Source organism: Symphodus melops (genome assembly GCF_947650265.1).
Source record: "Symphodus melops genome assembly, chromosome: 7".
NCBI classification, from domain to species: domain Eukaryota; kingdom Metazoa; phylum Chordata; class Actinopteri; order Labriformes; family Labridae; genus Symphodus; species Symphodus melops.
The window spans coordinates 27,860,687-27,994,265 of record NC_136697.1 but is presented as its reverse complement, the minus strand read 5'-3'; the positions used below and the strand labels follow the sequence as shown (position 1 = coordinate 27,994,265).

At 43.6% G+C, this 133,579-nt stretch overlaps 11 protein-coding genes and 2 long non-coding RNA genes across 21 annotated transcripts; 8 read left to right on the top strand and 5 right to left on the bottom strand.

The window, feature by feature from the left end:
• Window positions 1-3,661: 3,661 nt before the first annotated feature.
• cavin4a (caveolae associated protein 4a) lies at window positions 3,662-9,882 on the top strand. Its single transcript, XM_079348116.1, has 2 exons — window positions 3,662-4,292; window positions 8,741-9,882. Exons 1-2 carry the CDS (start codon window positions 3,885-3,887, stop codon window positions 9,308-9,310), a joined length of 978 nt encoding a protein of 325 aa, XP_079204242.1. The 5' UTR covers window positions 3,662-3,884; the 3' UTR covers window positions 9,311-9,882.
• A 5,168-nt stretch (window positions 9,883-15,050) lies between these two features.
• On the top strand, window positions 15,051-40,095 carry ift57 (intraflagellar transport 57 homolog (Chlamydomonas)). Of its 2 annotated transcripts, XM_079347314.1 has the most exons (12): window positions 15,051-15,542; window positions 15,658-15,832; window positions 15,961-16,079; window positions 16,650-16,740; window positions 16,825-16,893; window positions 16,985-17,107; window positions 17,208-17,279; window positions 17,357-17,488; window positions 17,564-17,626; window positions 18,228-18,294; window positions 18,411-18,592; window positions 24,288-24,646. In XM_079347314.1, the coding sequence occupies exons 1-11, from the start codon at window positions 15,385-15,387 to the stop codon at window positions 18,590-18,592; spliced, it is 1,251 nt and encodes a 416-aa protein (XP_079203440.1). In that variant the 5' UTR covers window positions 15,051-15,384; the 3' UTR covers window positions 24,288-24,646. The 2 variants fall into 2 exon arrangements, with proteins under 2 accessions (XP_079203440.1, XP_079203441.1); XM_079347315.1 differs by lacking the exons at window positions 15,051-15,542; window positions 15,658-15,832; window positions 15,961-16,079; ... (6 more) ...; window positions 18,228-18,294; window positions 24,288-24,646 and adding exons at window positions 37,475-37,682; window positions 38,374-38,471; window positions 38,701-38,818; window positions 38,935-40,095 and having other exon boundaries at window positions 18,501-18,592.
• Window positions 21,403-27,207, top strand: LOC306827161 (uncharacterized protein). The gene is made up of 2 exons (XM_079348830.1): window positions 21,403-23,198; window positions 24,789-27,207. The coding sequence occupies exons 1-2, from the start codon at window positions 21,573-21,575 to the stop codon at window positions 26,763-26,765; spliced, it is 3,603 nt and encodes a 1,200-aa protein (XP_079204956.1). The 5' UTR covers window positions 21,403-21,572; the 3' UTR covers window positions 26,766-27,207.
• Window positions 29,339-36,745, top strand: LOC306827159 (uncharacterized protein). Its single transcript, XM_079348828.1, has 2 exons — window positions 29,339-31,516; window positions 34,720-36,745. The coding sequence occupies exons 1-2, from the start codon at window positions 29,827-29,829 to the stop codon at window positions 36,450-36,452; spliced, it is 3,423 nt and encodes a 1,140-aa protein (XP_079204954.1). The 5' UTR covers window positions 29,339-29,826; the 3' UTR covers window positions 36,453-36,745.
• Window positions 40,096-40,748: 653 nt separating the features above from the next.
• LOC306827381 (uncharacterized protein) lies at window positions 40,749-43,126 on the top strand. The gene is made up of 3 exons (XM_079349163.1): window positions 40,749-41,257; window positions 41,814-41,874; window positions 42,030-43,126. The coding sequence occupies exons 1-3, from the start codon at window positions 40,937-40,939 to the stop codon at window positions 42,926-42,928; spliced, it is 1,281 nt and encodes a 426-aa protein (XP_079205289.1). The 5' UTR covers window positions 40,749-40,936; the 3' UTR covers window positions 42,929-43,126.
• A 1,120-nt stretch (window positions 43,127-44,246) lies between these two features.
• On the top strand, window positions 44,247-48,697 carry LOC306827275 (uncharacterized protein). 3 transcript variants are annotated; one of them, XM_079348984.1, is made up of 4 exons: window positions 44,247-44,739; window positions 45,679-45,767; window positions 45,878-45,971; window positions 46,159-48,697. In XM_079348984.1, exons 1-4 carry the CDS (start codon window positions 44,427-44,429, stop codon window positions 47,019-47,021), a joined length of 1,359 nt encoding a protein of 452 aa, XP_079205110.1. In that variant the 5' UTR covers window positions 44,247-44,426; the 3' UTR covers window positions 47,022-48,697. The 3 variants fall into 3 exon arrangements, with proteins under 3 accessions (XP_079205110.1, XP_079205109.1, XP_079205108.1); XM_079348983.1 differs by having other exon boundaries at window positions 45,869-45,971; window positions 46,162-48,697; XM_079348982.1 differs by having other exon boundaries at window positions 45,869-45,971.
• A 4,010-nt stretch (window positions 48,698-52,707) lies between these two features.
• On the bottom strand, window positions 52,708-95,637 carry tmem71 (transmembrane protein 71). Of its 3 annotated transcripts, XM_079347318.1 has the most exons (12): window positions 95,627-95,637; window positions 60,022-60,111; window positions 57,953-58,040; window positions 57,109-57,170; window positions 56,622-56,667; window positions 56,170-56,379; window positions 55,808-56,082; window positions 54,985-55,179; window positions 54,618-54,684; window positions 54,320-54,381; window positions 54,017-54,066; window positions 52,708-53,940 (listed from the first exon to the last, which is right to left on the bottom strand). In XM_079347318.1, exons 4-12 carry the CDS (start codon window positions 57,137-57,139, stop codon window positions 53,917-53,919), a joined length of 960 nt encoding a protein of 319 aa, XP_079203444.1. In that variant the 5' UTR covers window positions 57,140-57,170; window positions 57,953-58,040; window positions 60,022-60,111; window positions 95,627-95,637; the 3' UTR covers window positions 52,708-53,916. The 3 variants fall into 3 exon arrangements, with proteins under 3 accessions (XP_079203444.1, XP_079203445.1, XP_079203443.1); XM_079347319.1 differs by lacking the exon at window positions 95,627-95,637 and having other exon boundaries at window positions 54,320-54,378; window positions 60,022-60,302; XM_079347317.1 differs by lacking the exon at window positions 95,627-95,637 and having other exon boundaries at window positions 60,022-60,300.
• LOC306826172 lies at window positions 62,418-75,144 on the top strand. Of its 4 annotated transcripts, none has more exons than XR_013779380.1 (4): window positions 62,418-62,511; window positions 63,020-63,046; window positions 63,268-63,361; window positions 75,033-75,144. It is a non-coding gene; the product is annotated as an uncharacterized lncRNA (long non-coding RNA). The 4 variants fall into 4 exon arrangements; XR_013779381.1 differs by lacking the exon at window positions 75,033-75,144 and adding an exon at window positions 72,233-72,703; XR_013779382.1 differs by lacking the exon at window positions 75,033-75,144 and adding an exon at window positions 65,424-67,583.
• LOC306826304 (tripartite motif-containing protein 16-like protein) lies at window positions 82,282-83,946 on the bottom strand (the record flags this gene model as incomplete). Its single annotated transcript, XM_079347504.1, has 1 exon — window positions 82,282-83,946. Exon 1 carries the CDS (start codon window positions 83,899-83,901, stop codon window positions 82,282-82,284), a length of 1,620 nt encoding a protein of 539 aa, XP_079203630.1. The 5' UTR covers window positions 83,902-83,946.
• On the top strand, window positions 93,755-94,211 carry LOC306826173. The gene is made up of 2 exons (XR_013779384.1): window positions 93,755-94,012; window positions 94,065-94,211. It is a non-coding gene; the product is annotated as an uncharacterized lncRNA (long non-coding RNA).
• Window positions 95,638-100,852: 5,215 nt separating the features above from the next.
• Window positions 100,853-102,647, bottom strand: LOC306827158 (tripartite motif-containing protein 16-like; the record flags this gene model as incomplete). The annotated part of the gene is made up of 1 exon (XM_079348827.1): window positions 100,853-102,647. One exon carries the CDS (start codon window positions 102,645-102,647, stop codon window positions 101,691-101,693), a length of 957 nt encoding a protein of 318 aa, XP_079204953.1. The 3' UTR covers window positions 100,853-101,690.
• A 4,280-nt stretch (window positions 102,648-106,927) lies between these two features.
• Window positions 106,928-109,304, bottom strand: LOC306826303 (tripartite motif-containing protein 16-like; the record flags this gene model as incomplete). The annotated part of the gene is made up of 3 exons (XM_079347503.1): window positions 106,928-107,106; window positions 107,350-107,806; window positions 109,275-109,304. 3 exons carry the CDS (start codon window positions 109,302-109,304, stop codon window positions 106,928-106,930), a joined length of 666 nt encoding a protein of 221 aa, XP_079203629.1.
• A 5,165-nt stretch (window positions 109,305-114,469) lies between these two features.
• On the bottom strand, window positions 114,470-131,108 carry LOC306826302 (uncharacterized protein). The gene is made up of 3 exons (XM_079347502.1): window positions 129,286-131,108; window positions 115,979-116,957; window positions 114,470-115,924 (listed from the first exon to the last, which is right to left on the bottom strand). The coding sequence occupies exons 1-3, from the start codon at window positions 130,990-130,992 to the stop codon at window positions 115,359-115,361; spliced, it is 3,252 nt and encodes a 1,083-aa protein (XP_079203628.1). The 5' UTR covers window positions 130,993-131,108; the 3' UTR covers window positions 114,470-115,358.
• Between the last annotated feature and the right edge of the window lie 2,471 nt (window positions 131,109-133,579).

Genomic DNA, 133,579 nt, shown 5'->3' with positions numbered 1-133,579 from the left:
GTCGCTGTATCGGTCCGTCGTGGTGAAGAAGGAGCTAAGCCGAAAGGCGAAGCTCTCGATTTACCGGTCGATCTTCGTTCCTACCCTCACCTATGGTCATGAGCTTTGGGTCATGACCGAAAGAACGAGATCTCGGATACAAGCGGCCAAAATGGGCTTCCTCCGTAGGGTGGCTGGGCGCATCCTTAGAGATAGGGTGAGGAGCTCGGTCACCAGGGAGGAGCTCGGAGTAGAGCTGCTACTCCTTCACATCGAGAGGAGTCAGCTGAGGTGGCTCCTGGACGTCTCCCTCGGGAGGCCTGGGAACTCCTCGGGGTCCTACTGCGAGAGCTGGAGAAAGTGTCTGGGGCGAGGGAAGTCTGGGGCAAGGGAAGTCTGGGGCGAGGGAAGTCTGGGGCAAGGGAAGTCTGGGGCAAGGGAAGTCTGAGCGTCGCTTGTCTGCGGATAAGCAGTGGAAAATGGATGGATAGAAAAACAACATGAATGTGTTCATTTCAGACGTTAAATCATTGTGATGAACTAGTTGATGCTGACAGCCCTGATATGCGTTTATTATTTATTTAGACTTAGATTGTTTTTTAATCCCAGAGGCTGATTGGAGAGTCTGCCTATTAACTATGCATCGACTCCATGCCACTGCCATTTCAAACAAATTAAAGCTTCAAGGACTCAAATTAAAAGAGTGAATAGAACTTAAACGTAGATGTTGGAGACGACAAATTGAAAAAAAAAACAGATTCACGTGTGGGGAAGAAGCTCAAAGGCGCGGCGGTCACACCAGCATTTTTACTGTGAAAGTTTGGACCAAAACCAGCTGTGCACATGTCAGGATGCAAAGAGTTTAAGACGGTGAATCATCCATGTTTTCCTTTAAGCCAGCGTCGGATGCTCTGGGTTGATTCTACTGTCCAATCAGAGGCTTTATTGGCATCCTGACACTCAGCCATTTTCTCTCGATCTGAGCGTACACTGGATGTCTAACAGGTTGCACAGAATTAAACTCCCAAAGCTCTCCACCTTGCATCCCAAATTTGCGTAAACGCTTTTTCAAATCAGCCATTTCAAGAGTCGCAGAATCAGCCGGGGAGTCAAATTACTGCGCTGAGGGTCAAAAAGGTTTCAGTTCAGGGAGGTTTGTCTTCTCCGTGTTTATGACTTTATGTTCTGTAGCAGGAGTTGTGTCTCTGTAACGCCCCGGGTCGACGCCTCACAAGTCGTCGGTCAGCTGAGCGACGTGTCTCTTACGTGTTGTCCACCATTGCAGCCGTGACTTCTCTAAATGTGACTAGAATGTGTTTGACATGTTAATATTCTGCATGTAGACTCTTGAGGGGCCATTTTAAGGTCTCTGCCAAAATAAAAAAAAGGAAATGTTTTTTTGGTTTTTTTTTAAGAACAAACCAGCTGACTCGTTATTTATGCTGTGTTCATTTTTATTTGTTTGTCCTGGAAGAGTTCGTCTCGTTTCTTCTTCTACATAAATCCTCTGAGAAAAAGAGATTTGACAGCATAGATAAACAACCTGTGTGATCAGTCACAAGAGACTCTTTGCTTCAGTTGACGCCGTGTCCTACATCCATACTAAACACTGACTGGTTTAAATGTTAGCGCTCTATTCATGAGAAACCCGTCTGTATCCCTGTGAGGGTTTGAATCTCTTTAACTAAAGTAGGCTGTTTGTTAACTGTCAACTTCATGTCGCCCAGTAGGGACAAAAGTACATTCATCAGATCTTGCAACCATTGGCCACTGGTGTAATGATCTCCAGTGGTGGCACAATTTCTCTCACGTGCATCTTAGTTTGCTAGCTTGATGCTAACATATAGAATATGCCATTAACTGGCTAACAAAATCAGCTTCTTGATCATTTTAAGTGAAGTGTGTTGTTGTAAATCCACTCTGATCCTGTATTTGATCATGTCTATAAACCCCTCTATTTCAGCCCTGCTCAGAACAGGCTGTTTCTGTGCCTGTAGCTTTAAATATGTAAATGAGCTGTGTCTGGCCACGCCCCCTCTCTGGAAGGGCTCGGGTGTACTCGCTGCTTTCTGGCTCCATGTCCTATTGTTTACGGTGAGAAGGCAGACTCAGAGGGCAGAACAAACACCTAGCTGTGGGAGTGTCACCCACCTGGGGGAGGGGCTACTGCCCTTTGTGATGTCATGAAGGGAACATCTCCAAACGGCCTGTTTGAGCACACATTTTCTGAAAAGAGGAGCAGGCAGAAGACGGAGAGGATGGACTTTTCTCATCACTGGGGGGTTTGTAGACAGACTAGAGGAAGATGGAGGAGAGGAGTTAACAGAATATGTGACCTTTAATCTGGATTTCACAGAGAAACCTATTAATGAAATGTGATTCAAATAAAATGCAGACTCCAGCTTTTTGGCCCAGAGATGAAAAAAGAAAAAACATTATTATTTAATTAATTATTATATTATAATTCACAAGTTTGTTTGATTTAGGTATTTGGAGGTGTGAGGAGGTTAAATCTGGTTTTCATCTATGTTTCATTAATCCCTCGATACCCGCCTGTCAGAGCGAAGGAGAGGAAACATCACGAGTGATGTTCTCAACTCTTTTTTTTTCCTTTTTCCAATCTGTTTGTCTGCAGACTCAAGAACCAGAGCAGAGGTTACCAACTCTTCAAATGTATGTGTGTGCTTCCACATTTCTACACAAGGCAGGGACTCAGGGCGCTCTACCCTGCAGTAAATATAGAGTTACAGCCCGGAGGTGGTATGAAGGTGGGGGGTGGGGGGGGGACTGGATGGGTGGGGTGGGTTATTAAGAAACAGGAGCAGCTGCTGGCTTCAGTTGAACAGATTCAGCTCCCCAGTCATCTCTAAAACAGCACACTGATCGCCCCATCCACCAGCTCCCACAAATACAAGTATGACAAAACACTCAACGAGCTAACAAATGCTAACGTGTATGCACAAGAATAAAAGAGGCAGCAGTCAGACTCGGGTAATCCCGGATTCGAGCACTAAGGACTTGACACGACACCTGAATGCTAATTGTTCGTAAAAAAGCATCACATGGTCTCATAAGGTATCCTAACACATGGTACCTTTAGCCTCATTTAAGACCAGCACAGACCTGCGTCAGATCCAGTCACATAAACTCACCCTGTGACAATTCATTCATCAGTGAGTGTTATTTTTAACACATTGGATGGTGTATTTATGGACACTGAACACTGTGTTATTAATAGATGAAAAGCAGGTTCATGACTTTTTCAAACTGAGGACCATCAACTCTGCGCCGAGCTCATCAGAGTCGTCTCTGAGGGCCCGTCGATGTTTGGAGCCTGCAGGACTGTAAAAACAGCAGCGCTGCAATGTTTTAATCCCGGAAAGATTCCAGCTGGGTGTAATCAGAGGAGACACCCGGGGAGTCGTTGCGTTTCTCACTGCGGAGCTGCAGAGCGACACCTGGCCCGGTGTTGACAAGCTCTTCAGCTGTTAGCATAAAGTGTACGAGCGAAGAATGGAAAGTTATGAATCAGTGCGTGGCTCTGAGATAGCAGAGCAGGAGGTGATCGGGGGTTTCTATCATCCCCTCATTTCTGAGCGTCGCCTTACAAAGAGTTTTATTTTTAGCTGGGGGGGTTCGTGTGAGCGCTCTGAGTTTAGTGGCCGGCACAGATCCAGAGGAGGGTTGAAGTCAGGTTCCTTTTGGATCCTGACGCCTTTTTTAAAAGGGCGGAGGTGGAGTTTTCCCTCTCTCCTCTCTCCAGGCCTGAGTTGGCACACAGCGGCTGGGTGCGGGTGCGTCCACTCTCTGGTCTCTCTTCTGCTAACTCCAGCGCTCCTGTTGACGTTAAACCCGGTTTCTGCAACTTCCAGACAAATCTGAAGCGTCAGGTCATCCAAACTGCGATGGATCAGCACAAGTATCGCACAGCCGGCGTGCAGGAGAAGCTGGAGATCGTCGGGGTGGAGGACGCGGACGGGAACCCCATCAGCGCCCTGACTATACTGTCTCTGCTGGAGCGCGTGGCGGGCATCATCGATAACGTCCAGTCCTGCCAGCAGCGCATGGAGGACCGCCAGCAGGACCTGGAGAACAACATCAAGACCATCCAGGGCGACGTGCTCAAACTGGCCAAAGACCACAACGACACCAGCGGCACGGTGGAGAAGCTCCTGCAGAAGACCCGCAAGGTCAGCGCCAACGTGAAGGAGGTGCGGTCGCGCGTCGAGAACCAAAACGTTCGCGTCAAGAAGGTTGAAACCACGCAGGACGAGCTGCTGACCCGCAACAAGTTCAGAGTGGTCATCTATCAGGTGAGCAACGAGCTAACGGTCGTATTCACGAGTTCATAGACGCCAACTATCTAAAACCTTAAAGGTTAAAATGTGACCACTGACGACTGAGACTGGTGGCAGCCATTTTTAAAAGTCATGAAGTTTTACTCAATCCTAGAGTTCATCAATCATCAGATTCACTGGATTAACGTCACGTGTGTTAAAAGTTGAGCTATTTGAGTTTAAAAGTTCCTTCTGATGTTGGATTAAGAAACAGAAAACTACAAATAATGCAAACTAAAATACAGCTTATAGGGATTAACGTTTTTCTTTGTTTAAAGGATGAAACTATAAAATCCGACTCTGAAGAGAAAACCAATTTCACGTTTTTATCGTTTGTCGTCTGGTCTCTGACCTCATCACTCTTTACAGATTTATTTTACATGCAGACGTTTGAGGAGTGCTGGGACGGTCTCTTAAATGATGCTGGGCTGGAGGTGACGCAGGAGGTCAGACTCTCAGGAAGGAGGTGTAGACCTGGCCGATAGAGTTCAGGTCATGGGGAGACATTTTGTTGCTCTGCAGGGAGTCGATGTAGGAAGTACGTGCAATAGTCAGTGCGACTTGATCCACTCATGTTCACATTTGAAAAGCAGTAAAAAGAACTCCTGAAGATGTGCGTCGAATGAGACAAAATGCACGCTATCATAAACTGTGACCTCGACAGTGAGGGGGCGTGGTTACTCTGCTGGCTTTCTCTTGGACATAAACCAAAAAAGCAATATTATTTATGTTATAATTACAAATACAGTGCGGATCTACTGTTTTAAAATCTGTCCCTCTTTGTTGTTTTTTCACAATAAAAGCTGTGCATGCTCTCTCTCTCCGTCTTACGTCTGGACGAGGTAGAAGCATCTATTTGGAGTTCTCGCCTTGTTTATTTTTGAACCCTCCGTGTCCTGAGACGACTAAGCTGGATGTTTTGTCCCTGTCACTTCTTCCTGTTTCGGCTTCAGAGAGCTCCGCTCCGCGCTGCACATCACGACGCAAACTCTCAAGTGAATCATCCTGTTTTCGTCTGTTCCACCTGACCTGATTAACGCGCCCCTCCAGGAGGCTTTCCTATAAATTGCCAGTGTTGCCGAGTCGAGGGGGCTCTTAAGCGTCGCTCTTCATCCACCATTCACTTCCTTACAACCCCCTCCTCTCTCACCGCCTACGTGCAGTAATGAATTGAGTCAGAGCTGATTTGAGGAGAAACCTCGTTACTTTGCTGTCAGAGGGAATGAGCCGACTTTATTTCTGATCCGTTACTTAATTTTACCCCCAATGCCAACAAACATGGACTGTTGTGTCTGATAACCACGATCTGAGCTGTTAAAGGATGCAGCAGTCATACAAAGAGCGAGACTGTGTGTTTCTGCGCCTGTAGCTTTAAATATGTAAATGAGCTGTGTCTGACCACGCCCCCTCTCTGGAAGGGCTCGGGTGTACTCGCTGCTTTCTGGCTCCATGTCCTATTGTTTACGGTGAGAAGGCAGACTCAGAGGGCAGAACAAACACCTAGCTGTGGGAGTGTCACCCACCTGGGGGAGGGGCTACTGCCCTTTGTAATGTCATGAAGGGGAAAATCTGCAAAATCTCTTTGGTGGATCTTCATGAACTGTTTTGGTGGATGAGCAGGTCCTTGTTCAGGAGGAGTAACCTCTTCTCCTCTTCTCCTCACCTGTCTTGAGGAAACGTCTCCAGAACATCAACATAATTGTTTGCTATCATCATCATGTAGTCGTCCATTTAGAAATGGTTAAGGGTCTTTGGAGGAGCCACAGCCAATCAGAGAGACCCTGCTGATGTTGGAGATGGACGAAGCATCAGAGATGAACACTTGCATCTCTGCAGACTTACAGTCAGTGTTCAGAGAGCTGGGGGCGGGGGGGGGGGGGCTTGGCGTTTAGCGTTTAGCGTGCAGCGGGCTGCGATGTGCTGCTAACAGCTGCTGTGGCTCCATGACAGAGAGAACTATTCTGGGACCGCAGCATTCTGCCTCGCTGCCAACCGGGACACGCTATAAACTGCTGTCAACCAGAGTCAGCCTCTAACATGGCAGCTTAACACCGAGGTCAATGTACAGAAAATGGAGAGAGAGAGAGAGAGAGAGAGGGGTGTCAATCATCCCTACTTGCCGTGCAAACTCCTGCCCCCCCCACCCTACACTCAGCAATCTGAAGTGCATACATCTGTTTTTGCTTGTTGTGATATTATTTATTAAATTGTTTTCAAATACTTCACACACCTTAAAACTTCAATGCACAGTATGCAAATTCCTCCACCAGGGGGCTCTCAATAAAAATACACGAAATAAGATTTAACTCTTAAAATGCAAATTTTAAAAAAAACAGATGACGTTGAGGATGTTGAGGGTGGCAGGGAAACATGGGAGTGATTCGCTCTCCTACTCCCACCAATGAAAACGACTCAGAGTAGACTGTAGTCAAGATGACGGGCTTAAAGAGACAGACGCTGAATATCAGATATCAGATCAATAAGGAGTTCAAGTTTCGATGTTAACCTCGCCTCAGTGTCTGATTTCAATCCGGGCTACGACATCATCCCTGTTTCCACGCTCTCTCTCTCTCTCTCTCTTTATATTGGTGAAGTCCAGGTCTGCTCCCGGGTGGCTCAGTCTTTCTCTCAGACAGTCCCAGTGTTGAGTTTCTTCATGACGGATGTGCTGTCGGTTATTCTGAGGCCTCCGTTCATCTCCTAATATAGAGCTTCAGCTGTGCTCATTTAACCGGGAAGCAACAGGAGCTTTGTCAGAGGCAGTCGTTGGCCGGCGGCTGAATAATGAAGGCCGGAACAGTAATAAGAAAAAGATAAATGTCGGCTGGTTTGCACCCCGGGGCCTCTCTCCGCCTCGGCTGTTTGTCACCACGCTGGACATCAGAGGACGGGGCGTCATTTAGGACGAGTTAATGGACTTCACTTTGTGATCTTTCTGCTGTGAGACAATGAGAGAAGCTGAGCAATGACACGAATGTGAGTCGACGCACAAACACAAAGAAACCCAGAGGTCACCGAGCTGACAGCGTAGGAGGTTTGAAATATTCCCCGCTTCATCGTGCTGACAGACAACCTCGATGTGCTCCGCGCTGGACCGATCACAGGCATGAAGACCGCACGCCAGCAGAGGGCGTCAGTTCACGCCTCGACCCCAAACCCCCCCCCCCTCCCCCGGTGTGATGATCGCATCATTCACAGAGTCGGGACGCTCTGCGGCGACTGCTCTCTGATTAATGAGCGTGATCTGTGCAGGTGACGTCAGTCTAATTAGGATTAATTAGCTTTAACATCCAAAGTCAGATGTAGGGCGCAGCGGGGTGGAGCAAGCAGGCGGCGGTTTGTTTGGCTTTAGATGTCAGGATCCCAATGACAGCCGGGTTGTTTCACAGTCAGATTAAAGCCTGAACTCGATGGAAAAACTAAAGATGTAGAATTTTTACACTAAATCGGAGCAGCGGAGAGAATCACTCCCATGATTCCCCGCCAGCCTCAACGTCATCTTTTGTTATTGTTTTGATTGAGAGCCCCCTAGTGGTGGAATTTTAAATGCCATGTGGCTATACCATCATCGTGCCTATCAGCCTATTGGTGGGGAAATCTTTATAAAAGGGCGTGGCCCCCATTTAAAAAAAATACCCCACCCGAAGACAACCTCTGGTTGGTTTATCTTCCTCTCTGTCTGGAACATATTTCATCACAAACAGTCGATGAGGTATTTCAGTCTGGACCGAAGGTTCTTCCTCCTCCGCTGAAATCAGATGGAGTCATTATTATTAGCCTCCATCTTGAATTACAGGTGTTGTTCCTGCCAGCAGCTTCCTGTCTCGGAGAGTCTCAGTTACTCCTCGTCGGTAAAAATAGACAAACTGGATCTGATGAAGGAGCCGGCGTCCTGTAGACAGGTCAGCTCTGATGAAGCCTCTCGAAGGAATATCACATTATTTCAAAGTGGACGTGCATCAACGATGAACACAGAAATGAATCTCTTATTGATAGAGGAGACGAGATGAGAGGATATCACTTTCATCTCTGAAGTCTTGATCATTGACTGTCTGTGTGTAAAGATGGACGACATGTCTCCAAGCGAAGCCAAAACATTCCTGCGATCGGGTTCTAATGACGGTCGGAGTTGGTGGGTTAGAGATCGGATGGTGGAGCTGTTACTGACGGCGTGCTTCTTCCTCGAATCAAAACACATTTTTGTTGATATTTTTGATTTCATCTTCACAGACACATTGATGCTTAGACTTCTTGGCAGTGGTGCAAATATAATTGAACCAAAAGTCAAGGTGAAGCTGCAGGGAGTATTGGTGCAGAGAGTATCGTAATGGAACTGGTAATTTTTAGTTTCCAATTCTCTGATGGTTTATTGTGAGACTGCTTGATTTAAACGCTGTTTTCCTGACCTCTCTTCTTCTCCGTAGGGTGAGACGGAGATCCCATCAGTCGCCGTCACTAAGTCTCCCAAAGGAACCGGCCTGGATGGACTGGAGATCGAACCTGACTCGTACGACATCCCTGCCGACCTCTCCTCCGACGAGGAGTACCTGAGCTTGGACGAGGCCGACCCGTCGCGAGCCGCACGCATTAAGAAGTCTGTCGCGAAGAGCACAGAAACCCTCAAGGCCGCCTTCTCCAAGGAGAAGATGAACAAGACCAAAGACAGCCTGGGCACCAAGTTCCACAACCTGGGAGATAAGGTGATGCCCCAAGAGCGCAGGGACAAGATGCACCAAGCCGGCGAGCGGCTGAAACAGTCCGGCGAGAGGCTGAAGGAGAACATCGCCAAGAAGGCGCCGAGCAAAGAGACCTTCCGCATCAAGCTGAAGAAGGAGAGAGCCGTCGCAGAGGGCCAGGAGGGTGCAGAGGCTGGGGCCGAGGGCCAGAGCGCAGAGCCAGAGGGGCTCCCGGGGGTCGCCTACACTGAAGTAGCCATGGAGTCCAAGAGGGAGGGGCCTGTGGAGGAGGCCGGCGCCACCCGGATAGGGAAGTAGATCAGATGCCACATCAGAGAGGAGGAAGGACATTGGAGGAAGTGTGTGATCAGCTGGCATCGATGAAGAAGATCTTTATTTGAGGAGTGTGTTGAAACAGAAGGTGGTCTTGGGATGGATCTCCGCTCCCACACCAAAACTCATCAGGGTATAAACTGGTTCCTTATCAGCTCTTATTCAGGGTCAAGTTACTTCCTGCTGACAATATGTACCACAAACACAATGAAACGACGATGGGAGAATCTGTATTTGGAATGCACTCAGAAAAATTCAGCTTCAGAAGATGTTTGGTTATATTATATCTCAGAGTGTCTGTGACGAGCGTCCGCAGGCGAAGAACAGGTTGGGTCGAGGTTTATTTTGAAAAGATGGCTGGAATGTTAAAAATATAAAGGTTACTCAAGGATTATGAATGTTGGTCTAAGGTTCATGTTTTGATGTTTTATCTGAATGTACATATGTTGTTGTACAAACTACCTGAACCGGTGACGGTGTAATTCGGCCCGAGCGGGCCTCAGCAGCTGGTCTCTGAGAAGCCCGCTGAGGAAATAATAAATATGGGTTCAAATTCAGACTGGTTTCTGTATGCAGATAGCAACATAGCAGCTGAACTTTAAGGTGCTTAAAAGCGGTGATTGTTTAGATATTCAAGCTGCACAGAGAGCCAAAGAGACAGAACTTGTTGAACGTGAGAGGGTGAAATAAGGTTAGAATGACCAGAATCACATCAGCAAGAGGGTACCTCGAAAACAAACACTTGCTGGGGAAATTTTTGAAATGCCAAACGGTCACTTAAATGTTTTAAAGGTACATAAAACAGACAAAGAAGAAGCTTCTAACCATCTCGAAAACAGAAGCTACTGGTACCTTCCTAACACGCTTAAAGGTACCTCAAAACAAAATCAAAAGTAGCCTCAAACAGAACCAGAGGGCACCTTTGTACAAACGTGTGCTGAAGTTACAGAAAGCAGACGGTAAAACGTACCTTGAAGGTTTGAATAAAACAGCATGGGACAGATACTTAAGGTACCTAAAACTGACCCTGATGAGTACCTTCTTTCACACACTGAGAAACATGCTCAGTGTTTCTAACAGATGCTAAAGGCTATCTTACAGATGCTAAAGGCTATCTTAAAACCACTGCCTCAAAGAGATGCTGAAAGTACCTAAAAACTCATGCTACCATTACCTTGACTAATGCAGTGAGGTTCAACACAAGAGGATACCATGAAACAAATAAGAAGAAACTTCAGGGAACCGTCGAACAAACCATTAAGAAACACTTTGAAAGGCCTCAAACTGATGATCAAACTATTCTTACAAACTCCAAACGGTAGCATGAAACGTGCGCTAAAGGTTCCTGAATCTCAAACATATGTTGAAGAAAAAAAACCAAAGTGTACCTCGAAACTCACCATGAAGGAATCTTTAAAAAACACTTCAGTGAACCTTCTAAAAACCACAAATGGTAAACATGTAAGTTACGATAAGCTATCTCCAAAATCACGCTAAAGCTAACCCTCAGAATCACGGCTTCCCCGATCAATGCTAGCTATGACCTTGAAGCATAAATTAAGATGGACTTCTTGCAGGGTACCTCAAACACACCTAAGAGAATATGAATGAAAGTGTTCCCAGACACGTACACCTCAGTGACCCCTGAACTGAAGGTGACGGCTAGCTTTAGCTTGTGTTTAAGATCTTAGAAACAAATGCTAAAGGGTTCCTCAAAACATACTTTCAAATTTCGACCTTCATAAAAACACAAAAATGTAACTTAACACTTTTTTAATATCATCTCCAAAAACCTGATAGGTTGGCTTAAAATCAGAGCGTCCTTAAAACCGATGCTACTGCTAGCTTGAAGCTAGCATAAAGGGTGCCATTTCTTACAGAACACCTCGCCACGTGCGCCAAAGGATCCCATAAACAGAGGCTAAAACAAAGGCTATTTAAAGGTACCTTTAGACGTACTAAACTATAACAGCACTGTTACTACTTTATATATCACTGTTAGCATACCGACAATAAAGGTTCATTTACATACTAAGGACTAAACGGATGTTCATGGTTACCGTGGACACAGATGATGAAGGGTACCTTGAATCTTTTGCTCTGTGCAGCTTTCCTTTAGTTTGAGCAGCACATGTAGTACAACAAGCAGTGTTAAAAAAAAATACTTTGCATGAACTTTAGAGCAGCGCAGCCTCTCTCATTGGACGCTAGGCTCTTCCTGTTTGTCATATTTTAGACGTTACTCTGCGATTACTCATCCAGACGTGAACGTGAACGTGGGGGGGGTTTGAGACGTAGCATTTTGGTGGCTTCAAAGCTTTTCGAGCTCTACTGAATTTTGATGTATGAATGTTTAATTTTTTTCTGCTTGATATTCATAGTTTCTTTTGAAGTTTGGCGAGCACTGACTTAACTCTCCGTCGGTGATTAGTGAGGCCGCAGCTTTGTTAGAGATGACAGAAATGATGTTTTTCTGGAGCTTTAGTTGCAGCTTGTAGATTATGATGGCTGATTTTACTCATCTTTTTCCTGATATGTTCGTGTTTAAAACTAAATATTTATGTTCCTGTGATGCTGTCACTGATTCAACGTGTGCTTCAAGGCAGCAGAAAGATTCACATTTGTCTGTTTGGTTTGAATATTTTCATCTCTTTGAATTTTTGTTTGAAATAGCTCGGCTTGTCGTTTTCAGTTATCCAGTTTTTTCACTTCCTGCTGACTGAACAGCTGATTTAGGATTTCCTTGTGTTGTTGTTTTCTCGCCCTGCGGTTTGAGCTCCAGCAGTTATTAAAAATAAGTTTAGTTTTTGTATAAAGTTCTCACAGAGCCTGTACGAGCCTGTTACACTGCATTAAAAACTCGCCCCATGTTACCCCAAAAGGTGTTGCTGATTTTTTTCTTTTCTCAGAACGTTGAACTTTTACACGCCGCCAATAAACCATCAGGTTCTACAAAGTCGGAGACAAGGTGATGCCATAAGAGCGCAGTCGCCCAGATAGGGAAGTAGATCAGACGTCAGATCAGAGAGGAGGAGGGACACAGGAGGAAGTGCCTTGCTCCAAGGACACATGTTGCTGCAGGAGCTGGGACTCAAACCCCAGACCTCCCAGTCCTCTGAAGAAGAAAACCCGCCCTACTTGTACCTGTCCTTTATGTTACTACTATGCTTCAGTATATTTTAACACCATTTACGTTCATTCTGCACGGATACTGACTGCATTCTGTTTGATGCCACTTCCCCCTGGTCAAAAAAAATTAAGAGACCACGCCCCCTTTTGGGTGAAAACGAGAACAGACAGTGGAGGATAAATCAGTGCTACCTCCAGATGAATGTGTTTGTTTTGATCCCGTCTGAAAGCTGTGTTTAAGAGCAGCTCGGATCCTCTCTCTCCTCTCCCTCCCTGATCTCGTCTCTCTGCGGCTCAAATTAAATCACTAACTCGACGTCGGCTCCAGCAAAACACGATCACTCAACTGAGTCAGCAGGCTCCGGCAGATCCACTTCTCCCGCCGGCGCCTAAATGAAACGCCAATCATTTCGGTTCAGCCCAAAGGGAATTTACAGTTCGACTCATCTGTGTGTGTGTGTGTGTGTGTGTGTGTGTGTGTGTGTGTGTGTGTGTGTGTGTGTGTGTGTGTGTGTGTGTGTGTGTGGGCAGAAGTCTCAACATGCAGTTTGTCAAGGGTGTATTGATTGGCCCTAAAACAAACACCGGGGCTCTTACTTCCTCAGTGTCCAATCAAACGCACCGTCTGAGACGTTAAGTGAGTGAAGATGGAGGGTGGGAACAGATATGTATCTCCTGATCGAGAGCTTTTATTTTGAAGGGACACATGACCAGAGGAAACCTTTCAAGGAGTGAGGTCACCTGAAGGATCTGTGAGTAGCGGCCTTGCGTTGGGATCCTGCTCGCCCTCACTGTTTTCATGTGTTGGCGAAGGGTCGCCTGTGTTTCTTTAAGCCGGCGTGTAAACTGCGTGTGTGTGTGTGTGTGTGTGGGTGTGTGTGTGTGTGTGGGGGGGGGCGGTTAGATTTGTTGCTGTGAATGAGCTGCAGGCTGTCAGCTGCTCTGTCTAATTTCAGCAACGGCGGCTTTTTATAACCTTTGGAGCGACGACACAGCGTCGCCCACGGTCACCTGTGTTTCACCTTTTCCAGGTTGTCGTGGCAACCGTGCCCATCAAAGCCTGCAGGAGTGGAGAGTGAAGCGAAAGTGACGTTAATTAATTTCCTCCCTTCCCCTCGTTCAGCTCGATCTGTGATCCAGAGCCACGTGCAGACTGCGACGCTCGGCTCGAGTTCTCCACAGCACCCGACGCCAAAACAAACATTGTTTTTGATTTATTCCTGCGTTTATGAAAGAGAGGCAGAGAGAGAGAGAGAGAGAGAGAGAGAGAGAGAGAGAGAGAGAGAGAGAGAGAGAGAGAGAGAGAGAGAGAGAGAGAGAGAGAGAGAGAGAGAGAGAGAGAGAGAGAGAGAGAGAGAGAGAGAGAGAGAGAGAGCGAGAGAGAGAGTGATTGCACTCAGCTCCATCTGTTTGTTATGCATTAGCCGAACACAATTGAGCTCTTCAAGCACTCTGCTGAGGAGAAAACGGCCTCGAGTGATTCCAGCGCAGAGAAGAAATCCACTTCTCCGTTTAAACTTTTTCATCTTCTACGCAACGCTGCAAACACTTCTTCTTCTTCTTCTTCTGTGAAAAAAAAACCAAAACACTTCAGTACTCTGTGATCTGACTTATCAGGTCTGCCCCCCCCCCTCCCCCCCCCTCTGTGTTCTTTGGTTTGTTTCATTACCTGAGAAGTCAAACTCTGCGGTTACGATTCAAGCTGTAAAATTCTTTAAGCCAAGCCGTGTATTTTTACGTTTTTTTTCTTTGTGCACAGTGACAGCTACGAGACCACAGAAGAAGAGCTACTCACCGAACAAAAGAAGCAGAGAGCGAGGGGGCGAGAGAGAAACACAGACCGTGTCTCCTAGAAATGACTTTCATGGAGGCTGAATGTAATTTGCAAAGAAACACAGAGTCCTCTGAATGAGATTCAACCTTTAGACCGAAAAACACAGCAGAATAATCTGCTCCATGGTTTCTGTCAGTTCTGATCATGCTGATTTTGTTGAGTCTTAATTAGCTATTTGATACTTTTAAAAAGTCATGATTGAAAGCTCTGTTGACCAATGAGGCTCCTGCATTGCGTCTAATTATTCTCTTTTACATGTGTGGTTCCCTCCGACTCCTCCGTGCTCTGTTTCAGTGGTGAGTTGGGCTCGCTCGGCGTCACAGTGTGTGCATCAGGCCTGTCAATCAAACACAGTCACAGGGGGAGAACGCCTGCAGAGCAAACAAACACCCTCTCACTGTTATAGCTTCTGCACCACGAGGGGGCATCTTTAGATACACGTGTGTGTGCTTAGCAGTGTAGAGGTTAAAATATATCTTGTAAGGTATCTGAAGCCATAAAACAAATACACTTGAGTTTAAAAAAGAGTACAATATTTAACTTTAGTGTATCATCTAGTTCAATTAGATAGTATCAAATATGCCACAAGCTTTTTATTCTGGCAATGTTTCAATAAACGGAATTTAAATTAAGTTCCTATTTACTCAATAATTTCATATTTTAAATGTCTGTCTTTTGTTTAGCTCTAATAGAGAGGTGAAGCTGGTCCACACTCCAGCTCAGAGGGCGGCGGTAATGCACCTCAAACGCTTCACTAACTGCCATTAAAAAAAAACGAAGAAGAAGACTCGGACGGAAAACCGGAAACGGACCTCGCTGGTCGTACGAGTGAAAATTAGACAATTTAAGTAAATTTTAGTTTCTAGTTCGTTAATTAGGCGTTATATAAAGTATATGGTTCTGTTATATGTTTAAAAAAATCTTCGAGACAGTGCTTCATTTAAGTTTTAAACATTTAGCTCTCTGTTGCCGTTAGCAACAGTTAGCGCCCTGTTGCCCCTGACAACCGAGCGGAAGTTAAACACGCAGTTAGCGTCGCGAGAGATTCTCCGTTTAATTTAAACATTTATCCACCGTGTCCGGTGTAAAGACGACCATGGGGGACGAGGGTCGAAGAGGAGACGAAGATCCGGATCGGGGTCCAGGTGCGGCTCACCAGGTGTTCGTGAGGATGGAGGGCCTGCTGGAGAAGTTAAAGGTCTTAGACTACGAGGACCAGGTTCTGACCAGACACAACATGAAGACCCTGACCAGGTGAGTCCTCATGAGTACAGGACCAGGTTCTGATTAGACACAACATGTAGCCCCTGACCAGGTGAGTCCTCATGAGTACAGGATCAGGTTCTGACCAGAACTCTCTCTCTGTCAGACATTACTTTGTCTCCAGTCCGTATCTGGGCTCGAACCCGGGCGAGCAGTTCTACATGTTCACCATCATCTCAGCGTGGCTCATCAACGCAGCGGGGCGTCCGTTCACCGAGCCGCAGGAGTACGACGAACCCAACGCCACCGTGTCCAACATCCTGGCAGAGCTCCGGGCTTTCGTGAGTGTCGAGGAACCTTCAAATCCGTCAACATCTGTTCATGACTTCATGACCTGCCTGTTTAAGTCTTTTTATTGCGATAATAATCTCTGTGTGTGTGTGTGTGTGTGTGTGTGTGTGTGTGTCAGGGCGTTAGGGTGGACTTCCCGCCCTCCAAGCTGAAGTCGGGTTCGGGAGAGTTCGTCTGCTTCGTGTTGGACCAGCTGGCAGACAAAGCTCTGAGCAGGAGAGGCTTCTCCTTCAGGAGGTACTCCAACATTTGTCCTCCTCCCGTCTCTGCCGCGTGTCCTCGCTCTCCTTACTCCATCACTCCGCCTCGAGTCTCGAGTCTCGAGTCTCGGCTCCTCTCAGACGCGGAGGAGCCTCAGCGTATCTCAAAGCTGGACGGATGTCCAAAACATTTAGTTTGTAATTTTACACCAACGAGCTAAAAGTTTGAGCGGATGAAAAGAGAAACTTCTTCTTTCTTGAAACATTATATTTCGGGGCTCTTAGGACAGGACGGGTGGAGAGGTTTTAGGGCATGTTTGGGGGAGAGGGACTGGGGCAGGTCATGGATCAGGATCAGAACCTACGACAAGCACAATGATGACATGTAGCCTCTGTAGCCCACGTTACGTGTCTGAAAAAAAACAAACCCAACCTCCTCTTCTTCTGGAGGCGCATTAAGAGGACGATCCTTCACCATGATGCTGCCTCAGGTCACAGGAGGAGTGGGGGAGGAAGGGAGGGGGGGGGGGGTTGTTACAAGCGTTTCTCTCTCTCGTCTCCCCGCTCTCATGCACCGGCTCCGTTTTCTGTTTTTGTCTCCTTCCAGGCCGAACTATCCGACAGAAACCGCAGAAGAAGAGTCGGTGATGGAGGACGACGCAGAGCTCACACTCAGCAAAGTGGAGGAGGAGATGATGGTGGGTGTCTGACCTTTAACCTCTTCAAATCAGGCTGAGTCTGTCGGAGAAGAGTTCAAAGAAACCTGTTTCTCTTCTTCTCAGGAGGAGCCTGATGAGAACGAGGAGAACGTGATGGACCTGGAGGCTCTGAAGTTAAGAACCACTCAAACTGTGAGTGTCTCCCTCTCTTTATTTTGTCCCTTCAGGCTCCCCGTACATCGTCCAAAAGTCACATCCACCTGATGTTCGTTTTTTCAAACAGGAAGCCGACTCGTCCTCCAAACCGGACGAGATTCTGGAGTCGACGGTGGACGCAGCAGAGTGGAACCTGGAGGTGGAGAGAGTCCTGCCGCAGCTCAAAGTCACCGTCAGGACCGACAACAAGGTTCACGCCGCCCGACCGCTCTGTGGCGCCCTTCAATCCACGATCACAAATCACACACAGTGTTATCTCAAGACGCTTGTCTTTGTGTGTCCATCTGCAGGACTGGAGGATCCACGTGGACCAGATGCACCAGCACAGAGACGGGATCAAGTCCTCGCTCAAGGACACCAAGGTGCGTTCACTGACCTCATGTAAGCGTAGGAGCAGCGAGTGGCTGTTTTACTGACGTTAACGACGGCGTGTCTGCAGAGCTACCTGGACAGACTGCAGGAGGACATCGGTAAGACTCTGGAGAAGGTGGGCAGCAGAGAGAAGTACATCAACAACCAGCTGGAGCCTCTGATCCACGAGTACCGCAGCGCTCAGGCTAAACTCAGCGAGGTAACGTAGCATCTGCAGCTTGACTGTAAGCGACGCACGCCGCCTCTCTCACCTGTGCTTAACTCTCTTCACCAGGCCAAGGAGCGCTACCAGCAGGCCAGCGGAGGAGTGACGGAGAGGACCAGAGTCCTGGCAGAGGTCCGTTCTCTTTATTCAGCCTTTTATTATCCACGTTTCACTGAAAGCTTTCACACAAACTTCAGTTAGCAAACACTCGCCAACCCAGACAGGAAGTGAGGCAAGGAAACACACAGAGCGTCCGGTCAATTTCAAAATAAAACACAACTTACTGACTCACTGTCGTATTTTTTATTTTTTAATCATTTTAGCAACATGACGTCAAAACAGAAAAACTCCTCCTCAGAGAGACGTGTTTTCCTCTGTTATTCTGCGTGATCTTGTAGAACATGGCTGCGCTCTGACCCGGTGGTTTCCACAGCAGCTGAGCCCGCAGGTTCCTCTGACAGCTGGGTCCGTTTGTTGTGCATGCCTGTAAGCGTTTACCTGCAGCCGGACATTTTGTCTTTGAGTCATTTATGAAAAAAAGAGAACCAGCAGATTTAGACGATGCAGTTTGTAAAGTAAAGTTTGCAACGAGGAAACATTTATATTTAAAGTTTCCCCAAGCACAAAACAGTTTGTTCTGTACGGGACGATTTTAATACAGAATACAAAAGGTAATGAAAGAGAGTCTGAAGCAGGAAGATGTCTCTTCTGACTTTGTGTGTTTGTGTTTCAGATCAGCGATGAGCTGGAGAAGGTGAAGCAGGAGATGGAGGAGAAAGGCAGCAGCATGTCGGACGGAGGTAAAAACAGTGACTGTCGAGGGGCTGTACTTCCACTCAGGATTCCTTCTTTAACGTCAGTGTGTGTGTGTGTGTGTGTGTGTGTGTGTGTGTGTGTGTGTGTGTGTGTCCTTCAGCTCCGGTGGTGAAGATCAAGCAGAGTCTGACCAAGCTGAAGCAGGAGATCGTTCAGATGGACGTGAGGATCGGCGTCGTGGAGCACACGCTGCTGCAGGCCAAACTCAGGGAGAAGTCCAACATGACGCGCGACATGCACGCAACCAACATCCCAGAGCACGCCACGGGGCCCTTCTCATAGGTACGCCTGCACACAGGGGCCCTTCTCATATGGATTACCTACACACAGGGGCCCTTCTCATATGGATTACCTACACACAGGGGCCCTTCTCATATGGATTACCTACACACAGGGGCCCTTCTCATATGGATTACCTGCACACAGGGGCCCTTCTTTGACACAGGGGTCATTTTGTCCATCAACATGAACTCATAAAGATATCAACATTTGAACATTTCATGGATGGGACCCGTCCTAAATGTCACTTATTTATTTCTTGCCTTCAATTCTTAGTGAAATCTTTTGTGTGTACTTTTGTCTTTATGAAGGATGAATAAATGTTGCTGCAGAGTTTATTTTCTTGAGAAGTCGTCCAATCAAAGTCAACATTTTGAATATTTTCTTCTTTGAGCACATTGGCTCAGCTGAGGTCTCACGAGTTCACATTTAGAAATAATATAGAATTTCAGTCAGGACCACTTTGTCTCTCAAGGCGCCGTGGCTCTGTTCTAGGAATCAGAAAAATCAGTCAATCATCAATCAATCTTTATTTGCACAGCACCAAGTACGATCTCAAGCGCCTTACAAAAAGCAGGTAAAAGACCTTAGAGATGTGGATTAAGTCAGAACAGCATAAAAGGAGGATCTGGGGTGAAGGAGGGTTGCAGAGGGAGCAGCAGTGAGAGCAGTTTAAACGAGGCGCCCTGAGTTTTATAACAAGGATTTCATCAATGAATTCTCCTCACTTCTCTCCCACCTCTGCACCCTCTCTCCCAATGGCATTCTGCTTGGTGCTTTTAATATCCACATGGACAATCTGAACCTGAACCTCACTATCGACTTCACATCCTGCCTTGACAGTTTTGGTTTTCATCAGTACATTAATTTCCCCACCCACTCAAAGGGTCATATCCTTGACCTGGTCTGCTGATCTGGTGTCCCCCCCTTCTAACTGCTCCTCAACTGATCTCCCCATTTCTGACCCTATGCTTATCTTTTCATTTAAATCTGACTATTTTTGTAACATCAATATGACAACTCTCACCACGAGCATTGAAGCCCTCCCCACCATCAACACCCCCACAACCACAGATGGACTGGTTTCCCTCTACAACAACAGTCTCCAGATTCTGCTGAACTCTTTGGACCGTATCCTTCACCCACTCTGCTCCCTGGTTCACACCACAACTCCGCCTCCTCAAAGCTAAAGGACGACAACTCGAGCGACTATCAGCTGATGATGATGGATGATTATATCAGCTGACGAGGGCTTACATGAGATCAGCTGTTACCAGAAACACTGTGACTACAGGGAGACGCTGAGGACGACTGGTGTGAAGCTGACGAAAGACTGTGAAGTTTTTACACTTCTTCCTGATGTGAATGTCACAGTAGCTGCGTCTCAACACAAGAGGGCGCCCTCCTCCTGATGACTGCAACTCTGTTTCTGAAGAAGTGAATCATGAAGTTAAACCACTGAAAGTTATAATGTTGTTAATAGTCATTATTTTGAATAAAAAGATCAACTGTTTGTGGAAAATCATTTTTTTGCTGCTCTACCAACAGCAGAAATCTTCTTTTATTTCTGACACACGTCCCTCACAACGACTTCCTGTAGTGATTAAATTTGTACCTGAACAATATGGAATTCTTTTGTGCCGATAAAGGCCAATATCTTTCTTAGATCTACAGTGAGGAACAGAAGTATTTGAACACCTTGCGATTTTGCAAGTTCTGCCACTGAGAAATGATATCAGGGTTTGAAGTTTATCGTAGGTGCTGTTCTACTGTTACAGAGGTGAAACGTTTCCTGTAGTTCTTGAACAGCTTTGCACACTCTGCAGCAGGGATCTTGTCCCACTCCTCCACACAGATCTTCTCCACATCTGTTAGGTTTCGGGGAGGTCACTGAGCAACACAGAGTTCCAGCTCCCTCCAAAGATTTTCTCTTGGATTTAGGTCTGGAGACTGGCTAGGCCTCTCCAGAACCTTGATATGCTTCTTATGGAGCCACTCCTTGGTTGTCCTGGCTGTGTGCTTTGGGTCATGTTGGAAGACCCAGCCACGATCCATCTTCATTGCTTTGACTGAGGGAAGGAGGTTGTTGCATACACAGCCCCATTCATCCTCTCCTGAATACAGTGCAGTCGTCCTGTCCCCCAAAGCACCATGTCCCCCCCCCCCCAATGCTTCACAGTAGGGATGTTGTTCTCCTTCTTTTTCATCCAAACACGGTGAGGGAAGTTCAGAAACAAGTTCTATTTTGGTCTCATCTGACCACATGACTTTCTCCCATGCCTCCTCTGGATCATCCAGATGGTCATTGGCAAAACTTCAGACGGGCCTGGACCTGTGATGACTCGAGGAGGGGAACCCTCCGTGCAAACCATGATGGCGTAGTGTTATACTGACAGTAACCTTTGAATCCGTGGGCCTTGCTCTCTTCAGGTCATTGACCAGCTCCTCCCGTGTAGTTCTGGGCTGATTCCTCACCTTTCTTATCATCAGTGATACCCCATGAGGCGAGATATTGCATGGAGCACCAGTCAGCTCCCAGAGGGAGACTGACAGTCATCTTTAGCCTCTTCCATTTTCTAACAATCGCTCCAACAGTTGATCTTTCCTTTTGTAACCGAATTTATAATTATTATATGTCTTATTAAACGAATCAAACAAGCAAACAGTGTCGTCACTCAAGTCCAACTATTCTTACTGTTTGTTGTTCATGAGACGCACCCTGTCTTTTGTACAAAGCTGCTCTTTAAGGAATGCAGTCAAACCTGAACTTCACCCCATATAAATATTAGTCTCCTCCTTCCCCGTCACAGATCTGCAGGTATGAGGATGGGTGTGAACATTAAACTGAATTACTGGAACTGAAAAACCTCATTCAGTGCAGCAAGTCAAGAAGAGCAGACGGTTGTTGTCCATCAGAGCTCTGACTGTGTTTCTATCCAGAGAAAGAGGAACTGTTTGACCATCAACATCACTGAGAGGAGAAATGGCTCAGAGAGGAAACCAACTGAACCTAGAGAAAATCAGCTGTCCCATCTGTCTGGAACTACTGAAGGATCCGGTGACTACTTCCTGTGGACACAGCTACTGCATGAAGTGTATTAAAAGACACTGGGATACAGAGGATGAGAAGAGCATCTACAGCTGCCCTCAGTGCAGACAGGACTTCAGACCAAGGCCTGTCCTGAAGAAAAACACCATGTTAGCAGATTTAGTGGAGGAGCTGAAGAAGACTGGACTCCAAGCTGCTCCTGCTGATCACTGCTATGCTGGACCTGAAGATGTGGCCTGTGATGTCTGCACCGTGAGGAAACTGAAAGCCTGTAAGTCCTGTCTGCAGTGTCTGGCCTCTTACTGTGAGAATCACCTCCAGCCTCATTTTAAAGCAGCTCCATTAAAAAAACACAAGTTGGTGGAGCCGTCCAAGAAGCTCCAGGAGAACGTCTGCTCTCGTCATGATGAGGTGATGAAGATGTTCTGTCGCACTGATCAGCAGTCTATCTGTTATCTCTGTTTAATGGACGAACACAAAGGTCACCACACAGTCTCAGCTGCAGCAGAAAGGAGTGAGAAGCAGAAAGAGCTCGAGGTGAGTCGACAAAACATCCAGCAGAGAATCCAGGACAGAGAGAAAGATGTGAAGCTGCTCCAACAGGAGGTGAAGGCTATCAATGGCTCTGCTGATAAAACAGTGTGGAACAGTGAGAAGATGTTCACTGAGCTGATCCGTCTCATGGAGAAAAAACGCTCTGATGTGAAGCAGCAGGTCAGATCCAAGCAGCAAACTGAAGTGAGTCGAGTCAGAGAGCGTCAGGAGAAGCTGGAGCAGGAGATCACTGAGCTGAAGAGGAAAGACGCTGAACTGGAGAAGCTCTCACACACACAGGACCACATCCAGTTTCTACAGGACTACCCCTCACTGTCAGCACTCAGTGAATCTACACACTCATCCAGCATCAAGATCCGTCCTCTGAGGTACTTTAAGGACGTGACAGCAGCTGTGTCAGAAGTCAGAGATATACTACAGGATGTCCTGACAGACGAATTGACAAACATCTCACAGACACTGACTGAAGTGGATGTTTTACTGTCAGATCCAGAGTACATGACCAGAGCTGATTTCTTAAAATATTCATGTGACATCACACTGGATCCAAACACAGCAAACACATGGCTGTTATTATCTGATAGGAACAGAAAAGTAAAATTAATGAGTGAAGAACAGTCTTATTCTAGTCACCCAGACAGATTCACTGGATGGTATCAGGTCCTGAGTAAAGAGAGTCTGACTGGACGTTGTTACTGGGAGGTGGAGTGGAGAGGAAGAGTTTGTGTAGCAGTCACATACAAGAATATCAGCAGAGCAGGGGGCTCAAATGAATGTGGGTTTGGACGCAATGACAAATCTTGGATGTTATTTTGTGACAACAACAGATATGACTTTTGGTCCAACAATGTTGAAACTCCTGTCTCAGGTCCTCAGTCCTTCAGAGTAGGAGTGTACCTGGATCACAGTGCAGGTATTCTGTCCTTCTACAACATCTCTAAAACCATGACTCTCCTCCACAGAGTCCAGACCACATTCACTCAGCCTCTATATGCTGGACTTTGGGTTGGTTATGAATCCTCTACTGAGTTGTGTAAACTGAAATAGACAGAAGGGGATTCAAGTCCGTGTTTAATCTCTTAAACTCATTTCGTCTTCATGTTTGTATCGGAGAGTTTAATGTTGACCCTGAAATGTTTGAAACTTGTTATTGTCTTTTGTTACAGTCTAAAATGTTAAAAACTTTTCTTTGTCTATGTTGTTTTGTTTTGTTCTTGAATAACTTCAACCTAGTGATGAAAGTTTTGTCTCACTTTGAAAGTTATGTAACGAGAAGAGGTAGATGACAACCTTTCGAGCAAACCATGATGCCAGTGTCTACTGACAGTAACCTTTGAATCCGTGGTCCTTGCTCTCTTCAGGTCATTGACCAGCTCCTCCCGTTTGGTTCAGGGCTGATTCCTCACCTTTCTTATCATCAGTGATACCCCATGAGGTGAGATCTTGCATGGAGCCCCAGTCAGCTTCCAGAGGGAGACTGACAGTCATCTTTAGCCTCTTCCATTTTCTAACAATCGCTTCAACAGTTGATCTATTTTCACCAAGCTGCTTGGCGATTGCCCTGTAGCCCTTTCCAGCCTTGTGGAGGTCTACAGTTTAGCCTGTGGTGTCTTTTGACAGCTCTTTGGTCTTGCTCATGGTAGTACTTGGAGTCTGACTGAACAGGTGTCTTTAATGAGCTCAAATAGGTATTACTAATTTAGATTAATAAGTGGAGAAGAGACAGACTTTTTAAAGGCAGACTAACAGGTCTTTGTGAGCCAGAGTTCTTGCTGATTGCCAGGTCTTCAAATAGTTCTGTGCAGCAATAAAACACTGCACATGGTGGTGCAACTCGGGTGGTTCATCAGGTGTTTTGTGTGTGATCATCAGACACCCACACTTGGACGACCCAGCAGGGGGTGATCAGCCTCCGACTTGTTTCCTAGGAGCATTCACTGCCAGGTATCACCCCTCTTTAACCAGAGCCATCAAGAAGCTGCTTCCAGGATGTTCCTGATGGCTCTCCTACTTCGGAGCCAACAAATCCCACGAGGTCTTCAAAGCACCTACAATCTACATCCACAGGCTCACATCTTCGATCCTTGTCTTCAGCAGTCGGACTTCCCACGGACTGGTCTGCTAGATCAAGACCACTTGCTTATATGCCCCAGATATCAGGACCAATTCAGGCCTGAGGATGGTATCATCTATGATGTCTGGGAGCCTCGAGCCACCAGTCTCTTGTTGATGCACTGTTTTGTAGTCAATGACATGTTAAACTTTTATTAGTCAATATTTAAGTTTGCTTTAAATTGGTAAAAATGATGTTCTGCTATCTGAAGCCTTGTTAATGTTTGTCATTGGTGTTATGGTCCTGGTTCAGGGGAGGCAACATAAAGGAGTGAAATGCAAATGATAATCTTTATTGAGAAGAGGTAGTGCCTCAAAAGACATGAAACGAGGTTAAACAAGCACAGAACATTGGTGCTGCAAACTCCGGCCATCTATGTGAAGACTGTCATGGAAACCCTCTGTTTATTTATTTCTTTGTTTTCCTTTTGTAAACAGTGTCCTCACTCAAGTCCAACTATTCTTAGTGTTTGTTGTTCATGAGACACACCCTGTCTCTTGTACAAAGCTGCTCCTAAAGGAAAGCAGTCAAACCTGAACTTCACCCCATATGTAAATATTAGCCTCCTCCCTCCCCTTCACAGATCTGCAGGTATGAGGAAAGGTGTGGTTACTGGAACTGGAAAACCTCATTCAGTGCAGCAAGTCAACAAGAGCAGACGGTTGTTGTCCATCAGAGCTCTGACTGTGTTTCTATCCAGAGAGAGAGGAACTGTTGGACCGTCACCATCACTGAGAGGAGAAATGGCTCAGAAAGAAAAGCAACTGAACCGAGAGACATTCTGCTGTCCCATCTGTCTGGAACTACTGAAGGATCCTGTGACTACTTCCTGTGGACACAGCTACTGCATGAAGTGTATTAAAAACCACTGGGATACAGAGGACTGTAAGAGCATCTACAGCTGCCCTCAGTGCAGACAGGACTTCATCCCGAGGCCTGTCCTGAAGAAAAACACCATGTTAGCAGATTTAGTGGAGGAGCTGAAGAAGACTGGACTCCAGGCTACTCCTGATGATCTCTGCTATGCTGGACCTGAAGATGTGGCCTGTGATGTCTGCACCGGGAGGAAACTGAAAGCCTGTAAGTCCTGTCTGCAATGTCTGGCCTCTTACTGTGAGAATCACCTCCAGCCTCATTTTAAAGTACCATCATTTAAGAAACACAAGCTGGTGGAGCCCTCCAAGAAGCTCCAGGAGAACGTCTGCTCTCGTCATGATGAGGTGATGAAGATATTCTGTCGCACTGATCAAGAGTCTATCTGTTATCTCTGTTTAATGGACGAACACAAAGGTCACGACACAATCTCAGCTGAAGAAGAAAGGAGCGAGAAGCAGAGAGAGCTCGAGGTGAGTCGACAAAACATCCAGCAGGGAATCCAGGGCAGAGAGAAAGATGTGAAGCTGCTCCAACAGGAGGTGAAGGCTATCAATGGCTCTGCTGATAAAACAGTGGGGAACAGTGAGAAGATGTTCACTGAGCTGATCCGTCTCATGGAGAAAAGATGCTCTGATGTGAAGCAGCAGGTCAGATCCCAGCAGCAAACTGAAGTGAGTCGAGTCAGAAAGCTTCAGGAGATGTTGGAGCAGGAGATCACTGAGCTGAAGAGGAAAGACGCTGAACTGGAGAAGCTCTCACACACACAAGATCACAACCAGTTTCTACAGGACTACCCCTCACTGTCAGCACTCAGTGAATCTACACACTCATCCAGCATCAAGATCCGTCCTCTGAGGTACTTTGAGGACGTGACAGCAGCTGTGTCAGAAGTCAGAGATATACTACAGGACATCCTGACAGAGAACTGGACAAACATCTCACAGACACTGACTGAAGTGGATGTTTTACTGTCAGATCCAGAACCAGAGCCCAAGACCAGAGCTGAGTTCTTAAAATATTCATGTGACATCACACTGGATCCAAACACAGCAAACACACTGCTGTTATTATCTGATGGGAACAGAAAAGTAACAAAAGTGAGTGAACATCAGTCTTATTCTAGTCACCCAGACAGATTCACTGATTGGTCTCAGGTCCTGAGTAAAGAGAGTCTGACTGGACGTTGTTACTGGGAGGTGGAGAGGACAGGAGAAGTGTCTGTAGCAGTCACATACAAGAATATCCGCAGAGCAGGGAGCTCAGGTGAATGTTTGTTTGGATCCAATGACAAATCTTGTATGTTATTTTGTTCCAAGAACAGTTATGACTTTTGGTGCAACAATGTCAGGATTCCTGTCTCAGGTCCTGAGTCTTCCAGAGTAGGAGTGTACCTGGATCACACAGCAGGTATTCTGTCCTTCTACAGCATCTCTGAAACCATGACTCTCCTCTACAGAGTCCAGACCACATTCACTCAGCCTCTATATGCTGGACTCAGGGTTTTTCCTCCTGTTGGATCCTCTGCTGAGTTGTGTGAACTGAAACAGACAAAAGGGGCTTCAAGTTGGTGTTTAATCTCTTAAACGTATTTAGTCTTCATGTTTGTATCCGAGAGCTCATTGTTGTCTCTGAAATGTTTGAAACTTTTATTTTTGTCTTTTGTTTTTTAGTCTGAAATGTTGAAAACTTTTCTTTGTCTATGTTTTTTTTTTGTTCTTCAAAAACTTCAACCTGGTGATGAAAGTTTGGTCTCAATTTGAAAGTTATGTAACGAGAGGAGGTAGATGACAACTTTTCACACTCTGCTTTTTCTTCACATTGAATCCTTCATTGCAATTTATTTCTATTTGAAATGAATGTTAATGTGTATTAGGGGCTCATACTTTATTTCATCAGAGGCTATTTTGTCACATTTTGTGCATAGAGATCTTTGTCTGAACGTATGTAAAGAAAATGTTGAGCATTATAACAGATGATCATTTAAACTTCGTCTAATAAAAAAAAACTCTTTTTGAGTCTCAAAAATATTTTTCGACTGAGCAGTTCATGAATTTATGAGGCGTACTCAGATGCATCTACAAATGCCCATTACCGCCAGTTCAAAAAACAAGAAATGAAAACTTTACTTCTTTGAGAATTGTTTTTTTGCCCATATTAAATCAAAATTATGAGATACAAGGACAAAATGTTAGATAAAAAACTCAAATATTTAGATAAAAAAATGTTAGCTGAAAGTAATAATTATCTCATGATTTCAACTCAGAATGGGCAGAAAAAAACTCAACCATGCCAAATTGTAATTTTTATGTTTTTAAATTTCGCTGAATTGGGCTGTCAAGGATGCAGCACTGTTTGTCAGGCTGGTATTTTATTTTGAAAGTGGAATTACGGAAGTTGTTATACGCAGAACACTCAGAGGAGGAGAAAATGACCAACTGACAACAAACAACAACCAACAACCTCAGCATCCCTCCGAGCCTCCCAGTCCCCAACACACCACACTGTTTAAAAGATGCTTCTTTAATCCAACGTTAATCTGTGTCCCTGAACGCACCGTGTTGGCCCATGTGAATTTAATTGACCCCCTATTGAGTCTTACCTGAAAATGACGATTTACTGGTGTCACGGGGTAGGCAGCAAACAGAGGAGGAGGACCCAAGTGCAGTTAACAAAACAAAAGATGTATTTAAACAAAAGGCAAAAACTAAAAACTTACTCCAAACATAATCCAACAGAAGAGAAAACAGGAGGCCACCAAGAATCACAAACTACACTGACAAACTCCAAAAGACAAGATGACAAAAGATAATGAACCACGGGGAGAAGACATTACAAAATAAATCTGGAAACACTGAAGACTAAACAAGTAAACACCAGGAATCATTCACACAAGTAAAACAGGAAACAATGTTACAGACAACAGAGAAGGACACAAAGATACAAAGAAACACTGAAGACTAGAATACAACTTAAAACTCAGGAAACACTAAAGAATCAACTAAGAAATATTAACACATGATGAAAATGGGTGACAATATTACAGATAACATAGAAGGACATGAGGACACAAAGTAACACAACACGAGGAAATTAATAAAACTGAACTCAAAACTCTGAAATATAACATACAAAACCAAACCATCACAAACGGGGGCTTTTCTCCTAGCTCACGGCCGTCATGGAGGCAAAACTTCAGATGGGCCTGGACCTGTGATGTCTTGAGGAGGATAACCTTTCGAGCAAACCATGATGGCGTAGTGTTATACTGACGGCAACCTTTGAATCCGTGGGCCTTGCTCTCTTCAGGTCATTGACCAGCTCCTCCCGTGTAGTTCTGGGCTGATTCCTCACATTTTTTATCATCAGTGATACCCCATGAGGTGAGATCTTGCCTGGAGCCCCAGTCAGCTCCCAGAGGGAGACTGACAGTCATCTTTAGCCTCTTCCATGTTCTAACAATCGCTCCAACAGTTGATCTATTTTCACCAAGCTGCTTGGCGATTGCCCTGTAGCCTGTTCCAGCCTTGTGGAGGTCTACAGTTTAGCCTGTGGTGTCTTTTGGCAGCTCTTTGGTCTTGCTCATGGTAGTACTTGGAGTCTGACTGAACAGGTGTACAGGTGTCTTTAATGAGCTCAAAAAGGTATTACTAATTTAGATTAACAAGTGGAGAAGAGGTGGACTTTTTAAAGGCAGACTAACAGGTCTTTGTGAGCCAGAGTTCTTGCTGATTGCCACGTCTTCAAATAGTTCTGTGCAGCAATAAAACACTGCACATGGTGGTGCAACTGGGATGTTTCATCAGGTGTTTTGTGTGTGATCATCAGACACCCACACTTGGATGACCCAGTAGGGAGTGATCAGCCTCCGACTTGTTTCCTGGGAGCATTCACTGCCAGGTATCACCCATCTTTAACCAGAGCCATCAAGAAGCTGCTTCCAGGATGTTCCTGATGGCTCTCCTACTTCGGAGCCAATCCCACAAGGTCTTCAAAGCACCTACAACCTACTTCCACAGGCTCACATCTTCTATCCTTGTCTTCAACAGTCGGACTTCCCACGGACTGGTCTGCTAGATCAAGACCACTTGCTTATAGGCCCCAGATATCAGGACCAAGTCAGGCCTGAGGATGGTATCATCTATGATGTCTGGGAACCTCGAGTAAAACGCAAATGATAATCTTTATTGAGAAGAGGTAGTGCCTCGAAAGACATGAAACGAGGTTAAACAAGCACATAACATTGGTGTTGCAAACTCCGGCCATCTATGTGAAGACTGTCATGGAGACCCTCTGTTTATGTATTTCTTTGTTTTCCTTTTGCAAACAGTGTCCTCACTCAAGTCCAACTATTCTTACTGTTTGTTGTTCATGAGACACACCCTGTCTCTTGTACAAAGCTGCTCTTTAAGGAATGCAGTCAAACCTGAACTTCACCCCATATAAATATTTCTCTCCTCCTTCCCCGTCACAGACCTGCAGGTATGAGGATGGGTGTGAACATTAAACTGAATTACTGGAACTGGAAAACCTCATTCAGTGCAGCAAGTCAAGAAGAGCAGACGGTTGTTGTCCATCAGAGCTCTGACTGTGTTTCTATCCAGAGAAAGAGGAACTGTTGGACCGTCACCATCACTGAGAGGAGAAATGGCTCAGAGAGGAAACCAACTGAACCGAGAGAAAATCAGCTGTCCCATCTGTCTGGAACTACTGAAGGATCCGGTGACTACTTCCTGTGGTCACAGCTACTGCATGAAGTGTATTAAAAACCACTGGGACATACAGGATGAGAAGAGCATCTACAGCTGCCCTCAGTGCGGACAGGACTTCATACCGAGGCCTGTCCTGGGGAAAAACACCATGTTAGCAGATCTAGTGGAGGAGCTAAAGAAGACTGGACTCCAAGCTGCTCCTGCTGATCACTGCTATGCTGGACCTGAAGACGTGGTCTGTGATGTCTGCACCGGGAGGAAACTGAAAGCCTGTAAGTCCTGTCTGCAGTGTCTGGCCTCTTACTGTGAGAAACACCTCCAGCCTCATTTTAAAGTACCTCCATTAAAGAAACACAAGCTGGTGGAGCCCTCCAAGAAGCTCCAGGAGAACGTCTGCTCTCGTCATGATGAAGTGATGAAGATGTTCTGTCGCACTGATCAGCAGTCTGTCTGTCTCCTCTGTTTACTGGACGAACACAAAGGTCATGACACAGTCTCAGCTGCAGCAGAAAGGAGCGAGAAGCAGAGAGAGCTCGAGGTGAGTCGACAAAACATCCAGCAGAGAATCCAGGTCAGAGAGAAAGATGTGAAGCTGCTCCTACAGGAGGAGGAGGCTATCAATGGCTCTGCTGATAAAACAGTGGGGAACAGTGAGAAGATGTTCACTGAGCTGATCCGTCTCATGGAGAAAAGACTCTCTGATGTGAAGCAGCAGGTCAGATCCCAGCAGCGAAATGAAGTGAGTCGAGTCAGAGAGCGTCAGGAGAAGCTGGAGCAGGAGATCACTGAGCTGAAGAGGAAAGACGCTGAGATGGAGAAGCTCTCACACACACAGGACCACATCCAGTTTCTAAAGGACTACCCCTCAGTGTCAGCACTCAGTGAATCTACACACTCATCCAGCATCAAGATCCGTCCTCTGAGGTACTTTAAGGACGTGACAGCAGCTGTGTCAGAAGTCAGAGACATACTACAGGACGTCCTGACAGACAAATGGACAAACATCTCACAGACACTGACTGAAGTGGATGTTTTACTGTCAGAACCAGAACCACAGCACATGACCAGAGCTGAGTTCTTAAAATATTCATGTGACATCACACTGGATCCAAACACAGCAAACACACAGCTGTTATTATCTGATAGGAACAGAAAAGTAAAATTAATGAGTGAAGAACAGTCTTATTCTAGTCACCCAGACAGATTCACTGATTGGTATCAGGTCCTGAGTAAAGAGAGTCTGACTGGACGTTGTTACTGGGAGGTGGAGAGGAGAGGAAGAGTTAATGTAGCAGTCACATACAAGAATATCAGCAGAGCAGGGGGCTCAAATGAATGTGGGTTTGGACGCAATGACAAATCTTGGATGTTATTTTGTGACAACAACAGGTATGACTTTTGGTACAACAATGTTGAAACTCCTGTCTCAGGTCCTGAGTCCTCCAGAGTAGGAGTGTACCTGGATCACAGAGCAGGTATTCTGTCCTTCTACAGCATCTCTAAAACCATGACTCTCTTCCACAGAGTCCAGACCACATTCACTCAGCCTCTATATGCTGGACTCTGGGTTGGTTATGAATCCTCTGCTGAGTTGTGTAACCTGAAACAGACAGAAGGGGCTTCAAGTCCGTGTTTAATCTCTTAAACTCATTTCGTCTTCATGTTTGTATCGGAGAGTTCATTGTTGACCCTGAAATGTTTGAAACTTGTTATTGTCTTTTGTTACAGTCTAAAATGTTAAAAACTTTTCTTTGTCTATGTTTTTTTGTTTTGTTCTTGAATAACTTCAACCTGGTGATGAAAGTTTGGTCTCACTTTGAAAGTTATGTAACGAGAGGAGGTAGATGACAACTTTTCACACTCTGCTTTTTCTTCACATTGAATCCTTCATTGTGATTTATTTTTATTTGAAATGAATGTTAATGTGTATTTGGGGCTCGTACTTTATTTCATCAGAGGCTATTTTGTCTCATTTTGTGCATAGAGATCTTTGTCTGAACGTATGTAAAGAAAATGTTGAGTATTATAACAGATGATCATTTAAACTTTGTATAATAAAAAAAAACAACGAACTCTTTTTGAGTCTCAAAAATATTTTTCGACTGAGCAGTTCATGAATTTACGAGGCGTACTCAGATGCATCTACAAATGCCCATTACCGCCAGTTCAAAAAACAAGAAATAAAAACTTTACTTCTTTGAGAATTGTTTTTTTTGCCCATATTAAATCAAAATTATGAGATACAAGGACAAAATGTTAGATAAAAAACTCAAATATTCAACTCAGAATGGGCAGAAAAAAACTCAACCATGCCAAATTGTAATTTTAATGTTTTTAAATTTCGCTGAATTGGGCTGTCAAGGATGCAGCACTGTTTGTCAGGCTGGTATTTTATTTTGAAAGTGGAATTACGGAAGTCGTTAAACGCAGAACACGCCGAGGAGGAGAAAATGACCAACTGACAACAAACAACAACCAACAACCTCAGCATCCCTCCGAGCCTCCCAGTCCCCAACACACCACACTGTTTAAAAGATGCTTCTTTAATCCAACGTTAATCTGTGTCCCTGAACGCACCATGTTGGCCCATGTGAATTTAATTGACCCCCTATTGAGTCTTACCTGAAAATGACGATTTACTGGTGTCACGGGGTAGGCAGCAAACAGAGGAGGAGGACCCAAGTGCAGTTAACAAAACAAAAGATGTATTTAAACAAAAGGCAAAAACTAAAAACTTACTCCAAACATAATCCAACAGAAGAGAAAACAGGAGGCCACCAAGAATCACAAACTACACTCGCCCATTTTCATCATGTGTTAATATTTCTTAGTTGTTTCCTGAGTTTTAAGTTGTATTCTAGTCTTCAGTGTTTCTTTGTATCTTTGTGTCCTTCTCTGTTGTCTGTAACATTGTTTCCTGTTTTACTTGTGTGAATGATTCCTGGTGTTTACTTGTTTAGTCTTCAGTGTTTCCAATTTTATTTTGTAATGTCTTCTCCCCGTGGTTCATTGTCTTTTGTCATCTTGTCTATAACAGTACGCCATCATGGTTTTCTCGAAAGGTTATCCTCCTCAAGTCATCACAGGTCCAGGCCCATCTGAAGTTTTGCCTCCATGACGGCCGTGAGCTAGGAGAAAAGCCCCCGTTTGTGATTGTTTGGTTTTGTATGTTATATTTCAGAGTTTTGAGTTCAGTTTTATTTCTTTCCTCGTGTTGTGTTACTTTGTGTCCTCATGTTCTTCTATGTTATCTGACAGTAACCTTTGAATCCGTGGGCCTTGCTCTCTTCAGGTCATTGACCAGCTCCTCCCGTGTAGTTCTGGGCTGATTCCTCACCTTTCTTATCATCAGTGATACCCCATGAGGCGAGATCTTGCATGGAGCCCCAGTCATCTTCCAGAGGGAGACTGACAGTCATCTTTAGCCTCTTCCATGTTCTAACAATCGCTCCAACAGTTGATCTATTTTCACCAAGCTGCTTGGCGATTGCCCTGTAGCCCTTTCCAGCCTTGTGGAGGTCTACAGTTTAGCCTGTGGTGTCTTTTGGCAGCTCTTTGGTCTTGCCCATGGTCGTACTTAGAGTCTGACTGAACAGGTGTACAGGTGTCTTTAATGAGCTCAAAAAGGTATTACTAATTTAGATTAATAAGTGGAGAAGAGATGGACTTTTTAAAGGCAGACTAACAGGTCTTTGTGAGCCAGAGTTCTTGCTGATAGCCAGCTCTTCAAATAGTTCTGTGCAGCAATAAAACACTGCACATGGTGGTGCAACTGGGATGTTTCATCAGGTGTTTTGTGTGTTATCATCAGACACCCACACTTGGACGACCCAGCAGGGGGTGATCAGCCTCCGACTTGTTTCCTGGGAGCATTCACTGCCAGGTATCACCCATCTTTAACCAGAGCCATCAAGAAGCTGCTTCCAGGATGTTCCTGATGGCTCTCCTACTTCGGAGCCAACAAATCCCACAAAGCACCTACAACCTACTTCCACAGGCTCACATCTTCTATCCTTGTCTTCAGCAGTCGAACTTCCCACGGACTGGTCTGCTAGATCAAGACCACTTGCTTATACGCCCAAGATATCAGGACCAATTCAGGCCTGAGGATGGTATCATCTATGATGTCTGGGAACCTCGAGCCACCAGTCTCTTGTTGATGCACTGTTTTGTAATCAATGACATGTTAAACTTTTATTATTAGTCAAAATTTAAGTTTGCTTTAAATTGGTAAAAATGATGCTCTGCTATCTGAAGCCTTGTTAAAGTCTGTGATTGGTGTTATGGTCCTGGTTCAGGGGAGGCAACATAAAGGAGTGAAACGCAAATGATAATCTTTATTGAGAAGAGGTAGTGCCTCGAAAGACATGAAACGAGGTTAAACAAGCACAGAACATTGGTGCTGCAAACTCTGGCCATCTATGTGAAGACTGTCATGGAAACCCTCTGTTTATTTATTTCTTTGTTTTCCTTTTGTAACCGAATTTATAATTATTATATGTCTTAATAAATGAATCAAACAAGCAAACAGTGTCCTCACTCAAGTCCAACTATTCTTACTGTTTGTTGTTCATGAGACACACCCTGTCTCTTGTACAAAGCTGCTCTTTAAGGAATGCAGTCAAACCTGAACTTCACCCCATATAAATATTTCTCTCCTCCTTCCCCGTCACAGACCTGCAGGTATGAGGATGGGTGTGAACATTAAACTGAATTACTGGAACTGAAAAACCTCATTCAGTGCAGCAAGTCAACAAGAGCAGACGGTTGTTGTCCATCAGAGCTCTGACTGTGTTTCTATCCAGAGAAAGAGGAACTGTTTGACCATCACTGAGAGGAGAAATGGCTCAGAGAGAAAACCAACTGGAAAGAGAGACATTCAGCTGTCCCATCTGTCTGGAACTACTGAAGGATCCGGTGACTACTTCCTGTGGACACAGCTACTGCATGAAGTGTATTAAAGGCCACTGGGATACACAGAATGAGAAGAGAGTCTACAGCTGCCCTCAGTGCAGACAGGACTTCATACCGAGGCCTGTCCTGAAGAAAAACACCATGTTAGCAGATTTAGTGGAGGAGCTGAAGAAGACTGGACTCCAAGCTGCTCCTGCTGATCACTGCTATGCTGGACCTGAAGACGTGGCCTGTGATGTCTGCACCGGGAGGAAACTGAAAGCCTGTAAGTCCTGTCTGCAGTGTCTGGCCTCTTACTGTCAGAATCACCTCCAGCCTCATTTTAAAGTAACTTCATTTAAGAAACACAAGCTGGTGGAGCCATCCAAGAAGCTCCAGGAGAACGTCTGCTCTCGTCATGATGAGGTGATGAAGATGTTCTGTCGCACTGATCAGCAGTCTATCTGTTATCTCTGCTCTGTGGACGAACACAAAGGTCACGACACAGTCTCAGCTGCAGCAGAAAGGAACGAGAAGCAGAGAGAGCTCGAGGTGAGTCGACTAAACATCCAGCAGAGAATCCAGGACGGAGAGAAAGATGTGAAGCTGCTCCAACAGGAGGAGGAGGCTATCAATGGCTCTGCTGATAAAACAGTGGGGAACAGTGAGAAGATGTTCACTGAGCTGATCCGTCTCATGGAGAAAAGACTCTCTGATGTGAAGCAGCAGGTCAGATCCCAGCAGCAAACTGAAGTGAGTCGAGTCAGAGAGCGTCAGGAGAAGCTGGAGCAGGAGATCACTGAGCTGAAGAGGAAAGACGCTGAACTGGAGAAGCTCTCACACACACAAGATCTCAACCAGTTTCTACAGGACTACCCCTCAGTGTCAGCACTCAGTGAATCTACACACTCATCAAGCATCAAGATCCGTCCTCTGAGGTACTTTGAGGACGTGACAGCAACTGTGTCAGAAGTCAGAGATAAACTACAGGACGTCCTGACAGACAAATGGACAAACATCTCACAGACAGTGACTGAAGTGGATGTTTTACTGCCAAGACCAGAACCAGAACCAGAGCCCAAGACCAGAGCTGAGTTTTTAAAATATTCATGTGACATCACACTGGATCCAAACACAGCAAACACACAGCTGTTATTATCTGATGAGAACAGAAAAGTAACACGAGTGAGTAAACGTCAGTCTTATTCTAGTCACCCAGACAGATTCACTTATTGGTCTCAGGTCCTGAGTAAAGAGAGTCTGACTGGACGTTGTTACTGGGAGGTGGAGAGGAGAGAAGGAGTTTATGTAGCAGTCACATACAAGAATATCAGGAGAGCAGGGATCTCAGATGAATGTGTGTTTGGACGTTATGACAAATCTTGGATGTTATATTGTGACAACAACAGTTATAACTTTTATTACAACAGAGTCCAGACTCCTCTCTCAGGTCCTCGGTCCTCCAGAGTAGGAGTGTACCTGGATCACAGAGCAGGTATTCTGTCCTTCTACAGCATCTCTAAAACCATGACTCTCCTCCACAGAGTCCAGACCACATTCACTCAGCCTCTACATGCTGGACTCAGGTTTTATGAAGATGGATCCTCTGCTGAGTTGTGTAAACTGAAACAGACAGAAGGGGATTCAAGTCCGTGTTTAATCTCTTAAACGTATTTCGTATTTCGGAGAGCTCCTTGTTGTCTCTGAAATGTTTGAAACTTTTATTTTTGTCTTTTGTTTTTTAGTCTGAAATGTTGAAAACTTTTCTTTGTCTATGTTTTTTTTTGTTCTTGAAAAACTTCAACCTGGTGATGAAAGTTTGGTCTCACTTTGAAAGTTATGTAACGAGAGGAGGTAGATGACAACTTTTCACACTCTGCTTTTTCTTCACATTGAATCCTTCATTGTGATTTATTTCTATTTGAAATGAATGTTAATGTGTATTTGGGGCTCGTACTTTATTTCATCAGAGGCTATTTTGTCACATTTTGTGCATAGAGATCTTTGTCTGAACGTATGTAAAGAAAATGTTGAGTATTATAACAGAGGATCATTTAAACTTCGTATAATAAAAAAAAAACAACAAACTCTTTTTGAGTCTCAAAAATATTTTTCGGCTGAGCAGTTCATGAATTTATGAGGCGTACTCAGATGCATCCACAAATGCCCATTACCGCCAGTTCAAAAAATAAGAAATTAAAACTTTACTTCTTTGAGAAATTATGAGATACAAGGACAAAATGTTAGATAAAAAATTCAAATATTTAGATAAAAAAATGTTAGCTAAAAGTAATAATTATCTCATGATTTCAACTCAGAATGGGCAGAAAAAAACTCAACCATGCCAAATTGTAATTTAAATGTTTTTTAATCTGGCTGAATTGGGCTGTCAAGGATGCATCACTGTTTGTCAGGCTGGTATTTTATTTTGAAAGTGGAATTACGGAAGTTGTTAAACGCAGAACACGCCGAGGAGGAGAAAATGACCGACTGACAACAAACAACAACCAGTAACCTCAGCATCCCTCCAAACCTCCCAGTCCCCAACCCACCACACTGTTTAAAAGATGCTTCTTTAATCCGACGTTAATCTGTGTCCCTGAACGCACCGTGTTGGCCCATGTGGATTTAATTGACCCCCTATTGAGCCTTACCTGAAAATGACTTCTTACCGGGGGCTTCACTCGCAGCTCGCGGCCGTCATGGAGGCGCTGGCCAAAGCGGCCGTGGCGGAGATCTGCGAGCTGGTGGACGAGGGCTACGCCGTCCTGCAGCTGGAGATAAGCCGGAGCCGGGAGGAGAACGAGGCGCTGAGGAGGAAGCTGGGGCTGATCGAGACCATCATCGCCCGGGGACACGCGACCACCGGCGGCGAGGGGCTGATGGACTTCACTCACGGTGAGTTTAAGGACCTTAAATATAAACAGTAAAACACCTGAACCTTAAAAACTTCAACCCCCCCCCCCCCCCCAAAAAAAGCTGTTATAACTCCAGAATTGTAAATATTGATCCATCATTGTTCTGATATCTTCAGAGAACATCAGTCAATCCCATGCTGTGTAATTTTCTTGTTTTCATTTATCAATAAATGCAGAAATCAAACTCCCACAGTTTGAGTGGAATTTAGAAAGCGAGCAGAAAGTTCTTCTCCACATCTGCATTATTTATTTTTATTCATTAATTTGTTATAGACGGTGCATATTAATGAACAGCTGTAGCAAGAGATGCCAGATTATAGCACAGGACAAAGACACAAGTGACACAAGACAGTAACAGAAGGTAAAAGGTTAAAGGTCACAGACTTCTCTGTTTGAGGTGTGTTTTGAAGGTTGCGTATGTTTGCAAGTCTCTTTTATTGTGAAAGGGAGAATATTCAAATATTTAGTTCCTTTGACTGACAGAACAGGTTGTCCGAAGGATAATGGAATAGTTTGAAAACGTTCTGGTGCTTTTTTGACACAAACCATCATGATCACTAAAATAACAGACACACATGTGCTGACCTGGGTTTAAAGCAGCCCAACACCAACAACCATTCAGGCCTCTTGTTTCCTCCTCTACATGAACCCATGTTGTTTTCCTTTAACAGCTGGAGTCGTGTCCAGACTGCCGACAGCGAACGCCAAAAGAAGCGGGCGAGGCCCGACGTCGGAGGCGTCGATGGAGCCGAGTCCTGCAGCCAATGAGGTGAGAGGACACGCTCGTTTACTGAGATTATTTTTGATGTAAAAACACAGCGAAGGAATGAAGGAGAAATCAACAAAGAGGATGAAGAAGTAATAAAACGAAGGGAATAATAAGAAATAGAATCCAAGTTGAAAAGACGACAGACGGCGATAAAGAGATAAGTCTGAGCTCCGGTAGATTTAAACCGTCAGACGAGAAAAGTGTCTGAATCAGGGTTTTTGATTTCCAGGACTCTCCTGCAGAGGAGCCGAGAGACGGAGACGTCATTTTAATAAAGGAAGAAACGACGAAGGAGGAAGTGAGCGAGGACGGCGAGGACACAGATGAGCTGCTTCTGGAAGAGGACGGTAAGACGGGAGACACAGTGACTGATCGTTCTCCAAACTCGCCTTCAGAACCATCGTTGATCAGACCCCTCTGTTTCAGCCCTGACCTTTGTTGTTGTTGTTGTTTGTGTCTGAAGGACCCGAGGTGCAGCTGATTGGAGGAGACGGCGGGGGAGACGGCGCCTCGGCGAGGATGATCTCTGACTTGGTGACAGAAACGAGGCCGTGGGATCTGAGCAGTGACCGGCCGACAGAATCCAACAGCGTATCGGGGTCTCCTGGTCCTGCAGGGGCCACTGAGAGCAGCTCTTCAGGGGTCGTCTTGGACTTGGCCTCAGAGTCTGACTGTGAGGCTCCGCCCACAGCCCAGTCGGGGAGGCCGTTCTTCCCTGTAGCGGGGGGAAGTCCCGCCTCCCTGCCTGGGATGCCTGAGCTGAGTCGGGGGGCGTCTCTGATCAGCTATGACATGGATCTGGACCCGTGCCCCTCCTGGACCGGTCAAAGCCTGCCCAGCATGATGCCGGTCCCTCATAGGCCCACGGACCTGAACACCGCAGCTTTCCCCGTGGTGCTCGGTCTTGGCGGATCCAGACTGGACCCTCTGGACTTGAACAGGTTCTGCAGAGACCGGCGCTTCGTCTGCAGCTACTGCGGGAAATGCTTCACGTCGTCGCGGAGCCTGGAGACGCACGTCCGCGTCCACACGGGCGAGCGGCCGTACAGCTGCGCTCAGTGCGGGAAGCGCTTCACGCAGTCGGGACACCTGAAGACGCACCAGAGCGTCCACACCGGGGAGCGGCCGTTCGCCTGCGAGCACTGCGGGAAACGATTCGCCGGGAAGCAGAACCTGAGGATCCATCAGCAGAAACACCACCAAGGGGAGCGGGGCGCCACTTCTGTTTAGCTCAACAGGAAGTGACTCGGACGCTGTCAGAGCTGAGCGCAGAGACGAGAGCCGCTCACCCGACCTGAACTCTGATGGACCAGAACTCTTACTGGACTTCCTGTGTATTTATTGAGTTTTTAAAGTTGGACTGTTTTCACTTCGTCAAGCCTTATGACCTTCTGACCTGCCGTTGACACAAAATGAAACTACAATTTAATTCTGTTTAATCTTACCTCAAAAAGAGCGTCGGCCATTTTGGGTCCACCTCTGAGCTTTAGTTTCAATCGCTGTCTTTATGAACGACACTACTCTCAAAAAATGAAGCCAAATATCCCCCGTGAGGAGAGCACACAGCAACGCAGGAGCCTCATTGGTCAACAGAGCTGTCAATCATGATGCTATACCCTCTTTATATAGCGTGACATAATTAAACTAAACCTTTTTATAAAAATAAACACTCCCACATTAATCACCAAGTTAAGAACTATAGTTCTGATCTTTTGATGTTGCAGTTTGTCCCATCTGTTAACATGGAGGAGGCGGAGCTTACGACCAATACTAAATTCATCCAGTAGGCGGAGCTCCAAATGTTTTGGCTTCACTTTTTTGGCAGCTGTCGTGTTGTCCATATCTGTTTATTTTATTTAACTCCAGCATCAACAGTCGTTGAAAGTGAGAGAAGAGTGAACAGCTGTGAATGATTTGTGCGTCTGACATTAAAAAAGTGAACAATACTTCCTTTTGCTTTGTTCTTTGTGCATATTGTAAGAAGCAGAAACATTGTTCCCTCACATAGAAAAGAGAATTATAGCAACAGACTGCAAGTGGAATCATTCCCACTGCTAATAGTTGTACAGTAGTACTGGAAACCAGTGTTTGAGGGTGTCCTCAAGAAACAAGAAAAACCCCACAAGAAAAACGCTTGTTTTCACTGAATAACAAAATAAAACGGGGTCATGTAATATTTAATCACATTCTTTATTCCTTTTATCAATTAATTTTTATTTTAAAAAAAGCTTTATTTTTTCTTAAAATAACGTTTCAACAAAAACAACAGGCTCTTATTTTGAAGTCAACCGGAACTACGCAAGTACAGGAAGTAGACGGTCTGCTGTCTTTTGTAATCACCGACGGACAGCTGTAGCGTCCAAACAGAGCGATTTAACGGACACGTTACCGACACACAGCGCGCCTCAGAGCCTGTCGGAGCTCCGTAAAGGGGGGTGGCTTCAGTCCGGTCCGGTCCGGTCGACATGTCCGTCCTCACCGTCAGAGCTCTGCACGAGCAGCTCGGCGTCATCATGGGCGCGTTGACCAGAGCGGCGGTGGCGGAGATCTGCGGGTTAGTGGAGGAGGGCTACGCGGCGCTGCAGGCGGAGATCAGCCGCAGCCACAAGGAGAACGAGGACCTCAGGAAGAAGCTGCACCTCATCGAGTCCATCGTGGTCCGCGGGAGCAGCGAGGGGAAGGCGGCGGAACCGGAGGGAGCCCCAACCGAGGAGGCGGAAACACCGCGGCAGCGGCGCGGTGACGGAGGAGACGCGGCAGGAGCGGCGAAAGTGCCGCGGGAAGAGGTAAACACACAGGCTAGTTATTATTAGGCTTTTATTTTGAATGTGTGATGGTATCAGGTGGATCTGACTTTGGACTGACACTGAGGACCACTATCTACAGAGAGACTGAAGGGACAAAATAAATACAGAGACACTGAGGACCACTATCTACAGAGAGACGGAAGGGACAAAATAACAGGAGAAATGTCCGTCCCAGGAGGCGTGTGTGGACTTTTTTTTTTTTTTAAACTTTTTTTTGACACATGGACGTTTTGGACGTCCCTCGGTTTGCCAGATTTAAGAGCAGATATCTTGGTGGACTGAAAGTTTGGGGGGGTTTTAGGTCTGAGTGTAGATTAATATGAAACTCTGTGTATGCTGAGACCAAGAGATAAAGGAGAGAGAGAGAGAGAGCTGATTAAAGACCCTCACAGGAATCATAGCTGCTCTCTTTCTTGTCAGTAGGAGCGTCTGACGAGGTACGATGAGGTCCGACCTCTCGCCGACTTCTTTGTTCACGATCGCTGCTGTTTGTTTGTGACCGAAGTCTAAAGACCCTGCTGTTTGTTTTGTTCAGCTTCCAGATGTGGTGTTGATCAAAGACGAGGACTCTGACAGCAGTGAAACGTTTGAGGATGGTGAGTGTTTGTATCAGCCCTCAGAACAGGCTGTTTCTGTGTCTGTAGCTTTAAATATGTAAATGAGCTGTGTCTGGCCACGCCCCCCTCTCTCTGGAAGTGGACTCAGGCTTTTCTCGCTCCCAGTTTCTGAAGTATTTTCTCTTTTCTTTCAGATTACAAAACTCCGTGTGACGGAGGGACGTCTGCAAACGGAGACGGCGTGGCGTCCGCTCCAGCCGGGCGGGGTTTGAAGAGAGTCTGGTCGGGAAGCGACGATCTGACCACAACGAGCAGGAAGCTGTCCTCCGATCAGCTGACGCATGTGAGCGCAGGGACGCAGAGGAAGAGCGCGTCCGTCTTCTCTCTGGACTCTCCTCGCAGCGAGGACAAGGCGGAGGCCGGCGAGACGGTCTGTTCCTTCTCCTCACAGATGGACCCGGACCTCCAGCTGGTCCACCAGGACTGCTCCATGGTCCCTCCGAGCGCCAACAGGCCGACCACGTACTTCGGGAGCAGCTCCCTGATGGAGTCTCATTCTCCGAGCGGCAGGGCAGAGCTGGATCTCAGCCTGACGTGGACCAAACAGTCAAAGAGTCACATGACCTTCGCTCCTTTCCACCAGAGCGAGAACGTGGACGGGGACGCCTTCGGTCTAAAGCTGGTCAGCGTCTCCGGCTCGACGTCCACGGACTGCCAGCTGTCCGAGGGCAGCAACTCTGCGTTCGAGTACGAGGACGCCGACATGGTGAACTACGCCCTCTACAGGGAGGCGTCGGGTCAGACGGCGGGCGCGGAGCCGCGAGGAAAGCGCTACATCTGCTCCGTCTGCAACGGGAGCTACGCCACGGCTCAGAACCTCGAGGTCCACATGCGGATCCACACGGGCGAGAGGCCGTTCACCTGCGAGCAGTGCGGCAAGAAGTTCACCCAGTCGGCTCACCTGAAGTCGCACCTGAGCGTCCACACGGGGGAGCGCCCGTTCGCCTGCACGCACTGCTCCCGGAGCTTCGTCATCAAGTACAGCCTCAAGTTACACATGAGGAAGTGTCACCCCAACTTCCCGAGCGACTGAGCGCGTGGACGCCGCTTCCTCCCCCGAGAGCGCTGTGAATAGTTTTTTTTAAAAGGACAACGAGTCGATGTCTCAGCTTTTAAAATGTCTGTAATTATAAAGCAGAGTTCCTGTTTTATTTCAGCCAATGAAACGATAGAGAAGTGACACGCACATGTTCAAGTTTCTATAATAAAAAACAAAATGTTGCTGCTCTTCGTTTGTTTTGTTGTTTTGTTGTTTTTTATGATGCGACACAAAAGACGTTTGAGGAACAACGAACCTACAAATCACAGCTTGCAGCAGAAGCCATGCAGTTCATAAAGTGTCCACTAGGGGGGCAGTGTTCTCCCAGGATGCTACTCTGCTAACGTTAGCGTAATCATTGTTAATACAGCTTCATCTTATGATGATCTGGTGTCTTTTCCTGGTTGTTTATGAGCGGCGAGCGTTCGTAGCAGTCAGCGTCGGCTTTCTGAGCGTCTCATCTTTCATGGACGGTTCTGTTGACGTCAGCGGCGCTCTTTTCCAAGAAGTATTTAGCTGCTTACAGATCGTGTCTCGTACCCACGTCATCCTCGCTCCGTGTCTGATCAGGGGAAAATAAATTATCAGAAATATATAAAACAGTAAAAAGTAACTGAGCAGTGTCGTTCATACAGCGACGGTTGTCAACAGACTGTCGTCATGGAGACGGGAGCTTAAAGTTTAAATGGTGTGGGCGCTTTTTGTTTCTTTGTTCCGACATGATTTAAGAGTGAATGCAGCTCTTTAGCAGTTATCAGAGTTTTTGAGTTATTTAAATGGTTTGATTTAAAATGTTGAGGAAAAGAAGCAAAATGTCGAGAATAAAATTAAAAATGTTCTTCAGAGATTAAAGTCAATATTGGGGGGAAAAAAAGTTGAAATCTTGATAATAAAGTTGATAAATTATGTTGTGAAATTTCGAGCTTGTTTTTTTTTTTTTTTTTTTTTCTAGAAGTGAAAATGATTTAATGTTTGAGCCTAATCCTCTCCCGTAGCAGGGACTCAAACTACCACAGAGGAGCAGAAGATAAAACACAGAGGCTCCTTCACATAAAGGTTTGACTTCATGATAAGGAGGTCATTCTGTAGGTCAATCTGTAAGGAGACGCGGGTTCAAATCCCGTTGAGCACCAAAACACGGAAGTTGTTGAGGCAGCTTGAGAGGTTATTTTATTTAATAAAATAAAAGGTAATAATATTTTTGTTCTCTGAGGGGTGGAAATGTTATTCATATCTCTATCGTACCTGAATATGTCTTAAAATATCTCAAATAACGTGAAATGATACTTTGCGCATGCGCTGTCGGTTTTTTTTAAACCCCACTGATCACTTCCTGGTTGATCTCGGTTGTGTTTACATCGGGTGTGAATCTTCATCGGAGCAGTGTGAGCCGGCGCGTGGGCTTCTGTTGGCTTATTGAATCACCTGTATCGACACAGGTGGTCTGGATTGTAGTGTTTGTGACCACGCACGCGCAGCGGCTCGAGACAACATGTCCCCTGCTTTCCACGCGCAGCTCGCCTCCATCGTGGAGGTTCTGGCCAACACGGCGGTGGCGGAGATCTGCGAGCTGGTGGACAGCGAGTATGCGGTGCTGCAGCTGGAGATCTCCCGCAGCCGCAAAGAGAACGACGTGCTGCGGAGAAAGCTGCGGCTCATGGAGCTGCGGGCCGCACGCGCCACCGCTCTGCGCACCGCGGCGACCGCGAGCGGCACCGCGCTGTCACTCGCGAGCGGCCGCGCTCGAGCTCAGGTGCCTGCTCATCACCCTGGTAGCTTACCGAGGAGGAGCGGAACACCTAAAGGTAGGTCTTTAAACTAACAAGCTGCAACATCCGGTTTTAAACATTAAGTAACATCCTGCAGTACCTGGAGTGTCCACTAGAGGCTGACTGCAGTACCTGGAGTGTCCACTAGAGGCTGGCTGCAGCAGCACAGGAAGTCACATACACACCCATTCAAACAGCCTGTTTTTACAGCAGACATGAACATGTTTACAGCCTGCTTCAAAAAAACTAAATAGGTGTGATTAGCTCATGTCTCCATCCACACACTGAATGTTTTGATGACTCAGCAGTTTTGATTTTATTTCGGGTAATCGCATCGTGCATGATCGCCGTCCACACTGCATCCCATAAATATTCACTTCTCTACAGCGATTTATTTGCGGATGGTATGACATGAGATGCTTTTATTTTGAAGGTGTGTTCAGCTGTATTCAGAGGCTCACTTGGTGAGAGTTGTTGACACGGCTCAACATTTCTGTCACAGATGTGGAAATTATTAAACGCACAACTTTCCCCACGTTGTGAAAAAACTGTATCACTGCCTTGTAGAACCGCCTCCTTCCTCCTTCCTCCTTCATCCTTCCTCCTTCCTCTTTCCTCCTTCCTCTTTCCTCCTTCCTCTTTGCTCCTTCCTCTTTCCTCCTTCCTCCTTCTTCCTTCATCCTTCCTCTTTCCTCCTTCCTCCTTCTTCCTTCCTCCTTCCTCCTTCTTCCTTCCTCTTTCCTCCTTCCTCCTTCTTCCTTCCTCCTTCCTCCTTCTTCCTTCCTCCTTCCTCCTTCTTCCTTCCTCTTTCCTCCTTCCTCCTTCTTCCTTCATCCTTCATCCTTCTTCCTTCCTCCTTCCTCCCTGATAGCGCACAACATTAAAAATAGAGTCGGTTGTTGAGCCGATGTGGTTAAAGCTTGATATTGTGGCGTGTTGAAGTTGACACTGACGTGATCTCTAACGGTCCTCCAGGTGAGCTGGTGCTGTGCAGAGCGCCCGCTCAGACACTGCGGCGTGAAAACATGCCTCCATCCTCTGGACGGGACGCTGCGCAGGAGACGGTGAGTACACGCCGCTCTCCTTCCTGTCCTCTTCCTGACCTTATCACCGTCCTCACTCTCCCTCTCTCTCTCTCTCTCTCTCTCTCTCTCTGGGCGCACAGCCGTCACAGCCGGCGGCGGGAGAGTCGTCCAAACTGACGAGCGCCGTCATCAAAGTGGAGGACGACGACGACGACGTCACCTGGGGCGGCTCGTCTCCAGACAGTGAGTACACTCTGAGATATTCACTTTGATTTCCTCCTGTCTACATGTTCTTATTATTATTGATTAAAACTACAAATCAGCCATCAGCAAGAAAACTACATTTCCCAACTATGGACGTTTTATTTAGTCAAACAGTAACAAACAGTTTGTGTGAACGAAAGCTCTCTCTCTCTCTCTCTCTCTCTAGAAGATCTTATTCCTGTCATTGACGAACCGATGGCCGACGCAGAAGCTCCGCCCCCGCTGACCAAACAGGAAGTGGCAGTGGAAGGTGGGCGTTCTGCTCGAGTTTGGGCGAGCGAGGAAGTCAGCTCCACCTCAGTGTCCATCCAGAACACGCCGAGCGGCAGCCAGAGTTTAGAAACCAGCAGCTTCGACTGTCTGCTGTTCGAGCCGCAGCTTCAGCACGGCTCCATGAGTACCCAGAATCCTTTGCAGGAGGACCCCGGCTGCTCGTACATGTCGAGCGCTAGAGAGAGAGTTTCCGCTGGGTCGGATTCGAGCAGCATCTCGTTCACCGTCGGTGAGCTGAGCCCGCCCGAGTGCAGACAGCCCGGCGACCAGCAGATGGCGCTGCAGCTTCCTGACGCAAAAGACGTCAGAGAGAGGCAGGACGCTTTCATCAGACGGGACCGGTGGAGACATCCGGGCGGCGTGCACCCGGTCTCCAGTAACAGCGGCGAGGACAGCGCGGGGAAAACGTTTGTGTGCAACTACTGCGGGAAAACTCTGGCCTGCCTGAAGAACCTGAAGACCCACATGAGGGTCCACACGGGCGAGAAACCGTACGTCTGCCCGCTCTGCGGGAAACGCTTCTCCGACCCCAGCAACCTCAAACGCCACCAGAGCGTCCACACGGGAGAGAAACGCTACAACTGCATCCACTGCGGCAAACGCTTTGCCCAGTCGGGCTCCCTGAAGGTCCACATGAGCGTCCACACGGACTGCAAACAGTTCAGGTGTTCGCTCTGCGGCAAGACCTTCATCTCCAGCAGCCACCTGCGGCGCCACATGACCACGCACGCCGACCAGGACACAGTAACGCTTTAGGCGGGATTATAGGAATCTGGAATCTTCTACAGGAGCTACACGACTGTTTCTTTCCCTCAACCAGCTCGACTGCTCTGTTTGTTTTTATTCCTGATTTGACTTTGATAATCAATAATCAGTCAGTACGTTTACATGACGTTAACCAAAGTGGATTAACTGTGTCAGTCCCACTAAAACTCAACTTTTAAAACACAGTTTAAAACAGTCCAGTCGGTCGTTTTCCTCCAGATCCACTTTTTAAGGTTCTGTTTGAAACTTTAGGTCCTGACAGAAACTAATAACTCAGGTTCTCTGAAAAAGGATCAAAGTAAATCATCTGTATCAGTTTCTAAAAACTTCAACCTCAAAAGTCTTTTATTGGCCAGAATAATCAAAACCATACAAATAGATATAAATCTGTATAATAATAATAAACAGCTTTATCATATTGGACATAAAAGTAGCCGATATTGATAAGTCATTAATAAGCTAATATCAGCAGATCTTATCGGCTCTAGAATAAAAACATGATGAAGGCATCAACATGGAGTGTAAGAGCGAGGAGTTAAATGATTCTGATCGTTAAGTGATGTCATAAGTCAACATGAAGAAGACCCCATGTTAGCTTGCAGAATATATATCGCCACCTGCTGCATCGGAGTGGAACAGACGTCCATCTCGTAATGGATTCTCTATGTGATTGTGTTCTATAATCAGACCGCCTGATTCTGTGTCTCCACTTTAAACATGTAAACGTGCTGACTGAGAAGGTCAAACAAGACGGCGGTTACCGACAGGGGGGGGGCGGAGTCTGAGGTTCACTACATGTGCTGGTGTTTTTATTTGAACAGTTTTAGGACGTTTGTGTGAAGAAAGATTTAAAAAAAAAAAGGAAACACAAAATGATCACGTGTCCAAACATTGTGTTGAAGGTTGTATTTTTTAGGTTAATATTGATAATCACCTTGATAATCTTTTAATGATCCTTCCCTTTAAATACACTGCGTGGCTGATTTTAAGAACATTTAAATCTGTTTTATTTGTTTGAAGTTGATTTTAATTAAAACAAAACAGAAAAAGTCAGACTCGCACCAACGTCTACGTCTTAGTTTGACTCGATCTCAGCGCTGCATTCAAAGACAGTTGGAAAACAGGACGTCACTTTGTCTGGTGAAACAACACGTTTTGAGTGTTACATAAAAGGACTTTTTCTTCTTTGTGTTAAAAGGTGACTTTACATCTGAGCAGGCGCCTCTTCTGTTTAAGTGTCCTCACTAGCTTAGATCATAGATGACAGGATGGCGTTGAATGGTTTTAGGCCCTGAAGCATTCGGGACCTCGTGATTTACGGTGAACCCAGGTGGTCTGGTCCAGGTCTGCAGGTCGGCTGACACTCTCAGCTGTTTTAAATCTGTAGACTCACCTGTTTATAAGGTTTATTTATGGGCTTTATTTTGAAAGACAGAGCGGTGGATAGATAGAGACGGCCTTGGAGGACTAAAGTCTTCGTACTCTACTTTTTGAGAGTAGATAATGAGAATAACAATCTGAGCCTGTTAGCCACTAAAACAACTTGAAGAGGTCTCGACTCTCATGTTGGACGTTACGAGCGTCTCATCAGTGTTTGGTCTTCAGTCCCTTTTAGTTTCTTTTTGAATACTTTGACTTAAACGTAATAAAGCTCGGGTTTGACTTTATATCTGTGTGCTGTCTTTGTGTGTTTTCTGTCAACATGCCTTTGTGTGCAAGCGTTAACCCTTTAACGTTCCGGTCGACCATATGGTAGAGCACATTTTGACTCACTATATCTTACTGAAAAACATGATTTACTTAATTCCACCTGTTTCAGCCATCTCTACCAGTTGTTGAGTTACGCTATACTAAAAAGGTCCACTAGATGTCACTGTTTTGAAATAGCATGCAGAGGAAGTTAGCCTTCTCACTGGAAGTTAGCCAGAGCAAAACCACTCCTGACATGAGGCCTCTTTTTGCCGCAATTTTCAAAGGTAAGTTCATGTTTTCTGACATATTATCATGTCTGAGGAGTTACTGAACATAATTGTGTAAATTGAATGATAAAAAGAAAGACTAAAAAGAGTCAAATAATTTTTGTAAAACGTGCTCGACCAAACGGTTCATTTGGCGCTTTATGGTAAAGGTAGTGAAGCTAAGCAAATGTAAGTAAAATGGACTATTTGCTAAAAATAATAAAACTTCTGATCATTAATTGATGTTCAAATTATATATTTTGATATATCATTATATATGATGAAATAACTTCCCACCTGGTAAAAAAAAACAAAAGACAAACTCGATCTTTTGTCTCTTAAATGTAGCTGCCTCTCATGGCTAGTTTTTGTTTGTCCAACCTTTTCTTGTTTCTTCTGCTGTCACTGAGGCGGAACTAATTATTTGCTTGGTTCTTCCGGATGTCAGTTAAGGTGACGCACCTTGAAAGGACGACGAGATGAAGTTTAAGAAGATGAGACATCGAACAGAAGTTAAAGAGAATAAAGAAGAAAGGAGATTCAGGATGAGCCCGTTAGGTAAGCAGCCTACGAGGTATGTCTTCAGTTTTATTGCTTGTTTTGAAATATGTAAATTAGCAACAAACCGCGGGAAATTGTATGCTAATTAGCCATGTGAGTGTGTTGGCTACTTTTCTAAATGTAAACAACATTATTTCTTCTTTTCTTTTTCAACCATTACAGTATAAAATAGCTCTCGGGGTAAAAACCAGAATCAACCTTTTCTCTTTTAACGTTTTATTCTATTTCCGGTTGAGTTAACTTCCTGTGAGATGATACGCCTGTTTGTTTCTTTTCCCGGTCGTCTGTTTTCTGATTTAATTTCTTCTAGAGGAATTTAGAAGCAGAGAAAATAAACACAGTTTGTCTTATAAAAAAGTTTAATGGTGTGATCAGACATTTGATCGAACAAAAACATCGTCACTGTATAAAACTACGACCTTAAACGCAGCAGCCTTAAAACGCCACATTTAGCAATTTAATTTACTGAAGCAATGTTTGGACAACTGATTGATCTCAATGCAGCGATCAACACTGAGAGGAAAGCAAAGAGTTAATTTATTCAGCCGTGATCTCGAACACCCTAAAAAAACCAAATCAAGTTGGCGCTTCGTTTAAGGTTTTTAGTTTTTACAGTTTTTCAGAGCTGATGATGATTTTTAAGGAAGAATGTGCGACTCTTTCCTCCAGCAGGTGTCGCTCTTGAGCACCAGGACGTCGCTCATTCTTCCTTTTTTAAACATTTTGAATACAGTGCAGTGTAATAAAAATAAAACAGACCTAATAAGTGCCATCACATGAGGAGCGTCACATTTCCATCTAAGGAAAACCTGTGCAGTCAAAATCCAACAATGTACAACTTTTTTTTTTATGACATCACAAACACACAAGAAGAGCTTATCTAAAGGTTCGTATTAAACGTGTTTCCCTCGGAGAAACTATTGCAGTTATTTAATATAATCCTCCTCATAAAGGCCTTTTAACTTTGATCATTTAAAGCTGTTTTAAAAAAACCCGCTCCAGGCCACCAGGGGGCAGAAGAGCATTTTTTGGGCTACCTGGAACTTCCCATCGGAGGGGCGTTTTGCGTCCGTGACTCTGTTTTTGGTCACAGACTCCTGAGATAATCACTGGGCTCCTATTTTCCACTTTTATAAAAAACTAGGAGCTAAAAAAGGCTAAAAGGCTTCTCGCGCCTCCTTTTCATTTCTTTTATCAATAAATGCAGCTTTAAATTCAAGGTTACAAGTCGTGCATCGTTCTAATAAATATTAGTAATATAGAATTCATCGACGTAGAACTGTCGCTGTAACATTTCCTGAATTGTCTCGTTTCTACATATTTGGCACTAAGAGACTAAAAAAAACACAACCAGACGATTCAGAAAGTGTGCACACACGGTGACCTTTGACCTTTAAACACTCGGCCAGTTAAAGTCCAACAACAACACACACACACACACATATATAAATGTCTCGGAGAAAAAGTTGACTTGAGCTGCCTGTGGAAACGGCGCCAACTCAACTCTTCCTCCAGAAGGTCATCTTGGCGAAGTTTGAGCCCCAAACATGATTCAACGTATAAAACTTCATAAAGTCAAACCTTTATAAAGTCGCACAGTACTTATTATTTATTTATTACCTAAGTTCAGATGATTAACACATTTATCTTTCCTCTTAAAGGGCCGACAGATCGATCGGTACAAACGGCTGTTTATGTTTTAATATTCCTAAAAGTTTTTAACATCTAGATTTTTGGGGCCGATATCGATTTCGGGGAGAAAATAAATCGATGCTAAAGTTAGCCGATACCGATGGTCACTGTGTATGCTAATATCGGCCGGCTGAATAATCGATCAGGCTCCAGATATAAGAACCAAAAAATTCAGAGAATAAAGTCTTCAATATTTTGAGAATAAAATGTAAATATTTTAGTTGTAATGCTTGAGGAAATACGTTGCACTACAACACAAGCAAAGATAATACTTCAAGAATAATGTCGTGATAAAATTTTAATTTGTTATATTTCTGGGGAATTAATTTGTTATATTACAATATTATGTCATAAAGGGACAACGTCATTATTTAGTGATAAATAAAGTAAATATTGCAGGAAAAAAGTCGTTTGATTACAAATAAGTAAAATCTGATTATTAGGTTGAATACAGTCGTAAGAGAACAAAGTCACGACATAGATCGTAAAATAACAAAAACGTTTGATTGATACTTTCTTGATCCCAAAGGAAAATTAAATTAATAAAGTTGTAAGAGACGTTTTTTTGTTGTTTTTTTTACATGTCAATAAAATCGCAATTTCACGATCATTTAGTCCTAATCTTCTGTGATAAACGTCGTGATATTGAGAGTTAGGTCGTAAACGGGGGAAACTGAAGTATAAATTTTTTAAAAGTCTTGCTTGAGAAGGTGGCTACTCTTCTGACATTACCTTTCAAAATAAGATACCAGCGAATACATACACAGTTGTGGTTTTATTCTCTTGTCCCCTCACACCTCTGCAGGTTTGAGTTTTATATGATTAATTTTAACTTTGTTAAACCCTGGAGCCGTTTCCTGTTTCAGCAGTTCGCTTTGAATCAAACGTTTCCCTGTTTTATTCTGTTACTTCACTGCTGGTTGATACAAAGGCACTTAAACAATGAAGTTTTACAACCTTTCACATTAAACTACTACTAGGAGAGTCATGCTCTTAAGAAACACGCCACAGTTAAAGCTGCTCAATTTTTAAACTTCTAAATTAAACAATCATTAGCTCCCCATGACGCTGTTTGAGCTGCCGATGCTTTTATTTTGAAGTTTAAAAATGTACTAAGATGTGAGGCTCGAACTTTATTTATTGTGTTTTTATTGGATTGACGACCTCATCAGGACAAGCCGAGGTTATTCAATCTAATCATTACAACACGTAGCTCCGCCCATCCACCTGTCCGTCAGGTGACCTGTGTCCACAGGAAGTTCACGGCAGCGCTCATTGTTGCTAGGTTACGAGAGTTAACTTCTGCTTCCCTCTGTAATGTTTGAACAGTTTGAGCGATTAAAGGCTCGTGCAGCTTTCATGTAGCTTGATCGACATATCTCCCGTTTTCTTTGAATGCATCCTTTTGGATTGCATTTAATTTAATTTCAAAATAAAACTCTTTAATTGAAGGAACTTGTTAATTGTTCCTTCAGGTAATAAAATGGCACTGATATCCCGAGGTAACAACCGTCACAGTTCTTGTGCATTTGTTTAAAAAAAACTCACAGCTCTTGTTTTAAATTCACGAGAGGTTTCGTTTGTTTTGCTTTGATTGGTCACTTTTTTTTTTTTTTGAGCTCAAAAAAAACCAGCCAAGCTCACATTTCAACAACAACAGATTCACTTCGTTCGGGCGTCTACATTTCCCTTTGATCCTTTTGGCGATACGTCTTTTAACACGATACGATCTCGTTATTTTAACAGACCGTTTCTCGTTATCTGTTTTATAAAAAGCTGCATCCGAGAGGAAACGAGCGACGTCCTGCACACGGCTGAACTCGCACAGATTTTGATAAAGCGTGCAGGAGTTTGCATCCTTTATGATTAAAAACGAGGAACACGATGTGCAGGACTTCTATTTTCGCTGCCACGGTTTCGTCCTCATTGGATTTTAATTAGCATCAAAGTTCTTGTCTCGACGACCCTTCGGCCTCGTGTCCAACTGGATCTTTATTTCCTGGGCGCACAGCCTACGTTTTGAGCGTGCATGTTTGACATCCTCGGCAGTTTCACCGCTTGCAGATCGTGTTTTGTACCCACATCGTCCTCACGCCGCGTTTCATTGGGTCAAAATGACCTTTTATTTAAAAACGTGCAGTAAAAAGTGACCGGAGCAGAGTCGGTCATACAGCGAGCGTTGTCATGGAGACGGGACGTTAAAAAAACTCCAGGTGGACACGGGGCCTTACAGTATTATAAAAATACATCAGCTACATTCAGATGGTTTTATACGTGATAATATTTGTTGTTCTAAACGAGCGTCACGTGTGTTCACGAGCTCCTTCAGCTTGAACAGAAACGCACCGTCTCGTTTACACGCCGGGAACGTCCATCCCGCTGGTTTGATTTTCTAAATCGATGTGTCGCTCTGCGTTAAAACTACTTACAGTTAATTTCAGCCCTTTAAAACATGACGGCGGTCAGAAAGGCGTGTGGGTTCAAACGTGCGTGGCTGCAGAAAGTCTTCCGGAGCGTCGTGTCACTTGGTCCTCGAGCTGCGACTCGCATGCAAACAGTCACTGAAGTATAAAATATTTCTCCTCCGTCACGTTGGACCCTTTTTTTTTTTTTTTGTTTCTCCTTCAGTCTCACAAACTTTAAGAAGTCGTCCTCTCCATGTCTGACGCTTCTTCTTACTCGTTTCTTGATGTGATATCCTGGGAGAAAAACATTCATTAGAAACTCTGATGACTGACGTCCACACGATGAAGTGCAGCTGCTCTGATTTCTCACCTCCGTCTTCGCCCTCCGCCACTCGCCCATCGGGCCCGACTTGGTCAGAACTGGAAGAAATCAGATCAGTTAAGAGTTAAAAACAGATGAAACTTAAAACCTTCATTTACAGTGTTGGAGAACAACTATCGGACAGCAGGACTGAGTTTGGATTTTATTCAGTTCAAACAAACTAAAAGAATCATGAACAGGAAGTTGTAAGATAATCCGAGTTGTGATGGATGAAGATGAATCTTTGGGTTAAAAAAACAAAACAAACATCCCTTTGAACCTGAGTTTATGTTTCAGCTGAATCGATCTTACCCATGAATGTTGTGATCGTCATGAACACGGTGGATGCAACCGTCAGGCTCCAAAGGAAACTTCTGAAGAGAAGAAGAAAAACAGAAACATGAAAAAAAAAAAACATCGACACCTGAAGAAACTAAAATCCAAACGATCCCAGTTTCAAATCCAAGTCAGACCATGAGAGAGTTATTAAAGGCAGAATGTGACTTCAGCTGACTTTAAATGTGAATCAACAACTTTTGCTCTGGGAGGAATCAGTCTCTAGAACTTTCTTTTATCAGTTTATCTTATTTTGAAGGATTAAACATCTTACCCAGAGTATAAAGCAGTGAAGATGAAGATGGTGAAGACGAAGAGAAAAAGTGCTCTCATGGTCAAACCTGAAACACAAATACAATTAAAAACAGACAAACCGTAAAGTTGATTAAATACAGCTTATTTCGTTTGTGACATGTGATAGTTTGTTTTTCCATTAATGGCGTCTTCAGGGTAATATGATAAAACTGACAAAATGTTCACCGCTATGCAGACGACTCAATGTTTTTGTCAATGAAGCCTGACGACACCAATCAACCTACGAACAGCTCTGAGCTAAAGTTCATCTTTATTTATTTCCAAATTCTGCTATTTAGAAATTTGATGAAACAGCAAACAGTCAGACGAATCCATGGCACGCTCACCTGCGGGCTCAGGTGAGGCCTGACAGCAGCAGCTGTTGGTGTAGAAGGCCGAGGGAGGCGGGACTTCAGAGAGGCCGCCCAGTGACTGAGTGAACTGCTCCTTTGATTGACAGATCTCCGAACAAATCTCCTCCTGGATGAGGAGCTTCGGGGGTGGGGCTTCTTTGTCAGGAGGGGGCGGGATCTCAGTGGGGTCTGTTAAAGAAAGTGGAAAAAAATCTAGTTTTAGATTTTTCATTAGTTTAAGTCACAAAACGGTAAATGAAAAGTTATTACCTTTAATCATAACTTTAGTTTTTCATCTCTTGTAACTGATTTAATAAGTGAAGGAGAATCATAGACTCTATTCTTGAGACAGTGATGATAACTGTGACCTACCATAGGCTGCGTATTTACAGTATTTACTTCATAAAACAAGCTTACTATTATTTTTAAATATAAAACATGGGCTGAAGACAGTAAATGCCTCATAGATACGACGACACGTCTTGGTATTTTGTGTCTTCGGTTCATCAGTTTATGTGTAAATATGAAGTTTCACTCCGGATCACTTCAGAAGTACAAACATGAAAAACAAACTTTCAAAACTGTTTTGTTTGAATTGGGACAGATCGATTTTTGTGACGCATTCAAAGAAGTCGGGAAATCTAAGTACTGATCACAGCTTCAAGCAGATTGTTCACTCAAGTGTAAATATTTAAACTACAACCAGGATGTTGATCATGTTTGTCTGACTGTTATTCCTGCATAAATCTGATCCATATTAAATAAATAAATATTTAGAAACTGCATCAGAACTCTTCAAAGTGAAAGTGAAACTGACCGTAAGTGAAGCTGCGGCTGTCGTCCAGCTCCGTGCTGTTCAACCTGGACCACGCCGACTCTTCCTGCGAGGTCGGACCCTCCTGACTGTTCCTGGTCCAGTCCAGGTCCTGGTCCTTGTCAAAGTCCTGCTGGTCCCAGCTCTGGTTCTTGTTGTGTCCTGTCCCGAACACGCCTCTGAAGACCTTCTCGTCCAGCCAGGACTGGCAGCTCTCCGTCACGTCGCTCAGCAGGCGAGCCAGCGAGCCGCGAGGCCGCCGCCTGCGACGGAAAACCCTGCCACGAAAAAATCAACAAAATAAGATCCTGAAGGAGTCTCAGCTCGGCCTCCCTTTAGACTCCCATTGGACCGCCTGCACCCACCTGACCAGGTTCTCCTTGTACGACACGTTGCTCTTGCAGGGGGACAGAGACACGTTGCCCTGCTCGTCCCAGGAGAAGCTGTCCTCCGTGACGCTGTAGTATCCGTTGGTGAGGAGGCGCGGCGAGCGGCGGCAGGAGCACGGATCACCGCCCTCCATGGACGAGTGAAAGACATATGAGGAGTCGGGAGAGAGGAGGGAGGTGTCGAGGCTGAGGGGGAGACACAGGAGTCAACAGGTGAGTGTGAGGAGGACGAGGACGCAGCCCGTCAGCGGCTGCTCAGAGATCCACTCATATTAAAAATAACATTAAAACATAAAACACATCTACAAGTGTTTAAAGTACCAACAAGGAAACAATCTAAACATTTAAATAACCATGACTGAAGAGTGTTGATCAATAAGATGATCAGTTCTTTATTGGAATCAATGATTCATCATCTGTGTTTTTACCTCTGACACGTCTGATTGGAGCGCAGCCTCCTCTTTATGGGTGAACCTGAACACAAGACAGAAGACAATGTAAGGTGTGTGTGTGTGTGTGTGTGTGTGTGTGTGTGTGTGTGTGTGTGTGTGTGTGTGTGTGTGTGTGTGTGTGTGTGTGTGTGTGTGTGTGTGTGTGTGTGTGTGTGTGTGTGTGTGTGTGTGTGTGTGTGTGTGTGTGTGTGTGTGTGTGTGTGTGTGTGTGTGTGCACCGCTGCCCCCTGCTGTCTCATCAACCCTTCAACATGTTTGAGCAGATCTTCTTCTTCTAGAATAATCTAAAGAGTTTAATATGTGAAACTTTAAACAGATCTGAAGACTTCTCAGAGTGAGAGCTTTTGTAGTGACGTGTCTTCAGACTTGAGTCGTCCTGCAGACTCCTCAGGATGTTTGATCAGGACTCAGAGAAACAGAGCGAGCAGCAGAGCGGCTGATAGACGGCGTGTTTGTGACGTACTTGTAACGGCTCCGTGGAAGAACAGAGACATGTTTGTGTGCAGCCGGGCGTCTTCTGTCGATCTGTGGAGCACATCAGAAACACGACACCAGCCGTTAGAAACACACCCACTGCCCCCCTCTGCCCCCCCCTCGCTGTGAGTCGGACTGTTATCAGACGAGCCTCCATGAGCAGACTTCACATCTCGTATCCCAGCAGTCCCAAAAAGCTCCAGAGTAAATAATGTGTTCCCACTGAGCGCCCTCTAGAGGCCGGATGTTTCTGCATTAGAGATGTAAACTTTACAATACAATGAAATAAAACAGATACAAAGGGGCGAAGAAGATGGCCCAGCGGGCTCCATGTACAGAGGATATCGACCGGGTTCAAGTCCGACCTGTGACTCCTTTCCTGCATGTCATAGCCCAGTGTTACGGAATAAACGACCTGCTGATCTGAAGTCTGTAGAAACTTTAAATTCTTTTAAAACTTTGTTTGGCTGCTAACTTTATTTTGTTTGTGTCTTTGTCTTCTGTGAAGCACGTTGGGTTTATGTTTGTATGAAACGTGCTACACTAATTAAGTTTGATTGAATTCTCTCTCTCTTGCACTGACCTATCAAAATAAAAGCAGACCTCTTAATAACACTTGATACAAATATGGATGATTTCATAAAACATTGATTTTAATCCAAAAATAAAAACCTAACAGTTTGCAGAATCATGCAGCCCCCCCCCCCCCCAAACTCCCCCCGATCTGTTAACTTCATGAAGCTCAGACACTTGGATTATTCCCTCCTGGGATTAACTTTCACAATCCGTCTCGTCCGCACGGATCAGACGGCAGGATGAGTTCAAATACTCACAGTCAAACTTTCGTCCTGCTCAGACGTCGTCGTCTTCAGCGGCGGGTTCGAGTGCTTCTTGTTGTGGTTCTCTCACATCCTCGGCAGCCTGAGAAGAAAAACAGAAAGGGTTGTGACTCTGAGCTCATGCTTCCTGTTAACCCCGTGTGTGCTGGCAGGACGGCGGCTCCCTGTGACTCCATGAGGAGCACAGATTAGCTGCTATCTTTGTGCGCCGCGCTCCTGTTTAGCATCATGACGCTGCTTCACTTTTAGCCTGGACAGGTCACCATGGTGACCAGCAGTCGCTGCTCGTAGAATCAAATCAAAACAGCTCCAACACTGACCAATCACATCGCAGGAAAAGAGAGAGCGTGTGAAGGTGACATGTTGGCGCTTTCACAAACACTAAAAACTTTCTGAAAACTTTCAAGATGCAGTTCGAGACCAGGACGATTTTGTCCACCGTTTACGAAGGAGGGTGGAGGCTTCAGTACGGAGGGGGCGTGGCCTAACAGTTTGTTTTGGTTTCCTGTCGGGAGCTCAAGAGCGACACCTGCTGTCACACATTCTCCTTTTTAAAATAAAAACTCTTCTGCTCTTCACAGTAGAAGCAGAAGAGTTGGACTTGTTTTTGTGCCTCTGAGTCAAACTAAACTTCTATATTTATGGATCACATGACCGTGAACACAAGTTCCTCTCAGGATGTGATTGTGTAAGGAAGAAACCAGAGCTGTGTGTTTGTTCACAGCAAACAGAGAGAAGGAGGAGACGTCAGGATCACGCCTTCTCATCGAAACTCCAGACGAGAGACGAGACCGGGAACCTTTTAAACCTTTATCTGGTCTGTTGTTTGTGTTCTTGGTTGTTCTTGACGCTCGCCCTCTCAGGGGTGTTTCTGCAGTTTTGTTGAAGTGTGAAAGCACGAGATCTTGGGATCCCCGAACATGAGAGATGATGTTTCTTAGATTTGTCCAACAAACGGTTTTCAAAGTTGAAAATGTTGTGATGCTAAATCTAGTTAGTAAAGGAGCCCGTCGGAGGAGGAGGAGGAGGAGGAGGAGGAGGAGGAGGAGGAGGAGGAGGAGGAGGTGAAATGTCTTCAAAGATCCTCAGTCAGTCCAGCTGCCTTTTTGGGTCGAGCTTCAAACATACTCGGATATTAAAATCAGAGCAGATCACATGTGCAGGTTTTAATCTCTGCGTGGTCGTCAGATATTTGAATTCCAGGTGAGAAAATAAAAATAATATGGTTCATGAAATAATTTAACTGAATCACACTGCTGCTTCTCCATCTCTCTTCAACATGAGTAGGGGTCTATTAACTCAATAACCCCCCCCCCCCTTTTTGTGTCTCATATGGTCTCTTCCAACCCTGTTTTTTTTTTCTCCCAGCATGCCTTGCAGCAGCAGCAGCCCTGTTTCTGCTGGAGCTGCTGATGCTGGAGGAAAACGCGTAGCAGGAAACAGACGGATGGATCAAACCATTCCTCCATCAGCATCAGCGTGCACACACACACACACACACACACACACACACACACACACACACACACACAGTTACCTGTAATGTTGTTTAACTGACATTAAATCTACTTTAACAGCTTTATCAGTATTTTAAATAAAGAAATAAAATGACAGTATTTATAACTGTTGCTCCTTTAATTTACATGAATCAGTTATTTAATAAATAGTCTGCAAATAAGCAAATAAAATGTCAAACTATCCTCATTTTTTTTATCTTTAATTTTGATATAATTTTGCATTAACATCCTTCTTCATTAAATACATCAAAGTAAGTTAATATCTGACTTTAGTCTTCGTATTAAATGTTGTTTTAAAGTCATGAATGCCTTAAAGAAGCCTTAACACTGTTAAATGATGGTTTGTACATTAGCTGAGGGATTATTTTGATTTACATTTTTAAAACGTGAAGAGTTATTTTACATTTTCTGCACAATTAAGTGGAAATCAAAACCTCTTTATAAATGTCACGTTTTCTTATAAATACTTAAATTAAACAAAGCGACACTTTTGCATGCTGATTTTTTAGTGCAGAATCCAGACAAAGAATAACGGACTGAACTCACCGGGTCGTCGTGTGGTTTGTTGTTTTTTTCAGCCGGAAGTGAATTCAAAACAAACTTTTCTATCCGTTAAACGATCACCCGTTTAGTCTCCTGCTTTTAGTTTTTACAAACCTCTCTGCATTACGATAAAAACACTCTTAGCGAGTCTGCAGCTGTCACAGGAGCCCCACCCACACACACACAGGAAACACCAGAGGCTTTCAAAGTAAATCTCCAAATACGCTGTTTCTGCGCTCTGCTTTTCAAAGTAAAAGCATGCGTAGTGTTATTTATTTGTTCTTTAAAAAAAAGAAAAAATACTTCGAAGTGTTGTAGTACTTCGAAATCACTCTTGGACCCGAGACCGGTCCTGAGACCACTTTTTGAAGGTCTCGCCTCCAAAGCACCACAGACCACCACCGATACTTAAACAGATCATCAGTAGCACAAGCTTGTCCAGGTGTTGATTTTAACTATTAATTTGTGAGTCAGGCTTCGATTTACATAGTGGAAAAATATTACATCTAGGCAGTTTTAGTTGTATTTAGGAACCTGGTAATTTATCACAAAGAGGACAAGGCAGAGGGAGGGAAACAGCCTGCTGGTAATACATTTATACTAAACCTAAGTGAAGTAATTAGAATTATGTAAGAAGACAAGATGGCTTAAAGTCAATTTTCCAACATGTTTCCATAGAAGAAAATATGTATTTTATTATTCTTATTATTCTGAGTCTCAAAGGTTGATGAAGCTGCAACTCAACCTGAGATTAAATATAATCCCTTTATTGTTTGAGTGATACTCACAAATATATGATTACTTTTTGTTTCTTTCCTTCTATTATAATTGTATTTTATTTATTGTGACTTGTAGAACTATACTGATAAGCGATTACAGACAATGACATGCAGTTTCACCAAATGGCCACAGGGTGGCAGCACCCTCCAGCAGCGTCACTTGGGGACCCTTAGCAACGCGCAGAGCAAGGAGAGCGCGTCAGGATGAATGGAGAATAAACAACTGTTGTTCTGCGTCGCTGATTTCCTTGTAATGTTTACAGGTTGGTTGATCGCTTTTTGTGTGATTTTAGCTGTTTGTAAGTTAATATAAATCCCCGGTGATGTTTGGTCTGTAAGCTAAAAGTACGGTAAAGGTGGAAACATTAAGTCCGGCGGTACGTCGTTGAGGAAATGGCGGCCGCCGTCCTCATATCTGTTTTCTTGTTTGTTTCTTTCGGCTCCTGAACATTTGTGGGTTATTTCTATGTGAGTGGAAAGTGGCTGTGTGTAGTAAAATGTTTGAAGAGTAATGCTAACGTATAGCTCAAGACCAGCTAGCTAGCGACAGCTTTGACTCACAAGTTAATATTAGACAGTGATGCAGGTTCATTTCATCCGGTTTGGCGCCAAATTACGAGTCGGTCATGTCTATGATTACAGTTTGTGTTCGTACAGTTTGACTGCAAATAAGATTTATTCTCTTTTATAAAGTGAAACCTAAACTTGTAAAATGTACAGCTATTACAAAAACACTCTTTTGATGAGAGGACAAAGATGTTAAAAGTGCTTAAAGGGAAAAGTGCAGACATGATTGAGGATCGACAGAAAATGTATTTTAAAGGGAAAATGTTTTTTCAAGGTTCAAGGTTCAAGGTTCAAGGTTCTTTATTTGTCAAATATGCCACATGTTAAACATACAGCACAGATGAAATTGCATTCCCCCCCCCCCCCAGTGCAAACCTGCAGTGCATAAAAGAGCACTAAAGAAAAACTAGCAATACTGTACAACAAATAACTTAACTAAAGACATTTGGACAACAAATAACGAACAACAGACAACAAATAACTTAGCTAAAGACATTTGGACAACAAATAACGAACAACAGACAACAAATAACTTAACTAAAGACATTTGGACAACAAATAACGAACAACAGACAACAAATAACTTAACTAAAGACATTTGGACAACAAATAACGAACAACAGACAACAAATAACTTAACTAAAGACATTTGGACAACAAATAACGAACAACAGACATGTATAATCGCTTTTATACAAGTTTTGCTAAGTCTCTTAACATGAATGAAACATATTTTGCCCCCCCAAGTTTATCACGAAAATGTCGGCAAGTCGGGCATCTAATTATTTAGGTTATTGTTCTGACTTGAGCAGGCGTTTTTGTAAATTTTACATTTGTTTTTTTCAGATACGTCGGACACCACCTGAATGCAGCTACAGCCCAACGCGTGAGTATGGGACACGTAATTCGACTTCGGCTTTGGAGCGCTTGACAAAGTTCAGTCTGATCGCAAACCAAACCAAACTGATTATAACGTTACCCCTGAATCGAACCGAGTCCACCAAACTTTATTTAAGCGACGTTTGTCTCACTCTGCACAGAGTTAATTAATAGCTTAGCTTCGCCGGGTCTCCCACACATTTCACGCGGTCGGTTGGAGAGGCAGGAGAAGAATTGAGAAAGTTTTGCTCCTATGAAGTTCTACATGGTAAGTAAATTACAGTCTAATTTAATGAAATAAAGTGAATTAATATGAATATACTGTATAATGTACTTTGAAATTGTACTTTTATTGTCATGAACTAAATGGCTACAGTTACATGTCATATTGATGAGCTAATGTTAGCGAGCTGCATCTTGTAGTTAGCTAACCATTAGAATCAGTAAGCTATCAATGGATACAAATAACTTTTAAACCTTTTAGCAATGAAAATGTGCATTTTTATGTTTATGTTTGGAAGTTGAAGAAAATGTGGTTGTTTTTCATTATGCCCGGTTGGAAAAGTGTGTGTGTTTACAAGCACGAGTGAGTACACATTTTTTCAACTGGGCATAATATCTACACGCCTAAAAAAGAACAAGTAAAATAAAATGACCAAATATTTGTATAGGTTTTTATTTAATTTTTTGAAATATTTTCCCCTTTAATTTAAATTTGAACTGTTTCACCATGACCTCTCGCATCACCCCTGCCTGCTCTCCGACGGTGCGGGTAGGAGACAGACGTGACTCACGTGAAAAATGTAAGTATTTATTCATATAAATATTTGTTTTCTTTTTTTAATTCAAACACAAAACCTTGAAACTTCTGTTTTAATAACTGTCTCAATAGTGGCATAGGAGAATGTATACAAATATACTTTATTTAAATTTTAACTAGTGTCGTCTTTGTCCTCTCAAAGTGTCGTTAGACCACTTTGACTGTTGTATCTGAAGTAACATGTCTTGTTGATTTGGTTCAAAGGTTTTCCAAGAAGACAGACGTTATCGTCTCCTGCAGTCAACATGTCTCCATGCTACTGAAGAAACCCTCTGACTCTGAATGGGACTTCATACAGGTCAGTCGGCTCGCTTTTGTTGGTATTATTATCTATAAGCATTGCTTTTCAGTATATATTGTTTATTTCTGATTGATTATGACTATGTAGTTGTTTGTTGTTTGAGTGTCTTCATCGGAAGTTGAACCTTTCACTGATTTATTCTTTTGATTTTACACCTCCTCTCCTGAGTTCAGACTGGATCGCTGTCATTTTAAAACAGAAAATAGAAGATCTTTGTTGTGCTCTAAGTTCATTATCTGTGCTTTTTAAAAAAATCAAACACACTGAAATATCAAATCAAACGTTACATCAAACATCCATAAAAACCCTGAATGATTCTTTCTGTTTCATTTTCTTAATTTTTCTTTATTTAAATATTTCTCCTTCCTCCTCTTTGACATGATTTTATTCAAATATCCAACAAACACTCAGAGGACACACACACGATTACATCTTCATGTCAGTTCAGGGGAACAAACGTCATCATGAGCAGAGCTTGTCTCCACGGCTAAACAGACACAGGACGGAGCGCCACCTTAAAAAACATTAGTAAAAAATAACTCAAAACACCACCACAGATATTTAGTACCACCCCAAATGTTTGATTGGCAGGTTATGTGTGTGCAGTGAGTGACGATGAGCTCTCAGATACAAACATGAAGACTAAATAAGTTTAAGAGTACATAACTCAGCAGAGGATCCATGATAATAAAGCCTGAGTCCAGCATGTAGAGGCTGAGTGAATGTGGTCTTGAGACAGGAGTGTAGACATTGTTGGACCAAAAGTCATCTCTTGTTGTCACAAAATAACATCCAAGATTTTTCTGTAGACTCTGTGGTTTTTAATACACTTCATGCAGTAGCTGTGTCCTCTCGGTCCAGCTGGACTCCTTTCTGTGCCATTTCTCTTCTCAGTAACAACTGCTTGAATTTCACTCCTTCACAGCTGAGACTAGTTTCAGCTCTGATCTAAACAGCATGTGGCTGTGCAGAGACTCTGCAGCTCCGGTTGGTTACACCCATCCTCAAACTGTAGATCTAAAGGGGAGGGATCCAGAGTCCAAATACCAGTGACGGAGTTCAGCAGGCTGTGTTTGATAGCAGTTTCTCAAAATGGAGCAACTAAATCAATCTAATGAAGAAGAGAAGGTAGAAGTAGTTTGGATTGTTTGGACTTTTTGAATCTGAAATACACAAAGTTTCATTTCAACTACAGCTATACAGACACAGGAAGGAGCGCCACCTCAAATTTCAGAGTTTAAACGCAGACTTGAAGCCTCTGTCCCTGAAATGACTTCTGTCTATTTCAGTTTACACAACTCAGCAGAGGATCCAACAGGATAAACCCAGAGTCCAGCATATAGAGGCTGAGTGAATGTGGTCTGGACTCTGTGGAGGAGAGTCATGGTTTCAGAGATGCTGTAGAAGGACAAAGTACCTGCTCTGTGATCCAGGTACACTCCTACTCTGGAGGACTGAGGACCTGAGAGAGGAGTCCTGACATCGTTGTGCCAAAAGTCACATCTGTTGTTGTCACAAAATAACATCCAAGATTTGTCATTAAATCCAAACAAAGATTTTTCTGAGCTTCCTGTTCTGTTGATATTCTTGTATGCTACTGCTACACAAACTGCTTCTCTCCTCTCCACCTCCCAGTAGCAACGTCCAGTCAGACTCTCTTTACTCAGGACCAGAGGATAATCAGTGAATCTGTCTGGATGTCTAGAATACGACTGTTCTTTACTCATGAATGTTGCTTTTCTGTTCCCATCAGATAATAACAGCTCTTTGTTTACTGTGTTTGGATCCAGTGTGATGTCACATGAATATTGTAAGAAGTCAGCTCTGGTCTTGTGCTCTGGTTCTGGTTCTGACAGTAAAACATCCACTTCAGTCACTGTCTGTGAGATGTTTGTCCAGTTCTCTGTCAGGACATTGTTTCGCTCTCTCAGCTTCACATCTTTCTCTCCGTCCTGGATTCTCTGCTGGACGTTTTGTCGACTCACCTCGAGCTCTCTCTGCTTCTCGCTCCTTTCTGCTGCAGCTGAGACTGTGCCGTGACCTTTGTGCTCGTCCACAGGACAGAGATTACAGATGGACTGCCGACAACAAAACATCTTTATCACCTCATTACGACGAGAGCAGGCGTTCTCCTGGAGCTTCTTGGACGACTTCACCAGCTTGTTTCTTTAATGGTGCTGCTTCAAAATGAGGCTGGAGGTTCTCCCACTAAGAGGCCAGACACTGCAGACAGGACTTACAGGCATTCAGTTTCTGCCTGGTGGAATCACACATCCTGATGGCTTTTAATACACTTAATGCAGTAGCTGTTTCCACAGGAAGTAGTCATCCTTCAGTAGATTCAGTCAAATGGAACAGCAGAATTTCTCTCGGTCCAGCTGAACTCCTTTCTCTTCTCAGTAACGACTGCTTGAGTTTCACTCCCTCACAGCTGAGACTAGTTTCAGCTCTGATCTAAACAGCATGTGGCTGCGCAGAGACTCTGCAGCTCCGGTTGGTTACACCCATTCTCAAACTGTAGATCTAAAGGGGAGGGATCCAGGAAATACCAGAGACAGAGTTCAGCAGGCTGTGTTTGAGAGCAGGAAGAAGAAGAGGGAGGGGCGATCAAAGTATGATTCACTCTAGGAAGAGGAGCAGCGCTGATGAATGCAACTTTGTTTTCCTGTTTACAAAGAAGCCTCGGTTTAAAAGTTGCTCCACACTCTTTTGGTCGTGGCTCAAGGAGCACACAACCAGACTCTGTAACAGCTTCTACCATAGAGCTGCCCGACTCATGAACACACAATAGCAACACCCCACCCCCGTCTGACTCTGTGCAACTTGAAGCTCCTCCCCCCCCATATTAGCCATCCCCCCACACAATGACATTCTCTCAGAAAAACCCTGATAACCCCCCCCCCCCCGCCTCAGACATCACTAACTGACTCCAGAAATATTTCGTTGTACTCGTACAGTGAAAATGAAGATCTTATTTTTAAAACTAGTATAAAGGTGAATTAATTTAGAAACACACTTATTCACACCAATAAAAAATCTAATTAAATAAGTTTATCTATAAAAGTATCAATAATTGATTTTGTTCCTTCTCTGTGCATTGTGGGGGGAAAAAAGAATCATTCCAAAACCTTTTTTTTGCCCCTCCCCCACATTGATCCTTTATTCTTTTTGTTTATTATTTTAGTATAGGTAAAAGTGGTTTATGGGGACAGTTACTTTAGGGTTTATCCTAAGACACTTTCCCACCCTCTGAAGAAATATTCATATATTGCAACAAGAGACTCAGACACGCTGGAAAGTGGTTTTACTTTATTAAAGCATTAAACAAAGACCCAGTACCGTCATTCCTCTGCCTACAAGACTCTTCAACTGCTGAATAATTTCTACTGCATTCTTGCTAACTCTGGAGCATCTGCACAACAACAACTCTTCTTCTCTGAACACCTGCAAAACACTGTTACTCACTCGCAGACACCACCTTGTGGCGTAAATTATGCAGCACACCTGATTCACAACATGTCAACATCAACTGCTTGAATAATGCTGCAGTTCAGACAAACACATTAACATCAGACACTTTAAAAATGTATTAAAATAGTATACAAAAAAAGAATGAATAAAACAACAAAAAATAGTTTGTGTGGTCCGTGATAACCAAACAATAAACATCAATGTTCTCGACTTGTTCACACATCACACATAGTGCCCCATCTCTTAATGAGCCATTTTCCCTTGGATAATTTGCAAGTTTTATCAATCAGTCTTATGGGGACCATGTTCTGTTTACCTTGCTAGCAAGGACTAGCATGTTGGTCACTGCCAGTGTATAATGCAAAAGGTAAGCAACAAAATTCTCAACCTAGTATTCATCCCAAGAAATGTTTTCCTTGGAAGCAACCCTCTACCCTCCCCTTCTTCCATCTTCAACCTTTTTCCTCTGACTCTGTGTAAGGTTTGGTTAAGGTGGTATAGAGGAAACTCATGGAGATCAATGTCTGACAAATGGAGACATTTTTTGCATCTTCTTTTCTCCATCATGGCTCTTCTCAGGTGGATTTTGGAGGATGCTAAATGCACTTTATAATGATAAAATTGTCAGTGTGGAATCATTTAGTTTCATATGTGAACTATTATACTTGTTAATTAAATTAAGTATGGTAAAGGACTAGTTAAATTATTTACATTTACAGATGACTGATTAAGCACAGTTCCTCACACAATAATGGTCTCAGTTTATTTCAGTTTACACAACTCAGCAGTGTCTCCAAAAGACAAAAACAACAATTTATGAATCCTGATTCCAGCATGTAGAGGCTGAGTGAATGTGGTCTGGACTCTGTGGAGGAGAGTCATGGTTTCAGAGATGTCATAGAAGGACAGAATACCTGCTCTGTGATCCAGGTACACTCCTACTCTGGAGGACAGAGGACCTGAGACAGGAGTATGGACTTTGTTGTAATAAAAGTTATAACTTTTGTTGTCACAATCTAACCTCCAAGATTTGTCATTACGTCCAAAAAAACATTCATGTGAGATCCCTGCTCTCCTGATATTCTTGTATGTGACTGCTACAGAAACTGTTCCTCTCCTCTCCACCTCCCAGTAACAACGTCCAGTCAGACTCTCTTTACTCAGGACCTGAGACCAAACAGTGAATCTGTCTGGGTGACTAGAATAAGACTGTTGTTTACTCACTCGTGTTACTTTTCTGTTCTCATCAGATAATAACAGCTGTGTGTGTGCTGTGTTTGGATCCAGCGTGATGTCACATGAATATTGTAAGAACTCAGCTCTGGTCTTGGGCTCTGGTTCTGGTTCTGGTCCTGACAGTAAAACATCCACTTGAGTCAGTGTCTGTGAGATGTTTGTCCATTTGTCTATCAGGACGTCCTGTAGTTTATCTCTGACTTCTGACACAGCTGCTGTCACGTCCTCAAAGTACCTCAGAGGACGGATCTTGATGCTGGATGAGTGTGTAGATTCACTGAGTGCTGACACTGAGGGGTAGTCCTGTAGAAACTGGTGGAGATCTTGTGTGTGTGAGAGCTTCTCCAGTTCAGCGTCTTTCCTCTTCAGCTCAGTGATCTCCTGCTCCAGCTTCTCCTGACGCTCTCTGACTCGACTCACTTCAGTTTGCTGCTGGGATCTGACCTGCTGCTTCACATCAGAGCGTCTTTTCTCCATGAGACGGATCAGCTCAGTGAACATCTTCTCACTGTTCCCCACTGTTTTATCAGCAGAGCCATTGATAGCCTCCTCCTCCTGTTGGAGCAGCTTCACATCTTTCTTTCCGTCCTGGATTCTCTGCTGGATGTTTTGTCGACTCACCTCGAGCTCTCTCTGCTTCTCACTCCTTTCTGCTGCAGCTGAGACTGTGTCGTGATCTTTATGTTCGTCCAGTAAACAGAACTGACAGATAGACTGCTGATCAGTGCGACAGAATATCTTCATCACCTCATCATGACAAAAGCAGACGTTCTCTCGGTCCAGTTGGTTTCCTCTCTGAGCCATTTCTCCTCTCAGTGATGGTCAAACAGTTCCTCTTTCTCTGGATAGAAACACAGTCAGAGCTCTGATGGACAACAACCGTCTGCTCTTGTTGACTTGCTGCACTGAATGAGGTTTTTCAGTTCCAGTCATTCTCGGTTTATACTCCAAGCCCATCCTCATACCTGCAGGTTTGTGACGGGGAGGGAGGAGAGAAATATTTTACTGGGGTGAGGTTCAGGTTTGACTGTGTTCCTCAAAAAGCAGCTTTTTGAAAAGAAAGGTTGTGACTCAAACAACAAACAATAATAGTAATATAATTGGACTTGGGCAAGGACACTTTTTGCTGTGTGCTTCATTTATTAACACAAAAAGATTACAGGAAGTAGCAAACGTGATCGAACTGGCAACCACAGACTCAAAAAGATCCGTCCTGCAGATGTTAAAGAACCTGAGCCTCCTCGGGAAGTAGAGGAGGCTCAGACCCTTTTTGAAGATGGCCTCCGTTTCAATTGAAGTCTGTGGTTGAGAGGAAGGGAGACAGGACCGTCCCCTGTGGGACCCCTGTGTTGCTGACCACTCTGTCCGACACACAGTGTGTTAGACACGCATAATGTGGTCTGCCAGTCAGGTTGTCAAGAATCCAGGACACAAGGGGAGCATCCAAATGCACTGTTGTATTTTGTCCCCCTGTAGAGCCGGAGACAAGATGTCAAAAGCACTGTAGAAGTAAAAAGACACATGACCCTCACAGTGCTGTCTGGCTTGTCCAGGTGAGCGTACATGAAGTTTAGCAGGAACACAATGGCATCTTCCACGTCCTGTTGGGGCTGGTAGGCGAACTTTTACTTTTCCAATTAAATTATAGAAATAATTTTTTTTGCTGCACCTATACAGCAATGAATAGAATTATAGCTAAGCTCAATATAAAAACAAAGAGGCAGGTTTCTTTTTAAAAAAATACTCTAGTGGTGCCCATTTGTAGTATTTACTAATTTATACTAATCACATTGTTAACACTGTTGTGATAATTCTGTCTCTTGCTGTCATCTACAAGTGTGATACTCGACTTTACATTCAAAATTCAAAGGATTTTGTTTGTCACATACTCATACAGAATAAAAATGTTAGGTTATAGTTGAGGTTATCACGTAGAGTTTTAATGTGTAGCACATAGATATTAATTCACAGTTCATAGTTCACACCTATCCTCTTCCCTTCAGGTCTGTTACGGGAAGGGAGGAGAGAAATATTTGAATGGGGTGAGTTTCAGGTGATTTCTTTAAGGAGCAGCTTTTTGAAAAGACGGGATTACTCATAAACGGCAAACAGTAGTAATAGTTGGATTTGGGCGAGGACAGTCTTTGCTGTGTGATTAATTTATTAAAGATAAATTGTGAGGCAGTTAAAAAAATGTATTCAAATGTGTAAAGCTTCACATCGATACTTTTGAAAATGAATCACAGTAACAGGGTCCAAATGTCCCAATGTGGGTAGATTTTCTGGTTCTTTTCAGAGGGCTGTCCACCACATGGTGGGTAAATGTTTTACCATAAAGTAATAAAAACTATGCTATGAGTATTGAGCAAGGTTTGTGGACCTGCCTGCATCTGCTACTCCCTACTGTAATGTTGTAATGCAAAGGGGCTTCAGAGGGGAGCAGGGGGGCTCTGGGAACTACCCATTTAAAAAATATAAAGAAGGAGGCACTAACTCACTAACTCTTAGCTGTAGAGCAGAGGTGGTTGGTTGTAACAGCCAGGTGTTACCATGGCAACTACTAAGCCATACTATACTAAAAAGCGAGTTTGAAGCCTCACTCGCCCAAACGAGTCTAAGACCCCAAGACATTAAGAGGTGCATTGGTGTATTCATGAAAAAAATTAAAGGAATCTTTTTCAGTCATAATTATTCTTCAGTCTCATTTTGTAAAAACAAACTTTCATTAATTGAATGGTGATTGGACTGAATCGTAACATCCCTATTTAGATAGATAGATAGATAGATAGATAGATAGATACTTTATTGATCCCGAGGGAAATGCAAGTAAGTGTATTTAAGTGTATTTAAGACAAATGACGATTATTAAAAACCTTTTAAAACTCAACACGGATTAAAAAAGGAGAACGGATAAATAAATAAGGGTTAGGGTTTCCATTAGAGGTTTTCTTCAGGTGATCATTTTTTAACAGAGGAGGGGGGTCATGACCATATATAGAGATTTTTACACCAATAGGCTGCAAGGTGCTGATTGTAGGTGAGGTCAAATACTCAAAGTGTCCCACCATTAAACACATCTATACCACCTTTCAAATATAATACCAGGAACAATACAACGAAAAAATGTACATACAAATACAAAATACATGGCATAAAAACATGAACAACAACAGACGTATCCAAAAACCCAAACAACATTAAAAATAGTAAACACGTCTGAATGGTTTGTTTCATGGCTGATGTTGTTAATGTTTACATCTTCTAATTTATTCATTTTTAACTTTATTTTTTATTTTTAGATCTGACGCCATGTTTTATTGTGTTACATTTAGTTTTCAACATTATTAGGATTTGTTAATTTAAAACATTATGAAGTTTGTTTGGAGGAAATCTTTTATTCCATATTCCTGATTAAGGTCTGTAGACGTTAGAGTCTGGAGGGTGAAACTGTCAAAACTCTTTGTTAAGTAGGAGGGCATTTAAATGACCTAACTACATGTCCACACTTGCCATCAGTGCCTATTCTGCCTATTGGTGTGGAAATCCATATATATGGGTGTTGCTGACAAGTAAAGTGAGAAGAGGCAGTCTGAATGGAAAATAATCTAAAACTACAACTAACGAAACAAGTTAAACCGGTCAATAACAAGATATATGAGGTGTTTAAATCTCTGTCATTGGTGGTGAACGTGTGGGTGTGGGTGAAAGCATGATGTGGGGTGAAGTGTTGTAAAATGAAAAAAAGAACTGGTTTTCCCTTGCTCCCTTGTTTGTTGTTGGACAGGTAGGCAACATCGCTGTCAGTCCTATTCTTTGCCACTCCCCCCACCATGAGTCTTCATTCTTTTGGGACTCTGTCAGTATAGATATTGGTGGTTTATGAGGACGGTTACCTGACAAACAGGTATTTTCCACAGAGATACTTTTCCTGTCTCAAATTTGCTGACTCGTGTGATGCGTCAGTGTGTAATACCTACGCCCTGTCAGAGATCAGTGTGTGTGTGTGTGTGTGTATTCAACATCCACTACAGGCCATTTGTCCCGTCTCCCTATGTATGGCTCGTATACATGCACTTGTCTGTATATCAGGGTTTGCGAAGCTGCAGGTAGGTAGGGCAGTTAAATTTACACACTTTTTGCCTTTGCCTAAACTTCCCTCAGCACAAAAAACAGCTTCCATCCTGATGAAGAATGTCTTCTGGGTCCATGGCCTTCCCTGTAATATTGTTTCTGACCGTGGGCCTCAGTTCACCTCTGCTGTCTGGAAAGCCTTCTGCTCGTCCATAGGGGTCACCATCAGCCTTTCCTCTGGATTTCATCCACAAACAAATGGCCAAGCGGAGAGAGCAAACCAGGACCTTGGAAAGACACTCCGCTGCCTGGTGTCCACCACCCCAGCCTCCGGGTCTTCCCAACTGCCTTGGGTGGAATATGCTTATAATACCCTGCCATCCTCTGCAACAGGTATGCCACCATTCCAATGCCTGTATGGTTATCAGCCACCCCTCTTACCGTCTCAAGAAAAGGACATTCTGGTCCCATCTGTCCAAGCCAATGTACGTTGTTGCCACAAGACCTGCTGTCAAACCCGATCTGCCCTATTGAAAGCCTTGGTACCAACAACAAGCCACTGTGAGGATCTACCTTTAAAGTCTGATGGCATTGTGCCTTTTTATTATTGAGAGTTATCAACTCCATGGTGGTCAATCTGAAACTTCCCTGTACCCTCTGGGTCCACCCTTCCTTTCATGTGTCTCGCCTGAAACCAGTCCCCTCCCCTCCACCCCCTGGATAATAGATGATCACCCAGCCTACACTGTCCGTCGTATCCTCAACTGATTTTGATCAAACCTGTGCGTCTCCAGGCTGTTGTTTAGTATGTGTTTTTAACTGTTACCACGATAACTGCGGGCCGTGGCTACATGGCTACATGTATGTGTGGCGTTCTTTTGGTGGTTGTTGTGAATGTCTTGCTAAACTTGAAGAGGCTTGAAGATTACAGAGGACGCTGGACAACTCAACTCCTTTTCCATGGATTTATTTACACAGTAGTCAAAGTGAATCATCAGGAGCAGCAGGTTGTAACCCTTAAACAATAAAAAGACAACATGTTCATCAGTGAGTCTTATAAACAGAAATACAAACTGTTCTTCATTTCATTCGAGAGCTTTACATGAACACAATCTAAATCTCTTCATCAACAAATGTATCAATAGATAGATAGATACTTCATTGATCCTGAGGGAAATTCAAGGCATTCAGTAGCAGTATACAGAACGGCAGGACACAAGACATTAGTTACAAAATCATTGACTTTCTCCTTTCATTTCAACAAAATCACAATCTGTGTTGACGCTGAACAGTCAATTCAATCCTCTGACACACCGAGCAGACGGCAAGGAACTAGTGGAACACCGCAACATTCACTCTGATAAACTAATCACAGTCAATCTGATCACAAATTTCTTTCCACAACGTGGAGCAACTACTATTAATCTAATGAAGAAGAGAAGTAGTTTGGATTGTTTAAAACATTTGACCCTGAAATACACAAAGTTTCATTTCAACTACAAAGAAATGACAATGAGAGATTCAGTAAAAAAAAAAAAGACAAACAGTGTTCATGTGAACAAACGTCATCATGAGCAGCGACAGTCCCCACAGCTAAACAGACACAGGAAGGAACGCCACCTTAGAAAACATAAAAACTCAAACACCACAGCAGATATTTAGACGTTAAAGTACCGCCCCTAATGTTTGATTGACTGGTGGTCTGTGTACAGTAAGAAACAACGATGACTTCTCAGAAAACATTAAGACTAAATAGGTTTAAGAGTTTAAACAGACTTTAAGCCTCTGTCCCTGAAATACTTCTATTTCAGTTTACACAGCTCAGCAGAGGATCCATGATAATAAAGCCTGAGTCCAGCATGTAGAGGCTGAGTGAATGTGGTCTGGACTCTGTGGAGCAGAGAGTTATCTGGATGGATCAGAGTTCACTGTGGGGAAAGAGATATCAGTCATTTATAGAGGTAATATACAGGGTGTGTTAACTGAGATTTACAGTATGCAGTGAAATTATTTGGACTTACAGAGTGGACACTTTACTCTCAACAGTTACACTTTAAATATTATTCATACTTTCATACTGTACAGTATGAAGAAGACAAAACAATCGGTGCTTCCTTTTTGAAATCCTTTGTTCAGTTTTGTGATCTCTTTTCTTGTCTACTTCTTTACTTGATTAGTAGGACTGGGTTGAACAATCCCTGAGGTTCATGTTCTGCAGTTGTAATGGGTGGGGTTGTTCGTAGTTTTGACCGTTAGGTTAGGCTTCATGTTTCCAGGAAGGATTATGGTTTGCTTCCTTTTTAATCAGAACACACCAGCAATGAGCTTCTAACATGGACATACCTCTGACTCATGGGATCATAACGATGCTGGACTGTTATTTAGCTGACAGCTTACCTGCTTAAGAATACAAACATTTGTTTCAGTGACTCATTAAGAAATTGCTTCAACTCTGAGATCAACTCCAAGTCTGACATTTTGTTAAAGATGAATTGGGGCCATTTTAAAAATAATAATTGAAGATTGAAATGTATTGGGTTGTGGAGGTGCAGTGTCTGCTCTGTAATGGACTTGTGAGGAGTCCTCTTTTCAAATCTAATAGACTGAGCATATTTATTTGTGTAAGACATACAGGTACTCTGGGTAAGGGGTGTAGGATAAGACAATTATTTTATGTATGGTGTTTGTATCCCACATAAGGTTACTGGACTGCAATTCTGTTCTCCGCCAGAGGGTGGTGCACACAGCCCGGGAACTTTCTAAAAAACACACCTTCCCCGGGTAGACTTTACCAAAAAGCATCAAGAAGTGGTCTGACAATATCCTCTAAAGGGTAGAAATCTATAAAGAAAAATCTAGTATCAAATATATGAAATATTCTGTCTATTAGGTTGAAAGCTGTGACAAAGAGAATTAAACCACGTGACTCAGAGCTCCTCAAGATACCTACGATAAGGATGCTAATACTAACACAAGTGTTATGCTAATTGTGTTAGCTCCATAGTGGCACAAAATATCGTTCTTCTAAAACCGGTTGAAGTTGTGACCCTGATTCTGATAGATAGATCGATAGATAGATAGATGGATAGATATATACACACATAGATAGATACTTTATTGATCCCAAGGGAAATTCAAGCTGTTTCTTGCTGTTTGTTACCATGTAGACGCAGTTCAGATTGTTTTATGTTGTTTAAGATGCTTAAAAATGATCGCTAATCATGCGAGCCGCGTGCTAATCATTAGCATTTACATGTGAATTTGTTTTTATTTAGCTCTGCTGCTAGCTCAGCTAGGCTAGTCACTAATGTAGCAGATCGTTGATCGTATTAACACAGCTAAAAGTGCCTTCATGTTATATTCTGTTATCCTTTATATTCTGTGTTATTGAATTATAATTTATCATTTTTATTCTTTCATTAACTTATAACTGTTTTCAAGTTGTATTCTGTTTTATTGACTTAGAAGTCATCAGATTGAGTGTTTATTCTCTTGTTTATCTATGTAAGATGAGGGTGATTTAGTTAACTTAATTGCCAATATAAATATTTGATATGAGGAACAGAAGTTCATCTTAACTGGTTAAAAGATTTAATATAATATAATGTTATGTTTAAAATGTTATTAAGGTACATAAATAGATTTAAAAGGTTAAAGAACATATCTGGTTTCAGAAATCTCAGGGTTTTATTTCTATCCTGTGAGATAGAAGTACATGATTGATAGATAGTTCATTGGAACTGACTTATCTCATGCGATGTGGTGCCTATTATATATATAATATAATCCATCCATCCAATTTCTGCCGCTTATCCGGGGCTGGGTCGCGGGGGCAGAAGTCTAAGCAGAGACACCCAGACTTCCCTCACCCCAGACACCTCCTCCGGTACCCGTCAGCTGCCTCAGGTGTCCTATGCGCTAGCAACGCCCGATAGGACTCCTTCTTCAGCTTGACAGCCTCCCTTACTTCTGGTGTCCACCACCGGGTTCGGGGATTGCCGCCACGACACGCACCAGGATCTGTGAAAAGCTCGTCCGGAGGTGGGAGTTGAAGACCTCTCTAACAGAGGGTTCAGCCAGACGTTCCCAGCAGACCCTCACTACACGTTTGGGCCTGCCGAGTCTGACCGGCTTCCTCCTCTGCCAGCGCATCCAAGTCACCACCAGGTGGTGATCAGTTGACAGCTCAGCCCCTCTCTTCACCCGAGTGTCCGAGACACACGGCCAAAGGTCAGATGACACGACCACAAAGTCTATCATCGACCTCCGGCCTAGGGAGTCCTGGTGCCACGTGCACTTATGGACATCCCTGTGCTCGAACATGGTGTTTGTTATGGACAAACTTTGACTAGCACAGAAGTCCAATAACAGAACACCACTCTGGTTCAGATCTGGGAGGCCGTTCCTCCCAATCACCCCACTCTAGATCTCACTGTCGTTGCCCACGTGAGCATTGAAGTCCCCCAGTAGAACAATGCAGTCCCCAGTCGGAGCACTGTCCAGCACCCCTCCCAGGGACTCCAAGAAGGCCGGGTACTCCACACTGCCGTTCGGGCCGTAGGCCGAGACGACAGTTAGAGACCTGTCCCCTACCTGAAGGCGTAGGGACACGACGCTCTCGTTCACCGGGGTGAACTCCAAAACCTGGCGGCTGAGCTGTGGGGCTATGAGCAAGCCCACACCAGCCCGCCGCCTCTCACCGCGGGCAACTCCAGAGAAGTAGAGAGTCCAGCCCCTCTCGAGGAGCTGGGTTCCAGAGCCCAAGCAGTGCGTGGAGGTGAGCCCGACTATATCTAGCCGGTACCTCTCAACCTCCTGCACAAGCTCAGGCTCCTTCCCCCCAGTGAGGTGACGTTCCACGTCCCAAACACCAGAAGCTGCGTCCGGGGATCGGGTCGCCGCGGCCCCCGCCGTCGACTGCCGCCCGATCCACTTTGCACCCGACCCCTACGGCTTCCTCTGCGGGTGGTGAGTCCACAGGAGGACGGGCCCGCGTCATCCTTTCGGGCTGAGCACGGCCGGGCCTCACGGCCACCAGGCGCTCTCCTGCGGGCCCCAACCCCAGGCCTGGCTCCAGGGTGGGGCCCCGGCTCCGCAATGCGGCGACGTCACGGTCCTTCATTTTATATCCATCATAGGGGTTTTATGAACTGCTTTTGGTCTGACCCGTCACCTAGGACTTGTTTGCCTTGGGTGACCCTGCTGGGGGCTCAAAGCCCCCGACAACATAGCTCCTATGGTCATTCGGGTGCTCAAACTCCCCCACCACGATAAGGTAGCAGTTCAGGGGGAGGATATAATATACTATACCTATTAATTTACATAATGATTAGAGTATTTATATCCGTTACAATTGGTTATGTTTGATTTGACATTTGAATGGAGACAAGTTGAATAGATTTTAACTGAAGTTAGACAATAGTAACTAATGCAGGAGTTTCTGATATCAACCCAGCTTTAATTATTAGCTAATGAAATTAGTTATCAGTTACACTTAGCTGAAAAAGGGTAACATGTTACACACTTGAAGAAATGTTTATTGCAGAGCCCATGATCTGCAAATGCACACAAATAGAAAAGCACATTGATGCACATCATCTTTTAACAGCACATTGAGCTACAATGTGACTGTACTGTTCTTCCATGCTGAATGACTCACCTACTGTATAGTACGACACGCCATCTTGTGGTGAAAGTAGGTAATAACACCCAAGCTACCCAAACAGTGCTTTCTGACCCTTCACAAGTCCATTACAGAGCAGACACTGCACCTCCACAACCCAATACATTCAAATGGCCCCAATTCATCTTTAAGAAAATGTCAGACTTGGAGTTGATCTCAGAGTTGAAGTCATTTCTTAATGAGTCACTGAAACAAATGTTTGTCTGCTTGAGCAGGTAAGCTGTCAGCTAAGCAACAGTCCAGCATTGTTATGATACCAAGACTAAAAAGCGCATTGCTGGTGTGTTCTGATTAAAAAGGAAGCAAACCATAATCCTTCCTGGAAACATGAAGCCTAACCTAATGGTCATAACTACAGACAACCCCACCCATTACAACTGCAGAACATGAACCTCAGGGATTGTTCAACCCATCCATCCATCCATCCATTTTCTGCCTCTTATCCGGGGCCGGGTCGCGGGGGCAGCAGTCTAAGCAGAGACACCCAGACTTCCCTCACCCCAGACACCTCCTCCAGCTCTTCCTGTGGGACCCCGAGGCGTTCCCAAGCCAGCCGAGAGACATAGTCTCTCCAGCGTGTCCTGGGTCTACCCCGAGGCCTCCTCCCGGAGGGACATACCCGGAACACCTCCCTAGGGAGGCGTCCAGGGGGCATCCGGACCAGATGCCCGAACCACCTCAACTGACTCCTCTCGATGTGAAGGAGTAACGGCTCTACTCCGAGCTCCTCCCTGGTGACCGAGCTCCTCGCCCTATCTCTAAGGGAGCGCCCAGCCACCCTACGGAGGAAGCCCATTTCGGCCACTTGTATCAGAGATCTCGTTCTATCGGTCATGACCCAGAGCTCATGACCATAGGTGAGGGTAGGAACAAAGATCGACCGGTAAATCGAGAGCTTCGCCTTTCGGCTTAGCTGCTTCTTCACCACGATGGACCGATACAGCGACCGCATGACTGCAGACGCCGCACCGATCCGTCTGTCGACCTCACGCTCCATCTTCCCCCCACTCGTGAACAAGATCCCGAGATACTTAAACTCCTCCACCTGGGGCAAGGACTCCCCACCGACCCGAAGAGGGCAAACCACCTTTTTCCGGTTGAGAACCATGGCCTCAGATTTAGAGGTGCTGACCCTCATCCCAGCCGCCTCACACTCGGTAGCGAACCACCCCAGTGCGCGCTGGAGGTCCGGGTTCAATGGAGCCAACAAGACCACATTATTTGCAAAAAGCAGAGACGAGATCCTGTGGTCCCCGAACTGCAGTTTGGTTGGGTAAACTCCCATGAACCCTCGAGCACCCGCTGAAGAGTGTAGAGCTGGTCCAGTGTTCCATGGCCAGGACGAAAACCGCATTGTTCCTCTTGAATCCGAGGTTCGACAAACAGCCGGATCCTCCTCTCCAGTACCCTGGAATAGACTTTCCCATGGGATTGTTCAACCCAGTCCTACTAATCAAGTAAAGAAGTAGACAAGAAAAGAGATCACAAAACTGAACAAAGGATTTCAAAAAGGAAGGACTGACTGTTTTGTCTTCTTCATACTTTACTGTATGAAAGTATGAATAATACTTAAAGAGCATATTGCAGGTTAAAGACAAAACTTAACTAATCATAGGAAAATACGTTAACAATACTGTTTTTAAAGAAATTCTGAAATTAATAACCCACAGGGTCTCCTGGAGACGTTTTAGTCTTTGCGTTTTACTTCCGCATTCGGCTGTGACGTAACATAAGGGAGTCCCGCTGAATCCCCGTCTGTTTAACATAGAAAAGCATGGATCCGAGTGTCACTCCCGTCAATAAAGAGGGAGAAAATATGTATTCCTTTACATATAATGGTGTGCTGGCTTATTATTCTGAACCTGTTAGATGTGATAGAGAGCAGAAACAGGCAGGATTAGAGGAATAACGGCCTCAGGAGAGAAGCTGTGGTGTGAGGAGAGACCCGGAGCAGGCGTCCTGCTGAGTGACAGGTGTCAGCTCGCCATATATGGGCGAGTGCTGTGTTCACATCAGCATATGTAAAGTTTATAATCACATTCAATCCATTAAAAAACTATTTGTAGAAGGTGCAAGTGCCGATCATTCACCTTTACATTGTATGGGAGTTGCTCGTAAAAACGGCCAATCTGTACAACGTATTACAGTGCCGCGCTGTGCGTGCGTGCGCGCGAGAGAGACAGACATAGAACCCGATTACACAGCCTGTACAAATGCAGCACTATGTCTTTATTGTTTATTCCTTATGCAGCCCAGTGCTCACGTTGTTATAGAAAATACAGTGTATGGTGCAGGATTCTCCTGACGTGAGTTCACAGCGCACGTCCACTGAACGTAATCCACACAAATGTGCACAACAGCGCACACACTCCACACTTTAATGTGTGCTTTTGCACATATATTAGGCTACTACAAAAAGTTTAAAGTTTTTATGGGATAGAGGACCGACAGACGTAAAGCTTGTGTTTCTGTTTGTTTCCAAACCGCGCGTTCCGTCTTTCCCCACTGCGCGCACACACGCGCACGCTCTGTTGCAACAGAGTTGGATTTATAATAAATCGTATGATTACATATATTAATACAGACTGTCCGGTGTCTATTACGCGCAATATAATATATAGAGAATATAACCGAGGATTCCAGCAGATCAAATAATTAAACGCTTGTCTGCGTATATAATATTTGATGTTAAACAGCCAGAGATTTAAATCATTAATAAGGAAACGCTTTTGTGTCTGATGCCGAAATATTCAATGTGTCTGTTCGATCGTTTCTGAGGTTGTGGTAATAATTCACCAAAACACACTATGAATAATCAAGCCACTTACACTGTGCACCTGAATGTGCGCCGCTCAAATTACAAACTATGGCAGGGAGGCATCCTGTCTATTCTCACTCACTACCACGTATCATTACACCTCTTTAATCATGTTTTAGCCTGTTTTTTGTGCTTTAATTCTTTTGTGCTGCCTTCTAAATGTTTGTTTGTAAAGTGTTTCATGCTCTCGGTGCAAGACAAGTTCCCCCAGGGGCAATAAAGGCTTCATTGATTCATTCATACACATACGCATAAAGCCGATCAAAGCACAGTAACAGAACGCGACTCCCTCATGTTACGTCATATGACGCGTTGTTGAAAAAAAAGCAGTTCTAAACAGCTACGCTAAAAACAGCCACTTTCTCCTCTAAATTAGAGCACTTATGTTTTGAAGAATATACAGAAAATTGATGTACTTATTCTACAGCCCTTATCTGACAACATGAAGTGTTAATCTCAACTTTTTTTTAACCTGCAATATGCTCTTTAAAGTGAAACTGTTGAGAGTAAAGTGTCCTCTCTTTAAGTCCAAATAATTTCACTGCATATATTACCTCTATAAATGACTGATATCTCTTCCCCCACAGTGAACTCTGATCCATCCAGATCATTCACAACACGCATTCCATGTTTTCTTCAATACTTTTACTTGATGTATTTTTAAGGTCAAATATTCAATTTGCTCCCAAATGAGACATACAGACAGAAATGTGTGTTTTGAATGTCTGGCTGAACTTGAAGAGGCCTGAAGATTACAGAGGACGCTGGACAACTCAACTCCTATTCCATGGATTTATTTACACAGTAGTCAAAGTGAATCATCAGGAGCAGTATGCTGTAACCCTTAAACAATAAAAAGATAACATGTTCATCAGTGAGTCTTATAAACAGAAATACAAACTGTTCTTCATTTTACTCGAGAGCTTTACATGAACACAATCTAAATCTCTTCATCAACAAATGTATCATTTCAACAAAATCACAATCAGCATTTCATCACTAACCTGCTTTCCATCATTACCAATCGTTTTCAACAGATCACTGAGGTTTCATTTCAGTATTACACACAAATTTAAATTCATGAAGCTGTTTGCCTTTAAATCATTGTAATACTTGTTAGACTTAAAAAGCCGACCTCAAATTCATCCAAGTGACTAAACCAAAGTGACATAGTTAGATAACACAGGATTTATTAAAAACATTTAAAGAAGTGGAATGCATCTAAACTTAGTAGAAATATTATCAAATTAATATTTCCCACGAACAAGATATGTGTAAATAAAAGAGCATGAAGCACGCAAACAGCTTCCTAAAACTCTTTATTTAACTATTACGCTGTTTGAACTGATCTCAACAAAGTAGCACGCTGTGCAGTCAATTTAATCCCCTGACACACCGAGAAGATGGCAAGAAACTAGTGGAGACGGAGCTATTTCACCCTGAAATGCAAAAAGTTTCGCCACCTTAAGACAATGACCTTAAAACAGCACAACAGATATTTAGACGTCAAAGTACCGCGCCTAATGTGATCTGTGTGCAGTGAGGGACCACGATGAGTTCTCAGATACAAACTTGAAGACTAAACAAGTGTAAGAGATTAAACAGACTTAAAGCCTCTGTCCCTGAAATGACTTCTGTCTATTTCAGTTTACACAACTCAGCAGAGTCTCCATCATCATAACATAGCCTGAGTCCAGCATGTAGAGGCTGAGTGAATGGGGTCTGGACTCTGTGGAGGAGAGTCATGGTTTTAGAGATGCTGTAGAAGGACAGAATACCTGCTCTGTGATCCAGGTACACTCCTACTCTGGAGGACAGAGGACCTGAGAGAGGAGTCCTGACGTTGTTGTACCAAAAGTCATAACTGTTGTCTTTGTGGAATAAAGCCCAAGATTTGTCATTTAATCCAAACACACATTCATCTGCTCTCCCTGCTCTGCTGATATTCTTGTATGTGACTGCTACACAAACTCCTTCTCCTGTCCTCTCCACCTCCCAGTAACAACGTCCAGTCAGACTCTCTTTACTCAGGACCTGAGACCATCCAGTGAATCTGTCTGGGTGACTAGAATAAGACTGATGTTCTCTCACTCGTGTTACTTTTCTGTTCCTATCAGATAATAACAGCTGTGTGTTTGCTGTGTTTGGATCCAGTGTGATGTCACATGAATATCTTAAGAACTCAGCTCTGGTCTTGGGCTCTGGTTCTGGTTCTGGGTCTGGTTCTGGTTCTGACAGTAAAACATCCACTTGAGTCATTGTCTGTGAGATTGTCCATTTGTCTGTCAGGACGTCCTGTAGTTGATCTCTGACTTCTGACACAGCTGCTGTCACGTCCTCAAAGTACCTCAGAGGATGGATCTTGATGCTGGATGAGTGTGTAGATTCACTGAGTGCCGACAGTGAGGGGTAGTCCTGTAGAAACTGGATGTGGTCCTGTGTGTGTGAGAGCTTCTCCAGTTCAGCGTCTTTCCTCTTCAGCTCAGTGATCTCCTGCTCCAGCTTCTCCTGACGCTCTCTGACTCGACTCACTTCAGTTTGCTGCTGGGATCTGACCTGCTGCGTCACATCAGACCGTCTTTTCTCCATGAGACGGATCAGCTCAGTGAACATCTTCTCACTGTTCCTCACTGTTTTATCAGCAGAGCCATTGATAGCCTCCACCTCCTGTTGGAGCAGCTTCACATCTTTCTCTCCGTCCTGGATTCTCTGCTGGATGTTTTGTCGACTCACCTCGAGCTCTCTCTGCTTCTCGCTCCTTTCTTGTTCAACTGAGACTGTGTCGTGACCTTTGTGTTCGTCCAGTAAACAGAGGAGACAGATAGACTGCTGATCAGTGCGACAATATACTTTTATTTCTTCATTATGACGAGAGCAGACGTTCTCCTGGAGCTTCTTGGAGGGCTCCACCAGTATGTGATGAACATAATAAGCGATGACTGGGATGATCAAAAATGCTGTAATTAAAGAAATATAATTATGATGATCAACAGGAGCAGCTTGGAGTCCAGTCTTCTTCAGCTCCTCCACTAAATCTGCTAACATGGTGTTTGTCCTCAGGTCAGGCCTCTGTGTAAATTCCTCTCTGCACTGAGGACAGCTGTAGATTGTTTTCTCATTCTCTGTATCCCAGTAACTTTTAATACACTTCATGCAGTAGCTATGTCCACAGACTGTAGTCACAGGATCCTTTAGTAGTTCCAGACAGATGGAACAGCAGAATTTCTCTCTGTCCAGCTGAACTCCTTTCTGAGCCATTTCTCCTCTCAGTAACGACTGCTCGAGCTTCGCTTCCTCAGAACTGAGACTAGTGTCACATGTGATCTACAAACTATGCGTCTGTGCAGAGAATGTGCAGCTCAGGATGGTTACACCCATCTCGAAAATGTAGATCTAAAGGGGAGGGAACCTGGAAGAACCCATATGACACAGGCTTTATTTGAGAGCAGGAAGTGGGAGGGGCGATCGAAGTATGTGCCACTCCAGGAAGAGGAGCAGCGCTGGTAAATTCAACTTTATTTCCTCAAAGAAGTCTGGGTTTAAAATCTGCACCATGCTCCACTTTTTTGTCCATGGCTTCATATTTCTCTGCCTCTTCTCCCTGATGATACATCTTTTATTATTACCATTATTATTATGACTGTTAACCTGCTGTTTACATAACTCACTGCTTCTAAACACATACAGTATGTCACTTTAAACCTTCACTGGTAACTTTAACCTGCCACTTATTGCACATTTCTTCATTGTCCTGTTGAGCTCACCCCTTTATGTATCGTCCTCTGTGTATATCCTGTTCTACTATTTTTGGAATTGCATTTGTTTCTATGTTATTCTATTCTGTACTGCTGCTGCAATGCCAGAATTTCCCCATTGGGCATCAATAAAGTTCTTTCTTTTCTTTTTTCAATTCAAGGTTCTTTATTGTCAAATATGCTCCATGTTAAACATACAGCACAGATGAAATTGCAATCCCCCCCCCCCCCAGTGCAAACCTGCAGTGCATAAAAAGAGCACTAAAAAAAAAAAAAAAAAAACTAGAAATACTATACAACAAATAACTTAACTAAAGACATTTGGACAACAGATGACGAACAACAGACAATCGACAGACAAGGGCACTTGTGAGTATTTCACTAGGAGGTAGTATGTGGATAAATTACTATGAGGTAGAATGTAGATAAATTAAAGTATTAACAATATAAACAGAGTGCAGATTAAGTTACAAAGTTAAAAAGTGAGGTAGTGTCCAAATAGTGCAAATAGCATAATCAATACAATAAACAGTACAATAAATGGCTGTGCAGAGTTTTTAGGGTGCGTGAATTAGTGGAGCACGCGGGGGGTGGAGGAGGGTGAGGGGGGTGATGCCAGGTCCTGTAGGGGCAGACTGTGGCAGGATGCAGGGGGGGGGATGGAGGGTAGAGGGGTGAAGGAGGGCAGAGAACTGAGGGCCGAGGGGGGCAGGAGGCGGAGGGGGAATGGAGGCAGGGGGGGGGGGAAAGGGGATGAGTGGGCGAGTGAGGGGGAGAGCAGGGAGGGAGTTGAGTCTCCTGACAGCCTGGTGGAATAAACTGTTCTTGAGCCTGCTCGTTCGAGCACGGAGACTCTGCAGTCTCCTCCCAGATGGCAGCAGGCTGAAGAGGCTGTAGGACGGGTGGGTGGGGTCACCTGCAATCCTGGTGGCTTTGCGGGTGAGACGTGAGTTGTAAATGTCCAGAATGGGGGGAAGAGAGACACCAATGATCTTCTCGGCTACTCTCATGATGCGCTGCAGAGACTTACGGCAGGACACGGTGCAGGCGCCATACCACACGGTGATGCAGCTGGACAGGATGCTCTCAATGGTGCCTCTGTAGAATGTGTGCATGATGGAGGATGGGGCTCTTGCTCTCCTCAGTTTCTTATCTCTTAAGATTGATTTTCTCCCTATGTTCTTGCTTTGAGACATCAATGCAGTTTGACATGACATTTATTATGAAATATTCCAACTTATCTGACTAAATCAGGTGAAATTTTGAGAATTTTGTTATAAAAAGATAGCAAGTTGTAAGTGTGAGATAAAAGCTCAAATTGTCGGACAAATAACAGTTACAACGGGTACAAGATCAAAAGTCACAATAATGAGAGAGTACACAATAAATTGGTTTAAAAACAAGAAATAATAGACTTAGACTGAACTTTATTGATCCTTTTGGGATGACTCCCTCAAGGAAATTTAGGTTCCAGCAGCATATACAATAAAAATAAGAATGTAGCAGGTAACAAAACAAAAAGTAACAATGTAAAGAGTAATATAGCATAAATAATAGAACACTCTTCCGTTGGAAAGAATATACAAAAAATATGCATGGAGGAAGCAAAATATACAAAAAAGGCAATGATTATTGTTGCAATTATTGCACTTTGTTGAGATTATTATTGCACATATAAGTGAAAGTGTCCGTGTGTTATTGCACAGTGAGGGTAGAAGGAAAGACGCTCCAACTCCTACCCCTCTGTCCCGTGTGCTCTAGTCCTCCTCCCCCCAAGTGAGGAGTTGTAGAGCGTGATGGCATGATGGACAAAGGAGTTTTTGAGTCTGTTGGTTCTGCACTTGGGAAGGAGCAGTCTCTCACTGAACCGGCTCCTCTGGTTACTGATGACAGTGTGCAGAGGGTGGCTGGCATTGTCCATAATATCCAGCAGTTTGTCCAGTGTCCTCTTCTCTGCCACCGTCACCAGAGAGTCCAGCTTCATGCCGACCACAGAGCCGGCCCGCCTGATCAGTTTGTCCAGTCTGGATGTGTGCTGTTTGGATATGCTGCCCCCCCAGCATACCACGGTGTAAAAAAGCACGCTGGAAACCACGGACTGGTAAAACATCCCCAGCAACTGGCTGCAGATGTTAAAGGACCGCAGTCTCCTTAGGAAGTACATCCTGCTTTGTGTCTTCCCGTACAGGTGGTTGGTGTGTGTTGTCCAGTCCAGTTTATTGTCTAGACACAGCCCGAGGTATTTGTAGGAGTCCACGGCCTCCACTTCAGCTCCCTCTAACAGAAGAGGTTGCATCCTCTGTCTGGACCTCCCAAAGTCAATGACCAGCTCCTTGGTCTTAGAGGTGTTGAGCTGTAGCTGGTTCGTGTGGCACCATGCAGCAAAGTCCCCCACCAGTGTCCGGTACTCCTCCTCCCTGCCATCCCTGATACACCCGACAATGGCTGTGTCGTCAGCGTACTTCTGTATGTGACACAGCTCGGAGTTGTAGCAGAAGTCCGAGGTGTACAGGGTGAAGAGAACAGGGGCCAGCACTGTGCCCTGGGGGGCTCCAGTGCTGCTGACCACAGTGTCAGACATGATGTCCATCAGCCTGATGTACTGAGGCCTGCCCGTGAGGTAGTCAGAGATCCAATTCACTAGGTGGGGGTCCACTCCCATCCCACTGTCCCATCTTATCTCTTAAGATTGATTTTCTCCCTATGTTCTTGCTTTGAGACATCAATGCAGTTTGACATGACATTTATTATGAAATATTCAAACTTATCTTACTAAACCAGGTGAGAATTTTGAGAATTTTGTTATGAAAAGATAGCAAGTTGTAAGTGTGAGATAAAAGCCCAAATTGTGGGAAAAATAACCGTTATGAGAGGAATTTGGAGGTACAAGATCAAAAGTCACAATAATGAGAGAGTACACAATAAATTGGTTTAAAAACAAGAAATAATGGGATAATAAGTCCATTTTACATTATATAAGGTTATAATTACTTCATAAAAAAGTTATGAGTTTAAGTTCATAATTATGAGATATTTAATCACAGTTTTATGTTAAAAACTGGAAAATTAAGAAAGTAGCCTCTGTCTTTGTGTGAAAAGTCTAAACGAGACAAAAGATCAAATTGAGATAAAAAGTTAAAAAATAAGAGAAAATAAGTCATTGATATGAGATTAATTGTTTAAATTGTGAGATCATAATTAATCAATCAATCTTTATTTATATAGTGTCAATTCATAACAGGCGTTATCTCGAGACACTTTACAAAAGCAGGTAAAGGACCTTACTGTTTGTCTGTTAACATTAACAAAAGAGCAGGTAACAAGACCATGCTCATTGTTATGTTTACATAAAGCAGGTAAAGAACCTTACTGATGGCTATATTACAAGAGCCCAGATTAACCCGTCATAGTGTGGCAAGAAAAAACTTCCTTTTAACAGGCAGAAATCTTCAGCAGACCCGGGCTCATGACGGAACAGCAATCTGCTAAACTGTGCTGGGCTTGAAAATGGGACAAGATGCAGAAAGAAGAATAGGATAGGATAGGTTGGGGGGGGGGGGGGGGGGGGTTGTTTGGGCAGGCCATCCTCACCAACAGTCCCAAGGAACCTAAGAGAGCTCAGGAGCTCCCAGAAAAAGGAGAGGTTAGAATATAAAGATAGTGACAAGCAGTAATAAGATATGAAAGCTGGGAGAGAAAGAGGGAGAGAGAGAGATAAGAGATCCTGGTGCCAGTTCCCCCGGTAGTCTAGGCCTATAGCAGCATAACTATGAGCTGGTCCTAAGCCAGCCCTAACTATAAGATTTATCAAAAAGAAAAGTTTTAAGTCTATTCTTAAAAGTACCTAGTGTGTCTGCCTCCTGGACCCCGACTGGTAGACGATTCCAAAGGAGCGGTGCCTGATAACTAAAGGCTCTACCTCCCATAGTACTTTTAGAGACTATAGGCACCACGAGCAGGCCTGCATTCTGGGAACGTAATGTTCTTGTCGGATCGTACGGTACAATTAACTCTTTAAGATAGGATGGTGCCTGACCGTTTAGAGCTTTGTAGGTGAGCAGAAGGATTTTAAATTCTATTCTAGATTTTATAGGGAGCCGATGGAGAGAAGCCAGTACAGGAGTCATGTGGTCCCTTTTCCTAGTTCTAGTCAGAACACGAGCTGCAGCGTTTTGGACGAGTTGGAGGGTCTTTAGAGATTTACCATAGCACCCTGCTAAAATAGAATTACAGTAATCCAACCTGGAGGTAACAAATGCATGAACTAATTTTTCAGCATAATTTTGTGACAGGATCTGTCTGATCTTAGAGATATTACCAAGGTGAAAATAAGCTGTCCTTGAAATGTGTTTAATGTAGGAATCAAAGGACATATCCTGATCAAACAGAACTCCTAGGTTCCTAACAGTGGTACTAGAGGCTACACTAATACTACTAAGGGCCGTCATATTGGCAGAGAAAGTCTCTCTAAGGTTCTTAGGTCCAATCACTATAACTTCAGTCTTGTCTGAGTTGAGCAGTAAGAAGTTTCTGGTCATCCAGGTCCTGATGTCCTTGAGGCAGGCTTCTAGTTTATGAAGCTGGTTGGTGTCTTCTGGCTTCATTGCTATGTAGAGCTGAGTATCGTCTGCATAGCAATGAAAGTTTATGGAGTGTTTTCTCATAATACTACCTAGAGGAAGCAAATATAATGTAAATAGAATCGGACCAAGCACTGATCCTTGAGGCACTCCATGGCTAACTTTGGTGTACAAAGACGACTCATCATGAACATGCACAAACTGAGATCTGTCTGATAAATAGGATCTAAACCAACTTAAAGCAGTCCCTGTAACTCCAAGCAATTGTTCTAGTCCCTGTAACAGAATCTGATGGTCAATTGTGTGCCATAGTGGCGCAAAATACCGTTCTTCTAAAATCGGTCAAAGTTGTGACCCTGATTCTGATTGATAGATAGATAGATAGATAGATAGATAGATAGATAGATAGATAGATAGATACTTTATTGATCCCGAGCGAAATTGAAGCTGTTTCTTGCTGTTTGTTACCATTATAGACGCAGTTCAGATTGTTTTGTTGTTTAAGATGCTTAAAAAAGATCGCTAATCGCGCTAGCCGCGTGCTAGTCGTTAGCATTTAAATGTGAATTTGTTTTTATTTAGCTCAGCTAGGCTAGTCACTAATGTAGCAGATCTTTGATCGTATTAACACAGCTAAAAGTGCCTTCATGATATATTCTGTTATCCTTTATATTCTGTCTTATTGGATTATAACTGTTTTCCTTTTTTTTGTTTCTTTAACTTATAACTGTTATCAAGTTATATTCTGTTTTATTGACTTAGAAGTCATCAGATTGAGTGTTTATCCTCTTGTTTATCTATGTAAGATGAGGGTGATTTAGTTAACTTAATTGCCAATATAAATATTTGATATGAGGAACGGAAGTTCATCTTAACTGGTTAAATTATTTAATATAATATGTTATGTTTAAAATGTTATTAAGGTACATAAATAGATTTAAAAGGTTAAAGAACATATCTGGTTTCAGAAATCTCAGGGTTTTATTTCTATCCTGTGAGATAGAAGTACATGATTGATAGATAGTTCATTGGAATTGACTTATCTCATGGGATGTGATGTATACCTATTAATTTACATAATGATTAGAGTATTTATATCCGTTACACTTGGTTATGTTTGATTTGACATTTGAATGGAGACAAGTTGAATAGATTTTAACTGAAGTTAGACAATAGTAACTAATGCAGGAGTTTCTGATATCAACCCAGCTTTAATTATTAGCTAATGAAATTAGTTATCAGTTACACTTAGCTGAAAAAGAGTTTCATGTTACACACTTGAAGAAATGTTTATTGCAGAGCCCATGATCTGCAAATGCACACAAATAGAAAAGCACATTGATGCACATCATCTTTTAACAGCACATTGAACTACAATGTGACTGTACTGTTCTTCAATGCTGAAGGACTCACCTACTTTCTTTCCAAGATGGCGGCGCGGGTGCACGCAGCGGCTCCTCTCTCTTCCGGCAAACCTGCGTTTTTATGTTTTTTAGGTTGTTTATCTGTGTGTAATTGTCTGTCTTCGTCGCGTCCACTAACCCCACTAACCCCAAGGCGCACATTCACCCGTGAGGTTCTGCTTGACATCGGTAAAACCACAAATACGGAGGTTAATGCAGTGCTAGCGGAAGAGCTACGGGACTGCGGTCTGCTCCGGAGGCCTGCTCGATCACTGACCCCCACTACTGCAACCAGCCCACAGTGGAAGCGCCACTGTCGGAATACAAGGAAGCAGAAGAGGGGGAAGCGTGGAGGTATCCGGGCTAGGCTAGAGGCTAGCCCTCACCGGCCGGCTATCCCGACCATCACTCTGGCCAACGTACGCTCGCTGGACAATAAACTAGATTATATTCGCTTGCTCCGGACAACTTCCAGGACTGTGAGTGAGTCTTGTGTTTTTGTTTTTGTGGAAACATGGCTTCATGACAGTGTTCCGGACCATGCTATTCAGCTAGCCGGGCTAACATGCTACCGGGCAGACAGAGAGCTCGTCGAGGGTGGTAAAACTCGCGGCGGGGGTCTGTGTGTTTACATCAGTGATGCCTGGTGCCGTGACGCGGTGGTAGTATGCAAGCACTGCTCACCAGTCGTGGAGTTTATGGTTATTAAATGCCGGCCATTCTACCTGCCGAGGGAATTTAGTGCCATATTGCTGGTAGCAATTTACATCCCTCCTGGCTCCACCAACAACAGGAGTGAGGCTCTGAATTATCTCCACAAACACATCAGTGAGCAGCAGACAGCACACCCTGATGCCTTTCTCATCCTGGCTGGGGACTTCAACCACGCGAGAACCCCAAGAGTGTGCTTCCACAACTTCATGGCCACATCAAGTTTCCCACTAGAGGTAACAATATTCTGGACAATGTTTACACTGTAAACAAAGGGGCCTACAAAGCCCTCCCCCTCCCCCACCTCGGAGCCTCAGACCACACCACTGTTATGCTAATGCCAGCATACAGGCCACTGGTTAAAGTCACCAAACCAGTTAGGAAGCGGGTACGGGTGTGGCCTGAGGGGTCCACAGAAGCACTCCAGGACTGCTTCTCCACCACTGACTGGAACATGTTTAAACAAGCAGCCACCAACAACAACATCACCGACCTCCAGGAGTACACTGAGACCGTCACGTCCTACATGGAAAAGTGCATGGACGATGTCACGGTAACCAAGACCTTCACCATTCGGGCCAATCAGAAGCCATGGCTGACAGGTGAAGTCCACAGGCTCCTGAAGGCCAGGAACACTGCCTTCAGAGCTGGGGACGCGGTGGGCCTAAGGACTGCCAGGGCCAACCTGTCACGAGGCATCAGATTGGCCAGGAGGCAATACTCCAGGAGGATCGCAGACCGGTTCACCGACAGCAGAGACACCAGGAACCTGTGGCGGGGGGTCCAGACCATCACGGACTACAAGCCCCCTCCGCAGACCTGTGACAGCTCCACCTCTCTGCTAAACAACCTCAACAACTTCTTTGCTCGGTTTGAGGCAGACAACAGCACCCCAGCACAGAAGACGCCACCTTCTCCTGGCGACCAGGTACTGACGCTTTCCCGGGATAGCGTGAAGCGATCCCTCAAGAGAACAAATGCACGGAAAGCGCCAGGTCCTGACAACATCCCAGGTCGTGTCCTGAGAGACTGTGCTGAGGAGCTCACAGATGTCCTCACCGACATCTTCAACACGTCACTGAGCCAAGCTGTTGTCCCCACATGCTTCAAAGCCACCACCATCATCCCGGTCCCCAAGAAGTCGTCTCCATCCTGCTACAATGACTACCGCCCGGTCGCACTAACCCCCATCCTCATGAAGTGCTTCGAGCGGCTGGTCATGCAGCACATCAAGTCTGCCCTCCCCTCCACCCTGGACCCCTACCAGTTTGCATATCGGCCTAACCGATCGACTGACGACGCCATCTCCACTGCCCTCCACTCAGCCCTCACCCACCTGGAGACCAAGGACGCCCACGTCAGAATGCTGTTCATCGACTTCAGCTCAGCATTCAACACTATCATCCCGCAGCAGCTCATCCACAAACTGGACAACCTGGGCCTAAGCACCTCCATGTGCAACTGGCTGCTGGACTTCCTGACAGGGAGACCACAGGCAGTCCGGGTCGGCAGCAACACCTCCAGCACCATCATGATGAACACGGGGGCCCCCCAAGGATGCGTGCTGAGCCCCCTCCTCTTCACTCTGCTGACCCATGACTGCACCCCATCTTCCAGCTCCAACCTCTTCGTTAAGTTTGCAGACGACACGACTGTGGTGGGTCTCATCAACAACAACGATGAGTCAATCTACAGGAGTGAGGTGAGCAGACTGGCCTCGTGGTGCAAGGACAATAATCTCCATCTGAACGTGGAGAAGACGAAGGAGATTGTTGTGGACTTCAGGAGAACGCACACCCAGCATGCTCCTCTGACCATCGACGGTGCTGCAGTGGAGAGGGTGAGCAGCACCAAGTTCCTGGGTGTGCACATCTCCGAAGACCTGTCCTGGAGCCTCAACTCTGCATCACTGGCCAAAAAAGCTCACCAGCGCCTTTACTTCCTCCGCAAACTGAAGAGAGCAAGAGCCCCATCCTCCATCCTGCACACGTTCTACAGAGGCACCATTGAGAGCATCATGTCCAGCTGCATCACTGTGTGGTACGGCGCCTGCACCGTGTCCTGCCGTAAGACTCTGCAGCGCATCGTGAGAGTAGCTGAGAAGATCATTGGTGTCTCTCTTCCCCCCCTTCTGGACATTTACAACTCACGTCTCACCCGCAAAGCCACCAGGATTGCAGGTGACCCCACCCACCCGTCCTACAGCCTTTTCAGCCTGCTGCCGTCTGGGAAGAGACTGCGGAGTCTCCGTGCTCGAACCAGCAGGCTCAAGAACAGTTTATTCCACCAGGCTGTCAGGAGACTCAACTCCCTCCCTGCCCTCCCCCCCTTTCGTCCACTCATCCCCTTTCCTGCCCCTGCCCCCATCCCCCCTCAGCCTCCTCCACCCTCTGCCCTCAGTTCTCTACCCTCCTTCATCCCTCTGCCCCCTCTGCCCTCCATCCCCATCACTACCCTCCCTCACCCCTCTGCCCCCCATCCCCCCCCCCCTTCATCCTGCCACAGTCTGCCCCTACAGGACCTGGCATCACCCCCCTCCTCCACCCCCCCGCATGCTCCACTAATTCACGCACCCTAAAAACTCTGCACAGCCGTTATTGAACTGTATTGACTATGCTATTGCACTATTGCACACTACCTCACTTTAACTTTGTATTTTTTAATCTGCACTCTGTCTATATTGTTAATACTGTAATTTATCTACCTCATAGTAATTTGCTATTTGCACTACTGCACACTACCTCACTTTAACTTCGTATTTTAATCTGCACTCTGTTTATACTGTTTATATTGTTAATACTGTAATTTATCTACCTCATAGTAATTTATCCACATTCTACCTCAAAGCGAAACACTCACAAGTGCCTTGTCTGTCGATTGTCTGTTGTTCGTTATTTGTTGTCCAAATGTCTTTAGTGAAGTTATTTGTTGTCTGTTGTCCGTTATTTGTTGTCCAAATGTCTTTAGTTAAGTTATATTGTTGTACAGTATTGCTAGTTTTTCTTTAGTGCTCTTTTTATGCACTGCAGGTTTGCACTGGGGGGGGGGAATGCAATTTCATCTGTGCTGTATGTTTAACATGTGGCATATTTGACAAATAAAGAACCTTGAACCTTGAACCTTGAACCTGTATAGTACGACACACAATCTTGTGGTGAAAGTAGGTAATAACACCCAAGCTACCCAAACAGTGCTTTCTGTCTGTATGTCTCATTTTGGAGCAAATTGAATATTTGACCTTAAAAATACATCAAATAAAAGCATTGAAGAACACAGTGAATGTGTGTTGTGAATGTCTGGCTGAACTTGAAGAGGCCTAAAGATTACAGAGGACGCTGGACAATTCAACTCCTTGTTGCATGGATTTATTTACACAGTAATCAAAGTGAATCATCAGGAGCAGTATGCTGTAACCCTTAAACAATAAAAAGATAACATGTTCTTTAATGAGTCTTATAAACAGAAATACAAACTGTTCATCATTTTACTCGAGAGTTTTACATGAACACAATCTGTGTTCAATCCTTAAAGCCGTGGTAGTCCATTGTTACGATATGCACAACCTCTTTCTATGTAAGAAAAGAATCAATCATGTCCTCAATATTAAGATAAAGTATTCAATTACTCGCTCTTATATCAACAACATTCACTCTGACAAACTAATCTCAGTCAATGTGATCACAGGTTTCTTTACACAAAGTGGAGCAACTAAATTAATCTAATGAAGAGAAGGAGAAGTGGTTTGGATTGTTTAAAATATTTGACCCTTAAATACAAAACATTTCAACTACAAAGATATGACGATGAGTCATTCAAAAAAGAGAAACAGTGTTCAGGTGAACAAACATCATCATGAGCAGAGACAGTCTCCACAGCTAAACAGACACAGGAAGGAGCGCCACCTTAAAAATAACTCAAACACCACAGCAGATATTTAGACGTCAAAGTACCGCCCCTAATGTTTGAGTGACAGGTGATCTGTGTGCAGTAAGGGACAACAATGAGTTCTCAGCAAAAAACATGAAGACTAAATAAGTTTAAGAGATTAAACAGACTTGAAGCCTCTATCCCTGAAATGACTTCTGTCTATTTCAGTTTACACAACTCAGCAGAGTCTCCTATAGAAAAAAACAAGAATTTATAAAGCCTGATTCCAGCATGTAGAGGCTGAGTGAATGTGGTCTGGACTCTCTGGAGGAGAGTCATGGTTTCAGAGATGTTGTAGAAGGACAGAATACCTGCTCTGTGATCCAGGTACACTCCGACTCTGGAGGACCGAGGACCTGAGACAGGAGTGCTGACATTGTTATGCATAAAGTTACAACTGTAGTTGAACCAATATAATCTCCAAGATTTGTCATTATGTCCAAACAAACATTCATCTGACTTCCCTGCTCTGCGGATATTCTTGTATGTGACTGCTACAGAAACTTCTTCTGTCCTCTCCACCTCCCAGTAACAACGTCCAGTCAGACTCTCTTTACTCAGGACCTGACAATAATCAGAGAATCTGTCTGGGTGACTAGAATAAGACTGCAGTTTTCCTTTTAATGTTACTTTTCTGTTCCCATCAGATAATAACAGCAGTTTGTGTGCTGTGTTTGGATCCAGTGTGATGTCACATGAATATTTTAAGAACTCAGCTCTGGTCATGTAATCTGGATCTGACAGTAAAACATCCACTTCAGTCAGTGTCTGTGAGATGTTTGTCCATTTGTCTGTCAGGATGTCCTGTAGTATATCTCTGACTTCTGACACAGCTGCTGTCACGTCCTCAAAGTACCTCAGAGGACGGATCTTGATGCTGGATGAGTGTGTAGATTCACTGAGTGCTGACACTGAGGGGTAGTCCTGTAGAAACTGGATGAAATCTTGTGTGTGTGAGAGCTTCTCCAGTTCAGCGTCTTTCCTCTTCAGCTCAGTGATCTCCTGCTCCAGCTTCTCCTGACGCTCTCTGACTCGACTCACTTCAGTTTGCTGCTGGGATCTGACCTGCTGCTTCACATCAGAGCGTCTTTTCTCCATGAGACGGATCAGCTCAGTGAACATCTTCTCACTGTTCCTCACTGTTTTATCAGCAGAGCCATTGATAGCCTCCTCCTCCTGTTGGAGCAGCTTCACATCTTTCTCTCTGCCCTGGATTCTCTGCTGGATGTTTTGTCGACTCACCTCGAGCTCTCTCTGCTTCTCGCTCCTTTCTGCTGCAGCTGAGACTGTGTCGTGACCTTTGTGTTCGTCCATTAAACAGAGATAACAGATAGACTGCTGATCAGTGCGACAGAATATCTTCATCACCTCATCATGACGAGAGCAGATGATCTCCTTGAGTCCAGTCTTCTTCAGCTCCTCCACTAAATCTCCTAACATGGTGTTTTTCTTCAGGACAGGCCTCGGTATAAAGTCCTCTCTGCACTGAGGGCAGCTGTAGATGCTCTTCTCATCCTGTGTATCCCAGTGTCTTTCAATACACTTCATGCAGTAGCTATGTCCACAGGAAATAGTCACTGGATCCTTCAGTAGATCCCAACAGATGGAACAGCAGAATTTCTCTTGGTCCAGTTGGTTTCCTCTCTGAGCCATTTCTCCTCTCAGTGATGGTCAAACAGTTCCTCTTTCTCTGGATAGAAACACAGTCAGAGCTCTGATGGACAACAACCGTCTGCTCTTGTTGACTTGCTGCACTGAATGAAGTTTTTCAGCTTCAGTCATTCTCGGTTTATACTCCAAGCCCATCCTCATACCTGCAGGTTTGTGACAGGGAGGGAGGAGAGAAATATTTTACTGGGGTGAGGTTCAGGTTTGACTGTGTCAAAAAGCAGCTTTTTGAAAAGAAAGGTTGTGACTCATGAACAACAAACAATAATAGTAATATAATTGGACTTGGGCAAGGACACTTTTTGCTGTGTGCTTCATTTATTAACACAAATAAAGATTACAGGAAGTAGCAAACGTGATCGAACTGGTAACCACAGACTCAAAAAGATCCGTCCTGCAGATGTTAAAGAACCTGAGCCTCCTCGGGAAGTAGAGGAGGCTCAGACCCTTTTTGAAGATGGCCTCCGTTTCAATTGAAGTCTGTGGTTGAGAGGAAGGGAGACAGGACCGTCCCCTGTGGGACCCCTGTGTTGCTGACCACTCTGTCCGACACACAGTGTGTTAGACACGCATAATGTGGTCTGCCAGTCAGGTTGTCAAGAATCCAGGACACAAGGGGAGCATCCAAATGCACTGTTGTATTTTGTCCCCCTGTAGAGCCGGAGACAAGATGTCAAAAGCACTGTAGAAGTAAAAAGACACATGACCCTCACAGTGCTGTCTGGCTTGTCCAGGTGAGCGTACATGAAGTTTAGCAGGAACACAATGGCATCCTCCACGTCCTGTTGGGGCTGGGAGGCGAACTTTTACTTTTCCAATTAAATTATAGAAATAATTTTTTTTGCTGCACCTATACAGCAATGAATAGAATTATAGCTAAGCTCAATATAAAAACAAAGAGGCAGGTTTCTTTTTAAAAAAATACTCTAGTGGTGCCCATTTGCAGTATTTACTAATTTATACTAATCACATTGTTAACACTGTTGTGATAATTCTGTCTCTTGCTGTCATCTACAAGTGTGATACTCAAGTTTAAATTCAAAATTCAAAGGAATTTGTTGGTCACATACTCATACAGAATAAAAATGTTAGGTTATAGTTTAGGTTATCACGTAGAGTTTTAATGTGTAGCACATAGATATTAATTCACAGTTCATAGTTCACACCTATCCTCTTCCCTTCAAGTCTGTTACGGGAAAGGAGGAGAGAAATATTTGAATGGGGTGAGTTTCAGGTGATTTCTTTAAGGAGCAGCTTTTTGAAAAGACGGGATTACTCATAAACGGCAAACAGTAATAATAGTTGGATTTGGGCGAGGACAGTCTTTGCTGTGTGATTTATTAAAGATGAAGCTTCACATCGATACTTTTGAAAATGAATCACAGTAACAAGGTCAAAATTTCCTAATGTGGGTAGATTTTCTGGTTCTTTTCAGAGGGCTGTCCACCACATGGTGGGTAAATGTTTTACCATAAAGTAATAAAAACTATGCTATGAGTATTGAGCAAGGTTTGTGGACCTGCCTGCATCTGCTACTCCCTACTGTAATGTTGTAATGCAAAGGGGCTTCAGAGGGGAGCAAGGGGGCTCTGGGAACTACCCATTTAAAAAATATAAAGAAGGAGGCACTAACTCACTAACTCTTAGCTGTAGAGCAGAGGTGGTTGGTTGTAACAGCCAGGTGTTACCATGGCAACTACTAAGCCATACTATACTAAAAAGCGAGTTTGAAGCCTCACTCACCCAAACGAGTCTAAGACCCCAAGACATTAAGAGGTGCATTGGTGTATTCATGAAAAAAATTAAAGGAATCTTTTTCAGTCATAATTATTCTTCAGTCTCATTTTGTAAAAACAAACTTTCATTAATTGAATGGTGATTGGACTGAATCGTAACATCCCTATTTAGATAGATAGATAGATAGATAGATAGATAGATAGATAGATAGATTGATACTTTATTGATCCCGAGGGAAATGCAAGTAAGTGTATTTAAGACAAATGACGATTATTAAAAACCTTTTAAAACTCAACACGGATTAAAAAAGGAGAACGGATAAATAAATAAGGGTTAGGGTTTCGATTAGAGGTTTTCTTCAGGTGATCATTTTTTAACAGAGGAGGGGGGTCATGACCATATATAGAGATTTTTACACCAATAGGCTGCAAGGTACTGATTGTAGGTGAGGTCAAATACTCAAAGTGTCCCACCATTAAACACATCTATACCACCTTTCAAATATAATACCAGGAACAATACAACGAAAAAATGTACATACAAATACAAAATACATGGCATAAAAACATGAACAACAACAGACGTATCCAAAAACCCAAACAACATTAAAAATAGTAAACACGTCTGAATGGTTTGTTTCATGGCTGATGTTGTTAATGTTTACATCTTCTAATTTATTCATTTTTAACTTTATTTTTTATTTTTAGATCTGACGCCATGTTTTATTGTGTTACATTTAGTTTTCAACATTATTAGGATTTGTTAATTTAAAACATTATGAAGTTTGTTTGGAGGAAATCTTTTATTCCATATTCCTGATTCAGGCCTGTAGACGTTAGAGTCTGGAGGGTGAAACTGTCAAAACTCTTTGTTAAGTAGGAGGGCATTTAAATGACCTAACTACATGTCCACACTTGCCATCAGTGCCTATTCTGCCTATTGGTGTGGAAATCCATATATATGGGTGTTGCTGACAAGTAAAGTGAGAAGAGGCAGTCTGAATGGAAAATAATCTAAAACTACAACTAACGAAACAAGTTAAACCGGTCAATAACAAGATATATGAGGTGTTTAAATCTCTGTCATTGGTGGTGAACGTGTGGGTGTGGGTGAAAGCATGATGTGGGGTGAAGTGTTGTAAAATGAAAAAAAGAACTGGTTTTCCCTTGCTCCCTTGTTTGTTGTTGGACAGGTAGGCAACATCGCTGTCAGTCCTATTCTTTGCCACTCCCCCCACCATGAGTCTTCATTCTTTTGGGACTGTCAGTATAGATATTGGTGGTTTATGAGGACGGTTACCTGACAAACAGGTATTTTCCACAGAGATACTTTTCCTGTCTCAAATTTGCTGACTCGTGTGATGCGTCAGTGTGTAATACCTACGCCCTGTCAGAGATCAGTGTGTGTGTGTGTGTGTGTATTCAACATCCACTACAGGCCATTTGTCCCGTCTCCCTATGTATGGCTCGTATACATGCACTTGTCTGTATATCAGGGTTTGCGAAGCTGCAGGTAGGTAGGGCAGTTAAATTTACACACTTTTTGCCTTTGCCTAAACTTCCCTCAGCACAAAAAACAGCTTCCATCCTGATGAAGAATGTCTTCTGGGTCCATGGCCTTCCCTGTAATATTGTTTCTGACCGTGGGCCTCAGTTCACCTCTGCTGTCTGGAAAGCCTTCTGCTCGTCCATAGGGGTCACCATCAGCCTTTCCTCTGGATTTCATCCACAAACAAATGGCCAAGCGGAGAGAGCAAACCAGGACCTTGGAAAGACACTCCGCTGCCTGGTGTCCACCACCCCAGCCTCCGGGTCTTCCCAACTGCCTTGGGTGGAATATGCTTATAATACCCTGCCATCCTCTGCAACAGGTATGCCACCATTCCAATGCCTGTATGGTTATCAGCCACCCCTCTTACCGTCTCAAGAAAAGGACATTCTGGTCCCATCTGTCCAAGCCAATGTACGTTGTTGCCACAAGACCTGCTGTCAAACCCGATCTGCCCTATTGAAAGCCTTGGTACCAACAACAAGCCACTGTGAGGATCTACCTTTAAAGTCTGATGGCATTGGGCCTTTTTATTATTGAGAGTTATCAACTCCATGGTGGTCAATCTGAAACTTCCCTGTACCCTCTGGGTCCACCCTTCCTTTCATGTGTCTCGCCTGAAACCAGTCCCCTCCCCTCCACCCCCTGGATAATAGATGATCACCCAGCCTACACTGTCCGTCGTATCCTCAACTGATTTTGATCAAACCTGTGCGTCTCCAGGCTGTTGTTTAGTATGTGTTTTTAACTGTTACCACGATAACTGCGGGCCGTGGCTACATGGCTACATGTATGTGTGGCGTTCTTTTGGTGGTTGTTGTGAATGTCTTGCTAAACTTGAAGAGGCTTGAAGATTACAGAGGACGCTGGACAACTCAACTCCTTTTCCTTGGATTTATTTACACAGTAGTCAAAGTGAATCATCAGGAGCAGCAGGTTGTAACCCTTAAACAATAAAAAGACAACATGTTCATCAGTGAGTCTTATAAACAGAAATACAAACTGTTCTTCATTTCATTCGAGAGCTTTACATGAACACAATCTAAATCTCTTCATCAACAAATGTATCAATAGATAGATAGATACTTCATTGATCCTGAGGGAAATTCAAGGCATTCAGTAGCAGTATACAGAACGGCAGGACACAAGACATTAGTTACAAAATCATTGACTTTCTCCTTTCATTTCAACAAAATCACAATCTGTGTTGACGCTGAACAGTCAATTCAATCCTCTGACACACCGAGCAGACGGCAAGGAACTAGTGGAACACCGCAACATTCACTCTGATAAACTAATCACAGTCAATCTGATCACAAATTTCTTTCCACAACGTGGAGCAACTACTATTAATCTAATGAAGAAGAGAAGTAGTTTGGATTGTTTAAAACATTTGACCCTGAAATACACAAAGTTTCATTTCAACTACAAAGAAATGACAATGAGAGATTCAGTAAAAAAAAAAGACAAACAGTGTTCATGTGAACAAACATCATCATGAGCAGCGACAGTCCCCACAGCTAAACAGACACAGGAAGGAGCGCCACCTTAAAAAACATAGAAACTCAAACACCACCACAGATATTTAGACGTCAAAGTACCGCCCCTAATGTTTGATTGACTGGTGGTCTGTGTACAGTAAGAAACAACGATGACTTTTCAGAAAACATTAAGACTAAATAGGTTTAAGACTTTAAGCCTCTGTCCCTGAACTACTTCTATTTCAGTTTACACAACTCAGCAGAGGAGCCATGATAATAAAGCCTGAGTCCAGCATGTAGAGGCTGAGTGAATGTGGTCTGGACTCTGTGGAGGAGAGTCATGGTTTCAGAGATGCTGTAGAAGGACAGAATACCTGCTCTGTGATCCAGGTACACTCCTACTCTGGAAGACAGAGGACCTGAGACAGGAGTGCTGACATTGTTGTGCATAAAGTTATAACTGTTGTTGTCACAATTTAATCTCCAAGATTTGTCATTACGTCCAAACACACATTCCTGTGAACTCCCTGCTCTGCTGATATTCTTGTATGCGACTGCTACAAACACTTCATCTCCTGTCCTCTCCACCTCCCAGTAACAACGTCCAGTCAGACTCTCTTTACTCAGGACCTGACAATAATAAGTGAATCTGTCTGGGTGACTAGAATATGGCTGTTGTTTACTCATTACTGTTACTTTTCGGTTCTCATCAGACAATAACAGATTTGTGTTTGCTGTGTTTGGATCCAGTGTGATGTCACATAAATATTTTAAAAACTCAGCTCTGGTCTTGGGCTCTGGTTCTGGTTTTAGTTTTGGTTCAGATTCTGGTTCTGGCAGTATTACATCCACTTCAGTCAGTGTCTGTGAGATGTTTGTCCATTTGTCTGTCAGGACATCCTGTAGTTTATCTCTGACTTCTGACACAGCTGCTGTCACATCCTCAAAGTACCTCAGAGGATGGATCTTGATGCTGGATGAGTGTGTAGATTCACTGAGTGCTGACACTGAGGGGTAGTCCTGTAGAAACTGGATGTGATCTTGTGTGTGTGAGAGCTTCTCCAGTTCAGCGTCTTTCCTCTTCAGCTCAGTGATCTCCTGCTCCAGCTTCTCCTGACGCTCTCTGACTCGACTCACTTCAGTTTGCTGCTGGGATCTGACCTGCTGCTTCACATCAGAGCGTCTTTTCTCCATGAGACGGATCAGCTCAGTGAATATCTTCTCACTGTTCCACACTGTTTTATCAGCAGAGCCATTGATAGCCTCCACCTCCTGTTGGAGCAGCTTCACATCTTTCTCTCCGTCCTGGATTCTCTGCTGGATGTTTTGTCGACTCACCTCGAGCTCTCTCTGCTTCTCGCTCCTTTCTTCTTCAGCTGAGACTGTGTCGTGACCTTTGTGTTCGTCCAGTAAACAGAGGTGACAGATAGACTGCTGATCAGTGCGACAGAACATCTCCATCACCTCATCATGACGATAGCAGACGTTCTCCTTGGGCGCCAGTATGTGATGAACATAATAAGCGATGAACGTGATGATCAAAAAAGCTGTAATTAAAGAAATATGGTTTCCCCTCGCCATTTGTCCTCTCACTGATCGTGAAGGTGTGACCGCCTTCTCTTGTTGACTTGCTGCACTGAATGAGGTTTTTCAGCTCCAGTAATTCACACTATTCTGTTTTTTTATGATGGGGAGGGAGCAGAGAGTTATCTGGATGGATCAGAGTTCACTGTGGGGAAAGAGATATCAGTCATTTATAGAGGTAATATACAGGGTGTGTTAACTGAGATTTACAGTATGCAGTGAAATTATTTGGACTTACAGAGAGGACACTTTACTCTTAACAGTTACACTTTAAATATTATTCACGAGCATACAAGACAAAACAATCGGTGCTTCCTTTTTGAAATCCTTTGTTCAGTTTTGTGATCTCTTTTCTTGTCTACTTCTTTACTTGATTAGTAGGACTGGGTTGAACAATCCCTGAGGTTCATGTTCTGCAGTTGTAATGGGTGGGGTTGTCTGTAGTTATGACCGTTAGGTTAGGCTTCATGTTTCCAGGAAGGATTATGGTTTGCTTCCTTTTTAATCAGAACACACCAGCAATGAGCTTCTTACATGGACATACCTCTGACTCATGAGATCATTACAATGCTGGACTGTTACTTAGCTGACAGCTTACCTGCTTAAGAAGACAAACATTTGTTTCAGTGACTCATTAAGAAATGACTTCAACTCTGAGATCAACTCCAAGTCTGACATTTTGTTAAAGATGAATTGGGGCCATTTTAAAAATAATAATTGAAGATTGAAATGTATTGGGTTGTGGAGGTGCAGTGTCTGCTCTGTAATGGACTTGTGAGAGTCCTCTTTTCAAATCTAATAGACTTATTTATTTGTGTAAGACATACAGTTACTGTGGGTAAGGGGTGTAGGATAAGACAATTATTTTATGTATGGTGTTTGTAACCCACATAAGGTTACTGGACTGCAATTCTGTTCTCCGCCAGAGGGTGGTGCACACAGCCCGGGAACTTTCTAAAAAACACACCTTCCCCGGGTAGACTTTACCAAAAAGCATCAAGAAGAGGTCTGACAATATCCTCTAAAGGGTAGAAATCCATAAAGAAAAATCTAGTATCAAATATATGAAATATTCTTTGTCCATTAGGTTGAAAGCTGTGACAAAGAGAATTAAACCACATGACTCAGAGCTCCTCAAGATACCTACGGTAAGGATGCTAATACTAACACAAGTGTTATGCTAATTGTGTTAGCTCCATAGTGGCACAAAATATCGTTCTTCTAAAACCGGTTGAAGTTGTGACCCTGATTCTGATAGATAGATAGATGGATAGATGGATAGATAGATGGATAGATAGATACACACATAGATAGATACTTTATTGATCCCAAGGGAAATTCAAGCTGTTTCTTGCTGTTTGTTACCATTTAGACGCAGTTCAGATTGTTTTATGTTGTTTAAGATGCTTAAAAATGATCGCTAATCACGCGAGCCAATCATTAGCATTTACATGTGAATTTGTTTTTATTTAGCTCTGCTGCTAGCTCAGCTAGGCTAGTCACTAATGTAGCAGATCGTTGATCGTATTAACACAGCTAAAAGTGCCTTCATGTTATATTCTGTTATCCTTTATATTCTGTGTTATTGAATTATAACTGTTATCATTTTTATTCTTTCATTAACTTATAACTGTTTTCAAGTTATGTTCTGTTTTATTGACTTAGAAGTCATCAGATTGAGTGTTTATTCTCTTGTTTATCTATGTAAGATGAGGGTGATTTAGTTAACTTAATTGCCATTATAAATATTTGATATGAGGAACAGAAGTTCATCTTAACTGGTTAAAAGATTTAATATAATATAATGTTATGTTTAAAATGTTATTAAGGTACATAAATAGATTTAAAAGGTTAAAGAACATATCTGGTTTCAGAAATCTCAGGGTTTTATTTCTATCCTGTGAGATAGAAGTACATGATTGATAGATAGTTCATTGGAACTGACTTATCTCATGCGATGTGGTGCCTATTATATATATAATATAATCCATCCATCCGTCCAATTTCTGCCGCTTATCCGGGGCCGGGTCGCGGGGGCAGAAGTCTAAGCAGAGACACCCAGACTTCCCTCACCCCAGACACCTCCTCCAGCTCTTCCGGTGGGACCCCAAGGCGTTCACAAGCCAGCCGAGAGACATAGTCTCTCCAGCGTGTCCTGGGTCTACCCCGACCCAGACTATGTCTCTCGGCTGGCTTGGGAACGCCTTGGGGTCCCACCGGAAGAGCTGGAGGAGGTGTCTGGGGTGAGGGAAGTCTGGGTGTCTCTGCTTAGACTGCTGCCCCCGCGACCCGGCCACGGATAAGTGGCAGAAAATGGATGGATGGATGGGTTGAACAATCCCTGAGGTTCATGTTCTGCAGTTGTAATGGGTGGGGTTGTCTGTAGTTATGACCATTAGGTTAGGCTTCATGTTTCCAGGAAGCATTATGGTTTGCTTCCTTTTTAATCAGAACACACCAACACTGAGCTTCTTACATGGACATACCTCTGACTCTTGAGATCACAGTACACAGTGAACATGAAGCCTAATCTAACGGTCATAACTACAGACAACCCCACCCATTACAACTGCAGAACATGAACCTCAGGGATTGATCAACCCAGTCCTACTAATCAAGTAAAGAAGTAGACAAGAAAAGAGATCACAAAACTGAACAAAGAATTTCAAAAAGGAAGCACTGACTGTTTTGTCTTCTTCATACTGTACAGTATGAAAGTATGAATAATATTTAAAGTGTAACTGTTGAGAGTAAAGTGTCCTCTCTTTAAGTCCAAATAATTTCATTGCATGCTGTAAATCTCAGTTAACACACCCTGTATATTACCTCTATAAATGACTAATATCTCTTCCCCCACAGTGAACTCTGATCCAGCCAGGTCATTCACAACACACATTCCATGTTTTCTTCAATACTTTTACTTGATGTATTTTTAAGGTCAAATATTCAATTTCCTCCAAAATGAGACATACAGACAGAAATGTGTGTTGTGAATGTCTGGCTGAACTTGAAGAGGCTTGAAGATTACAGAGGACGCTGGACAACTCAACTCCTTTTCCTTGGATTAATTTACACAGTAGTCAAAGTGAATCATCAGGAGCAGTATGCTGTAACCCTTAAACAATAAAAAGATAACATGTTCTTTTATGAGTCTTATAAACAGAAATACAAACTGTACTTCGTTTTACTCAAGAGCTTTACATGAACACAATCTAAATCTCTTCATCAACACGTAATTTTATTTCTCCTTTCTTTTCAACAAAATCACAATCAGCATTTCATCATTAACCTTCTTTCCATCATCATTAATCATTTTCAACAAATCACTGAAGTATTGATTATCATGTTTTCATTTCAATGTTACACAAATTTGTGAGGCTACAACTACTTATTAGACTTATAAAAGCCGACCTCAAATGCAAAGGTTAATATAGTCATTGAAATAGAAATCATGATTTGTGTAAGTGTATATTTTGAGTGTGAATTTTTTTTACCAGTTTGTTTGTTCACACATCCCATCAATAAAGTCTGTTCAATGACTTTTCTTCATCCATACAATCTTTGTTTCAGCAAAAAAAACCAACTGAAAACACCATGACAGATATTTAAGCGTCAAAGTACCGCCTCTAATGTTTGATTGACAGGTGATCTGTGTGCAGTGAGAGAACACGATGAGCTCTCAAATACAAACAGGAACACTAAATAAGTGTAAGAGATTAAACAGACTTGAAGCCCCTGTCTCCTTAATGACTGAAACAGTGTTCAGGGGAACAAACATCATCATAAGCAGCGACAGTCTCCACAGCTATACAGACACAGGAAGGAGCGCCACCTTAAATTTAAGAGTTTAAAAACAGACTTGAAGACTCTGTCCCTGAAATGACTTCTGTCTATTTCAGTTTACACAACTCAACAGAGGATTCAGGATAAATATAGAGTCCAGCATGTAGAGGCTGAGTGAATGTGGTCTGGAATCTGTGGAGGAGAGTCATGGTTTCAGAGATGCTGTAGAAGGACAGAATACCTGCTGTGTGATCCAGGTACACTCCTACTCTGGAGGACTCTGGACCTGAGAGAGAAGTCCATTTATGTTTGTCCCAAAAGGTATAACTGTTGTTGTCACAATCTAACTCCCAAGATTTGTCATTGTGTCCAAACAAACATTCAGCTGACCCCCCTGCTCTGCTGATATTCTTGTATGTGACTGCTACATCAACTTTTCTTTCTGTCCTCTCCACCTCCCAGTAACAACGTCCAGTCAGACTCTCTTTACTCAGGACCTGAGACCATCCAGTGAATCTGTCTGGGTGACTAGAATAAGACTGATGTTCACTCACTTTTGTTACTTTTCTGTTCCCATCAGATAATAACAGCAGTGTGTGTGCTGTGTTTGGATCCAGTGTGATGTCACATGAATATTTTAAGAACTCAGCTCTGGTCATGTGGTACTCTGGTCCTGACAGTAAAACATCCACTTCAGTCAGTGTCTGTGAGACGTTTGTCCATTTGTCTGTCAGGACGTCCTGTAGTTTATCTCTGACTTCTGACAGAGCTGCTGTCACGTCCTCAAAGTACCTCAGAGGACGGCTCTTGATGCTGGATGAGTGTGTAGATTCACTGAATGCTGACACTGAGTGGTAGTCCTGTAGAAACTGGATGTGATCTTGTGTGTGTGAGAGCTTCTCCAGATCAGCGTCTTTCCACTTCAGCTCAGTGATCTCCTGCTCCAGCTTCTTCTGACGCTCTATGACTCGACTCACTTCAGTTTGCTGCTGGGATCTGACCTGCTGCTTCACATCGGAGCGTCTTTTCTCCATGAGACGGATCAGCTCAGTGAACATCTTCTCACTGTGCTCTACTGTTTTATCAGCAGAGCCATTGATAGCCTCCACCTCCTGTTGGAGCAGCTTCACATCTTTCTCTCTGACCTGGATTCTCTGCTGGATGTTTTGTTGACTCACCTCGAGCTCTCTCTGCTTCTCGCTCCTTTCTTCTTCAACTGAGACTGTGTCGTGACCTTTGTGTTCGTCCAGTAAACAGAGGAGACAGATAGACTGCTGATCAGTACGACAGAATGCTTTTATTTCCTCATTATGACGAGAGCAGACGTTCTCCTGGAGCTTCTCGGAGGGCTCCACCAGCTTGTTCTCCTTGGGCGCCTGTTTGTGATGAACAGAACAAGCAGCGATGAACGTGATGATCAAAAAAGCTGTAATTAAAGAAATATGGTTTCCTCTCGCCATTTGTCCTCTCACTGATCGTGACGGTGTGACCACCTGCTCTTGTTGACTTGCTGCACTGAATGAGGTTTTTCAGGTCCAGTAATTCACACTATTCTGTTTTTTTATGATGGGGAGGGAGCAGAGAGTTATCTGGACGGATCAGAGTTCACTGTAGGTGAAGAGATATTAGTCATTTATAGAGGTACTATACAGGGTGTGTTACCTGAGATTTACAGTATGCAGTGAAATTATTTGGACTTACAGAGTGGACACTTTACTCTCAACAGTTACACTTTAAATATTATTCATACTTTCATACTGTACAGTATGAAGAAGACAAAACAATCGGTGCTTCCTTTTTGAAATCCTTTGTTCAGTTTTGTGATCTCTTTTCTTGTCTACTTCTTTACTTGATTAGTAGGACTGGGTTGAACAATCCCTGAGGTTCATGTTCTGCAGTTGTAATGGGTGGGGTTGTCTGTAGTTATGACCGTTAGGTTAGGCTTCATGTTTCCAGGAAGGATTATGGTTTGCTTCCTTTTTAATCAGAACACACCAGCAATGAGCTTCTTACATGGACATACCTCTGACTCATGAGATCATTACAATGCTGGACTGTTACTTAGCTGACAGCTTACCTGCTTAAGAAGACAAACATTTGTTTCAGTGACTCATTAAGAAATGACTTCAACTCTGAGATCAACTCCAAGTCTGACATTTTGTTAAAGATGAATTGGGGCCATTTAAAAAATAATAATTGAAGATTGGAATGTATTTGGTTGTGGAGGTGCAGTGTTTCTGCTCTGTAATGGACTTGTGAGGGGTCCTCTTTTCAAATCTAATAGACTGAGCATATTTATTTGTGTAAGACATACAGGTACTGTGGGTAAGGGGTGTAGGATAAGACAATTATTTTATGTATGGTGTTTGTATCCCACATAAGGTTACTGGACTGCAATTCTGTACTCCGCCAGAGGGTGGTGCACACAGCCCTGGAACTTTCTAAAAAACACACCTTCCCCGTGTAGACTATACCAAAAAGCATCAAGAAGAGGTCTGACAATATCCTCTAAAGGGTAGAAATCCATAAAGAAAAATCTAGTATCAAATATATGAAATATTCTTTGTCCATTAGGTTGAAAGCTGTGACAAAGAGAATTAAACCACATGACTCAGAGCTCCTCAAGATACCTACGGTAAGGATGCTAATACTAACACAAGTGTTATGCTAATTGTGTTAGCTCCATAGTGGCACAAAATATCGTTCTTCTAAAACCGGTTGAAGTTGTGACCCTGATTCTGATAGATGGATAGATAGATACACACATAGATAGATACTTTATTGATCCCAAGGGAAAGTCAAGCTGTTTCTTGCTGTTTGTTACCATGTAGACGCAGTTCAGATTGTTTTATGTTGTTTAAAATGCTTAAAAATGGTCGCTAATCACGCGAGCCAATAATTAGCATTTACATGTGAATTTGTTTTTATTTAGCTCTGCTGCTAGCTCAGCTAGGCTAGTCACTAATGTAGCAGATCGTTGATCGTATTAACACAGCTAAAAGTGCCTTCATGATATATTCTGTTATCCTTTATATTCTGTGTTATTGAATTATAACTGTTATCATTTTTATTGTTTCATTAACTTATAACTGTTTTCAAGTTATGTTCTGTTTTATTGACTTAGAAGTCATCAGATTGAGTGTTTATCCTCTTGTTTATCTATGTAAGATGAGGGTGATTTAGTTAACTTAATTGCCAATATAAATATTTGATATGAGGAACAGAAGTTCATCTTAACTGGTTAAAAGATTTAATATAATATAATGTTGTGTTTAAAATGTTATTAAGGTACATAAATAGATTTAAAAGGTTAAAGAACATATCTGGTTTCAGAAATCTCAGGGTTTTATTTCTATCCTGTGAGATAGAAGTACATGATTGATAGATAGTTCATTGGAACTGACTTATCTCATGCGATGTGATGCCTATTATATATATAATATAATCCATCCATCCAATTTCTGCCGCTTATCCGGGGCCGGGTTGCGGGGGCAGAAGTCTAAGCAGAGACACCCAGACTTCCCTCACCCCAGACACCTCCTCCGGTACCCGTCAGCTGCCTCAGGTGTCCTATGCGCTAGCAACGCCCGATAGGACTCCTTCTTCAGCTTGACGGCCTCCCTTACTTCTGGTGTCCACCACCGGGTTCGGGGATTGCTGCCACGACAGGCACCAGAGACCCTGCGACCACAACTCAGAGTAGCTGCTTTGACAATGGAGGTGGAGAACATGGTCCACTCGGACTCAATGCACCCAGCCTCCCCCAGGATCTGTGAAAAGCTCGTCCGGAGGTGGGAGTTGAAGACCTCACTAACAGAGGGTTCAGCCAGACGTTCCCAGCAGACCCTCACTACACGTTTGGGCCTGCCGAGTCTGACCGGCTTCCTCCTCTGCCAGCGCATCCAACTCACCACCAGGTGGTGATCAGTTGACAGCTCAGCCCCTCTCTTCACCCGAGTGTCCGAGACACGCGGCCAAAGGTCAGATGACACGACCACAAAGTCTATCATCAACCTCCGGCCTAGGGAGTCCTGGTGCCACGTGCACTTATGAACATCCCTGTGCTCGAACATGGTGTTTGTTATAGACAGACTGTGACTAGCACAGAAGTCCAATAACAGAACACCACTCTGGTTCAGATCAGGGAGGCCATTCCTCACAATCACCCCACTCTAGATCTCACTGTCGTTGCCCACGTGAGCATTGAAGTCCCCCAGTAGAACAATGGAGTCCCCAGTCGGAGCACTGTCCAGCACCCCTCCCAGGGACTCCAAGAAGGCCGGGTACTTCACACTGCCGTTCGGGCTGTAGGCCGAGACGACAGTGAGAGACCTGTCCCCTACCCGAAGGCGTAGGGACAAGACCCTCTCGTTCACCGGGGTGAACTCCAAAACCTGGCGGCTGAGCTGTGGGGCTATGAGCAAGCCCACACCAGCCCGCCGCCTCTCACCGCGGGCAACTCCAGAGAAGTAGAGAGTCCAGCCCCTCTCGAGGAGCTGGGTTCCAGAGCCCAAGCAGTGCGTGGAGGTGAGCCCGACTATATCTAGCCGGTACCTCTCAACCTCCTGCACAAGCTCAGGCTCCTTCCCCCCCAGTGAGGTGACGTTCCACGTCCCAAACACCAGAAGCTGCGTCCGGGGATCGGGTCGCCGAGGCCCCCGCCGTCGACTGCCGCCCGATCCACTTTGCACCCGACCCCTACGGCTTCCTCTGCGGGTGGTGAGTCCACAGGAGGACGGGCCCGCGTCATCCTTTCGGGCTGAGCACGGCCGGGCCCCACGAGCAAAAGCCCAGCCACCAGGCGCTCTCCTGCGGGCCCCAACCCCAGGCCTGGCTCCAGGGTGGGGCCCCGACTCCGCAATGCGGCGACGTCACGGTCCTTCATTTTATGTCCATCATAGGGGTTTTATGAACTGCTTTTGGTCTGACCCCTCACCTAGGACTTGTTTCCCTTGGGTGACCCTGCTGGGGGCTCAAAGCCCCCGACAACATAGCTCCTATGGTCATTCGGGTGCTCAAACTCCCCCACCACGATAAGGTAGCAGTTCAGGGGGAGGATATAATATAATATACCTCTTAATTTACATAATGATTAGAGTATTTATATCCGTTACACTTGGTTATGTTTGATTTGACATTTGAATGGAGACAAGTTGAATAGATTTTAACAGAAATTAGACAATAGTAACTAATGCAGGAGTTTCTGATATCAACCCAGCGTTAATTATTAGCTGATGAAATTAGTTATCAGTTATCACTTAGCTGAAAAAGGGTTACATGTTACACACTTGAAGAAATGTTTATTGCAGAGCCCATGATCTGCAAATGCACACAAATAGAAAAGCACATTGATGCACATCATCTTTTAACAGCACATTGAACTACAATGTGACTGTACTGTTCTTCCATGCTGAATGACTCACCTACTGTATAGTACGACACGCCATCTTGTGGTGAAAGTAGGTAATAGCACCCAAGCTACCCAAACAGTGCTTTCTGACCCTTCACAAGTCCATTACAGAGCAGACACTGCACCTCCACAACTCAATACATTCCAATCTTCAATTATTATTTTTAAAATGGCCCCAATTCATCTTTAAGAAAATGTCAGACTTGGAGTTGATCTCAGAGTTGAAGTCATTTCTTAATGAGTCACTGAAATAAGTGTTCGTCTTCTTAAGCAGGTAAGCTGTCAGCTAAGTAACAGTCCAGCATTGTAATGATCTCAAGAGTCAGAGGTATGTCCATGTAAGAAGCTCAGTGCTGGTGTGTTCTGATTAAAAAGGAAGCAAACCTTTATCCTTCCTGGAAACATGAAGCCTAACCTAATGGTCATAACTACAGACAATCCCACCCATTACAACTGCAGAACATGAACCTCAGGGATTGTTCAACCCATCCATCCATCCATCCATTTTCTGCCACTTATCCGGGGCCGGGTCGCGGGGGCAGCAGTCTAAGCAGAGACACCCAGACTTCCCTCACCTCAGACACCTCCTCCAGCTCTTCCGGTGGGACCCCGAGGCGTTCCCAAGCCAGCCGAGAGACATAGTCTCTCCAGCGTGTCCTGGGTCTACCCCGAGGCCTCCTCCCGGAGGGACATGCCTAGAACACCTCCCTAGGGAGGCGTCCAGGGGGCATCCGAACCAGATGCCCGAACCACCTCAACTGACTCCTCTCGATGTGGAGGAGTAACGGCTCTACTCCGAGCTCCTCCCTGGTGACCGAGCTCCTCATCCTATCTCTAAGGGTGCACCCAGCCACCCTACAGAGGAAGCCCATTTCGGCCGCTTGTATCCGAGATCTCGTTCTTTCGGTCATGACCCAAAGCTCATGACCATAGGTGAGGCTAGGAACGAAGATCAACCGGTAAATCGAGAGCTTCGCCTTTCGGCTTAGTTCCTTCTTCACCACGAAAATCCGATACAGCGACCGCATGACTGCAGACGCCGCACCGATCCATCTGTTGACCTCACGTTCCATCTTCCCCCCACTCGTGAACAAGACCCCGAGATACTTAAACTCCTCCACCTGGGGCAAGGACTCCCCACCGACCCGAAGGGGGAAAACCACCTTTTTCCGGTCGAGAACCATGGCCTCAGATTTAGAGGTGCTGATCCTCATCCCAGCCGCCTCACACTCGGTAGCGAACCGCCCCAGGGCGCGCTGGAGGTCCGGGTTCGATGGAGCCAACAAGACCTCATCATCTGCAAAAAGCAGAGACGAGATCCTTTGGTCCCCGAACCGGACCCCCTCCGGCCCCTGGCTGCGACTAGAAATTCTGTCCATAAAAGTAATGAACAGAACTGGTGACAAGGGGCAGCCCTTCCGGAGGCCAACGCGCACCGGGATCAGGTCCGACTTACTGCCGGCAATGCGAACCATACTCCTGCTCCGGTCGTACAAGGACCGGACCGCCCTTAGCAAAGGGCCCCGAACCCCATTCTCACGGAGCACCCCCCAGAGGGCGCCGCGAGGGACACGGTCGAATGCCTTCTCCAGATCCACAAAGCACATGTGGACTGGTTGGGCAAACTCCCATGAACCCTCGAGTACCCGCTGGAGAGGGTAGAGCTGGTCCAGTGTTCCACGGCCAGGACTAAAACTGCATTGTTCCTCTTGAATCCGAGGTTCGACAAACAGCCGGATCCTCCTCTCCAGAACCCTGGAATAGACTTTCCCATGGGATTGTTCAACCCAATCCTACTAATCAAGTAAAGAAGTAGACAAGAAAAGAGATCACAAAACTGAACAAAGGATTTCCAAAAAGAAGGACTGACTGTTTTGTCTTCTTCATACTTTACAGTATGAAAGTGTGATTAACATTTAAAGTGTAACTGTTGAGAGTAAAGTGTCCTCTCTGTAAGTCCAAATAATTTCATTGCATACTGTAAATCTCAGGTAACACACCCTGTATATTACCTCTATAAATGACTGATATCTCTTCCCCCACAGTGAACTCTGATCCATCCAGATCATTCACAACACACATTCCATGTGTTCTTCAATACTTTTACTTGATGTATTTTTAAGGTCAAATATTCAATTTGCTCCCAAATGAGACATAGACAGAATTGTGTGTTGTGAATGTCTGGCTGAACTTGAAGAGGCCTGAAGATTACAGAGGACGCTGAACAACTCAACTCCTTTTCCATGGATTTATTTACACAAAGTGAATCATCAGGAGCAGTATGCTGTAACCCTTAAACAATAAAAAGACAACATGTTCTTTAATAAGTCTTATGAACAGAAATACAAACTGTTCTTCATTTTACTCGAGAGCTTTACATGAACACAATCTAAATCTCTTCATCAACAAATGTATCATTGAATTTCTCCTTTCATTTCAACAGAATCACAATCAGCATCTCATCATTAACCTGCTTTCCATCATTACTAATCATTTTCAACAAATCATTGAAGCATTAATCTTCATGGTTTCATTTCAGTATTACACACAAATTTAAATTCATGAAGCTGTTTGAATTTAAATCAATGTAATGCTTGTTAGACTTAAAAAGCCGACCTCTAATTCATCCAAGTGACTAAAGCAAAGTGACATAGTTACATATACAGGATTTATTAAAAACATTTAAAGTGGAATGCATCTAAACTTAGTAGAAATATTATCAAATTAATATTTCCTACGAACAAGATATGTGTAAATAAAAGAGCATGAAGCACGCAAACAGCTTCCTAAAACTCTTTATTTAACTATTACGCTGTTTGAACTGATCTCAACAAAGCAGCACGCTGTGCAGTCAATTTAATCCCCTGACACACCGAGAAGATGGCAAGAAACTAGTGGAGACGGAGCTATTTCACCCTGAAATATAAAAAGTTTCGCCACCTTAAGACAATGACCTTAAAACAGCACAACAGATATTTAGACGTCAAAGTACCACCCCTAATGTTTGATTGACAGGTGATCTGTGTGCAGTGAGGGACCACGATGAGTTCTCAGATACAAACATGAAGACTAAATAAGTGTAAGAGATTAAACAGACTTAAAGCCCCTGTCTCCTTCATGACTTCTGTCTATTTCAGTTTACAGAACTCGGCAGAGGCTCCAACATCATAAATCCTGAGTCCAGCATGTAGAGGCTGAGTGAATGTGGTCTGGACTCTGTGGAGGAGAGTCATGGTTTCAGAGATGCTGTAGAAGGACAGAATACCTGCTCTGTGATCCAGGTACACTCCTACTCTGGAGGACAGAGGACCTGAGACAGGAGTCCTGACTTTATTGTAATAAAAGGTATAACTGTTGTTGTCACAATTTAATCTCCAAGATTTGTCATTGGATCCAAATGCACATTCATTTGACCTCCCTGCTCTGCTGATATTCTTGTATGCGACTGCTACAAACACTTCATCTCCTCTCCTCTCCACCTCCCAGTAACAACGTCCAGTCAGACTCTCTTTACTCAGGACCTGATACCATCCAGTGAATCTGTCTGGGTGACTAGAATAAGGCTGATGTTCACTCACTCGTGTTACTTTTCTGTTTTCATCAGATAATAACAGCAGTGTGTTTGCTGTGTTTGGATCCAGTGTGATGTCACATGAATATTTTAAGAACTCAGCTCTGGTCATGTAATCTGGATCTGACAGTAAAACATCCACTTCAGTCAGTGTCTGTGAGATTTTTGTCCATTTGTCTATCAGGATGTCCTGTAGTTTATCTCTGACTTCTGACACAGCTGCTGTCACGTCCTCAAAGTACCTCAGAGGACGGATCTTGATGCTGGATGAGTGTGTAGATTCACTGAGTGCTGACACTGAGGGGTAGTCCTGTAGAAACTGGATGTGGTCCTGTGTGTGTGAGAGCTTCTCCAGTTCAGCGTCTTTCCTCTTCAGCTCAGTGATCTCCTGCTCCAGCTTCTCCTGACGCTCTCTGACTCGACTCACTTCAGTTTGCTGCTGGGATCTGACCTGCTGCTTCACATCAGAGAGTCTTTTCTCCATGAGACGGATCAGCTCAGTGAACATCTTCTCACTGTTCCCCACTGTTTTATCAGCAGAGCCATTGATAGCCTTCACCTCCTGTTGGAGCAGCTTCACATCTTTCTCTCCGTCCTGGATTCTCTGCTGGATGTTTTGTCGACTCACCTCGAGCTCTCTCTGCTTCTCGCTCCTTGCTTCTTCAGCTGAGACTGTGTCGTGACCTTTGTGTTCGTCCATTAAACAGAGGAGACAGATAGACTGCTGATCAGTGCGACAATATACTTTTATTTCTTCATTATGACGAGAGCAGACGTTCTCCTGGAGCTTCTTGGAGGGCTCCACCAGTATGTGATGAACATAATAAGCGATGAATGTGATGATCAAAAATGCTGTAATTAAAGAAATATAATTACGATGATCATCAGGAGCAGCTTGGAGTCCATTCTTCTTCAGCTCCTCCACTAAATCTGCTAATATGGTGTTTGTCCTCAGGACAGGCCTCTGTGTAAATTCCTCTCTGCACTGAGGGCAGCTGTAGATTGTTTTCTCATTCTCTGTATCCCAGTGACTTTTAATACACTTCATGCAGTAGCTATGTCCACAGAATGTAGTCACAGGATCCTTCAGTAGTTCCAGACAGATGGAACAGCAGAATTTCTCTCTGTCCAGCTGAACTCCTTTCTGAGCCATTTTCTCCTCTCAGTAACGACTGCTCGAGCTTCACTTCCTCAGAACTGAGACTAGTGTCACCTGTGATCTACAAACTATGCGTCTGTGCAGAGAATGTGCAGCTCAGGTTGGTTACACACTTCTCGAAAATGTGAATCTAAAGGGGAGGGAACCTGGAAGAACCATATACAGAGTGACACAGGCTTTATTTGAGAGCAGGAAGAAGAAGTGGGAGGGGCGATCAAAGTCTGTGCCACTCCAGGAAGAGGAGCAGCGCTGATAAATTCAACTTTATTTCCTTGTTGTCAAAGAAGTCTGGGTTTAAAATCTGCACCATGCTCCTCTTTTTTGTCCATGGCTCCATATTCATCTGCCTCTTCTCCCTGATGATGCATCTTTTACTATTACCATTATTATTATAACTGTTAACCTGCTGTTTACATAACTCACTGCTTCTAAACACATACAGTATGTCACTTTAAACCTTCACTGGTCACTTTAACCTGCCACTTATTGCACATTTCTTCATTGTCCTGTTGAGCTCACCCCTTTATGTTTAGTCCTCTGTGTATATCCTGTTCTACTATTTTTGGAATTGTATTTGTCACTATTTTATTCTATTTTTCATTTTGTTTTTTATTCTGTACTGCTGCTGCAATGCCAGAATCTCCCCATTGGGCATCAATAAAGTTATATCTTATCTTATGTCTTAAGATTGATTTTCTCCCTATGTTCTTGCTTTGAGACATCAATGCAGTTTGACATGACATTTATTATGAAATATTCCAACTTATCTGACTAAATCAGGTGAAATTTTGAGAATTTTGTTATGAAAAGATAGCAAGTTGTAAGTGTGAGATAAAAGCTCAAATTGTCGGACAAATAACAGTTACAACGGGTACAAGATCAAAAGTCACAATAATGAGATAGTACACGATAAATTGGTTTAAAAACAAGAAATAATGGGATAATAAGTTCATTTTACATTATATAAGGTTATAATTACTTCATAAAAAAGTTATGAGTTTAAGTTATTAATTAACTTATTAATGCTATTACTCAAGAGCTTTACATGAACACAATCTAAATCTCTTCATCAACAAATGTATCATTGAATTTCTCCTTTTATTTCAACAAAATCACAATCAGCATTTCCTCATTAACCTGCTGTCCATCATTACTAATCATTTTCAACAAATCACTGAAGCATTAATCATGTTTTTATTTCAATATTACACACAAATATAAAGTCATGAAGCTGTTGTTTGCCTTTAAATGTAAACTTGTTAGACTTAAAAAGCCGACCTCAAATGCATCCAAGTGACTAAACCAAAGTTACATAGTTAGATAATATAGGATTCATTAAAAACATTTAAAGTGGAATGCATCTAAACTTTGTAGAAATATTATCAAAGTAATCTTTCCCACAAACGTGCAAATAGAAGAGCAAGAAGTACACAAACAGCTCCCTGAAGCTCTGCATTTAACCATCACACTGTTTGAACTGATCCAAACAGACCAATAAAAAAGCAGCACGCTGCACAGTCAATTTAATCCTCTGACACACCGAGCAGACGGTAGTGAACTAGTGGAGACGGAGGCCGCTTGTGGCTTCCCCCTCACGTCTTGTCCAAAAAGTTGCACTCGAACACGACACAAAGACTACAGCTGACAGCCAACCACCACTGACTTCTGAGTATGTGAGAGGAAATAACTCTCCCTGCCAGCAGGCGGCAGTAGCCCATTATGATGATATGCACAACCTTTTTCTATGGAGCTCTCTGTTCCTCATTATAACCGCAACATTCACTCTGACAAACTAATCACAGTCAATCTGATCACAGGTTTCTTTACACAAAGTGGAGCAACTAAATTAATCTAATGAAGAGAAGAAGTACTTTGGATTGTTTGAACTATTTGACCCTGAAATACACAAAATTTCATTTTAATGACATAGAAATGACAACGAGGGATTCACTCCAAAAAGAGAATCAGTATTCAGGTGATGAATGTCATCATAAGCAGAGACAGTCTCCACAGCTATACAGACACAGGAAGGAGCGCCACCTTAAATTTAAGAGTTTAAAAACAGACTTGAAGCCTCTGTCCCTGAAATGACTTCTGTCTATTTCAGTTTACACAACTCAGCAGAGTCTCCATCATCATAAACCCCGAGTCCAGCATGTAGAGGCTGAGTGAATGTGGTCTGGACTCTGTGGAGGAGAGTCATGGTTTCAGAGATACTGTAGAAGGACAGAATACCTGCTCTGTGATCCAGGTACACTCCTACTCTGGAGGACCGAGGACCTGAGACAGGAGTCCAGACATTGTTGTACCAAAAGTAATATCTGTTGTTGTTACAATCTAACCTCCAAGATGTGTCACTGAATCCAAACAAACATTCATCTGAGTCTCCTGCTCTGCTGATATTCTTGTATGTGACTGCTACAGAAACTCCTGTTCCTCTCCTCTCCACCTCCCAGTAACAACGTCCAGTCAGACTCTCTTTACTCAGGACCTGAGGCCAATCAGTGAATCTGTCTGGGTGACTAGAATAAGACTGTTGTTCACTCACTAATGTCACTTTTCTGTTCCTCTTCGATAATAACAGCCATGTGTTTGCTGTGTTTGGATCCAGTGTGATGTCACATGAATATTTTAAGAACTCAGCTCTGGTCTTGGGCTCTGGTTCTGGTTCTGGTTCTGACAGTAAAACATCCACTTCAGTCAGTGTCTGTGAGATGTTTGTCCATTTGTCTGTCAGGACGTCCTGTAGTTTATCTCTGACTTCTGACACAGCTGCTGTCACGTCCTCAAAGTACCTCAGAGGACGGATCTTGATGCTGGATGAGTGTGTAGATTCACTGAGTGCTGACACTGAGGGGTAGTCCTGTAGAAACTGGTTGTGATCTTGTGTGTGTGAGAGCTTCTCCAGTTCAGCGTCTTTCCTCTTCAGCTCAGTGATCTCCTGCTCCAGCTTCTCCTGACGCTCTCTGACTCGACTCACTTCAGTTTGCTGCTGGGATCTGACCTTCTGCGTCACATCAGAGCGTCTTTTCTCCATGAGACGGATCAGCTCAGTGAACATCTTCTCACTGTTCCTCACTGTTTTATCAGCAGAGCCATTGATAGCCTCCACCTCATGTTGGAGCAGCTTCACATCTTTCTCTCCGTCCTGGATTCTCTGCTGGATGTTTTGTCGACTCACCTCGAGCTCTCTCTGCTTCTCGCTCCTTTCTTGTTCAACTGAGACTGTGTCGTGACCTTTGTGTTCGTCCATTAAACAGAGGAGACAGATAGACTGCTGATCGGTACGACAATATACTTTTATTTCTTCATTATGACGAGAGCACACGTTCTCCTGGAGCTTCTTGGAGGGCTCCACCAGCATGTGATGAACATAATAAGCGATGAATGTGACGATAAAAAATGCTGTAATTAAAGAAATATAATTACGATGATCAACAGGAGCAGCTTGGAGTCCAGTCTTCTTCAGCTCCTCCACTAAATCTGCTAATATGGTGTTTGTCCTCAGGACAGGCCTCTGTGTAAATTCCTCTCTGCACTGAGGGCAGCTGTAGATTGTTTTCTCATTCTCTGTATCCCAGTGACTTTTAATACACTTCATGCAGTAGCTGTGTCCACAGACTGTAGTCACAGGATCCTTTAGTAGTTCCAGACAGATGGAACAGCAGAATTTCTCTTTGTCCAGCTGAACTCCTTTCTGAGCCATTTCTCCTCTCAGTAATGACTGCTCGAGCTTCGCTTCCTCAGAACTGAGACTAGTGTCACCTGTGATCTACAAACTATGCGTCTGTGCAGAGAATGTGCAGCTCAGGTTGGTTACACACATCTCGAAAATGTGAATCTAAAGGGGAGGGAACCTGGAAAGAACCATATACAGAGTGACACGGGCTTTATTTGAGAGCAGGAAGAAGAAGTGGGAGGGGATCTAAAGGGGAGGGAACCTGGAAGAACCATATACAGAGTTACACAGGCTTTATTTGAGAGCAGGAAGTGGGAGGGGCGATCAAAGTCTGTGCCACTCCAGGAAGAGGAGCAGCGCTGATAAATTCAACTTTGTTTTCTTGTAGTCAAAGAAGTCTGGGTTTAAAATCTGTACCATGCTCCTCTTTTTTGTCCATGGCTCCATATTCATCTGCCTCTTCTCCCTGATGATGCATCTTTTACTATTACCATTATTATTATAACTGTTAACCTGCTGTTTACATAACTCACTGCTTCTAAACACATGTCACTTTAAACCTTCACTGGTCACTTTAACCTGCCACTTATTGCACATTTCTTCATTGTCCTGTTGAGCTCACCCCTTTATGTTTAGTCCTCTGTGTATATCCTGTTCTACTATTTTTGGAATTGCATTTATGTTCCTATTTTATTCTATTTTTCTTTTCTTTTTTTATTCTGTACTGCTGCTGCAATGCCAGAATCTCCCCATTGGGCATCAATAAAGTTATATCTTATCTTATGTCTTAAGATTGATTTTCTCCCTATGTTCTTGCTTTGAGACATCAATGCAGTTTGACATGACATTTATTATGAAATATTCCAACTTGTCTGACTAAACCAGGTGAAATTTTGAGAACTTTGTCATGAAAAGATAGCAAGCTGTAAGTGTGAGATAAAAGCCCAAATTGTGGGACAAATAACCGTTATGAGACAGGAAGTTGGAGGTACAAGATCAAAAGTCACAATAATGAGAGAGTACACAATAAATTGGTTTAAAAACAGAAATAATGGGATAATAAGTCTATTTTACATTATATAAGTTTATAATTACTTCATAAAAAAAGTTATGAGTTTAAGTTCATAATGAGATATTTAATCATAGTTTTATGTTTAAAACTTGAAATTAAGAAAGTAGCCTCTGTCTTTGTGTGAAAAGTCAAAACGAGATAAAAGATCAAATTGAGATAAAAAGTTAAAAAATAAGAGATAATAAGTCATTGATTTGAGTAATTGTTTAAATTGTGAGATAATAAGTCACAGCCGAATTATGAGAGAAAAAGGCGAAGATATTATGTAAGATTTTCACTGTTTTACAGGTGGAAATGAGCTTCCACGGCTTCCATATCAGATCCAGAATGAGTTGTGATTTCCCTACGGCGCGTGAACGCAGCACCAGGTTGGTTTCTATGGTAACGGCTGACAACACGGAGGACGATGGTTTACAGTAGGTTCAACCTTACCTACAACATTTAACTGCGTGTATAAAACTGCCAGTAAACACTGAGGTTCAAAGTGTCCGTTTAATTTTGTGTTCAAAGTGACAGCTGTGTATTTTAAGAAGTTAAAAATACTTCAAAAATAAAGTTCTTTCACATCCCGGTGTTACGGTTTAAATGGTGACCGTGCTGATTAGTGACTCTCAGCTCATGCGTCTGTAGCTGTAGCAGCGACGTGGTTCAAAGAGGGAAAGTGTTCCAACGATTGTCTCTTTATTTATTATTTATCAGACATTTTCTTTTAAAATCGAGTCAGGACACTTCCTGTTGTAACTACGACACACGACTAACTCAGCAGGAAGTCTCCAGATAACACGGTCACCATTCACACCGTAACACTGGTAAACTGGTTTGCGATTAAACTAAATTATTTGGGATGTTTTAGCTCTCTTGGGGATAATTAATGTCAACAGAGGTTATGTTAATTTAATTAAAATAATCAAGCATATCGTGTTTGTTCATAAAAGAAGCCTAGTCTTCATTAAAACATGTTACTGTGACCTCAGGTAGCTTTCACTGCTGCTAGCCTGCTAACCAGAAACTTAGATAAAAGAAATGAAGATAAAACAGAAACATGACAGATGGTGTTAGTGCAGCTTTATTTACTCTCTCCATATTAAATTATAAATGTGATCTCTACTATCAGATAAAGAAGAGGTGTAACTCATGTCAGGGAGGAGACAGGTGAAAGGGATCCACAAATCAATCATTATTATCTCATATTAAATATTAATACAATTTAGGCACAAGACTGAACATATTTAAAAATGTTAAGGAACAAAATGTGATAACTGCAGGAGAGGATTATCAGCTTTACTCTGAACTGTGCTTTAGTCACTATATTGACTTATATGAGAAAAAAAACAAATACTACGTGTTAAAGCTCACACACTTATGTTGTTTAAGATGCTTTAAAAAGATCGCTAATCGCGCTAGCTGCGTGCTAATCATTAGCATTTAAATGTGAATTTGTTTTTATTTAGCTCTGCTGCTAGCTCAGCTAGGCTAGTCACTAATGTAGCAGATCTTTGATCGTATTAACACAGCTAAAAGTGCCTTCGTGATATATTCTGTTATCCTTTATATTCTGTGTTATTGAATTATAACTGTTATCATTTTTATTGTGTCATTAACTTATAACTGATTTAAAGTTATATTCTTTTGTATTGACTTAGAAGTCATCAGATTGAGTGTTTATCCTCTTGTTTATCTATGTAAGATGAGGGTGAGTTAGTTAACTTAATTGCCAATATAAATATTTGATATGAGGAACGAAAGTTCATCTTAACTGGTTAAAAGATTTAATATAATATAATGCTATGTTTAAAATGTTATTAAGGTACATAAATAGATTTAAAAGGTTAAAGAACATATCTGGTTTCAGAAATCTCAGGGTTTTATTTCTATCCTGTGAGATAGAAGTACATGATTGATAGATAGTTCATTGGAACTGATGTATACCAATTAATTTACATAATGATTAGAGTATTTATATCCGTTACACTTGGTTATGTTTGATTTGACATTTGAATGGAGACAAGTTGAATACATTTTAACTGAAGTTAGACAATAGTAACTAATGCAGGAGTTTCTGATATCAACCCAGCATTAATTATTAGCTAATGAAATTAGTTATCAGTTACACTTAGCTGAAAAAGGGTAACATGTTACACACTTGAAGAAATGTTTATTGCAGAGCCCATGATCTGCAAATGCACACAAATAGAAAAGCACATTGATGCACATCATCTTTTAACAGCACATTGAACTACAATGTGACTGTACTGTTCTTCCATGCTGAAGGACTCACCTACTGTATAGTACGACACACCATCTTGTGGTGAAAGTAGGTAATAACACCCAAGCTACCCAAACAGTGCTTTCTGTCTGTATGTCTCATTTTGGAGCAAATTGAATATTTGACCTTAAAAATACATCAAATAAAAGCTTTGAAGAACACAGTGAATGTGTGTTGTGAATGTCTGGCTGAACTTGAAGAGGCCTAAAGATTACAGAGGACGCTGCACAACGCAACTCTTTTTTCCATGGATTTATTTACACAGTAATCAAAGTGAATCATCAGGAGCAGTATGCTGTAAACAGAGCTGAGTCTTATAAACAGAAATACAAACTGTTCTTCATTTTACTCGAGAGCTTTACATGAACACAATCTAAATCTCTTTATCAACATCAACTCTTCATTGAATTTGTCCTTTCATTTCAACAAAATCACAATCAACATTTCATCATTAACCTGCTTTCCATCATTACTAATCATTTTCAACAAATCATTGAAGCATTAATCATGTTTTTATTTCAATATTACACACAAATATAAATTCATGAAGCTGTTGTTTGCCTTTAAATTTATACTTGTTTGATGCACAACCTTTTTCTATGGAGCTCTCTGTTCCTCATTATAACCGCAACATTCACTCTGACAAACTAATCACAGTCAATCTGATCACAGGTTTCTTTACACAAAGTGGAGCAACTAAATTAATCTAATGAAGAGAAGAAGTAGTTTGGATTGTTTGAACTATTTGACCCTGAAATACACAAAGTTTCATTGAAACTACAAAGAAATGACAACGAGGGATTCACTCCAAAAAGAGAAACAGTGTTCAGGCGAACAAACATCATCATAAGCAGAGACAGTCTCCACAGCTAAAGAGACACAGGATGGAGCGCCACCTTAAATTTGAGAGTTTAAAAACAGACTTGAAGCCTCTGTCCCTGAAATGACTTCTGTCTATTTCAGTTAACACAACTCAGCAGAGGATCCAACATAATCAATCCAGAGTCCAGCATGTAGAGGCTGAGTGAATGTGGTCTGGACTCTGTGGAGGAGAGTCATGGTTTCAGAGATGCTGTAGAAGGACAGAATACCTGCTCTGTGATCCAGGTACACTCCTACTCTGGAGGACTGAGGACCTGAGACAGGAGTCTGGACATTATTGTGCATAAAGTAATAACTGTCGTCAAAAGCTAAAATCCAAGATTTGTCATTAAATCCAAGCAAACATTCACCTGACTCCCCTGCTCTGCAGATATTCTTGTCTGTGACTGCTACACAAACTCCTCCTCCTCTCCAGTCGACCTCCCAGTAACAACGTCCAGTCAGACTCTCTTTACTCAGGACCTGAGGCCAATAAGTGAATCTGTCTGGGTGACTAGAATAAGACTGTTGTTCACTCACTAATGTCACTTTTCTGTTCCTCTTCGATAATAACAGCCATGTGTTTGCTGTGTTTGGATCCAGTGTGATGTCACATGAATATCTTAAGAACTCAGCTCTGGTCATGTACTCTGGATCTGACAGTAAAACATCCACTTCAGTCAGTGTCTGTGAGATGTTTGTCCATTTGTCTGTCAGGACGTCCTGTAGTTTATCTCTGACTTCTGACACAGCTGCTGTCACGTCCTCAAAGTACCTCAGAGGACGGATCTTGATGCTGGATGAGTGTGTAGATTCACTGAGTGCTGACACTGAGGGGTAGTCCTGTAGAAACTGGTTGTGATCTTGTGTGTGTGAGAGCTTCTCCAGTTCAGCGTCTTTCCTCTTCAGCTCAGTGATCTCCTGCTCCAGCTCCTCCTGACGCTCTCTGACTCGACTCACTTCAGTTTGCTGCTGGGATCTGACCTGCTGCTTCACATCAGAGCGTCTTTTCTCCATGAGACGGATCAGCTCAGTGAACATCTTCTCACTGTTCCCCACTGTTTTATCAGCAGAGCCATTGATAGCCTCCACTTCCTGTTGGAGCAGCTTCACATCTTTCTCTCCGTCCTGGATTCTCTGCTGGATGTTTTGTCGACTCACCTTGAGCTCTCTCTGCTTCTCGCTCCTTTCTGCTGCAGCTGTGACTGTGTCGTGACCTTTGTGTTCATCCTTTAAACAGTGGAGACAGATAGACTGCTGATCAGTGCGACAGAACATATTCATCTCCTCATTATGACGAGAGCAGACGTTCTCCTGGAGCTTCTTTGACGACTCCACAAGTTTGTAAAGAACATAAGCGATGAATGGGATGATCAACAAAGCTGCAATTTTATAAATAGAATTACGATGTTTAGCAGGAGCAGCTTGGAGTCCAGTTGTCTTCAGCTCCTCCACTAAATCTGCTAACATGGTGTTTTTCCTCAGGACAGGCCTCTTTTTGAAGTCCTGTCTGCACTGAGGGCAGCTGTAGACTCTCTTCTTTTTCTCTGTATCCCAGTGATTTTTTATACACTTCATGCAGTAGCTGTGTCCACAGGTAGTAGTCACTGGATCCTTCAGCGCATCCAGACAGATGGGACAGCAGAATTTCACGTGGTCCAGTTCCTTTCCTCTCTGAGCCATTTCTCCTCTCAGTGATGGTCCAACAGTTCCTCTTTCTCTGCATAGAAACACAGTCAGAGCTCTGATGGACAACAACCGTCTGCTCTTGTTGACTTGCTGCACTGAATGAGGTTTTTCAGTTCCAGTAATTCATAGTTTAAAATTCACACCCATCCTCATACCTGCAGGTTTGTTACGTGGAGGGAGGAGAGATAAATTTTAATTGTGTGAGGTTCAGGTTTGACTGCGTTCCTCAAAGAGCATCTTTTTAGTGAGACAGGGTGTGACTCAAAAACAACAGTAATAATAGTTGGACTTAAGCTAGGACACTGTTTGATTCTGTTTTTAAGTCAAATAATGATAAAAACATTTAAAACACTTTTTACAAAGGAAAACAGAGAATAAATAAACTAGTGGCTTCCATAACAGCCTTCACAGAAATAGACAGAGTTTGTAGTATTTGACCAATCACAGGCATTGGCAGGGCTTCTAACAGCAGAGCGACATTTTACCAACTCAGAGCAAACTCAAATATTTAGTTATAATACAAGTTTAACATGTTGTCATTGTTGGGTTTTTCATAATAAAATATGGTTATCAAATCAACATTAATAGTTGTCCTTAGTTACTTATTAATAAAAATCAACACTATTATTAAACTGAGTTAATAAACCTATGGAGACACCAGTTTAATATCACAGAACAAAATATTACAATATCAGTGTCAAATTAGTTTATTAAATACTAATATTATTGATTAATCTGTATTTCATAAATTAATGGTGTGAAATACAAACACAAAGCCATTGCACCCAGCTTATATCACATTGCAAATACACAGTAATTACAAAAATCTGCTCTTTAAATTTTAACACAATTTATTTAATAAAGGAACATTAAGTTAATAAATGAGACTCAATAAAACATATAACTATTATACACTAAACTAACGTAAAGCAAATTTTAAGCAAACTGTGTGTTGTTTATGAGACACACCCTGTCTATTTAAAAAGCTGCTCTTTGTGGAAAGCAGTCAAACCTGATCCTCCATCCTCCTTTCAGTGAACTTCAGTTAACCAATGAAAATAATTCCTCGTCACAGACCTGCAGGTATGAGGATGGGTGACACTGATGTCCTACATCAAGAAGACTCTGCAGAGACTTGTCTTCGATCAAGTCCAGCTGATAGTCAGGCCCCAATTGGACCCTTAACAATTTGCCTACCAGCCCCAACAGGAAGTGGAGGATGCCATTGTTTTCCTGCTAAACTTCATATACGCTCACCTGGACAAGCAGACAGCACTGTGAGGGTCTTTTCTCAGTGCTTTCGACACCTTCCATTCGACTCTACTGGGGGACAACATCACAACAGTGTATTTGGATGCTCCCCTTGGGTCCTGGATTGTTGACAACCTGACTGGCAGACCACAGGAAGTGTCGGACAGAGTGGACAGCAACTCTGGGATCCTTCTGTCCGTCCAACCATCCGACCGACCCACCCACAGACTTGAAATGTTACCATGACAACTACAGTCAATGGCTACATGTATGTGTAGAGTTCTTTTGGTGCATGTTTTGAATGTCTGGGTGAACTTGAAGAGGCCTGAAGATTACAGAGGACGCTGGACAACTCAACTCCTTTTTCCATGAATTTATTTACACAAAGTGAATCATCAGGAGCAGTATGCTGTAACCCTTAAACCATAAAAAGACAACATGTTCATCAGTGAGTCTTATAAACAGAAATACAAACTGTTCTTCATTTTACTCGAGACCTTTACATGAGCACAATCTAAATCTCTTCATTGAATTTGTCCTTTCATTTCAACAAAATTACAATCAGCATTTCATCATTAACCTGCTTTCCATCATTACTAATCATTTTCAACAAATCACTGAAGCATTAATCATCATGGTTTCATTTCAGTTTTACACACAAATATAAATTCATGAAGCTGTTTGCTTTTAAATCATTGTAATATTTGTTAGACTTAAAAAGCCGACCTTGAATTCATCCAAGTGACAAAACCAAAGTGACATAGTAACATATACATGATTTATTAAAAACATTTAAAGAAGTGGAATGCATAGACTTAGTAGAAATATTATCACATTAATATTTCCCACAAACAAGATATAAGTGTAAATAAAAGAGCATGAAGCACGCAAACAGCTTCCTATATCTCTGCTTTTAACTATCACACTGTTTGAACTGATCCAAACAAACGAATACAAAGCAGCACGCTGTGCAGTCAATCAATACTCTGACACACCAAGCAGACAGCAAGGAACTAGTGGAGACGGAGGCCACCTACGGCGTCGCCTCACATCTTGTCCCAAAAGTTGGTCTTGAACACGACACAAAGACTACAGCTGACAGCCAACCATGTACGTTCTGAGCATGTGAGAGGAAACAACTCTCCCTGCCAGGAGGCGACGGTAGTCCTTTATGATATTCACAACCTCTTTCTATGAAAGAAAAGAATCAATCATGTCCTCAATATTAAGATCACCACAGTTTTCAAATAGCTCTCTGTTCCTCATTATATCAAACACATTCACTCTGATGAACTAATCATAGTTAATCTGATCACAGGTTTCTTTACACAACGTGGAGCAACTAAATTAGAAAACACAAAAACTCAAACACCACCACAGATATTTAGACGTCAAAGTACCGCCCCTAATCTTTGATTGACAGGTGATCTGTGTGCAGTAATAGACAACAATGAGTTCTCAGCCACAAACATGAAGACTAAATAAGTTAAAGAATTTAAACACAGACTTTAAGCCTCTGTCCCTGAAATGACTTCTGTCTGAGTTTACACAACTCAGCAGAGGCTCCATCATCATAAACCCCGAGTCCAGCATGTAGAGGCTGAGTGAATGTGGTCTGGACTCTGTGGAGGAGAGTCATGGTTTCAGAGATGCTGTAGAAGGACAGAATACCTGCTGTGTGATCCAGGTACACTCCTACTCTGGAGGACCGAGGACCTGAGAGAGGAGTGTAGACATTGTTGTTTAAAAAGTAATAACCGTTGTTTGAAAAGTCAAACCTCCAAGATTTGTCATTGTGTCCAATCCAACATTCATGTGAGCTGCCTGCTCTGCTGATATTCTTGTATGCGACTGCTACACAAACACCTTCTTCCCTCTCCACTTCCCAGTAACAACGTCCAGTCAGACTCTCTTTACTCAGGACCTGAGGCCAATAAGTGAATCTGTCTGGGTGATTAGAATAAGACTGATGTTCACTCACTCGTGTTACTTTTCTGTTCCCATCAAATAACAGATTTGTGTTTGCTGTGTTTGGATCTAGTGTGAGGTCACATGAATATTTTAAGAACTCAGCTCTGGTCTTGGGCTCTGGTTCTGGTTCTGGATCTGACAGTAAAACATCCACTTCAGTCAGTGTCTGTGAGATGTTTGTCCATTTGTCTATCAGGATGTCCTGTAGTTTATCTCTAACTTTTGACACAGCTGCTGTCACGTCCTCAAAGTACCTCAGAGGACGGATCTTGATGCTGGATGAGTGTGTAGATTCACTGAGTGCTGACAGTGAGGGGTAGTCCTGTAGAAACTGGATGTGGTTCTGTGTGTGTGACAGCTTCTCCAGTTCAGCGTCTTTCCTCTTCAGCTCAGTGATCTCCTGCTCCAGCTTCTCCTGACTCTCTCTGACTCGACTCACTTCAGTTTGCTGCTGGGATCTGACCTGCTGCTTCACATCAGAGCGTCTTTTCTCCATGAGACGGATCAGCTCAGTGAACATCTTCTCACTGTTCCCCACTGTTTTATCAGCAGAGCCATTGATAGCCTCCACCTCCTGTTGGAGCAGCTTCACATCTTTCTCTCCGTCCTGGATTCTCTGCTGGATGTTTTGTCGACTCACCTCGAGCTCTCTCTGCTTCTCGCTCCTTTCTGCTGCAGCTGAGACTGTGTCGTGACCTTTGTGTTCGTCCACAGAGCAGAGATAACAGATAGACTGCTGATCAGTGCGACAAAATATCTTCATCACCTCATTATGACGAGAGCAGACGTTCTCCTGGAGCTTCTTGGACGGCTCCACCAGCTTGTGTTTCTTAAATGATGGTACTTTAAAATGAGGCTGGAGGTGATTCTCACAGTAAGAGGCCAGACACTGCAGACAGGACTTACAGGCTTTCAGTTTCCGCCCGGTGCAGACATCACAGGCCACATCTTCAGGTCCAGCATAGCAGTGATCAGCAGGAGCAGCTTGGAGTCCAGTCTTCTTCAGCTCCTCCACTAAATCTGCTAACATGGTGTTTTTCCCCAGGACAGGCCTCGGTATGAAGTCCTGTCTGCACTGAGGGCAGCTGTAGATGCTCTTACAGTCCTCTGTATCCCAATGGTTTTTAATACACTTCATGCAGTAGCTGTGTCCACAGGAAGTCGTCACCGGATCCTTCAGTAATTCCAGACAGATGGGACAGCAGAATTTCACTCGGTCCAGTTGGTTTCCTCTCTGAGCCATTTCTCCTCTCAGTTCTGGTGATGGTCAAACAGTTCCTCTTTCTCTGGATAGAAACACAGTCAGAGCTCTGATGGACAACAACCGTCTGCTCTTGTTGACTTGCTGCAGTGAATAAGGTTTTTAGTTCCAGTAATTCACAGTTAAAAATTCACACCCATCCTCATACCTGCAAGTTTGTGACGGGGAGGGAGGAGAGAAATATTTTCATCGGTTCACTGAGATCGCTGGCAACATGATGGACGTTCAGGTTTGACTGCGTTCCTCAAAGAGCAATTTTTAAAAGAGACAGTGTGTGACTCAAAAACAACAAACTGTAATAATAGTTGAACTTGGGCGAGGACACTGTTTGATTCTTTTATTCAGACAATTGGTGATCAGAAAAACATTTAAAGCACAACGCTGTTTACAAAGGAATACAGAATAGATAAACTTTGGATTTCCATAACAGCCCTTGTTTGAAGTATTTGACCAATCACAGGCATTGACAGAGTTTCAAATAGCAGAGTGGTATTCTTACCAACTCTGTGGAAATTTAAATACTAAGTAATACAAGTTGTCATTGTTGGGTTTTACATAATATAATGTGGTTATCAAATTAATATTAATAGTTATCCTAAGTTACTTATTAATATAAATCAACAATATTATTAAACTGAGTCAATAAACCTAAGGAGACACCAGTTTAATATCAGCGAGATCTCTCGCCCACCATCTTTCAGGAGGGATCTGAAAGATGGTGGAGAGGGAAGATGCACCATGTGGTCACATCACATGCGGACAAGATGGTGGACAACAAAGGGAGCTATGTGGCAGCCCAATGAAAAGCTGAAGCTCTCTGAGCTGAGTTAGGTAAATATTACTTAAACACGAGAAAGCCAGTGAGCCGACTTTGATTCAACAGTACATTTGTCTTTTCTGATGATGGAAGCCGTTAGCTGGAAGTAAACTAGCATAGCATTGAAGGAAAACACACAGTGGCGAACACAGCTGTTCAGCACAATAAAAGAAGATGCAGCAGCTTACAACAGATAATAAACAGAATGTGACATCAACAGTAATGCACAAGGGGGCGCTGGTTGCGTAGTGGCAGTGTGCTCACTCCCATGTATCGAGGCTACAGTCCTCACGCTGGCAGCCCGGGTTCACGTCCGGCTTATGGCTCCTTTCCCACATGTCGTTCTCCACTCTCTCTCTCTCTCCCTGATTCCCTCCTCCGTCCACTGTCCTTCCTTTTCTAATAAAGGCAAAAATGCCAAAAATACATCTTTAAAAAACAACAATGCACAATTATCTGTGGTTATAAAAGAAAAACAACTATTTCTAAAAGCCATTTCTGTCCTTGTGTATTCCGGGATCAGTGGGCTGTCTGCAGTGCTCCAAAAATATGCTGTGGAAATATCCAGCTGAATCCTCTGATGCTTGAATTGAGCATGTTCAGATCGACAGAATCATGGAGCAACAAGGGAGTTGATCTGTGTCAGGGAGTTGGCCTCCTCGAATGCCAGGGTCCAAGCATATGAAGAGAGGTTGTATCGTCTGATGCTCAAAGCATTGGAAGACCGTTGCTCTTGAGAGGTGATGGAGTTTTATGGACTCAGGGTGCGGTCATGCTGGCACCGTACGGTGCCGTACAGGACGCGCAGTCGAGTCCTCGTCTGCACATCAGAGAACAACACAGAACATGAAAGCTACTTTGTGACTTATTTTGATTATAGTCAGATACAGCCATAAAACTCTGGATTTCTCCATAATGAAGGCTGTCAGCGTTGTGTACCTGCGTGTTTGTGCTCGTGCATGAAGTGTACCGTGCCCAAGCACACCTCTCCTCCGAAGTGTGCTAAATCCAAGGAACTGTACAGGCGTGGTGCGGATGGCCAGCGTGACCGCACCCTCAGTCTGCCTGTGGGTTGAGCTAGGGCTTCCTCCAATGAGGATAAAGAGTTCAGACCCCCCCACCCCCCTCTTTTTCATTATTGCATGTAAGGTGCTATTGAGGGGGTGCTGGTGTTAAGATTGTGTGTCTTATTCCTTCAAAATGACTTAAGTTATGCTTTAAAAAAAGGACACAGGCCTGAGTCCTTTGTCCTGAACACATGGACAGAATCCAACATCATAGATTACAAAACAATGCTTCAGCAACAGACTGGTGGATTGTGGTTACCCTGGAGACAGCTGAGGTTCACGGGCATAATAGATGTTACCATCTTCAGGCCTGACGTGGAAACTGCAACTGCACTGTTGTCATTTTTCCCCCCAGTAGAGCAGGACAGACGATGTTGAAAGCACTGGAGGATAAAAACACATGACCCTCACAGCGCTGTCCAGCTTGTCCATGTCACAATCAGAATCACAATCTGGTTTTATTGCCAAATATATTTACACATACAAGGAATTAGTCTTGGTCTATTGGTGCAAGAACGGTTAACATGGGAAATAACCATAGATGTGGTTTAGCAGGAACGCAATGACATCCTCCACTCCCTGTTGGGGCTGCAAGGCGAACTGGAGAAGATCCAACTAGGGCCTGGCCTTTAATTAAAAAGTACTTTGAATTGCCTTGTTGACATGTGCACTATGGCACTACGGG

Bases quoted from the DNA above. Each gene is read 5' to 3' on its own strand.
- cavin4a (XM_079348116.1), top strand. From the start codon at position 3,885: ATGGATCAGCACAAGTATCGCACAGCCGGCGTGCAGGAGAAGCTGGAG. The intron at 4,293-8,740 runs GTGAGCAACGAG...TCTTCTCCGTAG, and splicing joins TCAGAGTGGTCATCTATCAG to GGTGAGACGGAGATCCCATC.
- ift57 (XM_079347314.1), top strand. From the start codon at position 15,385: ATGGGGGACGAGGGTCGAAGAGGAGACGAAGATCCGGATCGGGGTCCA. The intron at 15,543-15,657 runs GTGAGTCCTCAT...TCTCTCTGTCAG, and splicing joins AACATGAAGACCCTGACCAG to ACATTACTTTGTCTCCAGTC. The intron at 15,833-15,960 runs GTGAGTGTCGAG...TGTGTGTGTCAG, and splicing joins TGGCAGAGCTCCGGGCTTTC to GGCGTTAGGGTGGACTTCCC.
- LOC306827161 (XM_079348830.1), top strand. From the start codon at position 21,573: ATGGCTCAGAGAGGAAACCAACTGAACCTAGAGAAAATCAGCTGTCCC. The intron at 23,199-24,788 runs GTTGGTTATGAA...TGTTGTTCATGA, and splicing joins CTCTATATGCTGGACTTTGG to GACACACCCTGTCTCTTGTA.
- LOC306827159 (XM_079348828.1), top strand. From the start codon at position 29,827: ATGGCTCAGAGAGGAAACCAACTGAACCGAGAGAAAATCAGCTGTCCC. The intron at 31,517-34,719 runs GTCCGTGTTTAA...CTGTTTGACCAT, and splicing joins ACAGACAGAAGGGGCTTCAA to CACTGAGAGGAGAAATGGCT.
- LOC306827381 (XM_079349163.1), top strand. From the start codon at position 40,937: ATGTCCGTCCTCACCGTCAGAGCTCTGCACGAGCAGCTCGGCGTCATC. The intron at 41,258-41,813 runs GTAAACACACAG...TGTTTTGTTCAG, and splicing joins CGAAAGTGCCGCGGGAAGAG to CTTCCAGATGTGGTGTTGAT. The intron at 41,875-42,029 runs GTGAGTGTTTGT...CTTTTCTTTCAG, and splicing joins CAGTGAAACGTTTGAGGATG to ATTACAAAACTCCGTGTGAC.
- LOC306827275 (XM_079348982.1), top strand. From the start codon at position 44,427: ATGTCCCCTGCTTTCCACGCGCAGCTCGCCTCCATCGTGGAGGTTCTG. The intron at 44,740-45,678 runs GTAGGTCTTTAA...ACGGTCCTCCAG, and splicing joins GAGGAGCGGAACACCTAAAG to GTGAGCTGGTGCTGTGCAGA. The intron at 45,768-45,868 runs GTGAGTACACGC...CTGGGCGCACAG, and splicing joins GGGACGCTGCGCAGGAGACG to CCGTCACAGCCGGCGGCGGG.
- tmem71 (XM_079347318.1), bottom strand. From the start codon at position 57,139: ATGTCTCTGTTCTTCCACGGAGCCGTTACAA. The intron at 56,083-56,169 runs GTGGGTGCAGGC...TTTTCGTGGCAG, and splicing joins TACAAGGAGAACCTGGTCAG to GGTTTTCCGTCGCAGGCGGC. The intron at 55,180-55,807 runs GTCAGTTTCACT...TTTCTTTAACAG, and splicing joins CAGCCGCAGCTTCACTTACG to ACCCCACTGAGATCCCGCCC.
- LOC306826302 (XM_079347502.1), bottom strand. From the start codon at position 130,992: ATGGCTCAGAGAGGAAACCAACTGGACCGAGTGAAATTCTGCTGTCCC. The intron at 116,958-129,285 runs GTCTGTGTTTAA...TACTGAGAGGAG, and splicing joins TTCAGGGACAGAGGCTTAAA to AAAATGGCTCAGAAAGGAGT. The intron at 115,925-115,978 runs ACAAATGGACAA...TTTTACTGTCAG, and splicing joins ACTACAGGACATCCTGATAG to ATCCAGATTACATGACCAGA.